This window comes from Mastacembelus armatus, chromosome 6 (genome assembly GCF_900324485.2).
Source record: "Mastacembelus armatus chromosome 6, fMasArm1.2, whole genome shotgun sequence".
Taxonomy (NCBI): domain Eukaryota; kingdom Metazoa; phylum Chordata; class Actinopteri; order Synbranchiformes; family Mastacembelidae; genus Mastacembelus; species Mastacembelus armatus.
The window spans coordinates 5,170,992-5,315,170 of NC_046638.1; the positions used below are offsets into that span (position 1 = coordinate 5,170,992).

Sequence of the window (144,179 nt, forward strand, 5' to 3'; positions counted from 1 at the left end):
CTGTCTGACACCTACATCATGGAGACACGGTCAGACTCACCACTGTCCAAGCACATCTCCGTGAAGACACGGTCAGACTCACCACTGTCAGGGGCCTTCACCATGGAGCCATGGTCAAACTCATTGCCGCCAGGGACCTTCGCCATGGAGCCATGGTCAGACTCACTGCTGTCAGAAGTCTTCACCATGGGGACATGTTCAGACTCAGAACTGTCAGAGGCCTTTTCCGTGGAGACACGTTCAGACTCAGAACTGTCAGAGGCCTTCACCGTGGAGACACGGTCAGACTCACCACTGTCCAAGCACATCGCCGTGAAGACACGGTCAGACTCACCACTGTCTGAGGCCTTTGCTGTGGAAGTAACACCAGCTGTGACAGCCAGTGCAGTTTCAGCCCATGACAACACTCCTGCTGAACCTTTGCAGGGTGCAGAAGAACTTGACAAAAGAAAGAATTTGCTCAGGGGGGTGATAAAAAGGCTTGTCATGGAGATATTAAACAAAGCGCAGGTCAACCCATGTATTATAGATTCAGACACCATCATCAACCGTCTGGTTGAAAAAGCATGGGCTAAAGTTGAGGAGAACGATTTAGACCTCACCCCAGAAATATGTAAAAACCTCCACACGTCCATTTACAAAGACCTTCGTAAGAAGTGGGTCTGCGCAGAGAGGTTCTTGGTTTCCATGAATCTGGAGTTACCACAAGCTGACAACTGCATCATCTCCTCTCTCACACATCACCTGAAGCAACCAAAAAAGAAGACCAGCCGCTTATTCTTATTTATAGGCAAAGTCATTACCAACATCTTCAAATGCAGAAACAGGTTTTCTATTTAGGTGAATGTGTGAATCTAATAGAGTTCCAGTCCTGCCCCACATCCACTTGGCCTCCAGGCCTCCTGGGGCAGGACTGGAACTCTTAAGGGTCACCACTGTGTGACGTGGGTTTTCTCCAGGTTCTCTAGATTCCTCCCACATTCTTCAAAAAAATATACATCAATTGACTTTAATTTTGGCTTTGGGGGGGCACTCTAACCTGTTCCTTCAACTAAAATTTAAAGAGGTCCAGTTAGAGAAAATTTCTTGAAGCAAAGGTCCGGAAGATCATAATGTCTAACTAGTTAGTGTGATATATATTTAAGTAGCCTAGTAGTTTTATCAACATCTGCATGTAATCAATACCTGACTGTCAAATCAAATGAATTCATTACAATTCAAAAACTTTCTGACAATATTTATTGTCATGTAACATACAACTGAACATATATGTATGGCTGTAGATATGTATAATGTTCTCTCATTAACTAAGTTCTCTCTCTTTCTCCGTTTCATTTTACAGTTTCTTTCCCTTTGTTTTCTACATGTATCGCTCTCTTTCTTTTTCTTTGTACTGTCTTTTCATGCAGTGTTGCCAACTCGTCAGTAAGGAAAGTAGCTATTGGCTGTCCTAAAAGTCGCTAGAAGTCGCTGAATGACGTCATCGCGTAATTTGCATAATGTTCATGGCACATGCTGTAATTGTGATGGACGCTTTTGCCAACTTCAGAAATGGAAAGTAAGAGACAATTGTGATTCTTTATAAAAAATAAGGGACAGACTATGTGCTGTGCCATATAATGTAGCATGACGGCCTGCAGTTAATAAGTTCTCAGAACTAAATACATTTGCCTTGCTGTAAATGACTGAGGCTGTTTGAGTCAAATGCAGTGATTTATTTTAGACAAAGAACATTTTACTTTTATTTTATTTTATTTTATTTTTTTATTACGCCATGCATAGTACAGATCACGCACATAAATGATCGCACGCGCGATTCATTTGCAGTCGGGACGCGGAGGCGTGAACACTTCCTGCTGTGACTGCAGCTGGGGGGGAGGGACTGCCGCGAGAGGACTGGGCCGCCTGTGAAGGCTTTGGGACGGGGGAGGGGCTCGCGGCTGCAGCCGATTTGCCGTCTTACTGCGGCAAATTGAGAAGTGTAAGAATGGTGCAGTACAGACACATCAGAGTCTCCAAAAGTCTCAAGTAACACCAGAAAAAGTCGCCAGATTTGTCGCTAGTCGCTTTAAAAAAAAAAAAGTGTCGCTAGAGGGGTCTGAATACTCGCTAAATATAGCGATAAAGTCGCTAAGTTGGCAACACTGTTTTCATGTGTAACTTGCCTCTAGCGCTGTTTACACTGTAGAGTCGTAATGTTTACCGCCTGGGATGCACAGACTTGATTGGCTGAGTGGTATCACGTGGGATGGCTCAACTCGCATGCAATTGGTCTGTGCGTTTCCACTACTGTAAAGTCTAAAAAAGCTGCGCCGGTGGAAATAGAAGCGCCCCGTTAGGTTTTAAATCACAATCTTCTGTTTTGGCTGTACGTCCGGGTCCGTATGGGGCGGCTTCTGGGTCCGCACCCGGACCGCGGTCCGCCTGTTAGTGACCTCTGCTCTAAAGTATAAAATAAATACAATTATACATTAAAAAAATGTATTTGATTTTGAGTGTGTGATTCTGGATGACCAGGTTTGACTAAAACAAAGCAGTATTGTGTGTTGCAGGCTGCTTTTGAGTAGATTTGTTATGGACTCCATGTATCCATCTCAGTACATTCATCCAACTACATGCTTATTTTAGTAAATTTTAACTATCTGCATTTCTGCGCCTCTAGTATTATACACACAAGACACCTGGGTGGATAACATGTAATCAGCCCACCAATCCGTTCCACGAAATACCTAATTGAGAACATCTATCAGTGCACTCTTAAAGTAATATTTATGATGAGAATAGAGACTCACTTTACAGTACTGTAAACAAAAACTATATACTATATAGTAGGTACTGATGAGCTATTATATAACAGCTTGCAAGGTACTGTACTAAGTAATCATTTGTTAAAGGGTAGTACTTTAATAACTCCAAATCAAGCTCTACTGGCAAGAAAAAGTATGTGAAGCCCTTAAACTAATGCTCATTCATGTCTCGGAAAGTGTATGTTTTTGTGTACAGTGTTGCAAAGTGTTACCACACATGGTAGGATTATGTATTAGCTATGGCAATGCAGAAAAAAAAAACTTTTACATACTTCTAATAAAACTTTGAATTTGTGATTTTACTTGTAACATTTCTATACTGTAGGTTTTCTACTTTTACCCAAGTACAACTGAAGAGTAGCCCAGTACCTCCAGCACTGCTGCTGGCCTGTGGTCCATTTGTACAATTGCTTCAACTTTCAACTGCAGTTTTTATGCAAAACTGTTAATGTTCTTTATTAATAGCCAATAAATCATTTACATATACTTGAAAGAGCAGTAATTATTAATAAGAGTGTTTTGATTGCTCAGTTGTGAAGAATCCCTTTGGCTGGTGTTTATCCTTCAGATTTCACTGTTCTATGAAGCATAAATAAATGATTTATTAACTGTTATACTAAAACCATTTGTTACAACTTAGAAACCTATGAAATGTGCCTTTATACAAAGGGCCATCAACGTTTTACTTAACTTTTCTAAACATGGCGTGTTGTGACCTTGCACTGCCACGTGAGGAATAGTTTCATTTGCTTCAAACCTGATTGTCTGGGAGCTTCTTTGATGAGAAGATCAATAAAGATGCAGCTATCACAGGTGATAACACTGCACCCTGCCCACCTTCTGTATACACTTATGTAATTTCACACTGAATCATCCCAACACAGCTAAAGCAAAGAGGAGGAGAGGAGGAGGTTTGTTCTTCAGACTAAATGTAATCATTTGTTATGGGGGGGGGGGGGGGGGGGGTTCTTCAGACTAAATGTATTCATTTATTATGGGGGGGGTGTTCTTCAGACTAAATGTATTCATTTGATATGGGGGGGGGGTTCTTCAGACTAAATGTATTCATTTGTTATGGGGGGGGGTTCTTCAGACTAAATGTATTCATTTGTTATGGGGGGGTGTTCTTCAGACTAAATGTATTCATTTGTTATGGGGGGGGTGTTCTTCAGACTAAATGTATTCATTTGTTATGGGGGGGTGTTCTTCAGACTAAATGTATTCATTTATTATGGGGGGGGTGTTCTTCAGACTAAATGTATTCATTTATTATGGGGGGGGTGTTCTTCAGACTAAATGTATTCATTTGTTATGGGGGGGGTGTTCTTCAGACTAAATGTATTCATTTATTATGGGGGGGGTGTTCTTCAGAATAAATGTATTCATTTATTATGGGGGGGGGTGTTCTTCAGAATAAATGTATTCATTTATTATGGGGGGGGGGTGTTCTTCAGACTAAATGTATTCATTTGTTATGGGGGGGGGGGGGAGATACAGAGAAAAGGAAGAAAAAGTTTGGGTGTCCCTGAAATACACGCACACATCCCGCTCGTCCCCCGTGCACTCGTTACGTAACACAGACTGTGCGTGTTTGTGTGCGTGCGTGTGCGTGTGTGTAGCAGGCAGATCCTTTCCAGCGCTGCTGTCTTGCTGCTGCGGCGCCCTGGGAGAGGAGGCAGTGGTTGTGTTTGTGAGAGGCCGGCGGTGGAAGTTGCGCTACAGGGGTGGGACTTTCCTTCTGCAGTCGGTCGGGGCTGCTGCTACTTACACCCTCACACAGAAATGCCTTTAGCAGCAGCTTTCCAGACTCCAGCGAGCAGCTGCAGATACACACGGACACCTCGAAGCTGAAGCGTCACACTCCTCCTCTTCTTCATCCCTCTGCTCCTCTTCCTCCTCCAGCTGGCTACAGACTCAAAGGTTCCGGATGCGCTGAAACGGGAAGAGCGTGAGCCCTTCCCTCCTCCATCCCCGGGATACACAGACCGGACCGGCATCGGCGTCATTGAATGGAGAGAGGTGCCTGAACCAGGGAGAGCGGTGGAGTTGGGCTATCCATCTCCTCCTCCTCCTCCTTCCTCCCCACTGCACCAAGAGAAAACTCCGGGTAAGAAATGCGTTCTGTCTCCGGCCATTTGGCTCCGTGTCCACCTGCCTCTGCGCTCCTGAGCCCCTCTGTGCACTAACACGCAATATGCATCATGACGAGACTCGGGACTTGCATGCGTTTTTCTCCCAGCTGTTTCATATTGACAGTGATGGGATTACATGGAAGCGTGTGAAGGATCCGCTGCGCCTGTTAATCTCACACGGGATGGCAGGCGGTTTTTTTCTGGCTCGGTGATTCCACGACTCAGCGCTTCCCTGTCGTCGAGCCAAATATTGTTTAGCTTTGCAAGTGGACTCGAACTAGCAGCCGGTTGAAGGAGGGGTAACAAATCACACCCCGAGCAGCGCGCAAAACTGTGCCTGAAAAGAACTTAGTGCAGTTTTCTGGATCCTGCAGCGTGAGATTAGACCAGCTCTAAGTCTGTTTCACAGTCTTCTGTTTTCAGCACGGAGTGCATGCAGTCTTTATGTCTTTAGTGTCTTTGACACCGTGTGTTCGAATCCAGTCTAAGCAGAGAGGCTGTAGGCTGTGTGTACAGTGTAAAACCTCTAGGGTTTCTAGGGTCTCTCTGTGATCGGTCAAAGTTCAGCAACCCTGGTCCTCAAGGGCCACTGCTCTGTTTGGTTTCCAGCCATACCTGCCCTGCCCACTGCTGATTACCTGGACCAGGTGTGTTCAGCCAATCAGAAGCTGGAAGGACCAGGGTTGACTCCTCCTGCTCTAGAGTCTCCACACCTGAGGAAACCCCAGGTCTTATTGTTTTATTCTGAAATAGCTTATTTTACCAGCTGAAGCTACTTACATGTAACGGGAGGAAAATACCTGTAACTCAGACATTGTCTTTGATGTGCCTGAAGTTTTTGCCAAGATGAAATGGACTTTAGTTCCTTGTAGAACTAGTTGTGGTCTTCTTTTAGTGCAATTCACGTAGGCTGATTGTCAGAGGTCTCCTGTTTCGATGTGTGTACTGATCACCTGAAAGGTGCAATAAGGTGCTTTTGCAATAATTAACAGTGAAATGGTTATGAGCAGACCTTCTGATTTTCAAAACAATGATTTTCAAATGCCTGAAATTGGAACATGCAGTTGAAAAACACCGTCTGTTCTGTAAAGGATTCACACTCTGATGGTTGAGAAAAACCATCAATCCTGTCGACATGATCTCACACTCTGATTCCTCTCCAGCTCTATGAGTGTGTTCCCCACAGCTTTCTAATGATGCTGGAGGTCTGTGTGAAGTGGCTTGGCAGAAGATGTGATGTAGCTGTGTGTGTGTGTGTGTGTGTGTGTGAGAGAGAGAGACTCACCTCTTCACTGAGCTGAAATACAACCTGCTCAGAATTCAATTCCTCCACCAGCATTTGCAATCATCTCAGCCATTCGTTTAACACCTACTCTCTCTCACCTTCTGCCATGGGCTTCCCTTGCTTTACACACACGCGCACACACACACACACACACACACACACACACACACACACACACACAGAGCTATAATACACTACATTCCCTTCCTGTGCCCCAGTTGGTGTTGAATAAAAGTGTTATTACGGTAAGAAAACTAAGATGAAGAGTGAAGACGTGACGCTGTAAAGGCCCTATGCCATTATGAAAATGCTCTTCCTAACATCCAGCGGTGGCTTACACCTTAATGTATCACAGTGAGTATTTGCAGAATAGATTGTGTAATGGATTGCCTCGTTTTATGGTGAATGCCTGTGGTCAGACCAGTTTGCTGCCAAACAGAGCTATGGCTCACATCTCTCAGCGACACTTTGAAATGGAGCAGGGTGCAGAGAGCACTGTAAAATAAAGTATCATAAGATTAATCATGTTTATGAGACTTACACTCAGAGAAGCTATCAGGCATTAAATAGTGTTGACAATATATAAAAACTGGTTGCTTTTTGCCTGTTCTTTAGGAGCCATAATTTGGCATTTTGGGAAATACATGCTCTCCCAGCTGGTCTTATCATAAAGACTGGAAGCACAGGACTACAGGTAGCAAATGATGGGAATGCAAACTTAAAGGACAGACACTAAATGTTGTGAAGACAAACTATGGATTGTTATCCAACACCTGGGCAAAGGAAAAGAAACCATCTTGCATCAGTGTTTATAGGCTACAGCTCCATGACATGCTTCCTTCAGTATAATGCACCATGGACCCAAACTATTAGCAGTGCAGTGATTCACGTTATAGCTGCAGTGACGATAAAGCTTATGTGCATTTACATGAAAGTTGAGGAGAATTCAACTTTAAAGCTGAAAGTCTGCAGGTCAACTACTACTGACTAAATTTTTACTGACAAAAAAGATGAAGCATGGAAGCATAAAAAGTGTGTAACTGTCCAAATACATTTGGACCTTACTGCACTTAGTCAATACCTAATCAATAAAGCTGTGGCTTGGATTCAAATCACTGCTCCTCTCCACTTTGGTAAATTTAGGTTTCCACCCACTTTCACTTTACTGAGAATGAATGACCCCTTCCCTTAAACATTAAGTCGGGTCTGACAGACAGTTTTGCAGGACTAAGTGCTTTCCCTGTCCTGTGTTAGCATAATTGACAGGTTGTTAATCTGGTAAGTAGTAGGTATAATGAGTTATTTGTGCGGTGGAGCAATGATGACGCATGATTTTGCTTCCAGGGCTCCAGACTGAGGCTTTGAGGTTACAGAAGTGATGAGAAAGTTAATCTCAATGTTGGAATAACTGGGAAAAAACAAGCAGCTTCTCTAATTAATTCTCTAATTGGGAAGCATCCACCTAAAACTAAAACTGGTGCAACTGATTCTGGAAGTTAACGTATATTCTGTCATCATTTATGACAATAAATAAAGAAGGAAACATTATTTTACAAAATGAGTCTGTAGTTATTTCAGCCTAACAAGCATTTTGTCTCCATTTGTCTGGTTTGATTGTGTTTGTATGGTTTATTCAACCTGAATATGAACCTTTGTCTCATAAGCTCCTTCTCCCTCTGCCAAACAAAGAGAGAACATTTTTAACCTGCAGATTCCAGTTGTGAGACTCATTTAAGTAGCTCTCGACTGAATAATCCAACTCGACAGAGGCCAAACAATTCCCTGCTTTCTGTTACACTCCACCTTTTCCATTGGTTTTCCTTTGGTCTGTGTGGAGTCTGGTCTTTATATCTAAAGACGTTCCCACCTGCCTCAGCTGCCTGTTGTTCTCAGTGCTAGTCATAACATGGTAAATATTATGATGCTGAACATCAGCCTGCTAACACTATGTGTGCACGTTAGCCTGCTGACACTAGCATTTAGCTCAAGTGCAGCTGTAGCTAAAGTCAACGTCCCCAGCAGACGGCAACAAGCTTTGTTCTTTTATCTCTGCAGGTTCTTCCTGCCATTTAAAAACTGGTGCCATGCTTCTTTTACTTAACCATGCAGCAAACGAGCTGTGTTAACCACAGCGTCAAAGTGGCTGGGATGAAAACAGGGATGTGTGAGGAGGTGAGAGAGAGAGAGAGAGAGAGTACAGTGTGTGCAGAGTCCTGTGCACTAGCAGTTCATTTGATTACGAGTCATTGGACGAGATTAAAAGCAAAGTTGATTGATCAGTTGTTGGGAGAGCGAGCGAGAAAGAGGAGCCAGGGCACCATCACTTCCTTCTATCATCTCTTTCTTGTCTTGTTCTCCCTCTATCTAACCTTCCCTCTGTTCTTTATTTTTGCCTCCTCTTTGTTTCTCTTTCTCTATGGCTGCCTGTGTGTGGGGACATAAATCAGTGTGCCTGTTGTTATTGATCAGATCTTTTTTAACATGCATCTCCAGTACGGGGACTTTCTTGTTTTATTTCTTCCTGTCTGTTAGTAGCAAACAGCAGTGGCTGTGGCATATTTACATCCAGTTACAACACAGTAACAGCTCAGTGTGTTGAGTTTGCTGTTTACGTCTGAGCTGATTTAGGTTCAGCTGGAGAGACAGAGAAAGCTGCTTGGTCTGCATGCAGCAGCCACAGTGTCTGTCTCCTCCCAGGTCAGACCCTTTCAGCAGGAGAAACCAGAGAGGACTTTCACACACAGATACTCATTTCTGACTCTTTATTTTCTGAGCTTGAGAGAAAAGTGGCGTGTAACTTAAAGTCCACCATGTGAATTCAACTTTATAAGAGTAACAGTGACATGACCTTCTTCTGTGTGACTGAAGGATGTTAGAATATGAGCTAAACCTTCTTCTTTGTTATATTTTTACTACTTTTGAAAAAGAACCCCTAAAAATGAAAAAAAAAAGCCACTTCAGCATAGGCAGACATGAGCTCCTGTTAATCTGTCCCAGAAAAGGAAGAGATCAGGTGTTGTGTTATAGTCGTGTTTGAGGAGCATCTTCCCTGAGCTCTAGAGGTCATAAGGAATGTTTTTTTGTTTGTGGCTACATGCATGAAGCAGAAATGTTTAAACAGGCTACAGTGAAGTGATATTGCCCTGTCTCTAAGCTGATTGGCTGCAGCAGAGAGACTAAGCCTGTAAACGCCAACAGAGGTAAAGAAGGCTGCTCCAAAGCACGCCTCCATCTGACAACTCAGTGCATGAGTTGTTTTATCTCATTTCTTCAGCCGCCTGAAGCAAATGAACAGCCTCATCTGCTGTGATCGAAAAGCTGATACTAGTGTTCAGTGGCGTTTAAATCCCTGCAATACTTTATCCATGAAATGTGGATATTGATGGAGAGTAGATGTGATATATCCATCTGACTCACAAAAACACACAGAGGTGAGCTGCTCGTCATGCCACAGACAGTGTGTGTGTTGGTTCAGCATTGACTGATGAGGACCACACACACATACACAGAAAACATCAGCTAATATCTCTGCAGGTGCTCTGGGGGATAGATCCAATCAGGGCCAAATAAGGACTGCCTCTTAAGTGCACAAAGGAAAATTAAGGTTTCTCCGCAACAAAATACAACTATAAGATAATAACCAGACTTTGAAACATGCAGAATAAAAATTTGCCTCGACTATCTCTACTTTAAAAGTAGAAATATGTTTCAGTACAGCAGTATGGTATGTTGATATGCCAATTAACACCCGTTGCAGCCAGTTTTGCAAGCTGACATAGTGACAGGATATTAATTTGAGGTATATCTTGGTAATTAAAATGTCCTTTAGACATTTAGCTCTGTACTGCACTGCAGGATGACACTCTTTTAGAGCGTATGAGGGATGCTATCGGACACAGAATCCCTGCAGCAATGGTGAGATGAATCTAGTGGGAAAGTAAAGATCATGTGGGTATGACACATCGATGGAAAAGGTTTTATGTAAATTTTCACCTTTCCCTTCTCAACCATGTGTTAATGAGCTGTGAGTGGGAGGAGTCTCAAATCGAAATGAGAAAATGGCAGTGATATAAATCATGACATATCTGATGATTTCATGGAAATAAGACATTGTAGTTTAGGTTGACACCAGTGCTTCTTGCTCTAGTTCCTCCTCTGTTTTTCTCTTTTTCAATTTTCACTTTTCATCTCCCTGTCTTCTTTATCACACATACTGAGACACTGTGCTGAGATTGTGTGTGGTGGATGGTAGCAGGGGAAATGGGAAAAGTGGGGAAAACAAACAAGGTCACAAGGCAGACAGGGACCCACTTTAAGGTTTTTTTACGCTACATCTCAAACCCACTTCACGACAGGAGGTCAGAGCAGCTTGTTTGACAGGGCTGGTGTTGGGATTTGAGAGTTGTGTGTGTTGGCTGTTCTCTGAGCATCTGCGATTTACGGTTACTGATAATTCTACTCGCTCTGTGTAAATCCTCAAGCCTTAAGCTGGCAGATGGTTTATTACAGGAACAAGTCAAGTTGTTTTTTTTTTGTTTGTTTGTTTGTTTTTTCCACATAACAAAGGAACTTGTTGACCAAATGCTGTTTGTCGTTGTGAGCACCTCTCCAGTTCATTTCAAGTTAGTTGTGATTCCCCTCTAAGGGTACTTAGAAATAAATAACAAAAACAGAATGTGATGTTGATCTGTATCATATCTGTTATCGAAATAAACTATCGTCAATTGTAGACTCGCTATGAAGGCCACCTGAATCATTTGTGGTACCTGAGGTTGAGACTGCATATAAACTATTTGAAAAGTAAAAAGCTGCAGCAAAAAATATGGCCCTCCTTTTAATATATTTCTATTTTAGGCAGGTTTGATTTCAGTGTTGGTATTCTGCCACGTTAAGCCTACTGAACACCAGCGTGCCCACGCTGCCTCGTTGTTATTTATTAAATCTGTCTGAAACATTGTTTTGCTCTCTCTTGCTCTCTTCCTCCTCTACACTGATGTTACCTTAAGCTGCGTCGAGATTCTCCGTGCTTTGCTAATGGCACATCAGCAGCTGTCAGTGGGCCCTGCACTGCGTCAGCCACTTTAATTGGCCTGCATGACTGTGGTCTGCAAAGGGCTCAGCAGAACTGAGTGAACCCCCACCTCTGTCAGCTTTTTTCTATATCATTAGTGTAATGCTCCCGTTTCCCCCAAGCTGCAGAGATATGGGGAGATTCCAAATGGCAGGGGAAGAATGAGTCACACACCAGCGACCAATCTTTTTTTTCAGTTTGCGGAGGAAGAGAGCAGTGTAGAAATATATTGTTCTCCTTTGTCTCTGAAAAAAAAAACCCATCTATTTTTAGGAAAGAAGCATGAAAATGAAATTGCTTCCTTATTGTAAACTAAACAAGTCTAATCTGCATCAACATACAGCTTATACACAATCAGTCTAGATGCTTTTATTGTAAGCAGAGCTGCAAATAATCTGTTTTATGTTCTTTTGCTGTAAATATGGTGCACGTAGCAGTCAGATCAGAGATATAATACAGTGAAAGTCATAGTACATGTCCATGGAGCTTCTCAACATTCACCCTCTCTGAAATTAACTGCCTGAATAAATACATTTATGACATTAATTTATGGCATTAAATACATTTTGAAGGAAATGTAATGCTGATGAGGGTGTTAGCATATATGTCCCATTCTGTTCATGTACCTTGAACGCAGCAGTGGATGTCAGGAGTTATTAGGGTCCCACGGTGCATTTTTACCCTATAGGCCAAACCAGGTTAAATAACAGCTACATTTTCTGTGAGTTACATTGAAATGAAAAGCTTTCGATTGGTAAGTTATAAGGAAAACTTCTAAACGTGAGGGTTGTTACTGGAATTAGGGATTAAAATGTTATTAACTACATCTCTGAATAAATTATTTACTCCGCAGGGTACTGAATGCATTTTAGAGGAAATAAATCTCCCATTTCAAATTCCCACTTTGAAATAAATCTGGGATATCTTTCCAGAGTCTTGCACCAAATTGTTTCTGTTATTGTGTGTAACATAAAAAGGCTCCTAAACACATTATTGCTGGATGTTTTTTCAGGGTGGCTGCAGCACCATGTCCTCGGCTCCAAGTGGGGATATATCGGGCTACCATCTGAGTGGTGAGTTCACAACCTCGGATGTCACAGCATATTCATTCATTGCTAATCTTTTCTACATATGTGTCCTGGTGTAAAAAGCTTGACATCTGCGATTTTATCCACACTGCTGTAATTGTGTTTCTCTGTCTGAGTATGTGTATCAGACTATGGGAGATGTAGATTTCCATTAAGTCCTATGCATTTATGTGTGTGTTCTCAGGTCTGTTTGATAGCTGTTGTCACCTTTACACTCAGGCTTTACAACACCTCTGGTCTCGTCCATTGCTGAAGGCCGTCTATGTTACACAACATTTCCACTTGCCCTATAATTGGCTTATCTCTTGTGTTGGAGGGTAGAGATAAACCTGTCAAATTTCTTCCACAGATGCAGTTCATCTTGAGAAAGACAGCTCAGCAGAGCCTCATAATCCACCTCTTCAATGCAACATAAGATGCACTGATGGTCAGAATGGCTTTTCAGTGTGACCATCACATTTTATCAGATTTTGTTTTAAACTACAACCTAATTTCCATCAAACTTTATTTGTCCTGTCTCCCAAAGTCACAACTCAATGCTAAATGGCAAAGCTTGAAACAGTATCTGACTGTGCTCAGTGACTGTGAGCTTGTTAAGACTCCTAGTGGTCTTAAAATAAAAAGCCTGACTAAACTCTCTGTCCCGGGTTTCTCCCAAACTGTGTACCTCTACCAGTGATTCAGCCCTTTAAATATGAAATACAGACAGTTATGAGGCCCAGCTTTATGTGCCTCTGATTAAATGGAAGTGTATATGGCTACCTTTAAACATGTTGTTTTATGTGTTTGTCTTAGTGGTGCGTAACCCACCTGGATGGGAGGTGGGGATCTACCTGGTGGGCTTCTTCATACTGCTGGCAGTAGCCGGGCTCAATATCTGGAAGCTGTGGAAATCTGGAACCTTCCCCACACCGTCCCCCTTCCCCAATTTTGACTATCGATATCTGCAAGAAAAATATGGAACCTCCTTCTCAGAAGTTCGACAAAAGGTGATGTTGAATTTCAGTGTTGTGTATACCTACAGTACATTTACCTGCAAAACAGGAAAGGGGAAGTTTTTTGAGTTTGAGTTGCTAGCGGCAGAACCAACCCACTTTTTTGAAGTACGGAGCAATCATGCGGCATAGAGGGTTTAGGCTGCAGGTGTTTCTTCCAGCTGGACTGCATCCGCTGATTTCAAAGTAAAGTTTCCTGTGGCTGAAGGATTATTATTGTTTAAAATTCAATTTATTTTCACCTTCAGAGGCTTGTGCCTGAATATATTATACCTGACAAGTTCTAACCAAAGGAATTTCGGAGACCTGGAAAGACAGAACCATCACTACAACCTAGGTCAGCAGGACAAGAAACACAGGCAGAGCAAAGATTGTCCAACCTTGTCTGATCCTAATTTGGTGGAGAGTTGTTTTGGTGCAGTGGGTCTAAAAACCGGCTGCATGAGAGACAAAGTTGGGGACTAGCCGGTGAACATAGTGGAGAGTTTAGCAGGAGTGGAAAGAAGGTGATTACAAACAAACTAGAAAATGTCACTTTAAGTCCGTAAGTAAGATTTTTTTTTGTCAATTTGTTTATCTCCTCTAAAGAGAGTGGCAGCCAACAACCACCGGCGGACCTCCACCACCTCTAGCCGCAAGCCCAGCCTGGCCCTCGGTGACACCCCAGATGGCTTCAGGGACCTGGGCCACCTGGAGCTGATGAGCAGGGAGTTGGACCCGACTGGCATGGCCCAGCTCAACCGATCTGTCTCCACAGACTCGCTCAGCTCCATCTCCTCCATCGCTAATAACTTCGGCCATGACTTCACAGTCGGCCAGCTGGAGGTGACGCTTGAGTTTGAACCATCAAGGCAACAGGGAGTGGGACTGCTCCATATCACTGTGCATCAGGGCAAAGACCTGCTGGAGAAGGAGGAGGGGGAATTCCCCAGCTGTTTCATCAGAGTCTCCCTGGGGTCAGAGGAGCTCAATGTGGGAGTCACAAAGGTAAGGATGCTGGAGGGTTCTTGACTTTATCTGTTATGTCTTCACAGTTTCAGGAAGGAAAAACTCACTGAAGGGATAAAAAGTGTTCTCATCAGCATGTGAAACTAGTTGGTCTTGAGCATGAAAACTTGGTCCTGGAAGCAGTTTTTCCATGTCATGGTTTGATTGTGACTGGAGTTAGGATTTCTTTTCCAGTGAAGATTAGATTGGAGTTGCACCTGGTGGACTGAACTGTGTCTCTGGATGAAAACCTCTAAAGATTTAGAAGTTAGTTGTGGTGAGTTTAGGCAGTGAATGACTGAGGGTGATCTGTTTTGTGCATATGCATGTATGAACAATGTGATATATAAACTGCATGTATGTGTGAACATGGCTGAGCTTATGTGAATGTACAGGGAATCAGACCAAAGTCATATACATTTTTTAGTGGTAAAGATGAGGCTGTTCCTCACTACCTGGAACAATCTTGAAAAAAGAAAAGACTTGTGAGGCTTCCAGCTTCCCCCAGACTACTAATGGAGCAGAGATTCAAGGCTGGGGAGGAAAAATAAAGAGAGAATCAAGGTAATTAGCAATTAGGCTATGAAGACTGAACTTGGGCAAAGAACCAAAGATAAAACTTGCTTCTGATATTGTGGGAGAGCAGCTGGGCATCTGAGGCTTTCTTACTCAGATGCTACTTTGGTCCACTTGAACTATGTTTAAGATTTTAACCTTGGCTAAATTTTAGACAGAGACAGTGATCAGTCCCATAGGGTGACAGGCTTGTTCCCACAGTTTGATATGCCAGTCTTTTATGTTCATCAGCAGAGGAGATGTAACGTGTGTTTACCCTTAAGGCTATAATAATGATGATATGTGGTTTTATGAAGTATTTATGAGATTTTTAATCCTTATGATGAGACGTGATTCATTTTCAGCTCACTCAGTTTAAGCCAATGCTACAAGTCACAAAGGTGAGTTTAGATTAGATGATCAGGTTGGATGACATGACAATATGCATCAATATCCATCTGAGTCTTTGCCATAATGTCTTTATGTATAATTGGCCTTCAGGGACAGTCCTTAAATTCAATAAACAAGATAATGTGATGAAGTACATCGATTTTCCAAGAATTTAATTTCAGGATTAATCACAGATAGTTCTGTCTCGTTACTTTTTCCATAAACTGCCTAGTCATTCAAATCCCAGAAAATGTGCTATAACATGATTCATATACATAAGGAAGTCAATTTTGAAAAATTATGAATACGATAACAGTAAAAGTACTAAAGGCTTTCTATTTCTTTCTGTTTAACTGACATTATTTTAGAACAGCATTTACTCATATATTCACTTTATTAATTGGTTTTATTGCATTTTGTCTTTAAAAGCTGTAAAATTGCTCCTTTGATTGGATTATTTCAATTTTATTGTACTGTAAATCCATTAGTTTCATGTGTTTTGTCAAGTACTTTGTTTTTAAAAAAATATTTAAGTCAAAATTTAGGTCAAAATTATAAGAGAAAGTTTCTGTCTCATGAGTATTTTTTTTATCATTTACATTATATTTAAACCCTTTTATATTTCCTGTGGATAATGATGTAGTTAACTGTTACTTTTTAACTCTCCATTAAATCAATTTCATAAAAGAAATCTGAATCTAAGGTGAAGTAACTGTTGTAACAGGACAACATGCCTCAATCTGCTACACCTGCCACTTCCTTCTGTTCTTGGCTACACGTCGCCTGAAAACCCAGCAGCTCCTGCCGGGCTGAGTCATCGGCATTGCGCCTTGTGGGACTGCTGGTTTTGTACAGTTTGTGCAGGTTGACGGCACGACACAGACTCATCAGGGCACCCTTTTATTTGAACATGTTCTTGTGTTGTATTAATGCATTCATAACAATGGAAGCAGCCTCTGATGCCTTTAGTAGCTCTCTCTTTAATGTCGAGTGGTGGCGAAGGCCAAAGAAAATGCTGACATCAGCTCTGCTTGCCCTGATGGTCAAGTCAGCTTCTCCCCCCACCTCTCTGTCTTTTGTTTGCTTTCTCTCATGCATTTTCTTCTCTTTGTCCTTCCTCCCTTGTTGCTCCCTTCTGTTGTTTAAATTCCCCTCATCTCTTTTTCTTCCCCTTTGTCTGCTGTCACTGCTTCTTGCTCTTCCTTTGCCTGTAATAATAATTTACCAGTCTGCTTTCTGCTTTTCTCTGTTGTCTATAGCTCACGCACACATATCCACACACATGAGCCTCTCTCTCTCTCTCTTTACTGCCTTCTTTTCACCACACTCATCACTATTGTTATGCCCTAAGCAATAAGCCGACAAATAACAGTGCAGGCTCACAGTGTCATAATGTGGATGGAGGCCAGGTGTGTGTGCTGTATTAGCAGAGAGATACCACCTGCTTTATGTCTTTATGTACATATTTACACAGCAGCAGCAGCAGCAGCAGCAGCAGCAGCAGCAGCAGCAGGGCTTTGTCTGGATTCTGTTGGTGTCCAGTGTATGATTATAATGCTTCAATTGTTTTATACGAGGCACAACGCGAGGTCGACCTCACAGGCTGATTTGTAGACCCTGTGCTCTGAATTAACAGTTCGTTTCTGCTTCAGGGAGTTGTTCATTTACTTTTTCTCAATAACAACTCCTCATAATCTTACACAGTATCTGCTTCTCCTGCTTTATTCTGTCTGGATATATTTGTATAAAAGCCACACTGTTTATTTCACATTTAAAAAAAAGTGATGAGGAGTAAAGACTGGTGTGAAAAAAGGCTAATTAAAGCCACTTTCTTCTTCATATTTACTAGTTGCCTGGTAACTTCCATCCACTTTGTGAACCCTCAGTACGTGCTGCAGTATCTGATTCTCTCTCTGAAATCAGCATTAGCCACAGAGCGAGTATAGGCCTCTGACTGAAGCAGCCAAGTCTCTCACTTTGATCTAAAGCAGTCATGGTGCGCTGTGCTGGCCTGGCCAAACTGCCTTCAGGTTCAATTTTTCATTGTAAAAGCTTTTAGGAAATATGACAGGGTGGGGAAAATGTACTCTGTGACCTTGTGCTCCTGTATTACTTTATGTTTTTAGCTCAGTGCTGTTTCCTGGCATCACCGTCTTTCGCCACTTCATTTTTAAAATGAAATCTTTAAGGGCTGAATTAGCTAAAATACACGATGTTCCATTAAAACATTAAAAATAAGATCAAAGTAGATTCAACTTTCTTTTTTTTTTGCAGACTAAGTACATACATACATAAGTAGGAATGAGAAAAATGAACAAAAAGCTTATATGATATTTTATAGATGGTCTGGCTTCACTCTGCAATGAAGTTGAATAGAATTTAATTTGTGGTGCTGATAAGTTTATTGTTACTATGGATAGTCCACAGCTTTTTTTGAGCACTGTTTATTTAGAGTAGTTCAAAACAGCCATAAAAAACTTCAGCTCCACTGCACCTGATTATCCTGCTTAACAGCCAGGAATTATTTCTTTGTGATAAAAATTGTAAGGAAATGTAAAGGAAGAGTCACTGAACAAGGCGCCATTCTGCTTCTTTGAACTACAGGTTACAGGTTGAGTGAGGTATCACTAAAATTTAGAAAATGTTTTGTCCTTTTCTCCCTCAGTGCCTGATTCTGAAATCAAGCGAGCCAGGGAGAGGATGAAGCTGCATATGTTCCACAGTTTATAATCTGACTTTTCAACTCTCTTCTGGTTCTCACAGGTCCAGACGAATGCATTCACTGTGATTTTTGATGAGCACTTCTCCATCCCCATGGATTTGTCCACTCTGGAGGAGTACAGCCTGCGCTTTGCCGCTTTCGGTATCGATGCTGACGAGAGAAACATCAGTGCTGGGGTAGCAGAGCTCAAGCTGTCGGATCTGGACCTGACCATCAGACCATTCAATGCCTGGCTCTACCTTCAAGATGTCAACAAGGTGAAGTCCAGTAAAACTATATACTACAGATTATGATTTGATATAAAGGCAATACAGAAAGATTATATTATCAGAATTTATTTCAGGTTTGAATTTCAGGCTCATTTCCAATATGTACTGCCTCCTGCAGTGAACTGAAGTATCTACAGTATATACTGTATGCAGTGATATGTAAGAAAACATGGTGGCGCCTGAGGCCCTCTGCTGGATATTCAGGATAATTACATGTTAGATTCAATTAAAAAAAAAAAAAAATATATATATATATATATATATATATATACACACACACACACACACACACACACACACACACACACACACACACACACACACACATGTATGTGAGACATGGAGACATGCTCTGCTTTGACTCCAGGCTGTGGATGCAGTTGGGGAGATCCTGTTGTCTCTCAGCTATTTGCCAACAGCAGAGCGCCTCACTGTGGTCGTGGCCAAGTGCAAGAACCTGGTGTGGACCAACGGCAAGAACACTGCAGGTCAGGGATATTTACTGTTTGCTGTACTATGTTTGTTTAATTTGTGAATGTGAGTAAATAGGATCTACTTCTGCATGTGACTCAGTAATAAAACACTGTTAATGGAGATACTCAGAAAGGCAGATGGGACTTTAATGGCATGTTCATCACATTAAATTTCCACATTAGAGCCATACTAACATTATGGTGATAAAGCTCACCTTCTGCAGTGATGTTATTATCATCCACAGAGTTAATTGCCTGCACAGGACTGTGTTTACTTGCTTACTAGTTTGCTATGCAATTTGTATATGGTCGGAATCTCATTCATTTTCACAGATCCATTTGTCAAAGTTTATCTCCTGCAAGATGGCAGGAAGATCAGCAAAAAGAAGACTTCCACCAAAAGGGATGACACAAACCCCATCTTCAATGAAGCAATGATATTCTCTGTGCCGTCGATCGTCCTGCAGGTAATAATTCATTCTACCTCAGGTCTACATTGTCCCTAAATGAGCAAATGATGAGATGAAAACTCATTAATCCAAAAAAGGAAAATGAAAAAGATGAGATAAAATATGCTAACATATGTAAATTATTAAAGCCAAAAGGCCATGGACATTTGTGTGGTTACATGTAAACAGGTACACACACAACTTATACAGATAAACTGGAAGATGTTAAATGGACTGTATGGATTTTACAATATTTTTAATGATTACATGCAATATGTTTACCATGAACATTTAAGACTATTTCCTTAATGACACTCAGGTCTTATTATGCGGAATGTAAATATTGTAAATTAGCTGTTAATATATTATGTGCCAGTGTGTACCCCTCATTAGTAAAAGATAGATACAGAGCTACAGTAGCAACAAGCCTACTGAGGCTGTACTTAGAAACAGCAGAGCTCTGAGATAAATGCTAATGTCAGCTTGCTATCATGTGCACAGTCGCATATTAACATGCTGATGTTTAGTAGGTCTTTAGTTTTCCCTTTCTTAATTTAGCATGAAGCTCATCAAAATGTTGATTTTACAAGTATTTTGACATAAAAACGTTAGACACATTACTTTTTTGACCTGATTAAGATGTTAGATGAAAATATAATAGAATGCTAATATCAAATATCCTTTGGAGGTGTGTGTGTATGTGTGTGTGTGTGTGTTTGTGTGTGTGTGTGTGTGTGTCCTAAATGTCATGGCAGTTCTTTCAGCAGCAGCTGACAGACTGACACTGTCATCCTTAGACCTAAACTAAACACATGAATAAGTCTATAATAATTTAAAGTCCTAAAAGCATAATTGTTCTTTTCCTCCTGGTTATATGGGAAATTAAATATAAGTCAAAAATAATGAGGGTAAAATACCAAAGTCAGTAAGAGCAGCCAGATGTTGTTATTACACTTTAACCTAATTTCACAAAGATAAACTAGGCTGTAAACACAATGCTGATTCATGCTTACATAGCAGGTTGTATAATCATGTTTGCAGGAGCTCTCCCTGAGGGTGACAGTAGCAGAGGCCACAGACGATGGCCGTGGTGAAAATTTGGGCCACGTGATCATCGGGCCTGAGGCCAGCGGAATGGGGATCACCCACTGGAACCAGATGCTGGCCACCCTAAGGAAGCCTGTGTCCATGTGGCACCCTCTGCGCAGGATCTAGTCCTCCCTGCCCACATACATTCTCAACCTGTTTCAAATAAAACTCACTTCTTTATGTTTTTTTCAACCATGACCTTGGTTGATGCCATTCGTAAATCTGCTACCCTGCTGTGATAAGGTAAGAGTTTACATTGGGGCGGCACAGTTTCTTGTAAGTGACAAATTGGAGTGACCACCTTATATTCATGTAAGGGGAGAGGAATTAGAAAAGCAATTGTTTGACCCTGAAACTGAGTGCATCACTGATCCCTGGCCAACCTCAGCAGGTTTAACCCCTGTCTACATGGTGCCTACTCTGGTTGAAGCCTATTAAAGTTGTCTAGAGAATGACCGATTGGATGGAGGGGTAAAATCACTTGTCTTTCAGGAAAACACTCATTTGTCTTTTCACACCAGTCATTGATTACAAACACAATTGGTTTTGTAGCAGTTTTAGACTTGAGTTTTGTTAAGTCCGTTGGATTTGGTTGTGTAATTTGTTAACAGTGAGACTGACAGATATTAGAGGTTTTGGTATGTTCAGTATTTATTGTGCTTTTGAAAAAAATCCAGGTACTCTTATCCAGGTGAAATAATTGTAAATTGTAGCAGTTGTTACAGGGTGGTCAAATCAAATGTAATCAGCATATAAATACCATGTTGCAGTGTTCTGTTTTTACCATCATTATTGCAATAGAAGTTGCATAAGCATATATAACTGTGTAAATAGTCTATAACATTCTTCTCATTGCCATTGTTTCTGTAAATCCTGGGTGCAAATCATGTTTTTCATATTACACTTTTACATTTTCATTTACAGAGCATTGTATTTAACAGTAATATTGTTGCCGATCAATTAATTCTTATTTAAACATCTCTGGGAATGAAACTTGTGAAATAAATTATACTGTAACCTTTAAATGGGTTTACAGATTCTTTTGTGTTAGAGGACATACCTTGATATTCTAATCTCAGAATCTAGTTTTCTTTTTTCACCAGGCACTTGTCACACCCATTTTAGATTTTGCTGTTAAGCTGCCTGCAGAGTTCTCGTTAGCACTGAAGGCATTCCTGGTTGAAACCACCTGGAGCTAAAAGGCTTTCAGTTAAAATAAAAATAATGTGACAAGAGTCTTCTAAAAGTACGAATGTCAAGGTGGCTTTGTGAAGTAGAGATTGTAGAGATATTCTCTACAACATAGTGCAACAGTGCTGTTTTGTTGTAACTTTTGAATGTGAGCTACCATGTGAAATATCTTCTAACTCTAAAAGCATCATCAGCCTTATGCATTTTTGTGATTTGCCTTTGTTTTTCCGAACAGAACTTACACTATATATTTGGTCAATGTCTGATCTCAGTCCACTTTGAAAATCCGCTCTAAAATAACACTCCTGCGGTTATATAATAAACAATATTTCCTACTGTGCCAAATAATGAAGCAATATCTTCATTTACAATCAGCATTTGCATTCTAATCAACAGAGCTGTAGCCTACATCCAACCATGCATGATGTTATTTAGCATTTGACGTGAATGTGCCTCAAGAATACAGTGTATTGTGTGAATGCTGTTTGAAATTAAAGCAATTCAGCAGTTACAGCCTGATCACTTGTTCATCCTGTTGGCATGACCTGGAATTGTTGATCTCTGTGAGGAGGAAAAAGGAAAAAAATATCTCACTCTCTTCTTTGTTTTGTTTTGGGTAAAATTAACCTCTTGAAGAATGACAGAGGAGAAATAGACTGGATTCTGTCCGTAAGAGTGAGGTCTGTTACAGAGATATAGAGTATGACATACTGTTTGTTTATCACAACCTAACAGCCTAGTAGCTGCTGCAAGAGAACCTGGGAATGGCTTAGGAAGTTACATAAGTAGAAATAAGATGGGAAAAGGTGCATTTTACCAAACATTTAGTTCAGTAGTTCAGTGCTTACAGAGTTACTTTTGTTGTATACATGTATTTAACAAAGCTGGTACCAGTAATTTCTTTATTTCTTGCCTAAATTGCAGAAAATATGTAAAATAAACATGGCCCTTTCCTTAATGGACTTCATAAATACATATTTATATCTATATATATTGAAGGTATGAGCATTATTACTTTTGCACATTAAAACTGAGCCACACTAATGAAAAAACATGCGTTATGCAAGGTTAATAGCTGACCATTGGATCGACGCTTTCTCTTCCATAAATCCATGTTCTCTCTTCAAAAGTAGGTCAGTTCCCCCCTGTCAGCCAATCAGAAGAGAGGGGCGCTCAAGGGGCGGAGTTACACTGAACAAAGTCCAGGAAGAATTTTTGAGGCGTCGGGATAAATTGTTAACGTTTCCGTCCGCTGCATCTTCTGCGCCCCGGGATCTAAACGTGTCGAGATGGCTGACGACAGAGATAAAACTACGGACCAAATGAAGATATGGAAAGAGGAAAGACGCCATCAGGTCGGTAGAAGCTCTCATTTGATTTCTGCGCAGCGTCGATTGCCTGGTGGGATAAATGGGTGAGAGGTCGTTTGTTAGGCTAACTAGCGTTAGCATTCAAAACAGAAGCAAGACTGTGCACGTTACTAAATACTTTCCAAGTAGTTTAGTGCTTTGTGACCATTTATAGTCGCTATTGTCGTAAAAGACTCGCCTGCAAACGTCTGCAGGGGTTATAGGCTAAATGACATCGCAAAGAAGTCAAGACAAGCGGCCACGGAGCGTTTTCAGTCGCAAACTGCTCAGGCTAACAGCTGAAATGCTGCTAAGACAGCAAGTCACTGTTGGAAATGAAGCAGGTCGTTGAACGGAGGCTGAACTTTAACCCTGACAGTTGTATAATCAGAGCACAACACAACAAACCAGCAGTGTCGTTAGAAATATGAGGGTTAATCCCAACTGAAGCCCACATTATTTGTCTTACCTGTTTTTTCCTTACGAATATGTATGTTTTTATTAATGAATTAGTTCATGCTTTGTTTTGACACTGATGCTTTTCACAACAGAGGCCAGATACACTGACCACAGGAGCTGGCCATCCCATTGGAGACAAGCTGAACCTGCAGACTGCGGGACCAAAGGGCCCTCTGCTCGTCCAAGATGTGGTCTTCACAGATGAGATGGCCCACTTTGACCGAGAACGGATCCCAGAGAGAGTGGTGCATGCCAAAGGTGCAGGTGAGTGTTGGGCACTATGCACTTTCTGTGTAGCAGCAATGTGCTACAGAAGAATTTTGTTTTCTGTCTGAACTGAAATCCCATATCCTGATGAATGAATTTTTGGCTTGTTTTTAGCCATTTTCTCTTGTATAGTCAAGTTCTTGGGTTTTAAATAACAAAGTTGGCAAAAAGCAGACAAGGGTTCTTGTTTGTGCATTACTTCGTCAAATTCCTCTGTTTCTTATCTTTTTATGTCTATGGACAAATATTAAATAGTGCATGTGCTAGTCTGAGCAGTCAAATAGAAATATGTGACCCAGACATGTCTAAACTGATACAAATGGAAAAGACATTTGGTTTTAATTCCTGTCCTTCATGCTGCAGGAGCATTCGGGTACTTCGAGGTAACTCATGACATCAGTCGCTACTGCAAAGCAAAGGTGTTTGAGCATGTTGGCAAGACTACACCTATCGCTGTCCGCTTCTCCACTGTGGGTAAGAATAACCATGCAATGTGAGTCATACCTTATCTTTACCTTATAGTTATTATAGATTGCATTTTTGAATGATGAAGAAATATCTGGAATTCCTTTTAATGGTGAGATGATATATTTTCACTTTGGAGTTAATTCACTTTTGGACTGCTCTCTGTGCACCACAGTCACTTTATCAATAAGTTCTCTTAAATGCGCTACCATCCAGTACATCTGGGCCCGTATTCACAAAGCTTCTTAGAATCCTCTCAGAGCTCCTATCTTAGCCTAAAATAGCTAGCTGGGAATCCTAGACTAAAGGTGATTTAGGAAACTTCTCAGAGCAACTCTGAGTAAGGAAAGTACAAAAACCTTTATCTTAGTATCTGTAAAGGTCTTAAAATGTGCTTTTTGTGAAAATAGAATTATAATAGAATGGACAGTGAAATCATAAAATGTTTGTATTAGGAAATGGTATAATCATGAATACAGGCTACTTTATGCAAAGTTTCTGTTATGCTAAATATCTTATATAAATATCCAAGTTAATTAAAACAGCCAAATGTTGAAAATGTGTCTACCAATTTACACACAGTAGTTACTATATTTAAGGGCTTACATTTATTTACCATACAGATTTTATTACTTGTAATCCATTTGAGATTGATGGGAGCAAAATGGCTTACCTTTTACCAATTGACACGAATGCAGGACAGACTGTTTAAGTTGCACTTTTGGATGGCGTGTAGCCAACAATCGAAGAGAGATGGAAGGACATAAAAGAACAAGAAAACCAAACTGGACAGAAGAGACTGGGAAACCAGAAGATTTCGCTAATATATTTGACCACAAACATCCCATCGTGATTCAATCTGTAGCATTTAATTAACTCACGATCATTCAGTGTTTGGAGAATAATCTTTTTGCCATTTTGTCCTCTGATAAAGAAACTCTTAGGCCTCCTAAAAGTCCTCCTCTCTACTCTTAACAATTTTTACCTTAGGAGCTGTTTTTGGAGCTAAGATGTTTCGTGACTCATTTTTATCTTTACTAAGGTTTAGTCCTAAATTTAAGGGGAGATTCTAAGAAAATGTCTTAATTCTAAGAATTTTCTTAACATTTTGTCACTAGGAGCATATTTTAGGCTTAGGAAGCTTTGTGAATACGGGCCTTCAACTGTTCATATATTGCATCTGATACCAACCAATTTATAGTATTATTGTATGAAAAATTACTTATATATTTTCTAGATATAGATATCCATAAAGATGTGCATTGTTGAAGCAATTTAATTTGCAGAAAGACCAGTGAATCTAGCCGTATCTGTATAATTCTCATATATTGCTTCTCTGTGTGAGTGAAATGTCACCTCTAATTTTCATTTTATTCCAGCTGGGGAGTCTGGATCAGCAGACACAGTGCGAGATCCCCGGGGCTTTGCTGTAAAGTTTTACACTGAGGAGGGCAACTGGGACCTGACAGGCAACAACACTCCCATTTTCTTCATCAGGGATGCCTTGCTGGTGAGGTGGCATTGGGAACGTATGAGAAAGAACAGGCTTTACATTTGTTTACTAGTGGAGAACCATGTACTGAAATAAATGTTGGTTTGTAAAGCCTCTCTCTGTACATTTCACAAACTTTATCACATATTAATTGTAACTTATCACACTAACCACCTAGTCTTTTCACTTGTGCAGTTCCCATCCTTCATCCACTCCCAAAAGCGTAATCCCCAGACCCACATGAAAGACCCTGACATGGTGTGGGACTTCTGGAGCCTCAGGCCAGAGAGTCTGCATCAGGTGAGTGCTGCTGAGACTGAGACTGTTCTTGAAGACAGTCAAGTGTACAAGACAAACAGCACATTTGATGAGATTGTAGTACTTAAAAGTATTTGCCTCATTATATAAATATGCATACAGTAATGGTTCAACAATAGTTGGCACAGAAAACAATGCAGGATTTAGGACGTCTCTTCTGTCCTGTATACCCTGTGCAGGTGTCTTTTCTGTTCAGTGATCGAGGTTTGCCTGATGGCTTCCGTCACATGAACGGTTACGGCTCTCACACTTTCAAACTGGTCAATGCTGATGGTGAGCGTGTCTACTGCAAGTTCCACTACAAGGTCTGAGCCCAGGTTTTCATTCATTTAATCTCATCTTAATCTTGGAATTTTGCCATTGCTCAATTATGTCCTACTGTATGTGGTATCTTTTAGACCGATCAGGGCATAAAGAATCTGCCAGTGGAGGAAGCAGCACGCCTGGCTTCCACCAACCCAGATTATGCACTTGGAGACTTGTTCAATGCCATAGCTAATGGCAACTATCCATCCTGGACCTTCTACATCCAAGTCATGACCTTTGAGCAGGCAGAGACGTTCCGGTTCAACCCATTTGATCTTACCAAGGTACTTTATTTTCTCCACAGCAGAACAGGAAAAGCTGATTCTTCTGCCCATAAAAATGGCATCAGATGTAATCACAGAATATTGAAAATGTGTTTTGCAGGATCCTACTAACATTATTACAGGTATATTTTGTAGGGTGACAGTACTTATAAGCCAAAATGAGGGACACTTAGCAAAACATTTTTCTATTGATTTGTTTTGTGAAGAATGTCACAGAGTAATTGTAACAAGGTTTATTGAAACTATGAAGACAAAAACATTTTTGTGAAAATTAATGTGAAGGCCGGAGAGAAGTAATTGCATTATACATCAAAAAGCTCAGAGGACAAAATTTAAAATATGACCACTTACAGACATTTACTGTTTGGTTTAATTCCATATCAGACATCTAGCTTTTAATATTCATACAAATACTGTATAAAATGAGGGAATGTTCAGAAAGGTCTTGCATGATAAATTCCTGTGGGTGTCGGACTCATCACCTTTCAGCTAATTGAGTTTTCTTATTTAGGTTTGGCCTCATAAAGAATACCCTTTGATCCCTGTGGGCAAACTGGTCCTCAACAGGAACCCAGTAAACTACTTTGCAGAAGTGGAGCAGATGGCCTTTGACCCCAGCAACATGCCACCAGGCATTGAGCCGAGTCCTGACAAGATGCTGCAGGTAACATGACAGATTTTCTCTTGAAGTTCCTTTGAGACTTTAATGAAAATAAATTTAGTATATTAAAAAAAAAAAAAAACTTTAAACATTATTTCAAGATAATCTACCATGATTAATCAAATACCAAGATGTGCATTCATACCATAAATTGCATCAAAACACCACTTACTGCTAGCACTTTTTTATTTATTTGGAAATGTTGCTATTAAAATTGTGCACCATGTTTTGTTTTCTGAACTGAATGCATTCCTTTTTTGACAGTACATAAACAGTGGAACAATGCTTTGTCTTTTTCTAGGGTCGTCTCTTCTCCTATCCAGACACACATCGACACCGGCTGGGAGCCAACTACCTGCAGATTCCTGTGAACTGCCCCTTCAGGGCCCGTGTGGCTAACTACCAGCGTGATGGTCCAATGTGCATGTCTGACAACCAAGGTAGGTCATGTGGATGTGTTTTTGTGTATACAATAAGCATTTGTCTGTTTGTCTTGCTTTTAACTTGACATGCAGGTGTGACTAGTGTGGCCCAATTAGAAAAAGAGGTGCTGTTTCCACAGCAAATGTGACATATTTAATGTGATTATTCAAATCATCGTTTTGTCTGACTTACCACTAGGTGGAGCTCCAAACTACTATCCCAACAGCTTCAGTGCAGCAGAGTGCCAGCCTCAGTTTGTGGAGTCTAAGTTCAAGGTGTCTCCAGATGTGGCCCGTTACAACAGTGCAGATGAAGACAATGTCACACAGGTAACGATACAGTTGCACTGTAATGGACTTTCTATGTCCAAATCGTTTGCTCACACAAGAGTGTGACTGGGTTTTAGATTGTATATTACATTAATTTAGTTTAAATTTCCGACCTTTACATTATGGCAAAATATTTAGGTGACCAGGACAAAAGGGCCACAAAGCTTTGCCATTGATATTACTCTTTTTTGGCTTTCTTGCTTACTCTTACTTATGCATTGTTTAATTCAAATTCAAAGTTAGTTACTTACTATATATATATATATATAAACATTTAAAAACATATTTTCAACATAATGCAGTGGGAATTTCATTACTTGAGAATTGTTTGTTCTGAGCTCATTACCCCACTGAACCAAAAACGTAATAATCACCTTTGATGATTCCTTGTGCTGCTGCAATGATGCTGCTTATAGTGCCTCAGCCTCTTGGCCAAATGAAAATTTGGTTCACTCTAACTGCTCTCTCAAGTTTTCGTTTTGGCTGCAACAGGTAGCTCTTTTCAGTAAATCTTTAATCCCAAAACACTAAAAGAACAGTGAATGTTAGACTTAAATTTACTGTGAAGACAGAAACCTGAGACTAAATGTAAATCTAAAATATAATCTAAAACAACTCTTTACATAGCACTTTTCTATAAAGTGCTTTTCACATCTGGGTAAAGGGGTCTTCAACTCAAAGAACAGCCTTCAAAGAAAATACAAGAAAATATGACAAAGCATATGTTGCCCTCAACATTACCAGTACAACGGTTATTGTCCAGAACTGTAACAGTAACAAGAGGAGACCACAGTTTTGGAACTCTTGATTTAAACTAGTTTTTGTATGAAGCCTTTCATTTTGATGATATCCACCTTAGATCAGTCCATCTTTGATTGCAGGTTCGTACCTTCTTCACCCAAGTGCTCAACGAAGAGGAGCGCCAAAGACTTTGCCAGAACTTGGCAGGGGCCCTGAAAGAAGCCCAGCTCTTCATCCAGAAACGCATGGTGAGTTCACATAAACTTACAGAATTTACTCCATGCAGGCGCCACTTTCTCTCACCCTGATGTTCCCATGCTGTCAAGAAAAGTAGCATTTTTCAGTGAATACGTTTTTTTTTTTTTTTTTTTTTTTTTTGAACTGACAACTCATTGAAGACATACAGCTAGGTTGTGACCCAGTTACATTTAATTAGAAGTGATTCATGATTAAACCACAGGATGTAGCTTTTGTAAACACTGACTGTTCTCAGGAAATCTGTGGTTACATTGTTTTTTTTTCCACAGTATAGGTCACACACAAGCAAGTTTGCAGTGGGGCATAAGCCATTTAGTGATTTCTGAACAAGTAGTAATTTTCTTTATTAGGTTAGTATTTATTGTGTTAGTCCAAGATTAATTTTAGACCAAATTTTCTATTCAGATGGTTTCATTTTGTTCTATGCACCTGCCACAACCAACAATTCACAGCTGCAAAAAACCCTATAGTTTTGCAGTTTTGTGCAGAAATGGGCCAGGCTTTCAGTTTTGTTTTCTGCTTTTAATTTTGCAATGTGGTAAAGTTAATGTTTCACTTTCCACCAAGTTTCACTTTGGAGGAACTAAGTTCTGAAATGGTATTCATTCTTAAAATGACTAGCTGGCCACCTGTTATGGCTTCTGGGGTTACATTGCATTTAACAAATCGGTCTGAACAAAAAGAAAGTTTGGAGAAGAGTCTTGATTATTTTTGACTTACCTGCTTTGAAGTTCTTTGTGTTGGCCACATACGTCCTGTGAAGAGACGAGAAATGTAAAAAGGATGTTGACATGTTAAAATCAAATGTATCACATATCAATTGTCCATCTAACCTGCTACTGTGCCTCTAAAAACACATGTAGCTATTTTTTAAAAAATTATTGTGACCCTCTTTCAGATGCAATGAGTCTTTGGTGCCTGTAATAATTCTGATCTGTGCTCATCAGTAATACAAGATTTATTCAGACATACTTAAGTTGTCTGTTCAATGCTTGACCTGCTTGTTTTGTAAAACACTGGGTATTGTTGGCTTGTATGCTTTTGATTCTACCCTCTTGTAAAACAACTTATACTGTCATACTCACCGCCTCTGCCAGCTGTTCCTCAAAACTATCCATTGCTATGACAACTGGCAGCAGAAAAAGTGGGAATAACAACATCATGACAGTAGTAATGAAGTAGTAATTTTCTTTATTAGGTTAGTATTTATTGTGTTAGTCCAAGATTAATTTTAGACCAAATTTTCTATTCAGATGGTTTCATTTTGTTCTATGCACCTGCCACAACCAACAATTCACAGCTGCAAAAAACCCTATAGTTTTGCAGTTTTGTGCAGAAATGGGCCAGGCTTTCAGTTTTGTTTTCTGCTTTTAATTTTGCAATGTGGTAAAGTTAATGTTTCACTTTCCACCAAAGGGTTTACCAGGTATCAGACTGTATCAAACTGTGGGAGACTGCAGGAGCATTGTCTGCTCAGAAACTTTTTCAAACCCCTGAAAACTTGGCTTCAGTGTTTAAGTATTTTGTTTAACAATAACTTAAACCAAAAAAACCCCAACCAGTTACTTAGATAACACCCAATTATATTTTTATAGTTTAACATTCCAGTAACTCAGCTAATCTGCTTTGTCTGAACTGTGTTAGTGTGTTTGAATTGGAGCGGAGACCATATTTAGATTCAAATGTAATTACAGCCTGATTGGTGCACAGAAGTATGACACATTTTTTCCATGTTTACTTCAAATCAACAAGCATGCAAAATAGTAAATGGCTGTAACTTTGGAAAATAATAGTTTACAAATAGAAGTTGGTTTTTTTTGTTTTTTTTTTAGGGCATTCAGGTCTCATTGTCTGGTTCTTCCTGCAGGTTGAGAACTTGAATGCTGTCCATCCAGACTATGGGAACAGGGTCCACACCCTTCTCAACAAGTACAATGCAGAGGCCAAGAAGGTAAGCATATGCTACAGTGGTCTGTCCATCTGTAGTGTCTGTCCACTTTGTTCAGACTAAAATATATTCAACCAATACAAGAAGCTATGACATACAATGAATACATGTGGTAGGCACTGTTAAGGTTCACTACGCTGTGCACGTATATTAAAATATCTAATCCTGTCTCTGTCTGTTTCTCCCTATTTTGTCTCTTTCAGAATACAGCTGTGCACGTTTACAACCGCCCAGGAGCCTCTACCATTGCTGCATCCTCCAAGATGTGATGTCTTAAATATCCATCAAGGGCGAACCCCTCATTTCTTTCAGAACAAATGAACTAACAATACTAGACTTAACTTGCCAATAATCATCAATAACAAGATTGAAATACTGATCTCGCAGTGTCAGGGTTAGTTCATTTTTTTCCCAGTCAGCTGATAATATTCAGGGGATTTAAATAAAAACCTATGAGGTAAATTTGTACTCACTAAACAGCAGTTTTGAAAATAAATTACCAGAATTGTTGCTTGTTTTCATACAACTCAACTAAACTCTTGAAAATAATTTTAATGTATTTCATTTACATTCTGATTTGAATACATTAAATTAATTAACCTCAGCTGCTGCAAGTACTGTAGTGAAAAGAGCAACTCTTCTTTAGCTGAAGTGTGAAGAACACATTCAAACAACATTCAACTAACAGCTGTAAAGAGTGTCATGTTCATGGTTTAAGCTGGTAAAATTCCTGGATTAATAAAATTATTTCGCTGTGGGCATCTGCTAGTCTTGTCAGATATGATTACCAAAAATCAAGTTGTAAGAATTTTTTTCCTAAAATACGCTTAATACAAATACACTGTCTTTTTTGTACCAAAACTGATGACTTTAACCTTGTAATTTAAAATTGTCTATAAATTGTGCTTTTTCACTTTGGAGGAACTAAGTTCTGAAATGGTATTCATTCTTAAAATGACTAGCTGGCCACCTGTTATGGCTTCTGGGGTTACATTGCATTTAACAAATCGGTCTGAACAAAAAGAAAGTTTGGAGAAGAGTCTTGATTATTTTTGACTTACCTGCTTTGAAGTTCTTTGTGTTGGCCACATACGTCCTGTGAAGAGACGAGAAATGTAAAAAGGATGTTGACATGTTAAAATCAAATGTATCACATATCAATTGTCCATCTAACCTGCTACTGTGCCTCTAAAAACACATGATGTTCTTGATCTGAATGTAGCTATTTTTTAAAAAATTATTGTGACCCTCTTTCAGATGCAATGAGTCTTTGGTGCCTGTAATAATTCTGATCTGTGCTCATCAGTAATACAAGATTTATTCAGACATACTTAAGTTGTCTGTTCAATGCTTGACCTGCTTGTTTTGTAAAACACTGGGTATTGTTGGCTTGTATGCTTTTGATTCTACCCTCTTGTAAAACAACTTATACTGTCATACTCACCGCCTCTGCCAGCTGTTCCTCAAAACTATCCATTGCTATGACAACTGGCAGCAGAAAAAGTGGGAATAACAACATCATGACATCAGCCCTAGCAGAGAAAAGTAATTTCTCTGTTCTCGCAAAGATTGTATAAGCCTTTTCAATACATATATGCACTTTACTGGCACTCTCTAGAAGTTGGGAGAAGTTTCTGAGCAGGTTCAAAGACAGTTCCCGCTCTTGCCAATTGAGGCCGCTCCGTTCCTGATCGAAGTCGGCCCATTTAGATCCCAACCAACGCAGCTTTGCTCCTGTCCTCTTGGGAACGTCGAAACTTTCGAGGTTGAGAGCAGAGCAGGGGTCTGTGGAATGTGGGTGTTATTTTACTGAGAATCAGAAATGTAGAAGAGAGACAGCATGAATTTAAAGCCACATCAATGACAGTAAAATACTAATGTCCCAATGCTATCATACAAATGATCACCTACCAATGACGGTGCTATACAAGTTGCCATTTTTGTAGGTATATGGTCATAAACCAAAGTATTACACTAATAATATAATATAGAAATAGGATTCATCCTCTGGGGAACAGGAATTTCTAAACAAAACATGGCAATCCATCCAACAAAGGATAATATTGCTATTTGGATCGAAGCAGTGGAAATAGGTTGGACTACCAATGAGGCAAAGCAGACACCTGCCTATGGACCCCAGAACTACTTGTACTACTACAGGTATAAAAACACCTGACAATTGTTTTCTCCAATAATCTATTATATATATATATATATATATATATATATCTACCTCAGACTAGCTGCTCTGATCTTTTCAGTCAAGGTGAGTTTATATGCAACATCTCTGAATTGTTTGTAAATTAATTAACTATATTATTCTTTAGCTGGGATGCATCTCACAGTCAGCTCTTCAACTCATCTTCCTTTTCACACAAGTGCATTGCAGTTAGACTGGTGTTGAGCACGCCTACCAAACAGTTTGTCCTGGTGTCCGAAATGACCCTGCCTTCTCTGACTGCATCTATGAAAAACTGCAAGGCAGTAACAAGAATAAAAACATTATGGATTCCTAAAATTTCAGGTTATTGAAAGCTCAATGGATCATCAAGCTTCTATGGTGGAAAAGGCCTGTTTCTTTAATTCTTTTCAGGATAGCAATCATAATAATGATTACAAACACACACAAATTCAAATTTGTAAAAAGAAAAAAATATGGATGAGAAATTATGTGGCACAAAGATTTCTGGATGTTCTTAATGATGGAAACTAAACTCAAAGTGAGAATGATAAAATGAATGGAAAAGGGAGAAACAAAATATGCCCCATGAAAATACATCAAACAAGAATGTTTTGATTATGTGATCTCCTTTTGTCTCTTCAGTCCAGAGACTAGGTGTGTCAAAATTATGAATCAACTGCTCACGTTCAATATTTTATCAATCACCCTGGTTTCAATCATTTTTCTTATTTTCATTATTACATATATTGTTATATTTCTACTCATTAACAGATACTGCTGAGGATAACCTGCAAATAGTGTAACAGATGCCTGTTGCTGGGACTTCCAGTTCTCAGCTTCTTTCTCAGAATTTTAAAACATATTTTTTTATTTTTGTAAGAAAAGCCTTCTATGGAAGTCTGAACTTTGCTAATAAATTTAAATTACCTGTCACCAAGGCCTGTGTCTGGTTTATATTTAAAACAGATCAGAAATTTGATCAGATTTGCCTTCTCTCTTTTTTACTATAAATTTACTTTTATGAATAAGACAAGTGGATCATATGGTTGCTTAATAGTCACCACATACCATTAAAGGTTAGAATCCCAGGAAGGGGACATGTATTGAATCTCATAACCTCCCTCTCTTTCTCCACATTTTGTGCTCTTTTACACTGTCAGGTCTCAAATAAAGGCAAACCGCCCAAAAATATTTAAAATTACAGTAAAAACATGAAAATTCAAATTCAGTTAAAACATATAACATGTTTAACTCCTTAATACAATGGAACTATGTTCTTTGCCAACTGTCAACATATTTAGATAAGTGGGGCAGGACAGAAAAAAAAGAGGCGTTTGGTAACCTATAAAGTCGAAAGGAAATCAGTACTAACCAGTGACACTTTCTGCACATCTATAAGTTCTCACATACCTTCCTGCAGCCACCACTTCAAACTGCATCTGAGCTGAGAGCAATGAATCCTGAAGGGCACCTGGGTGACAATTTCCCACTGCAGGCGGGGAGGCATGACGGGTTCCCTGGACAGGCTGGAGGACATACAAGGGTTCAGTACACTGCTGTAAACATCAGCACTGAGCCTCCCCAAGACTACATAATCTGGTCCCTCTGCAACTTTGTCTATACAAACCCCTTCTGCCTCGGACTGGCTGCTCTCATCTACTCTATCAAGGTGCGTTTCTGAGTGACGCCTCTTAATTTTTATTGCCTAAGGAGAAAAAAAAAATAGAATTATCTTACAACAACAACAATAATAATAATAATTTTAAGACAGTTAAAACCATGACAACAATAATAGGACTTGACATTGTAGTTCTTTTTTTTTTTTATACTAATGAGATATACAAAAGGCCTTAGCTAGAGATTTAAAAACATGGAGGGAAAAGAAAGAAAGCAACTGCATTTGCTACAAACAAGAACAAGTTTTAGCAAGATTCTGAGATTGTGCTTATGTTCAGATTTAACAATTTTAAATCCCTTGAGGACGACAATAAATTCATTTTTAAATATCAATATGCTTTGGTTTTTCCAGGCCAGAGACCGGAAAATGGTTGGAGATCTGCAAGGAGCCCAACACTACGGCAAAACTGCCCGGTGCCTCAACATCTGGGCCACAGTCTTGATTGCCACCGCTGTGTTGATTTCCATCATCACAGTGATTATCATAGCTGTACAGGTTCAGCAGGCATACCATTACAGATACAATTACAGATGGTAAATTTTAATTTGCCTGCTTGTGTGGCTTGATGTTACTTCTTGGTTTTATGCTCATGGCACAATTTGTATTTTTTTTTATGTTTTATTTTTCATATTGTTTTAGTTAGCTCTTCAAACAAAACAAAAAAAATCTAAATCTAACTGGTGTTACTAAAGTCTTACAGGAAACTCTTTTTCTCTTGCTAAAAACGTTTAGCCAGTTTTGATACAATGCCAGACTTATTAAATTCAGATGACCTGTCAACAAGAACTATATCTCAGCAGTTGTTTTAAAAAGAAAGCAGTTTGATCTGTCAATAAAAGTGTATGTTTCATAACATTATGAAATGTGCTTATGGTATTTTAAAAGGGAAAAAACAGATTGTAGGTGCATATGCAGTGGCATGATTTTCCACATTTATATATTTACACTTACTCTGTAACTGACTGACGTACGCTCCTGTCCACATAAAGCGGAAATAGGGCCAATGGTAATATGATTGAAAAACGGAAACTGACTTTAAGAAACTGCTCTCAGCAGATGCAAACATCCTGCAGATCACTTCACCTTTATAAAGTGAGCTCCCTTCTGTTAATTTGATGCCAGATTTATTAATTTGATACCAGATTTAGTGTCATGAAGGCCTTTACAACAATTTGATAGCAGCCGACTTGGTGTTGCAATAAACAGAGATTACAATTAACATTTTTAAAAAATTTTGCTGTGGCAAATTTTTATGTACTGCAATGAACATTTCATTATCTAAAATGCTACAAGATGGGAAATGCTGGAGAAATTTTTAATAAGATAATAAAAAATAGCAACTAAAAAAATTTGGATTTTCTACATTCTGAAGAAGCCTTCGCCTTCTCCTCTTCTGTGTTTACCATGAAGACACAGCATAACTAATTTCAAGGTCCTTCTGGGTGTAAAGGAGAAAGATCAAGAAGAATCATAGGGAAATAATGATGGGCATTTTGTATTTGGGTCTGTCTGTTCCTCTTTAGATTAAAAATAGATCTCTGAATATGTTCACGCATGCACAGCATAAGCCCTTTTGACTCACTTCTTAACACTTACTACCACCTTCAGGCACAACCAGTTTTTGTCCTACTGAAGATCTGAGAAAAGCAAAATACACCTGATAACAGCTCAGACATTCACATATAACTTGTCCCATTACTGGTATTCACATTGAGTTTGTGTTCGTCTTCAGTTTTTAAGTTAGTGCTGCAAATACAGAAAATGTATGTGAACCTTCAGCGCATTCTGCTTTTATCAAGAGGTCGGCAAACTCTGGCCAGCATGAATACAGATTTATCCGAGCTAATGTTTGCCAAACACAGCACACACTGTCCATGGGTACATTAACTATGCTTTCTTTAAATGGCACCAATTTATAATTTCAGGGATCACAGGTATAAAAATCTTTCACGTCATATAGTTAAGTTAAAAAGTATGTAACCGCACTAAAATTAAGATATATGTAATTACAACATGCTACAGGATCAGACCATCTTCAGTCAAACACAATCAAATGCCTTATGAGACTTTACATCTGTTGTTTGCTCAGGATGAACGCACTTATACATGGGTTTGACCTAATATTTCAGTTATTCTTCTTCTTTAACAATACATCTATTCAGTAGTTTATCTAGTTTTGTTGATTTGTATTAACATATAGTGCTTTACATAAAGTTATCTGGTTACATTGTGCCAATTTTGGACTGTCTAAACGGTCTGCCTGGACAGTCTTACAGAAAGTTGAATTTTAGCTCCTTTGTGACAAAATTTGGACCTGTATTGGTCCACAAGTTTAACATTCAATCCATTCAGTCACTAGAATGACCAGAACAAACTACATTTAGGGTTTTCTAGTACAAAACACACAAAAACAATTAGGCAAGGATTACTCTAATTTTTACCAAGTTGACCTAGCCATATTCTGACTTTTTCACAATAAACTACAAAGTGTTTCCTTTCCAGTGATACCAAGGTCATCAATATAACATACAATAATATGTAAGACAACAGCTAGTTTAATTTTGGTATGCATTTTTTGGGCTTGGGCACAAAAAAGGAGGGGGTAGCTAAATTAATTTCTGATTAGCACTCCATTTTTATATTTTAAACTCTATACAACAACGTCTTTTTAGTGCCGTGAATTGCAAACTTAATGAGGTTTTACTTGTAATTCTGGAAATTACACATGGCTTACAGCATTTGTATTTAGCTTGTCATTTTATTTTGGAACCACTGAATAAGCAGCACATGCAGAGGTTCTGTTTATCTATACGGTACTTTTTTATGTAAATGTGTAAACTGCAATTCCTACTTCCTATGCTCTCTGTTGTGAATGAACCTATTTGACTTTATTTTTTAACCTTTGAATTAATGGGTGGATATAATAAATATTCCTGATGTATCACAAATGTGTCATGGTAACTTAAAATCAAAAAGGGTGGACAAATCAGCCAATGTTTTATGTTAGGCTATATAAAAAGTACATTTTAATGTGTGGCAATGTCTTTTATAAGATATCACTACACTCTGTAGTAGATCAGTGTTGATTAAACAGAGGGAGGGGTTTGGACCCAGGCTGTTTACTTTTCTGTGCTCCATCCCCTATGAGATTTTGCATCTGTTGTTTACTCAGGATGAACTCCCTTATACATGGGTTTGACCTAATATCTCAGTCATTTTTCTCTGAGAATAGTGAAGAAGCAGCCCATCAAGCATACCATTCCAAGTTTATACAGTAAGTTCATTTCCTTATTATCACTCCTTTTTGTTTTTGTGTTATTAGGATCCTTTAAACAACTCTACCACAGAAGAATGTCTATTTTTTAAAGCATTTCACGGCACTAAAGCCTAAGGTGCAATTCTGGGAATTAAAATCAGCTAACAATCTTTGTATATAGGCATGTTGACTTCAATTCCTACATCCTATCCATCTTTTGTGAATGTGTTCAACACATGTAGAGGTGACTTTATTTTATAAGGGTGGCTATGATGTTAAACATTTCTGATGTGTCCTGTACACAAAAATGCCTGTATTTCATTTTTAGTTCTGCACTGAGAAGAGACAATGAGGCTGTTCCTCTTATTGTGCATCCTCTCCCTGATGGCTCTTATTGGCTACAGTCAAGTTCAAGGTCCTCCTGGTCCCAAAGGTGACCGAGGACCGCCTGGTCCCGTGGGACTACAGGGGTTCCCAGGGCCACCAGGTTTAGATGGATTACCAGGTCTACCAGGTCAAAAAGGTGGATATTACCAACATAAACAGATTACCAGATGTTCCATCCAATGAGACTTTACATCTGTTTTTTTTTTTTTTTTTTTTACTTCTCTGGCTTGTCCTGCAACTTATATAGCAAAGTGACTTATATGTGTAGATTTACAGTCATTTTATTAAGTAGTCACTAGCCTTAGATGGCACTCTTGACTCAAAGATAATATTATACCGCTGAAGAAGTAAAAACGTTCACCCTAAACTATAACTAGTGAAATGAATGAAAATGTTGCCCAAAATTAAGAATTATACTGCAGACTTTAAAGTGCAGGTAATGAAGTCTGTAGCTGAAACAAAGGCACCTCCCTGTGGAAATAGTTTGTAACTACATTCATACAATTTGTCTTTTTACACTTTCTTCACTTTGCTTTCAGTGTCTGCTAAGCATGCATGACACTTGCTATAGTCTTATTTAATGTATGTTTCCTGGGCTTCAGGGGAACAGGGACCACATGGACCTCCAGGAGAACCAGGACCTCATGTATTATGCAAACAAGGTAGTATACTTTACATATTTTTCTGAGGATAAGGAAGTTTCATCAAGTCTCCATTTCTTGATAATCCTGCACAAGGACATGCTATGTCATGCTATGGTTGTTGGACAAACAACAGACACAAACAGCAGTTGATATAGCTTTGCAAATCTCACTTTTTTTTTTTTTTTTTTTTTTGATGCAACTGTTGTAAAGCTTGAATCCAAAGTGTTTCACTAAAATGCACTTTAAAATAACAGTTGCAACAAACATTTCATGCATAATCAATTTATCTTTAATTTTTTATGAATTATTTAACTACTTTGGACAGTGGAATATTGTTTGGGATTTTTTTTTGGTTCAAAGTGACATCTTCAAATAGTTACACCTTGCCTACAGTGCAAATCACTAGTTTTTAATTTATATTGATCTTCACAAAAGAATAGAAATCTATTCTCACAAGTCACAGCACATTTGCTTAATAAATTGCTTAATTTAATAAATTGATTAATTTACTGTGGCTCTACCAAGTGACTGTCTAATCATTTCAGGTTTCCATTGCCCAGACCTCAACACCTTAAAGCAGAGCATTGCTAAGTTAGAGCTGGGTAAGTATCATAATAAAGGCCTGAATGGTGATTGATTCTACAGTGGCTGTCTTTTTAAAAAAAAAACAAAAAAAAACATTTGTATTACATTTATACACAACGCCAGAACTACAGCAAGTTATTACACAATCACAGTGTTTCTGGTAGGACACAAGGGACAGCTTTTAGTGTCCCCTAGAAATTTCTGTTATGTTGACCTGTAGCACATTTCTATAAGCCGTCTATGTCTTGACAAATTGGCAGACCTTTTTCTTGATTTGTGTTCTACTCATTTGGAGTGTTTTTTTTTAATATATATAAATGTGACAAATCACTAGTCAAAATATGGATTTTTCTTTTTCATTTGCTTGTTTTTTCTCATAAGTTTCAAAGTATGGGGCTCTCGTCGTCCTCATTTTCTAATTTGTTCCTCATTTGTCTCATGCTGTTCTTTTCTTCAGCCATAAACTATGACTTTGTGCGGAAAGTTGGTCAGAAATACTTTGTGTCCTACAAGGAGAGGCACACCTTCTCCAGAGCCATCGAGTTCTGCTCCCAGCAAGGCTTAGAACTGGCTTTGCCACAGAATGAGGAAGAGAACAACATCCTGACTCAGATGTTTGGGGATGTTTATAAATCAGCCTGGATCAATGTCAACAATAAAAAATCTGATGGGAATTTTGAGGTTGATATGAAAAACCAACCTCTGACCTTTACCAAATGGGCAAAAGGGCAGCCAGACAAATCCATCCAGGATACAGGCTGCACCATGCTGACAGAACATGGTGTCTGGCAAGTGACACGTGAATGCTTCCTGAATGCTTACATTATTTGTCAGCTATAGAAAGCTGTATCCTTTGCCTTTTTATGTATTGTGTGTATTGCAAGTCTTGCTTTAAGTGAAAGTTTTCATGTGCTCAAATACACATCCAATGGTGATCTTAACTTTTGTATTGCATTAACTTTTTTAACTCTAAGTGGGGATTGGTGTCAGTAGCTTATAGGAATTCTGTTTTAACACTAATCATAATGCTAATGTTTGGTGAAAAGCGGGGTAATATTCAAAGTATGAGCCAAAATAAAGTGATACTGATGCAGCAGTAAATAGGACTAATTCAGTTATTCATCTGTTTAAAACGAAAATAACATTTTGGTTTGACATTATAAAGTGAATATTTTTACATTTACAAACACAATGCTCAAAGGTGGAGGTAAAACACAGTAAAACTATTCAGACCTATATCACAATAGACCTTGATAACACATCGTCATTGCATCAGAGATTCTACCTCACATTTTGAGGGCAGCGGTATGATCACCATGTCCAGCAGGACAAGGACTGGTGCCTGATTTACCAATTGAAAATAATAAATTAAGCATTATGTGTTAAAATAACGCATTAAATGACTGAGAAATGAGGAATATAAAGGGGGCCATCAAAACGATAAACCTACAGAGAATGTTCTCCTGACTCTGCAGATCTGGGCTTATTGTTTAACTATTCCACAAAGTGGAAAACAAGCTAAAGTCACAACAACCTGCTTACCACAAAACAACAGCTTGGGATAAACTAGAAAACACACTGGACCATTTAACAGCTAAAGAGCCAAAAATTTCTCTCCATGAGTTGATTGAGTCTAAAAACTGCTACCAGCCTTACACACTTAGCACAACAGAAATGATAAGACTGGTCCAAAATCAACTGTTGCTAACAAGTCTGGCCTGTCAACTTTCAACTTTTACCTAAGGTTTTCATCCCATTATTTATGTCTTCTGAATATCAAATTTCAGATAATTCACAACATCCTCAAAGTGAACTGTGAAAAATCAGAGATCTTCCTCACTGGCCTGGCATATACTTTTTATACACGACTATAAATTTTGACACACGTCAGTGAGTAATGTTTAGGGATGAGTAAAGTCCAGGGACCCGTTCAGAAAAACATTGTCCCCACCCTTTCAACTGGGATTCTCAGTGATCAAGAAAAATATAGTGAAGTGCTGAAAAATAAAACAGGCTTGGACTCTGTCCAGGATAAATAAAGATTATAAATGAAGACAGGTTGGAAATGTTTTACCAACTATGACAATTGTTAGCTATGGATACATTAACTGATATTTTCAACGGAGATCAACTGTATGACAAATGGAAAATCGGCCCACTTTTTTGTTAGGGCCTATAAAGAATCAATTTTAATATATTGTAATGATTTTCATAAGAAATTTGAAATCACTACACTCCAAAATAGACTAACTTTGATAAAACAGAGGAAGGGTTTTGGACACAGGCTGTTTACATTTTTGTGTTCCATCCCGTATGAGGCTTTACATCTGTTGTTTACTAAGAATGAACTCCCTTACAGATGGGTTTGACCTAATATCTCAGTCATTTTTCTTTGGGAGTAGTGAAGCAGCAGCCTGTCGAGTCCAGCCATTTTCACTCCAAGTTAATACAGTAAGTCCATTTCTACTTATCACTTATTATTGCTTATTAGGACACTTTAACCAACTCTACATCAGAATAATGTCTGATTAGTGCAGTGAAATGCTGGCTTAATGAAATATAACTTGTAGTTTTTGGAACTTACACTTGGCCTTTTGATTTAGTTTGCTGTCAATTTATTTTGGAAGCAGTGAAGCAGCAGCGCACCCAAAAAGCTAACTCTGGCTTGAAATTAAGTTCCCTTTTGCTTGTCAATATTTTGTACTCAATTATGTTTTTAAGGCATTTTAAATAACTCCAAAACACACAAGAAAATAGTGAACCATCACTTTTAGCTGCACATCCTTATACTACTACATTAGAATATTACTAAATTCGGTGGCTGTAAACACTTGAAAAGAATACACTAACTGCTGGTGACATGCAACAAGGGAATGTTACTTGTTGCAGCACAAATTGCAAAGTAACACCTCAGATTTCATTTTACACTTAACTGCTCTAAATGGTGTTAAAAATATTTCTGATGCAGCCCATAAATAGTTAATTTACTATATTTCACACAGATTTCAGTTTTGCACTGAGAAGATGATGCTGCTTCTATTACTCTGTGTATTATGCCTCATGGTTCCAATTGGCTACAGTCAGATTCAGGGTCCTCCTGGACCCAAAGGTGAGAAAGGAAGTCGTGGGATAACTGGTTTCCCTGGAGCACCTGGGATACCTGGGCCTGCTGGTCCACCAGGTTGTAAGGGTCCAAAAGGTGAAACAGGTGGGTGCTAACAATACAAATCTGCTCCTTAAGTATTGTTTCTGATCAGACTCTAATCATCTTTTGTTTGAATCCTGGCAACTTGCAAAAATCCTGCAGTCTGTCTCCAACCCCTCTGCGTTCACTTGCATCATTTTCCGTATAAATGTACTTCACTTGACATTTGCTACAAGTATTCTATATAGAATAAACACAGTGTCATGAAATAAATTATATTAACGGACACACACAAAATATGTAATATCAACATGAACACCAAAATATTCCTATACACAGCAATTTGAAAGCTTTGCTCGATACTAGAAAACGTTATCTGTAGGGCTAATGAACACTTTCAAACTTATATTTTTCAGATTTGATTTATACAGAACTTATTTTCTTGATCAATTTAATATTAAAAGTTTTGAAAAACTGGTAGTCGCAATAAATTCAGAGGCCATGATGTCTCCACTTTGACTGTTTTGTTTAACAGTTTAAAACAGTAACAGTTTATAGTCATTAATTTACTGTCCTATGACAAAACAAAACCAAACGAAGTAAGATATGTTTAACAATATGAATCTTGAATGTGTCACAGCCACATTAAATAAGGCCTGCCCTTATTACCTCCAACCTATATTTACCCCCCTTTTTCTCACTCTGTAATTACATACTTATATTGTTGTTGCTGTGACTGTTGTCTCTGGCTGTTTAACGCAAACCTTAGTAAATAAAACACAAAAATATACAACCTTTACTCCAGTGTGAAATTATCACAATTTGGTGAGACTGTGGGGCTGTGTATACTGTAGGCATTTAGTCTTTTTCCTTGTCCTACAGGGAACCCTGGTAGAACAGGAATTCCTGGGAGACCTGGAGATTGCGCAGTATGTGCAGAAGGTTAGAGACCCGATTTATTTTTATAGAACCTAAATTACTCTTATTTATTATAAAAGACTATGCTACAAAAATAAAAATACAAGTTTCAGTGTTTTATTGTCTTGCAATAAAATTACATTTCAACACAGATCTGGAACTTCAAGCCCTAACAGAGAGCATTTCAAAATTCAACCTGGGTAAGCATCCTTCCTAGACACAATTTTCTGCCCTTTGGGTTAGTGTCTGTGGTGTGCACAAACAGATAGATCAGTTGCTCACTACACATTTTGTTCTTTATACAAGTTTGAGTCTGCTTTTTTATGGTTGGTATTGATCCAGGCTGTTTTGTAAACGTCCCCAAACAGTTGAGGATGTTCTCCTTATTCTGCGGCAAAGCCAGTTCTAAGCCTGGTTAGAAGCAGAATTTGCCAGCTGTGGAGAAATTTTCTTAAAATGAATCAACAATTACATGTGCAAAACACAAAAAAAAGGTTACTAAAAAATGTACACAATCACTAAATGTTTACACAATATTAAATTATACAAATAATTAGATAAATATACAAACAAAGCTCTTCTGAGATTTGAAAGCAGCTGCTGACTGTTGCCAACAGTGCTTATCAGCCTACATCATATCAGTGGGAAAAAGTGGCAAGTCACCTACAACCAATGCATGTTACATGGTAAACTCCAGTATGCATGGTACAGGAGGACAGGAGGCAATGCATTAATACATTGTCATTGCACAACTATAGGCATTTACTATTTGCATAAAAGAATGTAATTGTGTTAATGTCAAGAACAAAGCCAGATAAGAAAACTTTCAAAAATATAAATCATGTCATTTATTGATTTATTCATAATTTTCTGCACACTTTTTCCTCTTTTTCAGCTATAAACTATGACTTTGTGCGGAAAGTTGGTCAGAAATACTTTGTGTCCTACAAGGAGAGAGACACCTTCTCCAGAGCCATCGGGTTCTGCTCCCAGCAAGGCTTAGAACTGGCTTTGCCCCAGAATGAGGAAGAGAACAACATCCTGACTCAGATGTTTGGGGATGTTTACAAATCAGCCTGGATCAACGTCAACAATAAAAAATCTGATGGGAATTTTGAGGTTGATATGAAAAACCAACCTCTGACCTTTACCAAATGGGCAAAAGGGCAGCCAGACAAATCCATCCAGGATACAGGCTGCACCATGCTGACAGAACATGGTGTCTGGCAAGTGACACGTGAATGCTTCCTGAATGCTTACATTATTTGTCAGCTATAGAAAGCTGCATCCTTTGCCTTTTTATGTATTGTGCGTATTGCAAGTCTTGCTTTAAGTGAAAGTTTTCATGTGCTCAAATACACATCCAATGGTGATCTTAACTTTTGTATTGCATAACTTTTTTAACTAAGTGGGGATTGGTGTCAGTAGCTTATAGGAATTCTGTTTTAACACTAATCATAATGCTAATGTTTGGTGAAAAGCAGGGTAATATTCAAAGTATGAGCCAAAATAAAGTGATACTGATGCAGATCTTAGACATTATTTTATATTCTGTTTATGTGATGTTTTGCAAAACAGAAGTGAATGTAGAGTAGGGCAATGGGACAAAACGGATGAAATTGTGTTTTGTTTTGTAAAGGCTCATTATATTATTTTCACACTGTTACTCTATATCTGGAATAAAACTGTATAAATTACTTCTAATACTACAAATAAACTATCGCTATTCATTTAATTCATTTTACTACAAGAAGCTACTGTATATAAAAGTTGTTACACAAATTAAGTTGGGAAATAACGTAACTTACCAATACTATTTCAAAACAACCTTTCTTATATACCTTTTTCTTTTATTAATCAAAATATCTTTTTAAAATTAGATTTCAGTTTTGATGGCTGGTTAAAACGTTCCCTGGATGGTCGAGTCAGTGTTTCCAAAACGTGGATATGTAAGTGCACCGTAGCTAGCTAACCTTAGCTCTAACACATGGTGGCTAACTAGTGCCATAATCACACGTAGCTAGCTAACCTTAGCGCTAACACATGTTGGCTAACTAGTGCCATAATCACACGTAGCTAGCTAAACTTAGCTCTAACACATGTTGGCTAACTAGTGCCATAATCACACGTAGCTAGCTAACCTTAGCTCTAACACATTTTGGCTAACTAGTGCCATAATCACACGTACATAGATAAATTCCTAAAACTTGTGCGCACTAATAAAAACACTCCATAAAAAAGTTAAGCCGTTAGCAGCAAGCTAAAGCAACCATCCCTCATGAAGCTAACGTTAGTTATTTCACGAAACACAGCCACATAACAAACGTCAGAAAACGACACAATCCGCTTGTACCGACTCACTTTTGATACAATTTCACGTACAGAAATTTTAACAATGTAAAATTAGCGTTACCTCACCGTTTGGCTTGTCCCTTCCTTCGGTCGGGTCGACTAGTTAAATCCAATCCCCAAGAGTTTCACCATCTATCTAATGACTGTAAATCTACACATATAAGTCACTTTGCTGTATAAGTCGCAGGACAAGCCAGAGAACCTAAATAAAAAAAATAAAAAATAAAAAAAACAGCTGTAAAGTCTCATATTGGATGGAACATCCGGTAATCTGTTTATGTTGGTAATATCCACCTTTTTGACCTGGTAGACCTGGTAATTCATCTAAACCTGGTGGCCCTGCTTGCCCACGTGGTCCCACGGGACCAGGCGGTCCTCGGTCACCTTTGGGACCAGGAGGACCTTGAACTTGACTGTAGCCAATAAGAGCCATCAGGGAGAGGATGCACAATAAGAGGAACAGCCTCATTGTCTCTTCTCAGTGCAGAACTAAAAATGAAATACAGGCATTTCTGTGTACAGGACACATCAGAAATGTTTAACATCATAGCCACCCTTATAAAATAAAGTCACCTCTACATGTGTTGAACACATTCACAAAAGATGGATAGGATGTAGGAATTGAAGTCAACATGCGTATATACAAAGATTGTTAGCTGATTTTAATTCCCAGAATTGCACCTTAGGCTTTAGTGCCGTGAAATGCTTTAAAAAATAGACATTCTTCTGTGGTAGAGTTGTTTAAAGGATCCTAATAACACAAAAACAAAAAGGAGTGATAATAAGGAAATGAACTTACTGTATAAACTTGGAATGGTATGCTTGATGGGCTGCTTCTTCACTATTCTCAGAGAAAAATGACTGAGATATTAGGTCAAACCCATGTATAAGGGAGTTCATCCTGAGTAAACAACAGATGCAAAATGTCATAGGGGATGGAGCACAGAAAAGTAAACAGCCTGGGTCCAAACCCCTCCATCTGTTTAATCAACACTGATCTACTACAGAGTGTAGTGATATCTTATAAAAGACATTGCCACACATTAAAATGTACTTTTTATATAGCCTAACATAAAACATTGACTGATTTGTCCACCCTTTTTGATTTTAAGTTACCATGACACATTTGTGATACATCAGGAATATTTGTTATATCCACCCATTAATTCAAAGGTTAAAAAATAAAGTCAAATAGGTTCATTCACAACAGAGAGCATAGGAAGTAGGAATTGCAGTTTACACATTTACATAAAAAAAGTACCGTATAGATAAACAGAACCTCTGCATGTGCTGCTGATTCAGTGGTTCCAAAATAAAATGACAAGCTAAATACAAATGCTGTAAGCCATGTGTAATTTCCAGAATTACAAGTAAAACCTCATTAAGTTTGCAGTTCACTGCACTAAAAAGACATTGTTCTGTTGTATAGAGTTGTTTAAAGTTTCCTTAAATAACAAAATCAAAATGGAGTGATAATCAGGAAATAACTCGCTGCATAAACCTGGAATGATGGTTGATGGGCTGCTTGTTTACTACTCCCAAAGAAAAATGACTGATATTAGGGCAAACCCATGTATAAGGGCGTTCATCCTGAGATCCCTGAAATTATATATTAAAAAGCAATGTTAATGTACCCATAGACACAGTGTGTGTTGTGGTTTGGCAAACATTAGCTTGGATAAATCAATATTTATGCTGGCCAGACTTCGTCGACCTCTTGATAAAAGTAGAATGTACTGAAGGTTCACATACATTTTCTGTATTTGCAGCACTAACTTAAAAAAAAACAAGAGAACACAAACTCAAAGCTCATTTGCTTAATTCTGAACAGTCTGATGTGAATACCAGCATGTTATATGTGAATGTTTGAGGTGTTATCAGGTGTTTTTTTTAACTTTGCAGTGAATCACCACTATTATAAGGATATGGCAAATGAAAATATCACATCAAAGAAACTGACCCCAAAACATTACTGAAATCATTTTCTGCAGTGCAAGCTAAAGAAATAAGTGAAACAGTTTGCAGCATAATTGCAACCAATTTACAGCGAATTTTAGTTTGTAGTCTATGGCAACAGCTTTTGAAAATTTCAGCAGCTCAAATACAAAGTTCTAATAACAAGAAGGCTCTTTTCAGAAACATCTAGGGCTGCACCTATCGATCACTTTTGGAGTCCAGTATTCTACTGAATATTTCAGTGTTTACTTGTGTAATCGGATAAACTTGACTTTTGCATTTTGAAACAATAATACTATTGTGTAATGCATGACAGAAACGACAGGTTACCTTAAAATGACATTACCTTGTGTGGGCTCCACTGTGAGCCGGTGTTACTCTGGTTCACAACCGGATGTTTTCTGTTCAGATGTTGAATCATTGACGAAGTGTTGTTGTGGTACACCAGTTCTACTTTAAAATACACGCATTGCACCGTGTTGTCATCTTTTTTAAGTTTTCTGCCTTTTACGGACTGCTTCGCTCTCTGCCTCAGCGCCAACTTTGAAATGCATTGTGCAACAGTGATTACGGTCCGTGTGGAACAACGATCCCTAGGCGGAGAAGGTCCGATAACGCAAGTGATAGTAATTAAATGAATCCTTGATGCAAGGAATTTGCCTCAATGATTTTTTTGTAATTGAATTCATCGATTTCCTCAAGTAGAATTTGAATATTAAGTACAACTTGATCTTATCTGTTTCAAGTTGAATGTTGATCTTTTCTGTCCTTCCCTTGTATCCATTTACACATCTACTGTAACAAAAAAGAGCCATCTTTGCTTTGCTCAGATCTTTAGTGGAACAAAAACTGGTTGTGCCTGAAGGTGGCAGTAAGTGTTAAAAAGTGAGTCAAAAGGGCTTATGCTGTGCATGTGTGAACATATTCAGAGATCTATTTCTAATCTAAAGAGGAACAGACTGAACCAAATACAAAACGCCCATCATTACATCCCTTTCATTCTTCTTGAGCTTTCTGTTTTGCACCCAGGAGGACCTTGAAATTATGAAAAAAATTTTTGAGTTATTTTTTATTGTCTTACTAAAACTTTCTCCAATATTTCTTATCTTGTAGCATTTCAGATAGCTGACATTTTCATTGCAGTACATACATTTATAGGAACAAGTCTGTCAAATTATTGTAAAGGCCTTAATGACACTAAATCTGGTATCAAATTAACAGAAGGGAACTCATTTTAACTCCGGTTTCCTCCCACAGTCCAAAAAACATGTATGTCAGGTTGATTGGTGACTCTAAAAATTGCCCGTAGGAGTGAGTGTGAGTGTGTGAGGTTGTCTGTCTTTGTGTGTCTATATGTGGCCCTGCGACAGACTGGTGACCTGTCCAGGGTGTACCCCTGCCTTCCACCCGAGAGAGAGCTGGGATAGGCTCCAGCAGATCCCCGTGACCCTGAACCAGGAAAAGCGGGTATAGAAGATGGATGGATGGATGGAACTCATTTTATAAAGGTGAAGTGATCCGCCGGATGTCTGTATCTGCAGAGTGACTGAGAGCAGTCTTTCATGTCAGTTGCCTTTTTTCAGTTGCATTAAGGAAGGAGCATTTTGTCTTCCCATTGCCTATAGCACTGCATGAAGCCAGGATAATAAGTGCTTTTTATAGCCACAATAAGGAAGCAGGAATACCCTTGGCCCCATTTCACTTTGAGTGTACAGGAGCTCATATGTCACTCTTACTGAGTTGACCCATCTATCCATCTTCTTCCTCTTATCACGGGAGCAGTAGCCTAAGCAGGGATGCCCAGACTTCCCTTTCCCTGGACACTTCCTCCAGCTCCAGGGACACTGAGGTGTTCTTAGGCCAGCCCAGAGACATAGTCCCTCCAGCGTGTCCTGGTTCTTCCCTGGGGCCTCCGATGGGACATGACTGGAACACGTCCCCAGTGAGGCCCCCAGGGAGGCCCCCAGGAGGCATCCGGAACAGATGCCTGAGCCACCTCAACTGGCTTGATGTGGAGGAGCAGCGGCTCTACTCCAAGCACCTCCTAGGTGATTGAGCTCCTCACCCTATCTCTAAGGGAGCACCCTGGGAAGGAAGCTTATTTCAGTCGCTTGTATCCAAGATCTTGTTCTTTCGGTCATGACCCAAAGCTCATGGACCTTAGATGAGAGTAGGAACGTAGATTGACCAGTAAATCGAGAGCTTCGCCTTTCGGCTCAACTCCTTCTTCACCACGGTGGACCGGTACATCGACCGCATTGCTGCTGCGGATGCACCAACCCATCTGTCAATCTCACGCTCTGTCCTTCCCTCACTCGTGAACAAGACCCCGAGATACTTCCACCTGAGGCAGGATCTCTCCCCTGACCTGGAGATGGTAAGCCACCTTTTGCTTCGTTGAGAACCATGGCCTCAGACTTGGAGGTGCTGATTCTCATCCGAGCTGCTTAGCACACAATTACAGAGTTAGTCAGTGTAAGTGCAAAACATACTATGTGGAAAATCATAACATTGCATATGTACTTACAAACGTGTTTTTACCCATAAAATCCCCAAAACGCATTGCAGAGAGTTTCGAAACATGCTTTTAATGAAAGATGAAACTGGTTTCTTTTTTTAAAAATTATTGTGACCTACCAGCAATGCTTCATACTGAATTTGATACATCAATCTACAGAAGCAGGCAACTCTAGCACTATTTGAAATTTGCTTTCAGTATTTGTTGTGAAGTTTGACAATCATCATATAGATCAAAATCAACACAGCGATGGCAATCAAGACTGTGGCCCAGGTGTTGAGGCACCGAGCAGTGTTCCCGTAGTGTTGGGCTACTTGCAGATCTCCAACCATTTTCCGGTCTCTGGCCTGGAAAAACCAAAGCATATTGATATTTAAAAATGAATTTATGGTCATCCTCAAGGGATTTAAAACCGTTAAATCTGAACATAAGCACAATCTCAGAATGCTATTCTTGTTTCTTGCAAATGCAGTTGCTTTCTTTCTTTTCCCTTGATGTTTTTAAATCTCTGGCTTAATGTCTTTTTGTATGTTTCATTAGTTCAAAAGATGTAACTATAATGTCATAAACATAAAAATAAATGCTTTTTAAAAACTCTTAAAGTCTTTACATTTTTACACTGTCTCATTATTGTAAGATAATGCTAAAACACGTTTTTTTCCTTTCTGTTCAGGCAATAAAAATTAAGAGGCATCACTCAGAAACGCACCTTGATAGAGTAGATGAGAGCAGCCAGTCCGAGGCAGAAGGGGTTTGTATAGACAAAGTTGCAGAGGGACCAGATTATGTAGTCTTGGGGAGGCTCAGTGCTGATGTTTACAGCAGTGTACTGAACCCTTGTATGTCCTCCAGCCTGTCCAGGGAACCCGTCATGCCTCCCCGCCTGCAGTGGGAAATTGTCACCCAGGTGCCCTTCAGGATTCATCGCTCTCAGCTCAGATGCAGTTTGAAGTGGTGGCTGCAGGAAGGTATGTGAGAACTTATAGATGTGCAGAAAGTGTCACTGGTTAGTACTGATTTCCTTTCGACTTTATAGGTTACCAAACGCCTCTTTTTTTTCTGTCCTGCCCCACTTATCTAAATATGTTGACAGTTGGCAAAAAACATAGTTCCATTGTATTAAGGAGTTAAACATGTTATATGTTTTAACTGAATTTGAATTTTCATGTTTTTACTGTAATTTTAAATATTTTTGGGCGGTTTGCCTTTATTTGAGACCTGACAGTGTAAAAGAGCACAAAATGTGGAGAAAGAGAGGGAGGTTATGAGATTCAATACATGTCCCCTTCCTGGGATTCTAACCTTTAATGGTATGTGGTGACTATTAAGCAACCATATGATCCACTTGTCTTATTCATAAAAGTAAATTTATAGTAAAAAAGAGAGAAGGCAAATCATTTCTGATCTGCTTTAAATATAAACTAAACACAGGCCTTGGTGAAAGGTAATTTAAATTTATTAGCAAAGTTCAGACTTCTATAGAAGGCTTTTCTTACAAAAATAAAAAATATGTTTTAAAATTCTGAGAAAGAAGCTGAGAACTGGAAGTCCCAGCAACAGGCATCTGTTACACTATTTGCAGGTTATCCTCAGCAGTATCTGTTAATGAGTAGAAATATAACAATATATGTAATAATGAAAATAAGAAAAATGATTGAAACCAGGGTGATTGATAAAATATTGAACGTGAGCAGTTGATTCATAATTTGAGGCACCCTACAGGTCTCCAGCCACCTTGTCTTCAGTCTCTGGACTGAAGAGACAAAAGATCACATTCATAATCAAACATTCATGTTTGATGTATTTTCGTGGGCCAACATCAATTTGGACACCAGGACAAACTGTTTGGTAGGTATAATCATCCCCAGTCTACTAACTCTGCAATGAATTTGTGTGAAAAGGAAGAACAGTTGGAGAGCAGATTGTGAGATACAATTAAAAAAATATATATAGTTATATAATTTACAATTAAGAAATCTTGCACATAAACTCACCTTGGTGGAAGAGATAAGAGCAGATAGTCTGAGGCAGATATATAATGTTGGAGAAAATAATTATTGGATGTTTTAATAATATTAATATGTAGGTTAGAGCTGTTGATTGAATGATAGTAATTAATACAAGTATCTTTGGAAAATATGCGTAAGCAGTTATTTTAAGAGGTTTGTCCTTATTTCGGTAATCATGTTTTTCATAATTATTGTCGTGGTGAATTAAAATTGTCAGTGGTTCTTTTAAGCATAAAGAAAACTATTCAAACCTGACAAGTGCCCAGACTGAGAAATAAAAAGATTACAAACAGCAAGGCCATAAATCAGCTTAAGTTTTAGTCAACAAAGTGGACAAAGTGGACAGACACTACAGATGGACAGACCACTGTAGCATCTGTTTACCTTCTTGGCCTCTGCATTGTACTTGTTGAGAAGGGTGTGGACCCTGTGGACAGCATTCAAGTTCTCAACCTGCAGCAAGAACAAGACAATGAGACCCAAAGCCCTTAAAAAAAACCTCTTACTATTTGTAAGTGTTATTTGCCATAGTTACAGCCATTTACTATTTTTGCATTCTTGCTGATTTGAGGTAAACATGGAAAAAATGTGTCATACTTCTGGCACCAATCAGGCTTTAGCCACATTTGAATCTAAATATGTTTGTGGATTGTGTGGTCTCAGATCTAATTCAAACACACTAAAACAGTTCAGACAAAGCAGATTGGTGTAAGTTACTGGAATGTTAAACTATAAAAATATAATTGGGTGTTATCTAGTAACTTTGGTTGTTTTTTTTGTTAGTTATTATTGTTAAACAAAATACTTAAACAGTGGTGCCAAGTTTTCAGGGGTTTGAAAAAGTTTCTGAGCAGACAATGCTCCTGCAGTCTCATACAGTTTGATACAGTCTGATACCTGGTAAACCCTTTGGTGGAAAGTGAAACACTAATGTTACCACAATGCAAAAAATAAATAAATAAATAAATAATAATAACTTGTGCCCATTTCTGCACAAAACCATAGGAGCTTTTGCAGCCTGAATTGACTGAGTGAGTTGGCAGATGCATTGAAGAAAATGAAAATGTCTGCATAGAAAATCTGAAAATCTTGGACTAACACATAAAGAAAATTACTACTTGCGCAGAAATCACTAAATGGCTTATTCCCCACTGCAAATCTGCTTGTGTGTGACCTATAATGTGGGAAAAAAAACACTGGTTTTGCTGTACCCACAGATTTCCTGAGAACAGTGTCATGGGTACAGTTGTTTCCAAAAGCTGTGGTTTAATCACTAATCACTTCTGATCAAATGTAACTGGGTCACAGACCTAGCTGTATGTCTTTAATGAAGTATTGATACATTTAGGATGAATTAAAATAGTGAATTGTCAATTTTAAAAAATGCTTGTTATTTCTCATTCACTGAAAAATGCTACTTTTCTTGACAGCATGGGAACATCAGGGTGAGAGAAAGTGGCGCCTGCATGGAGTAAATTCTGTAAGTTTATGTGAACTCACCATGCGTTTCTGGATGAAGAGCTGGGCTTCTTTCAGGGCCCCTGCCAAGTTCTGGCAAAGTCTTTGGCGCTCCTCTTCGTTGAGCACTTGGGTGAAGAAGGTACAAACCTGCAATCAAACACAGACGGACTGATCTAAGGTGGATATCGTCAAAATGAAAGGCTTCATACAAAAACTACAGTTTAAATTAAGAGTTCCAAAACTGTGGTCTCCTCTTGTTACTGTTACAGTTCTGGACAATAACCATTGTACTGGTAATGTTGAGGGCAACATATGCTTTGTCATATTTTCTTGTATTTTCTTTGAAGGCTGTTCTTTGAGTTGAAGACCCCTTTACCCAGATGTGAAAAGCACTTTGTAGAAAAGTGTAAAGAGTTGTTTTAGATTATATTTTAGATTTACATTTAGTCTCAGGTTTCTGTCTTCACAGTAAATTTAAGTCTAACATTCACTGTTCTTTTAGTGTTTTGGGATTAAAGATTTACTGAAAAGAGCTACCTGTTGCAGCCAAAACGAAAACTTGAGAGAGCAGTTAGAGTGAACCAAATTTTCATTTGGCCAAGAGGCTGAGGCACTATAAGCAGCATCATTGCAGCAGCACAAGGAATCATCAAAGGTGATTATTACGTTTTTGGTTCAGTGGGGTAATGATTTTCAATTTCAGAAGGCACTCAGTATATTTTGGACTTGAATGACAGTTCCCCTTAGTACCTTGGTCTAACCTCATCCTAAGCCTAACCACCAAGGGGAGCGTTACGGGCAACACATTTTTAACAGAAAGATGTTTACGACGGGGATTTGACACAGCACTCTCTTCCTACAACATAAAAGGTTATAGAGGTTACACTTGCCCTTCAAGCAAAAGATAAGATACGGTTAGTCAGGGTTCCACAGTAAGAATTAAAATTGTTGCTTGGTTGCTCGTCTCTCGAGAAGTGTTCGTTATCTGTAAGCGCTTAGCGTTAGTACTTTAACTACATTAGCTACAGCATGAAGCTATTCTTTGGAGAAAATGAGTCGGCAGTGTATTTCGCTATATGTAAGCTAACGTATTTACTCTCACCAGCTATATCAATTATCAATTACTGTTTTATGCTAAGTTACTAACCTTGAAAATGTCTTACATCAAACCGGTTCTTAATGAAAGTCAGACAGCAGTGTTAAATATAGTTGTAGTGACGATACATGCCGTAAAGCAGAGTGGCGCAGCGGAAGCGTGCTGGGCCCATAACCCAGAGGTCGATGGATCGAAACCATCCTCTGCTAGTTTTGTGCATTTATAATGTGTAGATTACTTTATCCTTTAAGGTACTGCGCCCCCTACCACATAAATTGAATATAATTCGATGCCATGGTACATAATCCAGTACACTATTATGCTTTGTGTAACCTACTAAATAAAATGTTTTATGCTAATGTTTTATGTTAAATGCTCTGACCATAATCATTTTCCTCTACAGTGCATTACAGTTCAACAATACCACAACCTACAGGCAATAATTTGAATCAAGGCCTCACTAAAACAGTTTAAGCAAAAGTTGAACATAACTTCCATTAAGGTAGAATTCATTGCAGGGTGGACTGCTAGATGTTACATGTACCTAATAAATTGGCCACTGAGCATATAATGTGTTCATATAACAAGATTAAAATGCAAATCAACCCTTATCTTGAGATAGGGGCAAAACTGTCAGTTAGTCAGAGTAATAAAATAGCCAGCAGAGGGCAGTGCTGTTACACACTCTCTGAACATCCCAAATACAGTAACAATGCTCACTCACAAACTTTAGACAGTCATTGAATTATTTGTTTATCGTGTTTTAAATGTTATGTTTCTTTTTTTCTTCTCACACCCAGAGATTTAATCCATTATGTCTCCTGAATATGAAATCCTAAGTGGAGCATTAAACATCCCTAAACTGTGCTATGAAAACTCAGCAAGCTGCAGTCTTAAATACCTTATATTCAAGACCTTTATGTTAATCTTACTGTTGATATAAAGACCAACAGTATCAAATAATGCAAGAGAGGCAGATTTATATTCACATCATGCCCAAGTCAATTCCAACATCAGTGACTGGGGAAGTTTGTATGAATGAGTTGTCCCTATTGTCCCCTCTCATAAGGCACTAAACACACACTTTTTCTCCAGTTGCCTGATTAAACTCGGAAACTCCAACGTGAGTAACAGTTTGAATCTAAAGTGCTTAAAAATACAATAATGAGTCAATCCTGAGGTGTAAAAAGAATGACTTCAGCTGTCATTATACACTTGACACTGTCATTCAAACATTGCAACAATGCAACAATCTAAAACCCAGATACTGCAGTTGTTTTTGTTTGCCTACTAGTGTGAAGGCTGGGTTATTTCTTACCAGAACTTCCATTTTGGGTGTTGTAACTGTGGGCATGTAAACCAAATGGAGTTGTCATATATTTCATGGAATTGTAAATTGTGACCTTTGCGAACCCACTCAGTTCCATACAAGACCACATGACAGGCCATTCCCTCAAGGCTTCTGGAAGACAGCACTTCAGATGGACTCTTCCTCAACATGTTCAAGGCTGAGCCTCCCCCACCAACATCTGCTGCTCTGGCCACCTGAACAACACCACTTGGAGCTCCAAGAAAGCTGAGGTGATGGGTATTTAAATGGAAGAAACCTTTTGCTGCTCCCATACATCTATTCTTCTTTCTGTCTGTCTTTCTGCCTCTCTATTTTAGTCTCTCTCAGGCCTGACCACATAATGACAGACCTAGGGTATATTAAAGGACCATGCCCACGAGTCCTCTCCCTGTCACCTCCCTCATCATGGGCCTTTATAAGCCTCTCACTTGATGGTAGAGGGGCACTACTTTTCAAAGAGGGACTGTGCACAAGGGTCCAAAAGGTTAGCTAGTTTGCAAAGCCAACTGTTCACAAGCAGAACTGGGCACACTAAACATAATGGACAACCATTCATACAACTTCCCATCCGACTGCACCCCACTCACCAACTGCAAGTCTGGACGTAAGCCAGCAGGATCAACCGTGGTGAACATGGGCAACACTGGCAGGAATGCTCCCCGGGACTATCTAATCTGGTCACTGTGCAACACCTTGTATGTTAACTTCTGCTGCCTGGGTTTCATGGCTCTCATCTACTCTATTAAGGTGAGGCTTTGTATTTTTGTTTTATATTTGACATAAGTGATGGCAAGATGATCTCTATTGATGTGTTTTATAAAATGGTCCAAACAACACAAGGGCTAAGCCAATGTTAACTGTAATGTTAAAGGGTTGCATTGATTTTTTTTATGTTTTCATTATTGATTGTAACACCAATATCAGCTTTATTTTCTGCTGCAACATCTTGATGAGGATTTAAAGTCTTTGGTAATACAAGCTTGGCAGTAAAATACAAAAGGTGTGCGCTGCTGTTGGAGAGTGTTAAAACAATGGAAATGTTTGCCAGCATGGCATTATAATTAAAGAACAAAGACTACCCTACCAGAGTCAAAGAAAATTTGGCACAGCTGGATTTAGAGTGCCAGTAAATATTCTGTTAGGAAAATCTTTGTTGTAAAACAGAAAAAAGCAACTTGAGATATTGTAAACATTTTGTTGGTGATCAGGGTCACACACTATGAAAGGCTACCAGAGGAATGGAACCGTCCATGAATGGTAGTGCCAGCCTAAGCAAAAGCTTTTCTCTCTCAACGATAGCAAAAAGGACTTTGAAAACGCCACTTGTAAAGGTGGACTGGACAAACTGTTCAACTACATGAATAAAAAAGATTTCTGAAAAACTCTTTAACCCTTTATTTAACTTTGTTTTTTCTCTGTCTGTATAGGAAGCCGCTCTGAAAAACATGCTCTGTATTGGCTCAGTGTTCAAATTAAAGACAAGGATTGGCTGCTTGTCTAGCGAGTTAAAAACGGTGTAATTGGCATCTCCCTAATGGGCAAGTACTCATGGGAAATTAGAGAGTGCTATGAAAAGACTCAGTCTGGTCCGTTCCAAAATATATAGATACACTTTAAAACATCTCAAGGATTCTGGCTTTGTACAGCTTTAAATCTGTTCTCTAGAGGGAAAAAAGACACAGCAGTAATGAGTGAACATCATTTAGCTTTCTTTGCCCTCGTCCTCTCACTATTTACAGCATCCATTAGTGTAAAGACAATGCATTTCTTTGTGTATTTTGCTTTTGGAAATGTTTTATTGAGCCATGTTGACTAGACTGAAGATTTTTTTCAACTTGTCTGTATCAGTTAAAACAAACTCAGTGGACACAAATTAAAATGTGCTTGTGCATATGTGTATATGTGTGTGTGTAGGCCAGGGACCAGAAGACTCAGGGCAACCTACAGCTGGCTCAGGAGTGTTCAGACAAGGCCAAGTGGTACAACATCCTGGCAGCTGGCTGGAACCTGCTGATTCCACTTCTGGCCATTGTCCTGCTTGTCTTCCTGCTGGTCCACCTGGGCACATCCCAGGGTTCCTTCGACTTCTTCGGAGAGGATGGCTTCCAAAATTTCATGAAACTCTTTAGCTGGTAGATAGACAATAAGGGAGAGAGAGAGAGAGAGAGAGAGAGAGAGAAATCAGTCTAAAAGTCAACCCATTCACATTAACTACCAGGAGAGATTTTAATCAGCAGATGAGGGCTGACATATCAGATCCTAAGAAATTTAGCCAGTATGAGCCAAGCTTCTTTTCATCATGGTGTACTGGGCTTCCTAAAATCTGCTCAAAATTAAAATAATCTTAATTGATGAGAAGAAAAAATAAGACTTGACTTTTGTATTACAAAATCTTAGGGATGTATTACAAATGCTCAGATAATAATCACTGCAAATAATAATCACTGTTTATGCTCTTCAGTAAAGGCAATATGGCAGTTAAGGATGATATTCTTTTGATATTTTTTGGAACTGGTTTTGTGAGAAAACCAAACAATCAATATCAGTACAACCCTAATTGTATTTTCAGTATTAGAGGCTGTTTAGTTTACACCTATAAGTCTCTTAGAAATGGTCAGTTACAATGTGAAGTTGATCACTGAAGAAGTCTACAATAAAAAACAAGGGAATGACAAGAGATGAGAAAGAATAACCGGTTGAGAGATTGAGTAAATAGCTACTTCGGGTCATTTTTGGTTTTATTTATTGTATTTATGTTGAAGGAAAATTTGGATGACAGGTTAAATTATCTCTGGTCAGTGCAGGAAGAGAATAAAGAGCCGAAAAAACAGAGGACTGTGAAGCCAAAATCTGAAAGTCGTGATTAGAAGCCACTTTACAAAGGACAATCAACATTCACCTCCCATTGAAAATCATTTATTTTTGTTCATCACTTTGTAAAATGTTATTACTGTTACAACCGACATGTATTTTTCTCATTATTCATGTATTTTAAGATTTAGATTTTACATCTTATTGCCAACTTCTTGTGGGTGAGCTAAATAAACCAAATACTGTTCATTCAGTATACTATTGAAAATTGAATCAAAGCCTTAATTTTTCCTTCACATAAAGCTTTTAGTTAGTGTTTCAAAAATCTACTAAGACGTTTCAGGGCTTTTCGAGATCCCCTGTCATCTAGAGTCCGAATGGCTCTTTTGTGGTTTCACTGCTACACCTACACCCAATTTTACAGTGATAATTTTGGGCTTCATAGGTTTGATTCTGGGGTGGGTCTGCAAGGCATGGCTGTTTTCATCCCAACTGAGAATCCACTCCACTACTAACTATATACAGAACATCTTGTTATAGGAAACTGTATGAATGTGCCCTCCAGTTGGAAGGCAGGACCGCCCAGGCAGACCACTACAGAGGAGTCAGCAGCAATGTGGAGGCCTGCAGTGGGACGAGATGGCTCATTTCCACCCAGTCTGCTCTCAGTCTGAGGAATTATCATAAATGGAATAGTACAGGGTTTTGGGAACGCTAGCCTTTGGATGGCTTGTTAGTGCTCCAGACAACTCATGAGCTAGTATGTTTTTTCTAGATATGCTAAAAATCTGCTGCAATACTTGGTCCCGCCTTAAGTGTCATCATCACAGATAAATGTTGTGCTGCAAAACCGCAGAATAATATATTAGAATACAATGAAAACCCCAAAGTTCAAGGTTCCAAAGACAGTGAAAATGGCATGTCTAACACCACTGAAATATAATACATGAGAATGAATCAAGTTTGTACATGAAATATAATACATGAGAATGAATCAAGTTTGTACGTGAAATATAATACATGAGAATGAATCAAGTTTGTACGTGAAATATAATACATGAGAATGAACCAAGTTTGTACATGAAATATAATACATGAGAATGAACCAAGTTTGTACATGAAATATAATACATGAGAATGAACCAAGTTTGTACATGCATACAGTGGCCTGTGGGAAATACACCCACTGACATATCCTTGATTCAAATGACTTGGGTGTCCTACTCCTACTGCCATCCCACCCTCTGAACATATTAGCAGCCTCTCCTTTGCTCTTGCAACTTTATTTATATACACCCAAATCACAACCTTTAGCTTCCAACTTTCTATTTTTCTCCTGTGGTCAGAAAGAAATGCTTAGAGAATTACAGGCTAGGAGCTGGCGGGGCAGAGGGAGGGGGCACTAACTTCAACTGTTCTTTCTGAGAGCTGTTCGCTACATCCCAGGCCTGGGGAAGCAAGAGCGATACATCCAAGAAAAGCGCTGTGCTTAAGTAACAAATCTCTAACTTTACACGCCTCGCTCTTAATCTTAGCTGAAAAGTTTCAGTTTCTCTCATACTCAGATTGTGACATGGTGGACAACATCTCATACAGTACATCTTTGTTCTGATTTACATTGTGTGATAGACACACAGTACAGATATGTACAGCCGAAATCTAAAGGTAGAAAAGCTGATTTCTTCTGGAGGCTACAGAGTGTAATACACCTCACATTACAAAAGTGTTGGTCAATACATTGTTACAGACTTCCTACCTTACTTACCAGTAGTGCTAGCCCCTTTAAGAAACTGCATCTTGTGTGTCAAGGTGATATGTTGCCCTGAAAGCAAATAAAGAAAATAAGAAAGAAGGAATCTCAAATTACTGTCTAACATCAAAAGGCTTCATCTTTGAATTATTATTCATGTGCTTATTGAGTTTTGCTGCCGTCTTTTTATTAGAATTTATTTTAGTGTTTCAAAGTGATGACCTACATCTAATGCTATAGGCAACTTCAACAAACATACATAAACACAGACACAGACAAAGACAAACTAATTGGTGCAAACTTTAAATTTATCCTATAAATATACTTGTTTTTTAACACCATGATTCAACATCTTGGTTACATGAAACTGCAAACGCAATTCCAAGCATCAAGCTGCATTTTCAAGTCTGAACTAATCTCTTGAAGGCTCGTTGGGACTGTTAGTTCCCAGAATAAATTGCCTCTGGGATGTACTGTTACTACTGACAATGCAAGACTTGTTTCCAGCTCAATAACTGGAAACAGGATGAATCACTTATATAGAAGAACTGTACTGCTTTGTTATTTAATTACATAAACTTTAAACAAGATTTCTTGAATAACACAGTTCTACAGCTGTCTATTTTGAATGAATAATTAATTAATTAATTAATACTTGATTAATTAATTAATTAAATCTATACTGCTTTCCTAGCAGGCACCCAAGCTGACACTGTGTGAAAGAGGTACAGAGCTCTGGACAGACTGTGACACCAGTCATTGCTCATTACAGGGCTGACACATAGAAACAGACAAACACTCACATTCTAATTAACATCCTAACCTGCATGTTTTAGGACTGTGGGAGGAAGCCTGACACAGACACAGAGAGAACATACACACTCCACACAGAAAGGACCAATGGGGATCCAGCCTGGAACTTTTTTGCAGGCTTTCAGACCAGCAAATAAAAACCTGGACAGATGTGTCTTCACCATCAGACTTTATACAGTTCTCATGTGATGTAGCCTACTATGATACAGACAAACATTTTAAAATGGCCCCTAATTGAATCTGAATAGACATACAGCGACATCTAGTGACCGCGCATCATCAAAGCAGTTTTATAAATAATACTAACATAACCTACCAGCTTGGGTTAGGGCATTAGTGACACCCAGAATCCTCGAGATTTTCAAGAATAAGTAAATACTGTAAGTTTTTGATACCTAACTAAATGTCAATATCACACACAGACATCACCCAGAGGCAAAAAGCAACAAGTAAGGATCAGGTTACCTCTGTTCCCAATATAATAACTAATAACTTGATAAAAAGTCGTCTGTCAGAATAATAAAGGATAATAAAGGTTAACATCTTTTATTAACACTAATTCCAGCAGGAATACATTTACGTGGCGTTTTATTTATATACTTGAATGTTTTAAATTGAATATAACAAAACGTTTTCATTTGGACACCGGAAAAAACGAAATTCTCGATAGTCTGAACGATATAATTATATGAACGGATGATACAGGGACTGTTTCTAACCAATAAAAAACTAAAGGGTGTCCATATATTATTATTATTATTATTATTATTATTATTATTATTATTATTATTATTATTATTATCATTGGGCTACTGTGATGATGTTATCAGAGGGCGCTCTCTGATAACACAACAACGAATGGTACATCATGTACTCTCTGAAGGTTGACAACCTCTCATGCCAAACAGAAACTTCACATGATGGTCACATATGTTGCATGTGCTTCAGCTGCGCTAGAGTAAATGCAGCACAAGTCCAAGTTCGTTTACCATAACCGCCAAAAAAGCTTTGTGTGACGGCTGCTCCACACAGCTTCTCTTCCTGTTCGCAGAGATACAGACAGACGGCACACCTGGTAGACTTGGTAACACTGGGCGTTTCCAGGCGCTGCTGGACTAAAAGGATAAGTCGGAGCAGATCATCAGCACCACAGCAAGGAGCGGCAATCCATCGACCTGCAGGACTACACAGTTCTATGAACATGAGCAGGTAACGTGTGAGCGAGCTGCATTGACTAATACTGAAACATTCACCTTGTTTTTATAGTAAAAATAAGACTCAGAATTGCACTTCAAATAACTTTTAGCATTTTTAGGTAATTTACCATCTTCTTGGTACTTTACATTCAAATCGTCTTCATAGATATCATTTGTAGCATTTTTCGTTTTTTTTTGGCACTAAAGCCTGCGATGATCTAATGACTGTAATTATAAAACCTGTTTTTGGACTTAATAGCACAATAACTTTACCTTCTCATTGTTTACTGTTTGCCAGTTGTCAGTAATTAGCAAAGAAAATTAGTTCAGGTGACTTTAAAAGTTTCAACTGAGAATTGTGTGCATCTTTGGATACACTTTTGTATTGTCAACGTTTGTATTTTTACATAACTGGTTTGATTTGAAGAGTGCTTTTCAATTGAGTCCTGCACTGCAGCAGAGTGATCTTCTGAGTAACAGAGTCATATTGTATCCAATCCAACCACAGTTTAATTTGATTGACTAATGAATAATGATGATGAAATTTAATAATAATGATCCATTATCATAATGATAACAACAACAACAGCTATGTTTCTAAAAGCTAAAAGTGAAAGTAATTCAGTGCCTCCGTCCTGTCTGGAGTCCTGGGTGCTTGTACAGTAAATATGAAGCCAGCAACCGGTTATCTTAGTTTAACGTAAAGACTAGGGTGGAACTGCTAACCTGTTTCTGTCCAAGGTTATTATTAAATCTTCATTTTTTCACATTTTGACATGTTGTTGACAGTTTATCTATTCCACACAATAACTGAAGCATGAAATTTTAGATTTTACAGGAATGTGTAGCTTCATTTGTGGAATACAGACATTTATTGTGAGTCAAAACAAAAAAGCAAGGTTACATTTCAGTGCTTTAAGTTATTTTTGAGCGACAAATGTGTTAAACTTGATCTTGTAGGGTGCAAAAAAAAGAAAACATGATTTAAATGTTGCAGGGCACTTTAAAGCCTGAAGGCAAGTTTAAACCGGTTCCAGATTTTTGTAATGATGGGAGTTGGCAGTACACAATGTTCTGCTGCTTGTGACGCGGCCGGATTCATGCTGTTTGATGAATAACAAAAACACATTTCACAAATGTTACAATTTAAATGTTGGCGCAATATAATAATTGCGCCAACATTTAATACCTCAGTTTAAGTATTTAATGAATTAATCTTCTAATAAATACCAAGTGTTGCTTTGGTTAGGAACCGAGACTGATCCAGTCACAAAGCACAACCAGTTTCCCCACAGGCCCATGATGGTGCATTTCTAAATTTACGATCTTTGTCTTCCACCCTCTAACTACTACCACATGGTAAAAAAAACACAACAATAGGAGGAGTAGAAGAGAATGGTAAAGGAATGGTGGGAATAAGTCTTCAGTATTTCAGATTAGAAACTTCTCCAACTCATGACAGATGTGTTCTGTTAATACAATCATGTGATATAATACTTTCTCGCTTTGTAGGAGAACATCAAAGAACATCAAAACATGTGGAAATTTATCCTGTGTATTAAAAATGATTGTTTGTAAGTTTGTCATTTGGCAGAGTAACTTTAGATTAAAATATTTGCAAATTCACATTCATGTTTTAATTTTCCGTAGAGCTTTGGTTCTACACAACTATCTTTACTCTACAATGGTGATGTAACTATTTGTATCTGGGGCTGACTGTATGATAGCTGAATTCCTACAGTCAGTTTGATAAATCACTTCATGCTGTGACACAGAAACTCAGAAAGTCACCTTTTATCACGTGACACTATTTACAGAGAAGTTTTTTAAAACATCGACCTGTGAGTTCATGTAATCACTCAGCTCCACACTGCTTTGTAAAGTTCGGCAGAAAGGTTTCATGATTTGTTTACACTAGTTATCACAATTTTCTGTTGAACTCTGGTTTTCAACAACAATTTAATGTAATACCAAGTCTGTGACCTGTATTATCTATTTGGTTACAGGTTGTGCAATCACTGTTGCAAAGATGGACGTCAGACTTTGAATTTGGATGGAAATGTCCTGTAAAAGCGTGCATGGTTCACCCATGCAAAACTTTGGGGTGGAACTTGCTCAGCTTTGCAGTTGACATTATTTACTCATTGCAATTTAGGCCAAATATCGATTGCATTTACTTTCTGATTTTCTTCTATCACTGAGTTGCCAAAGTCAAATCTGTTTGCAGACGCTTGGGTTAAAAGAGAACAGGAAAAGATAATCTAATTTATTATACTCATTAACAAACTAAAACTAAGTTTTTTCATTTTTGAATGTGTTACTGAACCTCAGCAGCAGAGAGTATGCATCTATATGTATTTCCAAACCACACAATCCATATTTCATTAAAATGACAATATAATTGTCTGTACTTACCTAAATTCCAACATTTCTTCTATGTAGGTGTCTGATCAGCCATGTGGATGTGCAAAGTTTCATTGAAAGGTGCATGACAGCTGTGGGTACCAAGCCACACCATGCCCGCAGCCTGGCCGAGGTGCTAGTGGAAGGAGACCACAGGGGCCACTACAGCCATGGACTCAACAGGATGGGTGAGTGGGGCGCTGGACATATATTATTTTTATCTGAAAGTTTAATTTAAAGGTGACCAAAAGCATAGTGGTTGTGGTAAAGAAAAACATAAAGCAAGCATGGTGATTAGTTATAGCCCCAGATGATTTTAATGCAACCAATTACCATGTAAAGACCCAATCTTATATCCTTCATATCTCAATCTTCATTTGTCTGAAAAAGATGGAATATGTCAGATTAATGATACTTTGCAGTATTTTAGGTTTTACTGACTGGGATGCTTTGTGTGACTGCTATTTAAAAATGGATGTTGTTTATGCGTTTTTATGTTTTTCAACAGACATGTATGTAAAGGACATCCAGACAGGAATCTGTGAAAAGGATGGGGAGCCAGTGATTGAGAAGGAGAGTGCAGCCACTGCACTGGTGGATGGGAAGAACCTCCTGGGTCCTGTGGTGGGAAACTTCTGCATGAATCTGGCTCTAAAGAAGGCGAAAGAAGTTGGCATTGGCTGGGTGGTGGCACATGGTGAGTACTTTATTTATGGATATGTTGATGAGAGTCATCGCTTCTGCACTGGTGTGATTTTGTTGAAATTTACATTGTACACATGATGCATTTCGATTGAGCCAAGGTTGAGATAAACACGTTTCTGTTGTTCACTGCTTGTGAATTGTTGTCTCACATTAACATTCTTGGGTTTCAGATACACACATTCTTAGTTGGGTGTTTGGTTCTCATAACAGGTAATTAAGTGTAGAAGAACAGAACACAAATCCACTGTAGTTCAGACTGGTTACTGCAAAAACACTCAGTGAGTTTGACTTGAACTAAACTTTACAGAGGACAAAATTATATTTTCAAAATCTCTCAAGACCAAATTTGACTTTAATGGAGGAGCAGCAAACAACTTTTGATTAATAAAGTAATTACAATAAATTAGCACTGTGTTTAATGCATTGCATTTTAATAGAATTTCCTTTTCTTAGGTTCCAATCATTTTGGTATTGCCGGATACTACTCAAAACAGGCACTGAAGGAAAACATGATTGTGAGTGAACCATTGGCTTGATGACTCTCTTACAGTTCACTCTCTTATAATTATTAGTTCAGCTTTAGAAGATTAATTTTAACAAAATGTCTTTAATAAAGGTGAATTTGCTGCTTACCCAAATGATTTCAATTCTATATATAATAATCTGTCCACCACAGGGTATGTCCTTTACCAATTCATCACCACTGGTGGTTCCCACACGTGGAAAAGAGGTAAAATATTTATTTTATAACATAATTTAATGCAATTACATGTTGCATAGGACTGTGTATATTGTACATACAGTAGCATGTCTGTCTAAACAAGAATCTTACTAGTAAATGTGTTTTCCACTCTAATGCTCTTTGTAGTGCACTTTGGGCACAAACCCCATCAGTGTGGCAGCTCCAGCTAAAGATGGAGACAGTTTTGTCCTAGATATGGCCACATCAGCAGTAGCACTTGGAAAGGTAAGATCAGGTTTATGCTGATGCACCATCATGGATGCCCTACATACAAAACATAACTCCCTCAAGGCCAGCAGACAGTACTTTACCTGCACAGTGGTGTTTGACTGAGGCTGTTTCATTTTTAACACCATATATTTGTCTCATATCTAAACCTATTAGGAATTATTTTTCACAAAGTGTAATTAATTTATGCACAGCCTGCATTAGGCTTGGGACAACTCAAAATCATATATACGTCTGAAGAGATTCAAGGAATGGCATTGGCAATGACACATTTTCTATTGCTATCAGAGGAAAGTAAATGAGGTAAATCCTGTTATTGGCTCCATTGACATAAAATCAGATAAAATCAGTACAGATAGAGGGCAACTGGAAACTAGACATATAGCTACACTAAGCTATTGAAATACTTTTAAAAAGTACTTTTATGAAAACATAAATTGTTTACATTCTGTTTAATAATTGTCTAGTATTTTGTATACCTGTCAAGTACATTGCAGCCATATGAAAAGGTTTATAAATGTAAAGTCTTCTTACTTGTTTAATGCAGGTGGAGCTCCATGAGCGGCGCGGAGACCCCATCCCTGAGGGCTGGGGCTGTGATGCTCAGGGAAAGCTGACAACAGACCCCAAAAGAGTCCTAAGCGGAGGAGGACTGCTGCCCATTGGTGGCAGTGAAGCCACAGGTCTGAAATCAGCACATTTCAAAAAAGGCATAACTTTTCTGACATAAAATTGAAATCTGTGGCTCCCTACTGCCAAAAAACAACTTCACTACAAACCAGTGTAAGAAATGACTGTTTTGTCAGACAAATTTCTGCTACAGCAGTCCTTAACAGGCAGAAAGGATGCCCAATTTGGGAAGGGGTTAATAGTATATTATGTTATACTTTTCACTACATTAAACATCTGAAATTTATGTAATTTTATGTTTCATTCAGGGGGCTACAAAGGCTATGGTCTGGGAATGATGGTGGAGGTGTTCTGTGGTATCTTGGCTGGAGCCCAGTACAGCAAACACATCCGCACTTGGAAAGTAACAGACCGTGTAGCCAACCTGGTAGGTTTTTTTTTTTTTTTTGGATTGTGTTCGTAAAATCCCACTGGCAGATTGATATACAATACCTCATTTTGCAGTTTTATTGTGGACAGTCTACCATGGTGGCTGTATGAAAAACAGATACCCCAAACAAATAGCTACAGTCAACTAAGCCATGGGTTCATTTTATAAACTAAGTCCTATACAGATAATAATGTACTATTCTTCACAAATGATAAAATTGAACACAGAGGTGATTTCAACTTTAACATGCTGAAACACAGCCCTTGACAGCTACTGGTTAAACATCTAAAAGATAAGCACAATCAGTGACTCCAGCCTAAGCCATTGTACATCATAGCTCTGTTTACTGTTTGTACTGGGTCACCAGTGTGTTGTCATCACCCGTTTGTGTTTTCAGGGTCAGTGTTTTGTGGCAATCAACCCAGAAAACTTTGCTCCCGGGTTTAGTGACAGGATGTCAGACCTGCTGTCTATCCAAAGAGGGATGGCCCCTGTGAGTAGATGTCACTGATGCAATACATTATAAACTAATTAGGGTAAAATATCTAGATGATATCTGGTGACTGTAATTTATCAGCTAAGTCTTGTGATTTGAAAGTAAATTAAGACAAAGAAGCATGTAAGTTAATAAATTTGAGCTTCATTTTCTTGTTTCATGTTTTATGTTTTCATTTTCTTGTTCTAACCTGTTTGTTGTAGTGTGACCCTGACAAACCGGTTTTGGCTGCTGGAGATCCAGAGAGGATAAACATAAAGAAATGTGAGGAGATGGGCGGGATACCCTATCACATCAACGTTGTCAAATACATGGTAAGACCTGCAAAACAAAAAAAACAAAACAGTAAGGCCTAAACCATTTAGACAAATACAGTTATTCTGTGAACACAGACAGTAACAAATTAAGTGGGAAATGATTCTCTTCTGTACCATCAGTGGTTTTTAATTTTTTGTAAAGAGTTCTAAATCATCTAACTCAGCAAGACACAAACATACATGTTCCCTAATTTTTGCATTTTATTTCTGCAGAATGAATGTGCTAAGAGAATTGGAGTCAGTTTGTTGCTGCCATGTGACAACCTCATTCCCAATTAATCAAGCCCATGAAGAATCTCAGTACTGAAAATCTGACATTTCTGCAAGTTCAACCTGAGCAACTTTTTTACTGCATTTTATACACATTGATAATCTCATATTTTATTAACCACATTTTAGCCATTTCAATGTATTTTAAATTGAAGAACATTTGCAATCAATATAAATAAATATTATAATATTATATTATAATATTTCATATTATAATGAAAATATAATATGAAAAAATTATAAACATTGTTCTTTCATATACCATTCATATACCATGTATTCAGTATGTTCATATGAATTTAAGCATGTCTTAGAAATGCTGTTACTCTTACAGTAAAACATGCACATTCTTTATCTAAACTTGCTGTATGTTGTGCCTGCCAGATGTGAGATAGGTTAAACAGTGCTGTTGAAACATGAGCAAAAGTCATTGTGGCTTGTTGACATTAACCTGGCACTACAATACAACACCCAAAAATGTTTCTTTAATAATAAAAAAGATTTGAAATCATATTTTTCTTCCATAACACCATAATTAAATCTATATTTTTATCTATATCCCTGAAAAAGAAATATTTTATAATCTTAGGTGCCTTATTCAATAAAAGCCATATATACCAAAACTTGTTTTTCTATTTTTTGTGCATTGCTGTTCTTTCATATTTTTCCTGTACTGCATCTACAAACAGAAACCCTTAGGCATCTTAACCAGCAGATGGCGACATAAGCTTCACCTGTTTTTCTGCACCAATACTTATTTGTGACAACTCATGGTCTAATGTACAGTATGTGTCAGTATAACTGTTAAACTGTGTAAATAAATTACCCATAAAAACAGTCAGCTACTTTTATAATTTATATCTTATCATATAATTTTTGAAATTTGTTTACTGATTTAGCCTCATCTGTATGAGATCTCCAATTGTTCACCCAAAGTGATGCAAGAGAACCTTAGCAAATTAATGTTTTTAATGGCTGAACTTTAAAAATAAACGAAAATATGGACGATTTGCCAGTATGTGAGATATATTCACATTACCTTGAGGTATATATGTGGGTGTGTAAAAGCTGGGACAGGGTGGTATAATCGCTGGATTTGATTTAGTAAATCAAAATATGCTGACATTAACAGAATAAAAATTGTGTTATTGTCATTGATTGCACAAAGGCAATGAACTTTATAAAGTTGCAGTTGGGTGTTATTAAAATAATCTCTACAGTCCCTGAGGTTAGGTAAATTTGAAATTACCACACCTTGCATGCAAGTATTTTCCCCACTAGATGGAGCTATAGAAAGAGTAACATGTAATGTTGGTATTGCTCATTTGGAAGCTACAGTATATTTAGGCAGTTCGCATGTATACATATTTTCATTTTAATGTTTATCCTATAGTATTTAAAATATTACTGTATTCAAGTTGAAAAAGATATTGGATGTGAAGACTAGAACTACTGCACAGACGTGCTCACTCTAATTGTGTATATTTGTCTGTATGTAAAGATATGAATAGCTGTGCATAAGAAAATATAATGTCTTCCAGTATGTTGTGTGTATTTAGTCTACCCATCATTGATGGAGCACCAAAAGCTAGTCAGGTAAATAGAACTTCAATTATTGCCAAACTTTTTATTAAAATGTTGTTCCATGTTGTTGTACGGGAACTAACAGTTTTCTTTTGTTAATATTTCTTAACTTAGATCAATTTTCAGATTGAAGAGCTTCATTTATAATGAAAATATTGCCACAAGGGAGAAGGGGGACTGGGCAATGACAGATGCCTAGATCGGCATCCTAAACTCTTCTGCTAAAAGTCCTGGCATTGGGCTCTGAACCCTCGATGTCTTGTTAACACTTGGTTGGTTTCAGACAAAAGAAGCGAAATCAACAAATCAATGGACTTTCAGCTCCACCAGCGGAGGGAAAGGAGGTGACGGAGTGGTGGGACTCTGCTGAGTCCAGGGATTAAGGGGCCGATCCAAACACTTGTTATAGAGGGCAGAGTCAGAGCTGGGTGTGCATGGATGGATGGTGGGGGTCAAATCTGCACTGGCCTTGGCCTGTTGCCCTTGTGCGGATTAAACCAGGCCCTAAAGAGTCCTGAGAGCAGAGGCACTGTGACTAGGATTAAACAAATTCTAACAGGTGTTTTCTTTTGTGTTGCTGAGGGGGGCTCTGTCCATCACTCACTGAACAAGGAAATCATGAAGTGATAGTCAGTGATGGCAACAGGACAGGGCAGATGTATGTTTCTTGTTAGTAACAACTTTAGAGTTACTGGCACCTTAGAGATTAGTGTATAATTGTGTATTCTTTATTCAGCAGGGTCATATCTGAGGGAAGTAAGATGGTTGGAAAACGAAAAACAAAGTATGTGCACTGGTACAAAGCTGGGACATTAATGACACTGACACTTACCTGAGAAGGTGACATCCGGATGCAGCTGATCAGACATTATGGTTGTGAAGCTCTTCGGGGTTTTATTGAGGAACAGATTATTGTGGCTGCAGCTGTAGGGCCAGACTTTCACACTGTTGGAGGATCAGATCAGAAGAGCTTAGATGACACAGAGCTTGTCACTGACACTTCAGCTAAAAGCCACGAATACACACCACAACATGCAAGGGTGACTTTGTCTGTAGAGCCTGAAGTATGTCAAACTAAAAATGTAATAAAAGTGTCTGCAATGATTTTATGTTGCTAAAAACACTGGTGAGAGAAGGTGTGTGTATATGTGTGTGTAATGACAGTCAAGAGGGAGGGGTGGAGTGATGAAGAGAGTGGGAGGAGAACTCGAAATGCTCTGCTGCTCTCCTGCTGGGTCTTTAATGAAGTAGAGCGACTTCCTGGTTTGTTCCTCCCAGCTGTTGCCCCTACAAAGCCAAGATATTTGGCCTTGGCTCTTTGTCCCACTTGTGCTACCATACCTCCAAATGACCAAGTGAACACATAAAAATAAAAGCAAAGCATCTGGTGTCTTGTTCTCTCCAACTGCTCGGGAATGCAAACATCTCTCCATCTGTTGCCTCCCTTACTGGGGTTTTGGATTGGTGATCACTATTAGTGCTGCTTAAAATTCAAGGTGCACTTTGAATGCAAAACTAAAATATTGGAAATTTGGATATTGCATTAACGCCTGCCTAAGACTTTAGCCTGTCTCTCTAAACCTACATTCTCAAAAGCTGAATAAAACAGCCAGAAACAAAAGACAATACTCAAGAGGAAAGAGTACTACAGCAGGTTGCAAGTTATCCTTTATATCTTGGTTATTGTATTGTCTAAGGATATGTACACACAATTTTTTGTAGTCAAAACAGTAGCAATTGTTCACAATTATTGTCCTAATATGCTTGATATCTTTCTTAAAAAATCCACAATATTTGACTTAAAATAGTTTACATTTATTCCTGAAAATACTTGTACAAGACAGATATATGGTAACGTTATAGGGAAAACTTACAGAGAATGCTGGATTTTCAACAAGTGACATCTTCTGTGGTCAACCATGAGCTCAGCATTTGGCTTGTGAGCTTGTTCTCACATGCGTGAAACTATCATACAGTTAACAGTGTGAATGGGGGAAACTGCTTTCACTGCTGCAAAAGTGGCAGGCTTATGTGCTCAATGTGTGAAAAACTCTTCTCTCTGCCTCATGTAAACCAGTTGGTTCATGCACTGTTCAAACTAAAATGAGGGAAGAACAAATAAAAATCAAACAGAGGAATGACACCTTACACCCTCTCATTATTTAAGGTCACTTCTTGGTAACTTCTCTTATGTGGCATCTGGATATCTGTCTCTTACACTCACATGTCAAGGTTGCTGAGGTGTTGGATGGCCTTTGTCTGTATGTGAGGTCCTAATGACACTTTAACAGTCTTTAAGTTGTTCGTTGAATTCTATCACTTTCACTTGATTTCCTCTCATCTTTATTCATTTACATGCTTCTTTCTCTCTCTTCTCATAGCATCAACCATGACAGTGCAGTTTGAGAGCGATCACATTCATCAGACCTGCCCAGACTGCATAGAAAGCTTGTATTATGTGCATTCAACTGGCAAATACTGTATCTATTATTAGGTGATTTGAAAAGACAGTGCTGCTGTGCTAAACAAAAATCAAAGGTCATGTACGCAACATCGCACCATTTTAAATTCCTTTACAGATCTCACTGATATCCTAACAAGTAAAAGTGATATACTGGCAGTTCAAACCTTTAAATGGCTGACACTTCCTGTGAGCAGTCAGCTCCTGTGAGCGGTGAAGATTTTGTCACTCATGGGCGCTAAAGCTAATGTCAGCCCCATCCCACAGCCACGGGACACGACATACGAAACAAAAGACATCACGCTATAGACTTTAAAGTCCTTAAAGACATTTGACGGGTTCCTGGCATGTCCTGTTATGAGGTGACATGTATGACACAGGACAACAAACGATCATAATCTGACTTCTTTAACTGCAATTATTATTCAGCAAATCTTTTAGCAGCAGACTTGTCACACCACAGAAGAGAAGAGAAGAGAAGAGAAGAGAAGAGAAGAGAAGAGAAGAGAAGAGAGGAGAAGAGAAGAGAAGAGAAGAGAGGAGAAGAGAAGAGAAGAGAAGAGAAGAGAAGAGGAGAAGAGAAGAGAAGAGAAGAGAAGAGAAGAGAAGAGAAGAGGAGAAGAGAAGTGAAGAGAAGAGAAGAGAAGAGAAGAGAATTGAAGAGAAGAGAAGAGAAGAGAAGAGAAGAGTAGAAGTAGATTGGATTGAAAACCACAGAAACAATGCACCAGACTTTACTGGGATTGGCAGATTAATTTACAAAGAAAAAACAGTGTCACAAGAATCTTTGGAAAAAGGCCCTTTAACTTTAGATCAGCTTCTCACAATAGATCAATGGGGCAAAATTAGTTCACATTTCTCCACCTTACAGGGGTTAATTTCATACATAACCTTTGAAAACAATTATATAATGTTTTCTGAGGTAATCTCAGCTCACCACATTTTCTTTGTCCCTTTGATATTGTTTAGGTTGGTACACTCTGTTCTTCTGATTCAATAGGATGACCCAAGCATGAAAAGCATTTGATCACTGATCCTGGACCAGACAAAGAGCCATATTGCCAGCCTGGTCCTGCTAATTGACAGCTATTTTTGTGTTTTGCTTTGAGGTCTGAAAACATCGTCCCCTTGGACAAAGGTGTAGAATATGACATTGTGATCTGGTTTATTTTGTCACTGGGGACAAAAGACATCCCCTGGCCACAGGATGCTCTGTTACATGCAGAGGCCACCCAGGAGCAGCCAGGAGGTAAAGTGTGACAACAACAACAAGTTACATGTGATAGAGGGAGGGATGGGAACAGCAACTCACCTTTCTCAGCAGCCATTCAGTGTTGGTTTAGGGGCTCCCAGGCTGGTGCCCAGGGCCTCTGTGATGGATGGGCACAGCTGAGGTTTTCCTGGTCTGGAGAAAATGATCTAATGAAGGTCGAGTGGGGGCATAACGTGACCCTGAGGACACCTCGATCCTCAACTGCCTTTTCTGAATTCTCTGTTTTTGGCACTCACTATATAACATGATTAGTACAGTGTTTCCTTTTGTGGGACTGTGTATACTGTTATATTAGAAGCTCCTCTCAGCAACACAGTTCAAGGTGATATCCAGTTACAATCTTTCATTTCCAGGCACCAGACAGATTTATAGGCAGTGATGTTGAAGAGAATATTAAATTACACTGTAATTTTAATCCATAATACCATTGCAATAAATTCAATTAGAATTTCATTTAATTCATTACATGAACTTACATTTAGTGTCAGCTGGATGGACAGCCGTGTCAACAGCTACCCCACCAGTGGCATGTTTCTGTGTCGCTGCCAGCTCACTTCCCATCCATTATCCATCTGGGGCCCCCATCTCCGTTCTCCCCACACAGACTGATCGGCCCAGCCCACCCCTCCCCCCACAGAAACGAAAAGACAGACACAAAAATTATTGTATTATATCATCTAAACATTGGCTGCAGTTTTGACTCACTTTTACTACAACCTCTGTACAGTTGCATTATTACTATGACTCCCTGTGCTATATAGAAATTTATAGGTTGAAAGTGTATGTGTTTGTGTGTTAATTAAAACAATACAGCAAATAGCACATGATTATACAGCTTTTTATATAAACTTAATACAAAAATGCTATTTGCTAGTGTTCTGTAGCATGTGAATGCATGAATGATAAATCATTTGTAGTTTCCTTTGATAGTTTATGATATAATGTACTGCATCTTTATTACAAAAATATCTGTTATGAAATGATATCACTTTGTAGCCTGTTTTTAAGTGAAAACTACCTCTAAATAAAAACATTAATTGAAAAATGAATGGTAATGGTAAAAATCGTATTTGTTTTTAGGCTTTTAGGCTGTTTTTGTTTTTTTGTTATTAGTCTTCATACTTAATGTCTGTTTATCATTGGAGTCATTACGTGTAACTCAGTTGGATATAACCAAAGCCAAGGTGTCTGAGGAAGACATAACCCCATTCACAGATATAATCTTTCTCTGGGCAGTGTCAAATGTTTTAACTTATTTAAAAAGCAAATCCAGTACAGCAGGATAATAAAGTGGGACATCACTTGTTTTTTGTCCTGAATGTTGATAATGTGCTCATTTGTGTGAATAAATTTTTGCATTATTAAAGATATATTGGTACTGTGGTTTTTTCATTTAAGGTGTTTGGCAAAAATACGACCTCTAGTGTCTAGGCAGCACTTTGAGTTAGTAATCCATGCCTTTGTTACATCATGCCTTGACTATTGTAATGCTTTGTATGTCGGGGTTAGTCAGGCATCCCTTTCACGTCTCCAGCTGGTCCAAAATGCGACGGCTGGTCTTTTAACTGGAAACTGGAGCACATCACACCAATCCTGGCTGCACTCCATTGGCTGCCAGTGTTTTTTAGGGTTCATTTTAAGGTTTTATTATTTGTTTTTAAATCTTTAAATGGCCTTTTTATTTCACTGAACTCCTCCACCCTTATACTCCTAGCCACTCTCTTAGATCAGCTGACCTCCTGCTTCTTGATGTGCCAGAAACGAGGAGGAAGCTCCGTGGAGATAGAGCTTTCTCTATGGTTGCCCCGAGGCTGTGGAACAATTTGCCTTTGCACATGAGACAAGCCACTACATTACCCATGTTCAAAGTACAGCTTAAAACTTATCTATATACTCAGCGCCTTATAAATAAAAGTATTATTTTTATTATTATTATGTTTAGGGGTTGATTTCCTGCTCAGAATATGGCTAAGGATGAGGCTGAGGTGCTTCACGTGGAGCTAATGTGTGGCTAACTTTAGGCCTAAATGATAACTGAAGGCATAAGTAAATATGATTATCTTAAACTGGTTTATCTTCATTTGAAACTCAGATTGGACAGTGTTGTGCATGAAAGAAACTATACTGTTTTGTTTTATAGTGGGTGAAAATGCTAAGATAACAAACTCCATCCAACTTTAACCAACAACACTTTTAAAAAATGACAGTAAGAAATATCTTTACAGGAACATGCCTGAAATTAATAGAAAAGAGGTTAATTAGGAAGAATACGCAACTTCTTTGTCATTTGTCCATGAACCTGAGAATCTGTGGGCACAGAAACCCTTTATTTATGAGTGTGTGGACTGCACATGTTGACAAATGTGTGAACATGGCCATGTTTATTGTGTTGAGACGACAAAAACATGCAAATAACACAAAGTTCTTGGAGAGAGATCAGAGGGGCAGTGTGATGCAGCCAAAAGGAGTCAAAGGCAGCAGGCTTTGCTCTCTGCTTTCTATTGTGGCCATTCAGAGGAGGGAGAAACACTGGGGACACACTGTGCATTTCCAGGCACGTTTTGTCTAGCATAGTTTTGGTCTGGAATACTGGGGTTGTGGTGTGGGTCACAGCATGTCAGCTGGTCCATACAGTGAGACTACACTACGCCACCTCCACTCCTTAGCCAAACAACACAGTGAGGAAGTCCTTGGTCTGTTTGGTACGATCATCAGGACAGCTGGTGCCTGGGCAGCTGCACGGCTGCGGGGTGGCTGGGAAAGAGCCTGTCCCATGCAAACCCAGGAGGGGCTTCTGCATCTGCTCAGCTGTCGACCCACCCACCCCCACGTCTCTCCCTTCGTGTCCCCCGTACCTAATACATCGTCAGCTGAGAACAGCAGGAGAGACAGCTGGCCGGTGCTGCCAGGGAGGGTGGAGGATGCGTTTATGTGTGTGTATAGCACAGAGTGGGGGTAGACCGAGCAGCAGTGACATCACTGCAAAAGTGATGCTTTTAAATACATGCACCCGTAAACACACTGTTTTGATCCTGTTCATTGGCTGCTGTTTTTGCATTAAATACCTTTATTTTGGCTTTCAGGTTAGGGATGGGGATTTTCTATATTATGTAATTGTCATTAAAACCTATGAAAAAAATGATGGTAAATGTCTGGGTGAGTGGACTAAAGATGTCATGTGTTTTGGAAGTAAGAAACAAACATTCATACATGTTGATTTTGGCATTTTTCATAATTTGTTATTAAAAAAGATTATTAAAAATATCAACCTTATCTTTTAATTGTGTTTCAGCAGTCACTTTTTGCTTGAACCCTATGAACCCATGCCTTGAACAGCACTGAGATTCATGAGCATATTACAGTTAGTAAGAAAAAACTGTCACCATGTCAACCCATTTTAGTTGTTTAGACAGACTGCTGAAAAACAAATGCTATATTAAAATTGTTGCTAGAAATATTCAAAATAAGCATAGTACAAATATCCATACATCTACAGATACAAAACATGATCTTTAGTCTTTTGTCTAATAAATGTAAATAGGTGCTATTTTGTGATGTCACACACATCAAAGACTAAAAAATCTAATCAAATCACCACTAGCCAGCTATAATCAGCAGGCGTTATAGGATGGACTAGTGTAGGGCTGGAGGTTGTGTTGTTGTGTGTTCTTGGGGGATGGGGGAGCCTGGGGAGTTTAAATGAGCAGAAGTTGAAGTTGTGGTGGGAGGAGGGAGGTGGCTGTACTAGAAAGTGGAGGTCCTTTGTCCTTGAAATGTCCAGCCAAAGAAAACGTCAGTGCAAGACAGAGTCAAAAAAGGAAAGAGGCTGATGTCACTCTAGGAGCAGTTGCTTAGTAATTACTGAAAATAAACTAAATAAAAACAAATTGAACTATACAATAAAGACTGCATTTTAGTGGATGGACTATTTTTACTTTTGGTAAGAGTGTTGGATTACAGTGACAGCTACAGGGAAATTGTTCCGATACTGTATTTTTATTTCAGTTTATAGTTTTTCCATTTTAAGAATCAAGAAAAAATGTTGCCACCTGATGAGGCTTTGGTCTTAAAAAAATCAACTTTTAGTTTTTCATAATTATTCAGTATACAAAACAAAAAACTGTTTTTTTTTAAACAACACATGATTTTAAGTTCTCATTTGTGATGAATTACAAAATCAAATGACCTCAGCTCTGTGAGGAGAGTTGAGAATAAGAAAAGAGTAGGGAGGAGGGGTGGAGGACATATATCCATCTGTCTGGGAAATAAAACATGATCAGTTCATCTCCACTGTCATTCAGCTATGGTTTCATCTAAGTAGCCATCTGCTTTGAGCATGAAAGGTTGTTGGTGACCACTGATCCTTTATTGAGCCCATGAATTGTTTAATGACCACCAAAGTCAATTAATTAACCATTTGCTGTGTGTTTTAATTGCCCTGAGCTAATTTAAGTCTGCTGATTAATTCTTGGTCCCTGATGGTGGAAATGGACCTCGCTGTCAATGGTGGGATTAAGAGCACAACAATGGATGACAGATGACTGACAAAAAACTGAGTGGCTATGGAAAGCTCTGCTGATGTTTGTATTGTAATGAGCATATTGTGTTCATGGACTCTGAGGATGAACCGACCATATTGTCATCATTTATTCTGGACTACCACTGGGACATGTTATACAATTTCTTGTTATTTTTGTGAGGTCAACCTTGTCAAAAAACAAAGACTGAGTTTATTATTCCTTTCACAAAAATGTGAGAGTCAAACAGTCCATTCAGTTAAAAACTCTGTAAGTAAATGAGAACATTTAAATGTCTGAGTGCGTAGGCAAAACATTTTAGTTTGCTTTTTAGGGCTTTGGCTATAATTGCTGTTGATTATGAGAACATTGTTCCAGCCAAACTAAATAGAGAGATGATGATGTTCTGAGGCAAATTACCACGTGATCAGACCAAGAGGATTCAGGCTAAACTCTCACGAAATCAGGTGCATCACTTCCCCTTAGCAGCTTTTTTTTTTTTTTTTACACTTTAGGAACATTTATTTGATAAGAATTAAGAGCTTTTATGTACAACTTTGAAAAGTATTAAGAGGATATTTGGACAGAAAACAGCCCTACATAGAGCGTAAATAACTAAGAAATCATTTGTATTAAACTGAAATGATCATCTAAGGAGACTTTAAACTGACTTTTTTTGCTTAAGCTACATTTATGTCTTCTTTAGTGTCCTGAAAAGGACACAGTCCCAGTGTGGATGTTCTTTGTGTGCAAATGCAAACGCACTCAGAAGCTCATCCTGATTCCCACCTTCACGCTGCCTTCCACTCCTTCCCACCTCCCACATCCAACTGCTCTCTGTCAGGTGTTGGTTTTTTCTTGTCGACCTGCTGCTTAATCTCAGTGTTTGGTGACATCAGTGTCACTTTGTGTTTGTCATCAAATACAGCATGAACTATCAGCTCTCCTGGCCTTCGAGAAACTCCCACAGTCTGAGTGAGTGTGTGTATGCAATTGCTTGAGGTTGTGGTGTTTTCTCAGGGCTGTGCCGAGATTAAATCAGTAAGCTGTAAGTGGTGAACATAATCACTTTCTTTCCTGAAGCAGAGCTAATGCCTTATCAGTGTTTCCTGTGCTTGATTAAAAACAGATTCTGTCAGGACTGTTTTGATGTCGAGAAACTGCAAACAGTATGCTGTATCTTTGGAAACGTTACCTCATACCTCATTACAATCTAATGAAAACAAGTATTATATCCCATTAAGGCATTTTTCTCATTACAGATATAATTTGGGGAATGCTTATTTTTTAAATCAGCAAATATCTTATTTCAGAATGAAATATTGCTTCAGCTGAAAGAAAAGCATGTAATGTTATGGAGATCTAAACTTTGGTTTGGCCCCTTCTCTGGCTAATGGCTAATTGTTGAGAAAAAAGGGAATAAACAGGTGCAAAAGGATTTTATTCAGCTATAATCTCCTACTCCAGATCTCCTACATACAGATCACCGTTTTTACTACAGTATCATTAACATAATCCTTGCCATGATCCAAGTATGTAAACTGATTACTTTTTGAGTTACGTTGGCCTCTTAATCTGTTAAATATGTACTAAAATTGAACGGAAAACCATATGAAGTTGTGATTAGTGGTAAAAGGTTGTTTTAGTTGTGTATTTTTATTTTTCTACTAGTACACACATTATAGTATAAAATATCCAGACATAGAGGAGTGATAAAATTGTAATTGTAAATTATTTTTAATATGTTCACATTTATTTGCATAATAAAGATGCTAAAGTATGTTTTAGTTATTTTTTATGTTATTCTCTTTTGGCCTTTTGATGTCAGTCTTTATGAAACTATTGATCTGGGTTTCCCTTTGGGATCAATAAAGAAAATCACTTAACACTGTAGACTGAGCTTGACAAGGTCACTTCTTACTCTCTCCAGCAGGAGGCGATGTTGTCCTGCTGGAGGCTTTGCTGGGATTAAAATGCCCTGTTTACCCCAGTACAACACAACATACACTTCCCAAAGTGTAAGTTGAAAATTCACCCAAAGCTAATCAACATTCATTATATGGTAGTATATATTGTAATTGTTTAGCCATTTGGCAGTAGAAGCATAAATACAAATATCTCAGCGTTAACAATGAGTGTTATTATACATTTGTCTATATTCAACTCATAATAAATGATTATGCAGAGAGCTGGAAGTGATAAAATCATGCTCCTAATGTGGCTGCTGTGTAGAAGTATCTAAACATGTCATGTGGATTTTTTTAGATTATTATCTGACATTTCTGAAAAGTCTTATCCAGTCTTTCATGACACAAATTGTGTGTGTGTGTGTGTGTGTGTGTGTGTGTGTGTGTGTGTGTGCGTGCGCGTGTGTACGCATGTGTGTTTGCTCAGTTAAATCTTTTTACCACTTACCTAGTCTGTCTTAATATAACTCACACAGGCCAGGCTCAGTCTAGTAGCCCACCTCAGGTCAGCCACACCCTGTTTGGAGAGAACTACTTCTTTGTATGGGTGTATGTTTGTGTGAGTATGTGTGCATGTGCATGTGCATGCATGGATTGTGTGTGGATGATATCAGTGAAAGGCCAGTCTGTGAAAAGTGCGGACTGTGCTGTTTTGGTAGCACTTTTCATACTTGATGTGAAGGTAATGGGGATCATTTCCTGAAGCGTGGTGCCCGTGTGTGAGACATGTATGTGTGAAGCGTGTGTGCGTGTGTGTGCGGCTGGATTGTTATATTTGTAAAGACCAATATGAATTTTCATCTTGAGAGTATGGACACTTCTGGAAGCGTTTTTTTAAGGTGAGTTAGGAGTAGGGTTATGCATGTGGTTGATGTCACAGTTATGGTTACGCTGAATTTACCATATGTTATTTTCTGCTCTCATTTAGTGGAATGCCTTTGGATAATTACAGCTGGGGCTACAACAGGCTAAAGAAACCATGAGGTCAAAATCAACAGAGTAAAAGAAAACCATGATAACAAGTCAGTGTGGGTCTGTAAATTCCTAATTCTTCCAATGAATTAATATGTTTTTCAGAATGTCAATAATATTGCCATTAATCACAGGAAAATCCTTGAAAAAGGGCTGCTATGTACGGTCAGTCACCAGAAGGGGGCAGTAGAGGCTCATTTCCTTACATCTTGGCAAGTGAATCTTGAGACAGATCTCTGTCTGTCTCACAGACACAAGAGAGAGAGTCCAGAAACCATTGTAATCACAACATTCACATAAGGCTGCGTATGTGCCTGAGTCACTACAACCTAGGAGCTCACAGGTGGAGGAGGAGTTGCTACTAATTTGAGTGAGTTGGGATACACTTCAGTTTGCTTTGGCCATGGTCACTCATTTTTTTTTACCCTTCCACCTATTGTTCCCACCTGAAGTAAAACAAGCAAAGAAACAAGCAATTCTGAATCGCACAATGTCTCCAAAATGTGGCCTGTTGCCAAGGATATGTCCAACAGGAGTGATATAGTTAATGTCTATGTGTGTGTGCACCAGATGCAAATTCCTGGAGGGGCTGCCGCTTCACAGATCTCTGCACTTTCCCGTTAATGAGCTGAAGGTCAAATGCTTCCTCATATTGTGTCACAGCTGCACTCATGGCACTGCAATGTGTGTGTGTGTGTGTGTGTGTGTGTGTGTGTGTGTGTGTGTTATAGCAGAAGAGAGTGAGGAAAGAAAGAGTGAGTTTGGAATGAGGAAAATAGAGGAAATGAAGGAGCAAAGACAAAGAGTGGGGAAAAGTTGAGAGTAAGAGTTGCCCTGAAGCAACCATCAGTTAAGAAAATGTTTCAGGATTGAAGGGGGTGCGGCCAGGTGCTGACTAATGCGACGTGTAGCCTACAATGATAACCTAAAGAAAGACTAGAAGGAAATTTTACCTGTGGAAAAGCATTTGAAACATGTTACTTTACTAGAAAGTAAAGTAAATGACAGACACACACGTACACAGCTGTCCTGACCTCTTTGACCTTGAACTCACAAACCACACCTTTGCGTGTTAAGGATTCCAGCGCAGGCAGGATCGAAACACAACTGATTTACTGAAAAAAGATTTTTGTTGACATTTGACTTGACCTGTTTCCTACTGAAGATGGCAAAGTGACACTTCACAATAAAAGCTTGTACCTGACTATCTGAAAAACAGGAATGGATGCAAAAACTTTTTTTTTTGAAGTGGCCATCAGTGCTGAGCAGTGGCTTTTAGATGTATGCCTTCTCACTGCTGCCCACTACTTTCACTTCCTCTGGAAACTGTGAAAGTGGTTTCTAATTAAAGTTCTCAACATTAGTAACAAAGTTAGTGTGAAATTTCACATCAAAAATATAAGGTGACTGCGGGCTTATGAGAACATTTCAGTTGTGTTGTTACAAATATATTGTTGAGTTCATCCTGTAGTCACTGACCTCAAAGAGCATGTGCTGCTTGTAAGTGTCCTCTTGAAAGACAAAGTTGCTGTCCAAACCAGTACCAATCACCACAATGGTTGAGGTTTTGTTAAGCGACTAAAACAGTTATGGTTATGCTGTCTTTCAAACAGCGGCCTGACAAAGGCTGACATTCAGTGGCTATGCGTTTGCAGAAATCACTAATGCTAGAATTTTTCTTAGAAGGTCAGTCACCTCAGCAATGATCGGACCGATGGAAATAAAGGCCTTCATGATTACTGATTCTGGAAAATAGGTAGAACCCATAGAACAAAATATTTAACCTTTATGTGTCAGAGTTTCCTCCTGGTAGTTTCTGTTGTATGTTAAGTAAGCCACAATACCACAATGGGTGACCATTTGTCTTATGTACAAAAATAGTAGATGATGCGGAGGCAAAAAATGTGTCAAGAATAAGACATTTTTTCTGTTGAGGAAAGTTGGTGTCCAGCCTTGACAGTCACAGTGTCACTAGGATGTCACTGGGCAAGTGGAGCTGTAGCAGAAAGAGGCAGCACAAAACTGTAGATAGATAGACAGATAGACAGATAGACAGATAGACAGATAGATAGATAGATAGATAGATAGATAGATAGATAGATAGATAGATAGATAGATAGATAGATAGATAGATAGATAGATAGATAGATAGATAGATAGATAGATAGATAGATAGATAGATACTTCTTGGCATTCTGTGTCATATGTAAGTGCTGGAAAAATCCTCCCTGCCATTTCTTAACATGATGAAGTGTCTGTCTATGATTTACCAGATCATCTTTGTCAACCACAGCACATCTGGGGAACAGTGGGAGACTGATGTCTTTAAATTGGTACAGTGGTTGGCTGTTTACCATATATCTCTGACCTAATTTCACTTTAATTACAGATCAGCTATTGTAGAATTTCCACCGTTACAACACACAAGTGACATATTGAACTTAAATTTAGTTGCATATGTTTTTGATATGTTTGTTCCTGCCAACCAAGGGATAATTACATATAAAATGAAAGTCCTAATTTCATTATAATGCAATGTGTGATTAATATTTAAACATGTCAACTTTAGTTTCTGTACTTTCTGTATATACTCTCACTCAGTTTTTAAAATAAATGTTTTGATTTACTATTTTTACTTTTTCCATGTTGTCATGAAGGAATAATATAGGTTACTACTAACCATCAACTAACACAGTTTAGAAATATACCTTTTGATGCAATTAGTTTGTGGTGTTTAGGCAGTAAATTGGAAACCAGCTTTATATGATCGGCTCCTGGCTTGCTTAGATATGATTGGCCAAAATGTTTCTTCACTGAAGAAGTTACCAGCCAGTGTGGCAGATTAATCTCAGTTATTTTTCTTTAGTGCCACAAGGAAAATTAACCATCTATTCTGCTCATCTATTCTAATTGTGTTTGTGGTGCCAGCAAACTGTCTAAGTCAACCTATATGTGCTTCCTGTTCCAACTGTTTCTGGGAGATGCTGAGAGAGATGCCAGAGGAGGCATCCAAAGAAGCTGTGGTCCTACCTCAAACTACTACTAACTCTTCTCTCCAGAGACAGAGAGTTAAGAAAGTTGTGAATGTGATGGTCTGATTATTTAATAGTGTAACACTATATTTATTGACTGCTATTTTATACAAACATTTGTAGATTTTTCTTTATAATCAGGATGATATTTTGCTTCTTGGGGGCTGTTGTTCAAGTCTTATCTCCTTTCACAAGTCCCATGTCTCACCTTCCCTTGACACTAATGACCGGCACAGACGTGCAAACAAACATGCAAACTCACATTTACTTAGAAGCACTTCTTATATTTCGCCTCACTGCAATGCACACAGATGCTAATAATGCATGTACAAGTGTGAAATATGCATCTTTCCACTTCCCTTCAGGCACTTGCCAAGTTGCTGTCACTGTGCATGTGTGTGCACCTGCGTTGGCATCAGACTACACTCTTAATCCATGGTCGTCATGCTGCCTGGCAGCACTTGTAGAGACCCTTCTGACATCATGCCCTACTGCCGCATTCACAAGGGCCTGGTGCCACCCTGGCTTCACCCGATGCCCCGCTCTATGAGGGCTTTCATGACTACTGGGACATGTTAGAGTTTAGTTATGAGTTCATTTCCCAGGCCAGGGTCCAGAGGATGTTTAATTTGGCCGTGGGCTTCAATCATTTCACTGAAGTGGAGGTGATGGCGATGTGTTTATACATTGCTCATTTTGAGGAAGTGTGAATATTTGCACGGGAGCTCATATACATGCTATTAGAAGAGTTTGACAGTTTTTACATACATGTAGTGAAGGATATTAGTTCTGTGTGTGTACAAGAGAGGCAAAGGGGAGAGGTGCATGTCTTTCTGAAAACTAGTACAGTAAGTACTGGCTGTGTGTGTAATTAAACACTTAAAGAATGATGTAATGTGCATGTGTTGCAAACCTGTGAATGGCAAGGGACAAAGGTTGTGTTTTGTAACCTGTAAACAGACACTCAAACACACATAGTGACACACAAATTTCCCTCTAATTCCTCCCTTTCTTCCCGCCTGGTGTTCTTTTGTTGTCCAAAAGTTTCAGAGAGGATTAGTCAGTGATAAGTGACATCAGACTCGAAATGTGGACCTTGACCTCATGACGAAACTCACACACACATACACACAGTTACACACATGTATATGCACACAAAATGTTGAGTCATGCTTGTGTAGCAAAAGAGAGAGGGGGGTAACTGCAGTTTAGTGTTAGTGTGTAGGATCCCAGGGTGTGTGTGTGTGTGTGGGTGTGTGTGTGGGTGTGCATGACTTTATAGCTGAGCTCTGTACTTGTGTATGAGCATGTGAGTGTGATTCAGAGGCAGGTTGGCAGAAGCAGAAGCAGACTGACTCACCGTCTGTCTGTAAGAGGTGGATGACGTTCCAGGTCTGTCTCTTCTTTCCCGCCAAAACCTCACCCACTGTTTGTTCCTCCCCCACCCTACACTGGTGTCTTGCCCTCCTCTTACTACTCCCCCACACCCTTCGACCCTCATATTCTCTCCTTGGGCTTCATTCTATCAGTCCTGACCTTTGAACCTTCTGGCCCTGTTGACTCAAGAGGTGAGGATTAGTGAGTGAGAGTTCCTTTTGGCTTTGACCAGAAATAAAGATTGCTGAAACTGTGTGTGTGTGTGCAGAAGTGATGTACCGAAAAGACAATGAGTTTGTAGGACTGCAGTTATTAAAATGAAGGCTGGAAAGTTGGGAACATTTTAGTAAAAAGCACTTACAACGTTGTTTAAAGTTATCAAAATAAATATTTATCCTACAAGATGTTTGAATCGCATAATCAGTTATTGCATAATACTGTATATTTAATAACATCCTGAAGTGATTCTACCTCCGTGGTTGCTGAACGGACTTGCTTAAATAGACCTGAATTGCAGGTGTGGTGAGATTTCTGAGAAAACAGAGACTTCTGAGGAGGAAACGACAAGGATGGCAAACTGGTGTATTTCACCACTGGGGAGCCATCTTAAATGTTCGGTGTGTTTTTTTATTTGCATTGTTTGACTGCAGTCTCACACTCAACAAGAAAAACAGAGTGCTATGTTTTCAGGTTGTATATTCAGTATATATATATGTATATATTTCATTTGAATGCCACACAGTCATAGTCTTGGGGATTATAGTATATAAAAAAAAAGTTATACGAAGCTGCACAAAATCTAATAAACTGCCTCACTTATTTGTGTATTGTCTCTAAAGCAGAAGACAACAAAGATGAAAATTATAAATAAATTTAAAAAAGTGTTTTCCAGACCTCGTTAGCTCTGCTTTAGATTAATAGCCCAAGGCAGCAGTTGTGTTGACATGTTTTTCTGTTTATGCCATTAATAACACAAGTTTAAAAATAAACTTATGTCTGTAAGTGCAGTCTCATGGCTGAGTGATATGATGTTCCTTTGTCATGTCGCAGGTCATGAATAACATATTTGTCCCTGTAACAAGTTACAGGTTAACCAGGGGTGACAGCAATGTTATTGAAATCACCTCTATAACTAACTCAATGTCATTTTCATGAGCCAAAAAAGAAGTAGCTGATTTTCAAGAATTGATTTTCAACACAACCACAAAAAAACTGTCACAAAGCCAGAGCTGAAACATTACCAAATGTATGCATATATTACAACATGCAGTTCTGTCACACACTCACTGACTCATACAGTGTCAATGATTCTGACAATGCATACACACAGACAGCAGTGCCTCTCAAAGCAAACACACATAAGTGTCTGAGCCTCCTTCTCTCTCCTTGACATTTATATTCTCTGCTTGTTTGAAAATCCACTGAATAATCTTGACCTCGCTGGTTCAGGAAAGACGCATGAGACCCAGTCATATGATGTCATCAGGGTCAAAGGGCAGGACTGTAATGCCTACACAGTGAGACTGCCTGTGGCCCTCGAACAAACCCCAACTTTTTTCGTCCTGACCTACAGGTCCAGATACTGAACTTTGGAGAAACAAAGAAGTTAAAGCCAGAAACACAAAATAGATCATTTCCTGACTCTTAAGTAAAGTTTTAAAATGTTGCTGGGTTTAATTAACAAATAAATAATCTGCAGCCACTTGTATACACTGCAATGAAATCTAACCAACTTTGTCTTGGATTTGTGTCTCCACTTTCTTTATGATTTAGTCTTAAGTGAAAGTAAAAGTGTGTGTGCAAAATGAAAGAAATAAATTATATTGTTTCACTTTTATTCATTTCTGTCAAAGCATGTGGATAGAAATATTCCCACATGTGGGTGTGTGAAAATGTGTTGGAAAGTGGGAAAGAGAAAATGTAAATAAGCTCTAGAGACAAACGTTAAGAAAGCCAGTACTACACAAACAAAACAAAAACAGCTTTAAACCCCTGTGTTGTGATGTGCAGCAATAGTTTAGAAAGCCACTGTAAATAATTAGTACAAATGTTCACAGCCAGTAGTGTTAGCTGTGAACTACTTCAGCTGGTGAGCTGAAGTAGTGAGCAAATTGTCCTTGCAAATCACACACTGTTGTATCACCTACTTCACAAGCATAAAAGGATGAAATTCACTATGCCACTTTTTGTGTTAGCAGCAGTTCATTTTTTTAACTTTTATATTATGATGTCCATTTTTTCATTTAATGTTGTTCTGAACACAGATAATTTGCCCGTGAATGAAATAAAATTAAAACTAAATCTAAGATATCAGAAAAAATTATAGTAAAAGCACAAAAAGGATAAAATTTCAGAAGAAGAAGACAGAGCTGTATAGAAATCTGACAATAAAGAGGTAAAGATATACTGTAGGTGGAGGAGGGTGTGTCCATCACACAAAGTGCCATTGTCCTCTGAGCCCTGCACACGCCGACAATGGATTTGAGTGACAGACGGCTACCAAAAAACCTCAGGGCCTGCAATGGCGCCTTTGTTTCCTTAGCTCCCATTGTGATGGACAAAGAGTGTACTGCAACTGGCAGTGTTGGGGGAGGCTATTTTAAAGGTGTAGTCTTACTTCACGCTGGAAAAAGTTGGTCAAAGAGAAAAACAAGCACAAAATTTTATATTGATTGGGTTGTTAAATTCTGATTACACACTGAGATTTGGGGAAACTGGATGAATTTGGACATCTACACCTAAATGGTTGGTAAATAAGGCACAGTGTACCCATATGAAATGCTATTTGAAAATATTTAATATTTCAATCTTAGACACTATTTTCACAGAAAGGTCTGCTAATTTTAATATTGCATTTTTCTTCTGCATCACATTTATATTGCTAAACAACTGCACAGCAGTCAAAGTAAATGAATGGTGATCTAAAATCTTTGAGTTCTCACGGTAGAAAAGCTAAATTTAGGGTTTCCTTGTTGTGTTGTGTCACTGACTGATCGGGCAACATGAAAGCTGAACTAATGTTTCTCGCTTGATGTAACTGAATGCCACTGACACTGACAGGTGCATCTTGACAAACCTGACATTACTCAACTACATTTCTCAGTACACAGTGTTTAGTGTTTCACCAAAATAAGCAAACAATATTTTACTGCTGTACTACTATTGATGCACGACTGACTGAGGCTTTAAAGAGGTGACTAATAAATCATGAAGTTACTCCTCAGTATAAGAGCTTAGGTGCTGAATATTTGATGATCTTGTTGCTTCACTTCTATGTCCAGTCCAGTACTCACTATGTGACATTTCGTTGCAGCTAACGTGATATCCTGTGATGTAATTCTGATGACAAATGGCTTGTGAAAAGTCACGTTCTCGGGATTTAGAATAATGCAAGTCAGGAATGCAACTGAGTGTAGTCATCTTGAGGGAGGTGGATACCAGCCCTGTGAGTGGGAACATTTGTAGCAACCATCTGTCAAAGAGTGGATTTTTGTTCACATGTCTTTGCAGCAAACCACATGCCTAACACTCAGGTGCACACACACACATGCACACGTTGTAAACCTGTGTACATCAGTGACATCTCCCAAAGGTGCGTGTGTTTCGGTGTGGGGGTAAACTTGGTTACTTGAGAGCTTGTCTTTTGATAACAGTCACTAAACCATGACACAGCTGGCCTACAAAATCCACTCCCCCTTCTCACCACTATCCTGATCCCCACCCCCCTTCGTCTCACTCAACTCACTGATCCTGTGGACTCTGCCTGGACAAAGTCCCCCCATCAGATGCGGCCCAGCCGAGTGTGACGGAGTTTGCCTGGTTTAACGCAGCGGGGACCAGCGGAGGCTATTGTGCATGATCTTGCAGCGCAGCAGGTAGCCGGCAGAAGCCACATGACGGGAGCCTTTGAAGAGAAGCCAACAGGGGCCAAGTTTGTGGGGATATTTGGGATGTACGGAGGAGAAAAGGAGGAGGCAGGGGGCGTGAGGGGGCAGGCACCAAAGCTGCAGTTTAATAAAGATATTTAATACCTCAGAGAGGCCCCGTGTTGACTCTTTGAAGGAACATGGGGATGAAAAAAGAAGCTAGACAGCTGATTGCACACCTCAAACCAAATGAGAGATGGGGGGGGAGCAAAACGGAGAGGACAGAAGACAAATGAGCAGAGTGACTGTAATATGCACAGTGGAGTACGGAGGGGGTACAAAATAAACCACAGGACACTGAGTTCAAACATTTACATGCCCCCCAGAAACTGCAGTATTGATGGAAATTAGGTTACACACAGTCCTACATGATGCACTACATTAATAAGAATTGTCCCCAACTCCTGACCTATTTTGGATCCACAACCTTTTCTTACAGTCATATTTGTCATAATTTTACAAACTGTCAAATGTTCAGCTGTGTAAACCAGCATATTTAGACTGAGAGGCTACTTTGTTTTAGTTTCAGTTAGACTCTGGATGCAATTACAATGAGTACAAATATGTATTGGTACATGCCTTCTCTTTTTACTCTGTTCCTCAGCTTTCTAAGAAATGCTGTCTGAAAGTTTGCCTGCATGTGTACATGTAAATAGTTGGTTAAAAACCTGGTTATATGTATAATTCAGCTTTCGCAGAAGAAATCTACCTGGTGAGGGCAGGGTTTATCTAATCCCTTGCCCAAATAATGGAAATCAGATTTTTTTTGTTAAAAGAATTAGCGACTGTAACCTGCCAGCTGTTTCAAAGTTATCACAGAATTGTTTGGCCATTATCATGTCCATGCCCATTCTTAGGAAAGGTGCAGCCTTGTCTACCAGTAAATGTTGTAATCAGATTATGAGATGTAGTAATTAGAACAGGACCAAAAGTCACCATAACAGCTTAGGGAGGAGGTCTGTGTGACTGGGTGAGACAAAAACACAGGACTTTCAGATAGGAAACTGCAGTTCATTAGTCAATGTCTCATATTTATTTCATCTCAAACCATGATCCAAAAGCTAAGTAATTTTTAGTCCTAAACTAGCTGCACTCTCCCTTTAATATTGTAACCATGACTCTGCACATGGCCATGTGCTACTGAGTCAGTCGCGACTTAGTTGCCCACTGAATCAACTGAGAGGTGGAATGTGGCTCTGCTAACCCATATCTATTATCCTGATGACAACCTGATGAGACAGACATCACACTTTGATTTGTGTGTTTATTAACTGTCTTAAATATGTGACAGATCAGCTGAGTTTCAGTGGATAAATGAAAACAAAGCCAAAACATAACTATAGTAATCCTGTCACTATTGATCTTAACTAATTTTGTGTGTGGCTATCTACCTGTTAACATTAAGTCAATTTATTGCAATGAGAAGGCAATTCTGATCATAATAATGACACTTAACCAACTGCATTCTCAGAGGAGGTGTACACAGTAGTACACAAAATTATACTGCCAAGGCATAACGCTCCTCCCCCAGCTGAAAGAGCCTTGTTGTCTCATGTAGTGGCTGTGGGCAGAATTTTCAATCCATGACCAAGCTCGATGTGCAGTCTTGGACAGGAGCAGGGCATTGTGCCCCTAGCGCCTGTCCTCCTCCATATTCATACACCCAGGGCGGAATCTAATAAACGTAGGCTTAGGGAAATCATTTGTCTCACATGGGAAAAGCAGTTATTTGTCTGGCCCCACGGGCAAACAATGCTTCAGCTATGAGAGCATGGAAATGGGCTGTCATGAATCTGTGTGTGATGTTTTCAGTGTTGAGAACGTAAAGAACGCCGATGAGGGTGGACATATCCGTGTGAACATGCGCGTAGGCTGAGCAGTGCCTGAAATCTTCAAACATTACTGCTCTCCTGTTTCTCTCGGCCACAGTTTTGCTTTTCTTTTAAATCACACACACTGTTTCATTTTGTCCACTGTGCCTATTAGTCTTCATACTGATATGATATAATATGTTATGATCCCATTACTCTGCCTCTGTTGAGCCACTTGGTAAACTGTCTCCCCCAGGCAGGTTTTCTCCCTGGTTTTCTCCCTGCCTGTATTGGGTGATTAACATCTTCATATTTAACATAGCTATTTGTTTCCTATTTTCATATTTATTATGTCCTTGGATTATGTCCTCTCTTTTTTTGCCTTATTTAATGTAGGTTTTTTAAACTGTTTTCCACATCACCTAAACAAATTCCTTGTATGTGAACTTGTGTATTTGGCAATAAACCTGATTTGGATTCTGATGTGCAGTGTTTACGGTTTTAAAAGTCACAAGGTGGCCTGAAGCAAATCAGAAATCTTATGAAAGGATCCATAAACAGCATCACAAAGAAAAAATAAATATTTGTTAATCTTAATTTGCCATTGGGAAAAACATATTCACAAACAGATATTTATTGGAAGTCATCGAATTACTGATAAGTCATTGCAATCAGACACTGGTTTGCCTTAAAGGAGTCATGACTAAGAAAATTGTGAAAAACTATGAGATTTCATTGTCAAGGTTTCATAAAGCTCTAACACACAACACACAGATCTGACTGACAGATCTACTCTTGCAGAAAGCCTTGGCTGCAACGTGCACATTTTCTAACAAAGCGCCACACAACAAACAGGTAGAACATTAAATGCCCCGATTGTCACAAAAATAGTTCTCTTAGCAGCAGCAGAGATTTGCACCCTGAATGGCCGTTGTGATTTTGGCTGTTGAATTCTGTCATTGTGGTACTAATGGAGGAAGAGATAAGATTTTTTGGTGCTGTTTAACAGTGCAGTCCCCCTGGCTCCAGCACTTGTGGCTGGCCAGTGGCTTGTCTGGCTGTAGGCAGGGAGGTGTAGGGTTACGAGAAGACCAGAACAATGGGGCCAAGTGCCTGAGTCAGCACTATCTCCGTGCTACTCGCTCTTTTTTCCCTCCAACAAATCTGGCCAACCAATGGCAGCTTTGTGCCGTGAAGGGAGAATACACACACACACACACACACCCTCACACACACACACACATACACACTTGCTAAGCAAGAAGGAAGTCAGTGGGGGTTGGGAGGAGGATTCTGAGACAGAAAAAAAGCTTTGCAGACACTACTGTTTGTGCAGATGTGAAATGGCCAAACTGTACTCTTGAACCTTGACTGAAATGTGTTCTAATCCCTAACGAGATGCAGCTTAATACTTTTATGCTTTATTTTCCATCCTTCTCAACAAGAATGAGTTATGTCTTTCAGATGAGGGATATTAAGATTTCTGTTTTGTAACTAGATGACAAAACATTAATCATTTGGTTGTAAAACCTGGACATACAACATAGTATATGATTTCCAATATCTCATTTTCCCTACATTTCAGTTTTAGTAGGAAATAAGATCTTTGGCACAAAAAACTTTTGTTCAATTCTCAATAGGAATTTTGACATTTTACATTGTTATATTTCTGTTTTTATCAACAGTTCTGTCATTCAAAGACAACATGGAGGGTTTTGAGGGATGGAAATTACTGCATTAATTGAACAAGAACGCCTGATCATCTTAATGAGATAGGTGGTGATATTTCAAGTTTTATATTTCTGAAATGACATTCATGTCTTCTTGTGGGTTCATTTTCTAAGGTTACCTGTTTAAAGGCATCTCCCCAACCCTGTGCATACCATCTGCTTCTCAATGTAAACCAAACCCTGATACATATCCAGTTTCTCCTAAAGGTAAGCTGAGCCAACAAAGGTTAACAAAACAAATCAGAATTGTCTCTCAAGACAAGATAAAATTTAACATATTTATGCGTCTATACGTAGGAGTAAAAATGTATATCATATATGCTGTGTTTTTGATTAATGGGATATATGTTACTATGCTATAAAAAGTTATGGTTTATACATAAATGAATCACCATTGACACCCACCAGCTGAAAGAACCACATGCGGAAATTAGACACTACAATTCTGGTGCTTGAAAAAGTCAAGAACCTAATTTAAAAAAGTATAAGAGCAGAAACACAAACACACTCAAATCAGTTGTGTTCGTGAATGTTGCTCGGTTCTAATACATATATTTATTAAGACTGCAATAAAAATCTACAGCACCAGACTGCTGAGTCCTGAGTGTTTTTGGGAAGTTTCATTTTTTGAGAATCTATTTTAAGTGAGAGGATGAAGCATATTGAGCTGAGGCCTTTACTCCATCTGGCCCAATTTAAAGATCCCATACTTACATATATTTGTATTTTTTATATCTCATGCCAGCTGCTGTTTTATTCTTTCTATTGTTTTATGTTTGCTTGAATTCTCCATGAACCATGTAATAAGGACAGCTTCTGCAAATGTTCTTGGGCTATTCATGCTAACGTATGCAAATGAATTGTAAATTAAGCTGTTGTACACTATTGATGGACACTATTTACTAATAGAGGCATCTCATGTATATAATGACACACACACACACACACACACACACACACACACACACACACACACACACACACACACACACACACACACACACAAAGTCTCCTGACATCAAAATCATCCTCTTTCCTGCTATGAAGCTCCAGCTGGTTTCCTGTAGTTTGACGCCTCCCAACCTCATTTGTCATCCTCAAACATGTCCCCTGATGGAAGTGTAACACATCTGCATGAACTCTTCCTTCCTATCGGCATTGTGTGGGGGATTAAACATTCAGCACTAATGATTAAACACCTCTTCCTTATGAACAGATTATATTGGCTGTATTGATGGTTTGTCCGTCTGTCTCAGGGACTCATTACTAGTAGCTAGTTTGCCAACTGTGGAGCCAGCTGGATTCCAACACTATTCTACTCTTATTGCCTCTAGCCCTAAATCAGCTTTCGCACACACAAATGCACACACTTACACACAAACACGCACACAATCATCACACACATTACTCTGGTAGGTTAGTGCCTGCTGTCCTAAATGAGCGCCATAAAACACAGAGGGGGCTGGCGGTGGGGCCTCCCTGAGGGCCAGTGTTGTCGTCTTCTGATACAGATTGTTGCCTCACCCCAGCTAAGAATGCCTTGTTTAAACGCTGGTTTATGGCAGGTAATAGTAAGGGAAAAGGTTAGAGGCCAGGTCAGAACCAGAACTCGTCTTAGTCAGTAGGAAGTAAAGGACCATTGGGTGAGTAAATATACTGAGATGGACGTGGAGGATTGTATGCGCTTAAATAAACCTTGTATCTGTGTTTGAGTTTGGGTCATTCATCTGTAGATATTTGACTCTCATTGTGGAAATTAAAGATACATGTGCATAGAATTTTAAAAGTGATTTACTGTATTGTTATCTTACACAGAAAATGGAGATTTTTCTTTCTTTCTTCACTCCAGTAAAAAAAAAGGTAAAATTCTCAAAAAGAAAATGAAATTTTTGAACATTTACAATTAATTCTGAAGTTCATTCCTGACCATGGAGATAGTAGTTTGAGAAAAAGAAGGTAATTCTTAATAAATGTGGTCATTTTTCTCTAAGTATAACTATTGTTAAAATTACAAATAATATAGAAATTCTAATGTCTTTATTCAAGACATCAAAGTAGCCTGTTCCACAGCACAATGCTTTTAAGTATGCTTGGACAGAGATTTGTTTATTGTAGTGTATTTAATGAGTTTAGCTCTGCATCACATGTCTGGTCTCTTGAACACTGGTGAGACAAATAAGGCAAGGAGGGGAAAAGAGGTAATATGTTAAAGAAGATCAGCTGAGATGAGAAAAGATGGGAAATATAAATAAAAGACCTTTTCAGTTTTGATTAAGGTTATTAAAAAAATAAGATCAACCAGGAAGGCTGGTTAGAATAAAACTGAAGCTAAATGAGGCTAAATAATGTTTAAGATGTAAAAACAGAAAGTGTTTTTTGTGGGGCCTGTTTTATCAGTCTAGCATTTCTTTTTGTTTTTTTTAAGGGCGATTAGGATGACCAAGATATAGTGGGAGATCCAGTATAGCCTGACCTTGGAGTTACTCATGGTATGTGCCTTGGAATTCACCACTAGATGATAATGTATAGTCATACATTCTGAACATGTCAAGGACTATCTCAATGTCTGTGCAGAGTCTCCCTGCAGACAGAGCACAAGTACATTTGTTTAAAGCTTAAAGTCACAGTCAGATTTGTTGCAAATGCAGAAATTAATTCAGTTCGTTGTGTCACTTGTGTTGACAATGTACTGCATGTTACAACACTACAGTTCACACTTAATGACTTGTACACAGTTTATACACTACACTGACTACACACTTGTACCTGAGGGGGGCTGGGGACTTGTTTGTGTTCTGATAGATTGAAAAACATTAATGTAGGTTTAAGATGATTGAATGACTGTTTCAGTTTATTCATTTAGTTTGGAAACTCTACAAAGTGACACATATTAAAAATCGAAACCAATAAATTTGGAGCTGTTTCTCAGAGCGACTAGTGAAATGTGTGCTGACTTTATTCAACTGCAGGAAAAAATGCTGAAACATTTCAAATATATTTTAAAATAAAAATGTAATAAAAAACAACGCAAACCTTAAATCTACTTGTGTGTGTTTGAATGTTGCTTGTGTGGGGTGTGTCATGACACCTGTGTGGTGTGGACTTATGTTGGGTGGATGTTGAGTGAGATATCGACAACACAAGGGTTTTACTTTAGTTTTTCAGGGCTGCGTCGTTCTGCAGAGGTTTGCTTAGAGCTGTGTAAACAGTGGAAGTGGTGTGTATGTGTGTGTGAGTGTGATCAAGTGTGTGTCAGATCACCCAGCTCTTTCCTCTAATGGCCAGCTGTGTGGATCCAACAGGTCTTTGTGCCGTTTAATTGTGTGTTTTTATTGTTTTGGCTCTGTGGCCCTGGCTTCTGGAATTAAACACTGACCATGTGGATTAAAATATTATATTTCAGCTTTGAGAATAGTTTGTGGACTTTTACATCCATTGCAACTGAACAGTGTAGGACTCTTGAAAGTTCAAAAGGAGAAGCTATGATACAAATACAGACACGAGAACCCTTTGGGTTCTCAATTTAACTGAATTTAACATCCAGGAATTCTGATTTAGCTGCTAACTGGAAAGCTACTGTGACTCTATGTTACCAGCTGACTCTTGTGTTAGGACTTAGTTCAGCATTTCAACAACTAGCAATGAGAGCAGCCCCTTCATCACAAAACATCCAGCAACACATGTTTTGTGAAGACACATTGACAAATTCAGCCACTTGCAGTTGTGACCGTTTGGGACTAGACAGACATCGGGGAAAGGACGTTTGTATGTTCAGTTGATATGAAGTAAAACTTAACTCTGTTTCTGTTTCACTCTGCATGCATGTATATCAGCATGTAACATTTATGTGCATATGTTTGAGTGTATGCGTGTTGTCTGCTTGCCAGTCTCACTGAAGCATTACACTTAGGTACACATAGAGCAAATGCCCAGCAGCCAACGCCCCGGAGAACAGACTGGGCAGTGTATGAGTCCACAGGAAATGTTTGTATGTGTGTGACTTGGAGAGGAGGAAATCAGACAGTTTGCACAGGTGTGTGAGGGCTGTGTGTCTTGCAGCCAGGGTTGCCCTTTGAAACTCCCATGTAATGCTTTTCTCTTTCCATCTTCGAACATATTTCATGTAGAAGACCAGCGTGTTGCAAGGTTACAAAGAAAGGATTCTTTGTGTGTTGCAGCAGCTGTAGCTGGCTCATAGTGCTCTGGTTACTGCTCCACTTTTGTGTCATAGCAAAAATCAAGGTAAGAATCGGGAAACTAAATAACCTCCTTTGGAGTAATGAAACTATCCACATATTTCAGACAACAACCAGTGCCGCAGAAGTAAAGCTACTGAACTTGTGATAATAAAGTTTTCTGCACTTTGGCTCTGCATCCACTATTGTGGTGTATTGTGACACTGACAATGGGAGAAAAAGAATAAAAGGGAGTGTCTTGAAAAAGCAGAAATTTTAGCAAATATTTTTGATACTTTTCTACCTCTTGGTACCTCTCAGGTTACAAATATCATCTTTCATTGCAACTACATATGTGATTAGCACACAGATGAAACAAACCAACTGTGAACAATGGCGTATGTAATCTTTTAAGAGTTTTCAAGTATTTCAGTCAAACAGCTTGACAACCAGAGGAACATTTGAATCAATTTAAGGGGTCTTTAGGCTAACCAGATGCCATGAAGGCCTTTCAAGTTTCCCGTGGTAGCTCATTAGGTAAAAATTATATATGAAAGTGTCACAGAGTCATAGATAGGCACAGTTGTTATTTACAACTGTAATATCAGTTACATTTAATCTTGTTTTATCATAATTAAATATATTTTGTGTTTTTCATTTGGAGTGCTGTGCATTGCTATGGTAATATAATATACTCATATCTTCCTCTCCCAGTGGAGACTGTTGTCTTAGCAGCTTAAATGGACAGACTGCAGTGGATAGATAACACACAGCACAATGCCAGCCTTCAGGCCACACACACACATATACACACACACACACACACAAAGAGTTAAACATCTGGGTGGTCTTTCCAACACTACAAGGGTTACCAACAGTCCTGTTTTGAGGGATTGACTCCTAAGCCACAGACACACATATCCATGTACACACACACATTCACTCACATGCAAACCATGACTAACAACAACAGCGATGTGCAGTCATGTGGTTGGCCAGTCAGCCTGTAGCCACTCTGATTTGTTTTTGTCCTTGCTCTCAGTACATGTGTATGATTGGTTCGTTGCCTGTGGGGTTACATTGGGGATCAGTCAGTGGATTTAAAAACATATCCACACTCACTATTCCATGTAAAATTCCATTCCAACAGCTGGGTTTTTAAGGAAGAAGGAGGATAACTTTAAGTTTTGGTTTGTCATTGTACTAAGCACATAAAGACGAAAAAGAATCTAATTGAAAGAGTATTAACATCTTCATAGCTGTTACTACATCACACATTTTGCATGAAATTATTTAACAGAAGACAATGACACTGATAATGTGGAGGGGATAGAGAGGAAATCTGATACTCTGATACTTTGGATGCAAAATGCTGGTGGTGTTCTTGGCCCAAAATGCATGTTTACCAAAACAGTCTCCACACGGAATACATTTTAAAATGACAGTATGGAGTTTCAGTGTTTATGGGGAAAACATATAGCACCTTTTGCAAATTATGATGTGAGGCAGCAAAAGTAGGATGACATACTTCTGTCCCTTCTAACTTTCTCTGTGGTTACATATTTTAGTATACCCAATCATACAACACTGCATTTTATCATTGTTCCACTGTCTGACATCTGTAACTAAATTGTGAGTTCAGCTGTTTCAAAACACAGTGTAGGTGGTCAGAGAGAGCAGGAGGGGACAGATCAGAGGTTGAAACCACTCAGGAGAGTAAGCCAAGCTATATCTGTCTGTGCCTTATCACAGCAAATACCAGATATTTGCTGGGATGGAGAATTTTGAGGCTTGACAACTGAAATAAAAAAGAAGAAGAAGAGATTTATCTGCTGGTTATGCATTTTAGTGGGGACAAACACCTTTAATAAAATAAACTGGAAATGTGTGTGGACACAAGAACTTTACCAACATTGAGAATGTTTTCACCTAGCTGACAGCATTATAACAAAACAACAAGTCTGATCTTTGTGCTAAATTGGACATGAAAGCCACAGTGTGACAATATTGATATGATCTACATGTTGTGATCTACAGACAGCAGCTGCATACAAAAGAAGCAGCAAGTCTTTTATTATGTTTTCAAACCTGAGTAACAGTACGCAGCTACCCTACCATCATATTCTCCAAAACTCATTCCTTCTGAATTAATCAAGCATACATTGTGACTTTCTACTGAATGATGTTTTCAAACACTATTATACAACAGGACGTTTTAGCCAAATAATCTGATTGATCACAGATGTGGTAGCAGCTGTAAACCTCAGTGAGCGCTTATTCACTGGTTGCTGTGCCCAGATGGTCATTACAGTCAGTGATCGTGTGTGGGTGTCATTACTTTTATATTTTATTCTTCACATTTCTCTGCAATAAAACTCAGCCAGTCAATCAATCAAACAATTTTCTAAAATTTGTTTACTTATTTGAAATTGTAAAAAATGGATATGGTAGAGGTCTAAGATGACACCAGATGAATGGGTGTGTGTGTGTGTGTGTGTGTGTGTAAGCCTGTAAAAACAGCTGCTGGTTTTGTTTTGGGAACCACCATCATCGCCATCCACACACACCCAGGCACCAACACTCTGAATGAGCCAAGTAACCCAAAAGGAGAGAAAACACGCTTGTCACGCACTTGTCATGCACCTTCCCCACCCACTCCTGCAAAAAACAAAATCACAATCACTTCTGGTTTGTATTCACACTGAGGTACACACACAAAGTACTTATGACCCTCTTGTCTTGCCACTCAAACACTAAGACATATTCTTTGTTTTTCATGCATACAAATGCCCACTCACGCACACATACAAATTCAAGCACCCACCCCTCACAAACACACACACAACATCCACAAATAAACACTCACTCTTGTTCCATTCACTGACTCATTTCAAATAAGAATCAGAAACTCTGTAGGAACCTTTAAATATGCAAATCCACTTTCTTGAAAACAGCTTACAAGTTCAAAAGAACATAATCACATATTTTTGTTGAAATGCATTGTTTGTTTCCTAATTTGTTTGTCTGCAACACATCGCACATGGCTTTCCTCGCCTTTCTTTGCTTTTTAGTAAGTTACAATTATGTGTGTGTGTGTGTGTGTGTGTGTGTGTGTGGATGTGTATGGGTGCCAAGGATTGGACCAAGGCTTGGTGCCAGTATGGATAAAGAGCAGATGGCGACCCTGACAGGGTAGAAAACCTCCAGTTCCCACATTCTCCTGTTCTATTCAGCCTTCACTCTTATACTTCCAAGGGCAGCATGGCATGTGTGACAGGGATAACTTAGATTTATACTTGAATGCAAAGACGTTTAGAAGAGAAAAAAAGGGAACAAAAACGTCTCCTCCCTTGTGCATACTATTTTTCATGGGGCAATCATACAAGCAGTGGGAACTGGAAAACTGCGATAACACAGTGAATAGTCTCATATATTGTGCTGCATGAACAAAAATGGCCACATATCACTTTAAGTTATGCAGAACTTATGACTTATTTTTCAACCTCACTGATAAAAAAGTGTTTTATTAAGCTCTTGTTATTTCCCAATACTTCACAATAGTCCACAGTGAATACTTTTCAGGAAAAGATATGTATGCTCAAAAATTCATCACAGGGTACTGTTGTCCAGACAATAAACGCCTTTTACAGAGACTTTTGAATAACTTTTCTTAGAAATGATGATTTGTAATTGAAGAAATATTTTACTGAGAAATATTGAGTCAACAATCTCACCAAAATGTATGGAAAGGTATGTGTCATGTTTGAAAATAAGTGGAAAGACTGTCCCCCACAAACATTTCTTCACATCCTGTTTCTTGAAAAAGAGGAGGGACATGAGAGAGGAAATGAGGGATGTGTCAGAGGTCAAAGACAAAGAGGAGTATAGCTGAAGAAGAAGTGGATCATGACCAAACCTTTTGCCATTTTCCCTGGTGGATTCTCAGGCCAAAGGGCAACTTCTGCTTATACTCCTCTCAGGCAGACAGAGTGATATTAACTGGACTACCTGACTTATCTAAGTATTTCTGTTTGACTGGTATTTCTGCTATGTGCATGTCATGGCAGTCACAAATGTTGGTGATGTAATGATGAAGCATTAACCTGTGACAACTTAAAGAAACACCCCACCTAGAGGAGTCAGATGAAATGTAGCTATCGACATTAAAAGCATCACAGAATGGCGAGTATTAGGCAAACAATATAATCAGTCATGTCAAATAAAATCCTAATCCTTTAAAAACTGCCAAGATTTCATTTCATTTTTGATATTCATGTCCATGTGTCCATTTTTTAATCTCTAAAATCATATTTTAGAGGTCTAAAAGCTTTAGTAAAGTGTGCCCTCTGCACAATACTGTCCAATGTAATCACACATCTTTACTGATGGAAAAAATAATGCTCAAACATTTTAATCATGGCCAACAATAGAAAACATACTGTATAAAATTCTCAAAATGACACCTACAACCTCAAACGCTGCATTGCACCAGAGATACTTTCATACAAATGTATGTTCAATCTCATAACTACGTAGTTACGTGTAAGGACTGAAAGAAACAAAGGCCTAAAAACATAAAGAGCTAAAAAGGGAGAAAGGCAGATGGTCATGTACTCCATTACCTATATAAAAACTGATAAACAATAAAACCATAGGCTCTTGGCACCAGGAACACCTAACAATTTGACTTGATGTCCCTGCCTATTTTGGCACTGGGTTCAGGCCTCCACCCTTTGCTCCCCATCTGGCCTCCATTGTCTGCTACTCTGAGAAACAGGTGGTATTGTTCCCACGGAGACAGTTGCCGTGGAGGCACACTCCTGAAGGTGTAGACTGTCTACACACACACACACACACACACACACACACACACTAACCAGCCACATTACTAACCTGTTTCCTGAGTGTGTATTCCTGCCAGGTGGGAGGTGCAGAGCCGGAAAGAACACCGTCTGATCATCGGGTCACACTGTTTCTCTTCAGGATGACAGGTGTCTCACTCAAGAAAGTTCCCATATAACCAAAACATAGCTGGATGAGAATTGGCTGGTTTCTTCCAATTACCATCCACCGGGTAACAAATTTGTCTATAAATTTGACTATAGAAGGTGCCAATCATCAACTTTTAAGAGATCTGAAACACAAAAGGAAAAATATTCTTCAGATTCAGCAGCAGCAGAACAATTTGCAGAACAATATTCAATTCCATTTTGAAAAAGCCTAATGATTTCCTAAAACAGCTGGGTACTGTGGTTTTAATCAAACCTTCCTCAAAGAGGCCAAATTCTTAATTGAGTGGGTATTATTTTTAGCTGTGGATTAACACACATTTGGTCTGATGACAGTGGAGTTTAGATACACAGGTAATGTTTTTAGTAGGATCAAATCATTGTTGAGTTTGGTCTGTTCATAGGAATTGTTGGCAAAAAGTAGTATATCCTCAGCCATAACCTCTAATTTACAGCTGAGGAGGGAACCGTATTTTATGGCTGCTCACATGCTTCAACTCACATGCTAAACAATAACAAAACATGAATCATGTGGAGGATAATCAAGTTACAAATGACATAGATTATAGGATATGTATATGTGTGTGTGTAGAATAAGAGTAGATAGACACTGAATGTGTGTGCGCGTCGGGTGTGAAGAGGGTTGAGGGGTGGGGGGGTTGAAATGTGATCCCATTAAGCAGCAACCCCCCACTCTCTCTCCTGGACCATTATAACTCTCCTACCCCTGGACTCCCCCTTCCTCCTGCAGCCACCCCTCCCTCACACTTTGGGCACCTGCCAGGTCCCACAGACTTTATCCTAATGAGCACTGACAGCCTAAAGTCAGTCTGGCTACAACACTAGTAAATACACACCACGGTTTCGTCTGGAATAAACAGACAAAGACAGTGACAACCATTTATGCTCGGGCTGACACAGATCAGCATAAATTGTGAAAGTAAAAAAGACAAACATACCATAAAATTGGAGGCTGCTTTCCTCCTCATATCATCAGAGCCTCAGCACCAACACATGGTTTATGTTACAGCTCTTCTCTGAGGTAGCATACATGTTCTTTTGAAATATCGTGCAGCTGTATACTGTTTTTCATTCTTGACTCTGGCTTAATTCACACTGCAGCCAAAAGTTTAACAAGTCTGAGAGTTTTTTTTTTAACATATATTAATCATTTGTTTTCTTATGTAAATCATTTTGAACCTGAAAATTTATTTTACCGACTTCTCTCCAGTGATAAACACAATCAGCACAACACAGGCTGTACCTCAAACCTGCAAGGCTATCACCCACCATTTGCGTAACATTACACAAAACTACTCCTTGTTGCTTCTAAGTATTAAGTACCTTTAGTTCATGAATCAAACAACAAACTTTTTCTTTAGCTAAGCTGTTGCTGTCATTTCCTACAGCTTTTAGATGACTGTGATGAGAGAAAAGAAAACTAGATAGATAGATAGATAGATAGATAGATAGATAGATAGATAGATAGATAGATAGATAGATAGATAGATAGATAGATAGATAGATAGATAGATAGATAGATAGATAGATAGATAGATAGATAGATAGATAGATAGATGAAGATTGTTGTTGCCAATTCAAGAGTAAAACTTGTGACCTTGTTTCATAATGAGTTCTCTTCACTGCATGCTTTACAGCATTCATGATATGGGTGGATCAAGGGTGTTCGTCACATACTCAAACACTGCAAAGGTCTGCAGACAGAGGGATTATCTGTTCAAAATGGAAAGGTCAGAGAGAGAGAGCAGCCCAGATCAAGGAAAGGAATTCACCAATAGGTTCAAGAGAACATATTACTTTTGAAATGATTAGAATGACAAAAAATACTAAATAAAGGTTCAAATAAAAAGAAAAACATTTATAATGTTTCATTTGGGTTCAGCTAACTGTATCCATATTGTATAATAAATCAGAATTAAAAATCAGACCATGTTTGCACACATCTGTGTGATATTCTGGTAACATGAACAATGTGGAGGTTGCAAATAGGGCTAAATGGAAGGGTAGGATATTTTAAATCTATCTTTGTGATTACCTATGGTGATTAATCAATTTAAAAAAATCACCTCAAATTTTGTTTGGCTATAAGTAAATATCAATGCATTTCTCTACCTCAGTGAAATGCACTGTGCTGAATTTTATTCCAAAGCTGTAAATTACTTACACTTTAATTTAAACACACATAGGTCCAAATCCTTTCCCATTTTGTTTAGAAAAGGTTGTCATGTTTTTCTCAACCTGAGAAAGCCGAGAACATCCTCATGGGACTCTGGTAAAAGGTGAAACTCTACACGATCTGTAGTTAGTGTAGTGTAGGTTGAAGTGTTCTCTTTTCAGAGGCAGGAGGAGAAAGAGGGAAGGAGACAAATAGGTTCCCACCAGCAGAGAGAGGTCATCTCTCCTGGGAAACCTCTCCACTGTTCTCTCAGAGTGAGGTGTGCTAGAAAAGAGTTTTTTACTTGAGTCTATAGTGATGAGAAGGCTCCCACCCATAACCTCACAATCTACCTTGGACAGTCACACAACAGCATGCACCATCCCTCTCACACACACAAATATGCAGCGCATTAACCTGCTAATGGATTGACCCCTGTGCCCTCTGCTCTTTGTTTCGAGACAGAGATCACTTTTCTCCAGCCCGGTTGGAGAACAGCAGGCAGGCTGCGTTCCCTCACACACCCATCAAAATCTTCAAGAATAGGTGAGCTTTCATATACATTGTGCCGTATAGAGGCGAAGCCTGTTGTCTGGAATAGCACTTGGCATTTTCCTGCTGATCCATTTGAAACAGCATTATGGCAACAAAACACACAGTTATTTTCTGTCAGTCTCATGTCTGAACAAACCTAAAACCTTCCTCAAAAAGCAGACTGTACTTGAAATGTGTGTAATTGTGATTTATACCCATGCATACAATCTCAGCCTGAAAAGTGTACAATGGAATAACTGCATATAATTTTCCACCTGCATCTGGATCCAGGTCTGTATCAAACTAGACCCAGTAAAGTACATGTGGAAGATTTCATAACATTTCAAAACATTAAAAACAGGCCCAACCAAAAAATTGCCAGAAAAGATTATTTTTAATTCATGAACAACTTCAGCTGATTTATAGATACAACTCCAGGTTATTGAAAATGATTGTTGATGTCAATGCTACATAACTACACCAGACATAGGCAGAATAAAACACAAGCCCAGCAGTGTAACCAGCTAAAGTTCAAGAGGTCTGCAAATGCTATTTCTGTCGCCACCTTACTCTTAACCTATTCTTAAAGCTTTCAGGAAATTTGTCTCATCTCTAACATTGCTATGCCATAATCTCTTAATGACAACGTATAAATTCTAATTGAAACCTGCAAAACCTGCTAACTTGCTGAAATCTGCTCAGTTATCTGCTGCATGCAATATTTTGCTTCTCCCTTCTATGGTGTAGATAACTGTGTGATATAATGCACACACTCTATTCTGTAACACAATATGAGAATATGTATGAGACAAAAAATCTCCTGAATAATAGAGGTGCTACAAGTTTCAACACTGGGCCTTATTCTGCCAACATTTTTCTTACGTGCTCATGCAGCACTTACTTACACAGACACACACACACCTGCAGGTCTCCTTGTTTAAATAAAAACAGCCAAACAAGGAGAAAAGAAGGGGAAACTAAAGAAAAGGACGATTGTCCCCTGAGAAGTCTTCTAGTCATGTCCCTGCTACAGACAGGAAGTCACACATAATGTTGGCCAAACGAAAAGATACAAGGGGTTCCCTGAAGGAAACCTGAAACTGCACGACACAGAATCACCGAGGGGGCCCTGGCCTCCCTCTCTGTATCTGCACGTACAATAGAACTGCTGCACTAAGTACTATTCACCACAGGTAAGGGATATAGGGCCACCATCTATGGTGAATAAAGCCGGCAGGTAAGTATCTGCTGCTCTTTATTCAAAGAGAATTATGTAATGGTGGAGCAGGAAGAAAAGGGGGAGATTACAAAAACAGCAGTGTCACTTTCGCCTGCAGGTGACATCATTGGACAGTGGACACACTTAACTATGCCAAAGACTGTTGACAATCTCATATACTGCATTGAAATAAAAGGGGTGTAGGATCTTTACATAACTTGCTGCCTTGTGAAATCAGTGTTTATGCTCTCATACCAAAGTTGTGCAGTTTCAGGCGCGCAATAAACCTGGATCAGAGATGAGCTGGTCAGACAACCTCTTGGCACGTTTCAGCAAATACTGAGGCCAAGTGAAAATCTAAATTATTATCTGTGCACTGTTTACTTTTGTAGCATTTATGTTTACTGTTTAATTCTTGTAGCATTTGTATTTATGTCTGTTTACACTGGAGTACCCCCCTCTGCACCAAAAAAAAAATTCCTTGTGTGTATGTGCACCCACTCACACACACTTGGCAATAAAGCTCTCTCTGATTCTGAAAAGCCTTGCAGTACAATACATATACACTACCAGTCAAAAGTCTGGACACATTTACTTATTTAACTCAATAGGAAAGTGTGTCCAAACTTTTGACTGGTAGTGTTTATTCTTGATTCAGGTGTAATTACCAGTTTCTTATGTCTGTACCTCTCATTTAACATCTAACATTTAACATGTCCTCCCTTGAAAGGTCTACTTATATGTTTTATATTTAATTCAGATCAGACCATGAAATGGTTATTTTTCTGTTTAAGTTTTGAAAAAGGCTAATTAAATCATTGTCCTGTTCTGTAACACAATAAAACATGAACGCTCCAAAGGGTGGTTAAAGGCACAGCCCATTAAAGGTTTGCCATTATTCCTATTCAGTGAAATTAGAAATTGGAATTTGATTAGAACAAATAATGGGATGTAACTGAAAGCACAAGTAAATCTGGACAAACAATACTAGCTTTATTGGGTCCTACGTCCATTTGGGTATGCTCCCTTAATCAAAAGTACCAGCAGAAAAATCTCAGCAGCACTCACAGTAGTAGGTATGTACATATTTACAGAATCAAAAACAAGTGTCAGGCATGTTTGATGCAAATCAGCATTTGCTCAAGTTGTGGGAATACGTCTGACAGCAGGGTGGTGGTGAGGCTATCCTGCCAGATGTGTATTCTGAGCATTTTAACACCTACTTAAACCTAAGTCCATCCCTATTGTGTGGCCGCTTGCTCACTTCCAGTAGACCATTTATTTTCTAGTTTCCTTTAAAGCACACCAACTAAACATGTGAAGCTGCTGATTGGTGTGTGCATGTATGTGTGTGTTGTGTTTTCTCAGAGTTTACGTCAAAAGACTATTTAATCCCAGTCCTCAATACTGAATAGACTCTTTTCACAAGGCAGTTGCTGCCTGGTTTTGCAATTTAACTTAGGTATGTTAAGTTCACGTTGCAGTATATAAAAAATAAATAAAAAAACATAACATGGAATAATCTACATCTTTGGAATATATACATTTTTATTCTATAATAAACCTCCATTAATCTGTAGAGTGCAGTATTAGGAAGTAACCAAGCTGAGCAACATGGTGATGTAGTGTTAAAGATCTCGTATTCTTCTTGGTGGCATCTTAGCTCATGTCCTGCTAAACTTTGGTTATTGTTATCAAGGATTAGCATTTGAAAGCTGCGATCTCAGTGATAATGACTGGGTTTTAATCCAGCAGCTGTCTCCATTTGAGATGTCTCCTCTCGCTTTTGTATTAAACAAACGAGTCAATCAACTTCACCTTTGTCTTTGGAGTGAAAGTCATCACATCTGTCACATGTAAACATTCCTGCATAGATCAAGAAATCAGATACTAGAGAGAGATGAGGTCTATGTCTATGCTTAAAAATAATTTTGATAAAAAAAAGTCAGTAAATCAAATAAACAGTAAATGGCACCCATGTCCATTTTAAGGCTATACTGTATTCTGTACATACAGACAAAGTACTGCAACAGTGCAACAAGGTTTCAGTTTAATTTTAGGGGAAATTAAAAACAAAAGAAGTCAAATCACACATTATTTTCAGATTATATAGTTTTTTACACATATTAACACTAAACCAACAAGAAATGAAAGTATATTTCATTGTCTTGTTAAACAGTTCGAGCGACTGAGCATAATTCTTTTCTCACTTGACAGAAAGCTGTTTATACTATTTGTATTAAAGCATTTATGTGAAACGTCAGCATGTTGTATCAAGCCTGAAGAGTGAGTGCTTCTTTCTAAACAGCATTTTGCTGTTAGCACATTACACAGAAAAGAGGAAGGGACACACATTTCTCTACTGAAAATAGCATTCAATAATGTGAAGCGTATATGATGCTTTTTATTGAGGGGAGAAACTTCCTTCTATCTTCACTGGAAATACCCACTGTTTCATTGTGACTGTACAGTTTTTATTGTAAGTGGCACTTCTCTGTCCAGCCCCACTTACTAAAGACATGACCAGGCAACTTCTCCAGTTCAAATTCCTTGAGAAAGATTTTCAAAAGAACAAACCCCTGAATTTAAAAGCAAAAATGAATTTTGTGGTCTGTTGCAAGATTTAGGTTGATACTGACTGGAAGGATTAGTGGGAAATGTGCTATTAACACAGGCTGAGTTGAAGGGGATGGGAAATTAATTACAACACAATGTCAAACAAAAAAGGAGCTTTACCTACATGTCCTGCTCTGGTACAGTTATGTCTGATTTCTATTTACTAACTGATCACACCCATCACACAAGAATTGAAACTGAATATTGGGAAGGGATTTTCCTATTGCTTCAATTAAAAGATTTTGATCCACATGTTTAGCTCAGATTGTTTCTTTATGACTCACCTCAAATGTCAGGAAAAACATTTTAGTGTTGTGCAATTCACTACATATACACACTGATATTGGCAATGTTAGGACCTCTCTGCACTCAAAGTTAATCTCATTGCTCTTTCTCTGTCAATAATCTGTCTTTGCTCAAAACTGATGAGTGATGAACCAGTTTGTCAACACTTTGTCACTTGTTTATTACTAATGTCTCCACACTTACTCAACATACAACCTCACTACTAGCTGAAAAGTTTGTAAACACATTATCTAAACAAGCAGTATCACACATATAATAAGTGTGTAGTGATCTGTCACCTTTGGGGTTGTATGTTATGTGCGATTAATTTTAGACAGCTAAAACTTTTATTTTATACTTTTCCTCAAAGTTATGAAATATATGTGTATTCTTGAAAGCGAAGTTATAGAGTTGCTAATGCTACATGCTAATAGATAACGTGTTGATTTTCAGTAGTGTTGGCAGAGACACATTTACATTTACAATTAGGTACTAAATTTGATACTAATGCGAAAGAAGTCTGATTTGCAGGTCATATGCAGGTTAGAGGAAGAAAAAAAGGGAGAACTGCATGAACTGTCAAGAAGATAAGTCTTTCTAACACATCGAAAAACACTGCGTACTCACACACACACTGCACGCACACACGCGCGCACACAAACCCGCGCACGCACACGCACACACACACACACACACACACACACACACACACACACACAAAGACAAATGCGGAAAATCCCCCATATAGTCCCCACATCTAGTCGTAACTTTAATTGAAGCCTCATGCCAGCAATTTCTGCTTTTATAGCCCAAATTCAGCAAATGATTTTAATGAGAGGGGGATGGAGGCTGAAGTGATGCTAAGCAGTTTGAAACTACTGTTTTAATGGCTGCTTGATTCAAAACAAATGTTTTCACTCTGCATGTCCCTTCGCAGACAAATCAGGGTTTCTTCCAATATGTACCCACTTTAATTTTAACAACTATTTCATACAAACTTGCAATCTTTAGATTATGTTTGATATCCCAGTTGTAGGTTAACAAAATGAACAGTCCATTTGAGAAGTGCCACATGTCCATTAAATTCAAACTTTCATCTTAAAAAAAAAAAAAAAAATCAGACCAACCAAAATTTCTTTTGATTGGTCAACAACTTTTAAGTTAGTCCGCCAAAGCAGCGTCAAAGAAAAACACTGCTGCTGTGGGCAGGCTGGTGGAACATGAAGCAAATTTGCCCCGGGGCACTTCTGTCTGGGGAGGGTTCCACTCTGGCTCCAGTGGTCTATAGTTAGATGGGGAGTATTCAGACAGATGTGGTGAGCTGCATATGATCAGTGTCACTTTAATTTCAGGTTAGTCATGTGGTGGTGAACAAGGCTGGCTGATGCCAGTCTGGCAAGAGGAACACACTTTCTGCATAGACGATAATGTGCTGTTTGATTTCTAACATGCACTCAGTTTGATCATTTATCTCCAAAGGATAATGCAATATAAAACTCTTGGAGGTGCATTTGACAATACATTGTAAAGGTTTATTGCTATACCCGACTGTCTTTGTTATTTGACTCATAAATCATCAGGCTGTTATAGGTTCCCAAGCTCCTCTTAAACTGCCTCAGACTTAGCCTTTGAAATGGTGGGATCCCCTGTATGACTCTGAATGCTGGTGTAAAAAATTTATGTCTGGAATCATCTCTTTCATGCTTGAGCTTGTTGCCATGTTCAAAGTGTTCAAAACTTTTTTTACATAGCTATATTTTTTCTTTTTCTGTACCTGAAATGTCTCGAAGTCACATTATATCTTAAAATAAAGTAGAAGACCACCAAACAGTAAACTATCCAAGGATTTTTGAGGATAGATGTTTTCTTAAAAAAAATCTTACAGATTTGGGGAATTCTGCTCATTCACTATGATGTGGAGAGCTTAGTAATTAGCACATCACCATAATCTTTAAATGTCTAACTTATTCTTTATATTTCCCCTTACCCACTCTTCTTCCGCTCTCAGGAATCTACTAGTTTGAGTGTCAGCGTGTGGGTGCCTTAGATGCAGAGTGATAACTCACAAAACGACTGAGCCCTGCACAGTGAGCAAGAGAGCAACAGTTGCCCATGAGACAGCGCTGTCGAGGTCAGTCTATAATTAGCAGCTTTTCACACTTTAGAGTGAAATGACGTGGGGGTTGTTGACCTATACTTCCAAGTGAATGTAGTGGCTGGCAACCTGTGAACTTAAATGACAGAAGAGCAATTCTTCATTTATTTATCTAAACAATTAATGTAATATTTGATAAGGTTTTGGATTGGTGTATTATATCCTCCCATTAAGTGAGAAAACATAGGTTCAAGTTCTACCTGATAATACGTGAGTGAAATTTCTCTTTTTGTCACTATAGCCTTAATCATAGTTCTTTTACTTCAACAGACTTTCACATCTAATTTGTGCTATTGTCACATAATTGTGGTGGATTATAATCATCACATTTGTTTCCAAAACATGTAATCTGCAGGTCTGAGCCTGCTTTATTGTATTTAGGAGAGGGTTTTGGAGTCGTACCTCTGGCTTAGGTCTCACTCGTCTGTATCTCTTACAAATAATCCTCTCTTACACTCTATCTACCCCCACCCCCCCCCCCCCCCCCCCCCCGCCCTCCTCCCTGTCCAGTGTAGTGATAGATGTTATCTGGGCTTTTGCAACAGAAGTGGTGCAGAAGTAACAACAGGTCTGGTTGACTCATTGCCCTAAAACCAGAACCGAGTTGTGAGTGTGATTACAACACTGTGTGTGCGTGTGTGTGCGTGTGTGTGTGTGTGTGTGTGTATAAGATAGTGTAGAAACAATATGTGCGTGAGCGAGTGAGTGTAACGAGAGAGTGTGTGTAATGGAAGCAGAATGGAGGAACTGTCTTCTTAATGTTTGCTTAGAGCGATTGGACGTCAGCCAGGTGCCTTAAAGTTTAGGATTTCTGGAGAGTACCCTGACACTTAGGGGGGTGAGTGAGTGTGTGTCCAACATGAGACATTTGAAAGAGCCACTGGTGGTCATACCTTGAGTTATAATTATGTCCAAAAGTAATTTCTAAGTTCTGCAAAAGGGGCCCTGCATGGATTTGGATGTTACACTTCACACATAATAAAATCTAAAAAAAAGCCTAGAAATAACCTAAACGTAGTACACACAAGCTTTAGACCTAAGGGATAAACCCTGAGTATGTTTGCATTAGGGATTTACTGTTAGTCATAGCCAACAATTTTGAATCAGAGCTTCTGTTACTTTTGTTTTGAATTTACATTTCTAAATCAAAACTCAGCCTTTCCCACAGTTTGCTTTTTTACTGTTGCTTGTTTCAGGATGTTGTGTTGTGGCTGCATAAGTGGGTTAAAAGGCTTCAAATAATTAAATCCGATTTGAAACTTAAACAATCTGGGTTAATTTGGGGTGAATTCAATATATTTGTTTCAGTAATTGCAGTAACAAAGTGCATTGACTTTCCAGCTCTGATGGACTTCTCCATAACATTGCTGGCCAAAGTGCATGGGTATTGTAGTATTAAGAGGCATTAGACATTATATTATAATTTACATTTATATTTATTTGGGAGCCTCCTGTGTATCTGTGTTGCATATCTCTCAAGATGTCAAAATAAAAACAATTAAATGGGAATTTATCTTATTTATCTTCTCATTGACTTAATCTGTTTAATTTAAACTGATTTCGGGACATGGTTTCAGAATGACAAAGCTTTTCAAACAGTGACTGTCAAAACAAAATAACAGTAGAAAAATTCGAAAACGCTTATTTACAAAGTCGCATACACACATCTCATTCAAGTCCCGACACATGGTTTCTCACATCGTACCAACTCTGGCTGACACAGAAGCCAGCTTTTAAATACTCCCACTCGCACACCTGCAGAATGACTCCCACAGAGACACACAAACACACACACCCTGTTTCCCACCCTCGCTCTGCCTACCCACCCTTTCATCAGCAGGCTGACCTTCACCCCTGGAGCCTGTGGGGATGCAGACCAACAGGGGCATGTCTGGATGTCTGGATGCTGCATGATTCACTAACAAAGCTCCAGCACAAACACTGAGCCGATTGTCCTCTGACTTTGCCCAGAGCTTTAAATTTAGAACCTTTGTTTAGGCTGAGAAATTTTATATAGCTGCTGATGAACAGGGGGGGAAAACTTAGTCAGAGTGCAGATTTTCAGTTTACTTGAAAAATTAGATGCCTATTTGGGCTCATTAACCACATATTTAAATTGAGCTGAAATAAGCATAAGATAGGCATGACTACTGAACAAAAGGCAGAATGCTCAAAAACTTTAGAAATATTTACATATTTTGGCTTGTGGCCTCTTAAAATGAAGCAAATTCTACTTGTTATGGTTATGGTTAGTGTGGACATTCCAATGATTTATCATTACACTGACTCACAATGGACAACATAAAAATGTTATCACAGTGAATGCATAAAAATTAGATATGTTGGTTATGCTAACATTTCTTTTTCTTCTTCTTAAAATCTACAATACCAACAATGTCACTTCACCATAAACATTTGAGTCAAAGATTTGGGCATGTTAAGTTAGACTAATGGAGCCTCGAGCCGTGAGTCTCAAGCAAATGAAAGGAGAGGGCTACAGAGGTCTACTAATCTGCCTAATCCCCTTAACCAATTGCTAACCTCTCCCTAAAACCTATCTTCAGACCCAACCCTGCAGATTAGGAACCCAGTATAATAAGTATGGTAGTTAAACTGTACATATTTTTTTTCTTGCCATAAGCTTAATAAAATTTGTGGGACTGAAAGCTATGGCATTACCGTGTGTGGATGGATTCAAAATATAGACACAGGCCTTCCTGCCTTATTTCAAATTATACAGTCAGTCTCAGAAATACAAAGATGAGCTGCCTAGTTGTCCATTTTTGTCATCTGTATTAAGTTGTGATAGAGATTTTATATGACTGGTAAAGGTTAAAAAATCTGAGATGTCAAAACTGAGTAGACCACAAAAGCAAGTGTATTCTGACCAAAAAATATAAAAAATGTCTTGCAAATGTCCTGGCATGTATCTTCATACACATATATAAATATAAAGAAAGAGCTGACCATGAGAAGATGTTTCCCTCAGATTATTTTTATAGACTGTTATAGACATAGACATCACAGGGTAAAGACACTACGCCCACATTTTCACATCATTACTTTCATTTGCAGTTAATGACATTAAGTCATTTAACACTGCAGGTTGCTTAATTTTACACCTTAATTTGCTGTTAACCACATAATGTTAAATGGAGTGCACACATTAACATCATGAAGTTATATCAGCAACGAATTAGTTAGTTTCCTTCACTGTATTAAAATTTCTTTGTCTTTGAGTTACCTGGTTGTGATGTCCTTGTTTCTGGGCAAAAGGTGGAGCTGAAGGTGGAGCTTGTTTAAATGCTAAAGCCAGCTCTGCAGACAGTACCATGTGCTGCTATGGCACGGGGGGGATTTGGGCTTGGCTTGGTTTAATTTGTATTCAATTGTAGTCTATGTTCAATTGTCAATCCCCTGGTGTTTCATTTGGTTTGATCAAACTGTATATAGGTCTCCTTTCTTGCTTTACTGTGTTAGGTCAGTTTGTTCAGTTCACTGCTTCTGTTGTTGAGAAGTTCTGTTCTGTATTTTGCTGACTGTTTATTAAGTTTTCTATTTGATTATTTTTACATTTTTGGGTAAATAAAACCCACTTTTGATTAAAACTGCTGTCTATGCTGCCTCACTGCTTTGTCCCTAACATTGACCTTCAACATGAGTCAAACCTTATTGGAGCCCTCTAAACATTATTGGAGCTACAGATTCACCCTCAAAGATCAGCCAGTCCTGATGGTCAGAATGGGAGAACTGGCCAATTGGATTGACATTTTATAAATAAATACTACAGATAAATATTTAGCAGATATGACCAATAGTAGACAAAGGCCCTCTTCTAGTGGCATATCTAAACATATGTTGTGTCAAAGGCTGCATTCATTCTCCAGGGCTGCTTTGCAACATGTTCAGACAGGCTGGATTCATGGAACTGAAGTGAGACAACACTGACATTGCAGCTGTGGGAGACGATTCCACAAATGTCTATTCCAAGAAAGAAAAACACTAAATTGCTCCTGGAAGCAGAATTCATTCTTGAAACTGTTATACAAATAAATCGTGGAGATTAATCTGATCACTTCAAGAGGGCATGGGCAAACAACATGTTTTGGTGTTTTAGGGCTTATTTATATAATGCACATCTAGAACAACAGTTATTGATTTTGTCGAACTTAGTCTGTAAACTGTTGTATTATCTTTTAAACATTGTCATTGCGTTGGTAATTATTTTGTTAAGTCTGGTCACAAGCAGTTATTTTTGGACCATGACAAAGATTTCATTTTACTTTTGTGACCTCTGACTTTTTCTGAGAGTAGTGTGTCCATGTTGTTTTATTGATGGGTAGAGAAGAGTAATGACTTTATAGAGGTCTATGGATTTTCAGATTGAGCTACCTCATATGCAAGGTTAAAAATTTGCCCCGATATCATTTGAGTGATAGTATCTTTGGGGAGGTGGTTGGTCCTAGATGACAGGAAGCAGTGGTGTGATACACCCACAAGCCTACAGGAGCTGTTGTTTTACTAAAAGCTACCCATTAGCTCCGGCCTAATCACTTGGCTGGGTTTGTTCTCAGCTGGGGGGCTGTATATGTGTATATATGAATTTGCAGACTAGAGAACAGTGGCTGCCCCGTGGGTAGATGTCTGCCCACCCGTGGTTGTCTAAGTGCTGCTATTTAGGGGTCTCCTGTCTGCTTTGGGAGGTTATTATAGTGGAAGTGCGGTAGGACCGAACCTGGGGGCGTGATGCCAGATAATTGAGGTCCTTGTTGGGGTAGTTTTAAATTACAAACCATGGCTGTTTTTTTAAAAAAATATGGTACAAAATGTCACTGTGATTGTAATTATTTGATAGTGCACTCATTTAGCTGAGTTATAGTCCTCATTGGAGTTGTATACCTCTGATTCACAGCTGCTCTGGAGCACAGTGTCTCATTTGTTTTCACTGTCGTCTGGGGTCATGACATTATTAATGATGCTTGCAAGCCTTTAAGTGACATGAGATGTATTATGAATTTTCTCTGTTGAAAAGAAAAAAGGTTCTTCTGTGTATAGCACCAGCAGTAATAAAAATCATCACTCTCTGCTCAATCAAATACAGAACAAGCATTGATTCATTTTTGTACCTACATGTATAACTGCCTGAAATAAATCAGTGCATAATTTTACACAATTAAAAGCTAAATGGTGCAAAAATGTTGGAAATGTGTCCTTATCTTTAAAAAACATAACAAACACTGACAAAACAATTCTAATTAATATGCCTGCTGAAGAACAGACCCCCCACTTTGGAAACCTTGATGGATGGTTGCTATCTCTATGTTTAGCTGACAAAGTGGTCCAGGCGGCACAGAGGCTGCATGTGTTAGGATATGGTTAGCTTCTATGAAGGGAAGAGAAATCTGATTCCTGGTACCTCCAAAAATATTTGTATTTATTTACATGTTATTTGTTTTTAGCAGGATATCTGATATTAGCCACCTGGAAATCTATAGTAATCAATTATTTTTATTTTATTTTTTCTTTTCAGGTAAGGAGGGGTGTGTGAACCCCACAGCGCCAATGTGAGGACGGGACTTTGTGCTAAGACTAAACAAGCTTTGGAGGGTCAATAAATCCCTGCTGGCTAAACCATAATATCCTGTTTTCTATTCCCCCACATGCTAAATACTGAATATGTAACATGCATGGAGTTTAATTTTTCATCAGTAATGTGGAATAATGAGTAATAAGTAATTGATTAAACTTAAAATAACTTGTCCAGCACTGATTGTCAGTCTCATTCTGTACCTAGTTTGCTCACACCAGGTTGCTCAGCCTATCAATAAAAAGCACTGAAGCTGAAGGAGATTCTGGTTATTGCTCAGGTATTTTAAGGTCCTAAAAGCAGCATTGAGCTGAGGTTAAAAAAAAGGGCTGTTGAAATGGTTATTCTCAGCCACCAGGTGATTATCAAATGTAAATATGCGTTTGTGTGCGCCGTGTCATTCTGTGTGTGCCCGATGTCTGCTTTTGGGTTTGTGTATTTACACTGTGTGCATATATTGCATACTTGCCTGTGTGTATTCAGACTGCATCGTGGGCAGCTTGTGTAGTTATTTTACTGGGCTTCTCAAAATAGCTCCGGCCCCAGTGTGATTGTGTGTTTATGTGTGCCGGACACTTCTAAAAGTTGGGGGGAAAGCTAGTCTGGCAACTCAAGCTGTCTTGGAGCCAAACCTCCAGCTCAATGTGTGGTTAGACGGCACAACTATACTTAGCATAGCTTGCCCTGTGTGCAGCTATGTGTGTGAGTGTGGTGTTGGTTCTGCCAGATATAGACAAGGAGATGCCTGTGTCCAGCCCTACCTATGAATTCTCTTGGGGTGGGGGCTGTGGCTAACAGTTAAATCTAATCACAGCTAAAATGAGCTATTTGTAAATTGAGGCATAGAACGTGTTAGTGAAAGATATGTGTGAATAACTGTCAGCTTAGATCAAAACTGCACTGAAGCCATTCTGTCTCAATTTGTGTGTGTGTGTGTGTGTGAGAGAGAGAGAGGTTGAAATGCTCCATGAGTTTGAATTTCTGTCCATATTTCAAACGCAAAGTGAATAGAGGACTGAGACAGTGAAAGAAACCCCAGAGGAAACAAACACCAGTACATGTTAAATGAGGGAATAAAGCAATAAAAGCTACTCATGTTGTCATAAGATGCACAGTATGTGTGTTGCTACAGCATGAAAAGCATTTACTGACTTTCTTTAACTTTACATAGAGGACACCAGGCCCTTGGTCACCATACATGTCATATGATGAAAGCAGGTATTTCAGATAAAATTCATAATGTTTAATTTATATGTATTAAATATTATCAAATATTGGAGACACAACAGGATAAACTTCAAGTTGCAATTCAAATTTAAGTGAATCACAACGTGAAGACAATTAATTATGCATCATGAGACTGAAGCACATGCTTATTTTCCAATCAGCAATGCAAAAGACCTTAAAAAAAATAGATAATCACTAGCTTACCAGTACTGGGGCAGCTGTGGCTCAGGTGGTGGAGCAGGTTGGCCATGAACCAAAGGGTTGGTGGTTCAATCCCTAGCTTCACTAGTTCGTGTGTCAAAGTGACGTTGCGCCTGGTGGCTGTTCCATCAGTGTATGAGTATGTGAGTGATTGTGTGTGCGAATGGGTGAATGGGCAAAATACTGTTAAAAGTGCACTTTCAGAAAAGTGCTATACAAGTATAAGAGCATTTACTGTACAATATTAACTTCCACAATGATAACTCTGGGATACTATCAATCATTAAATGGTCCTTGATATTGGAACTAATTCCCAGAATCAAACTTGTTATTGCAACACTGACTCCCCACTCACCCACTAGCAGGTTGTTATCGTGGTAGCAGCAACAGACTCAGGAGTGCTCCAGCTTTACATATGTCATTTGGTTTAACCACAAAACCTACATGGTTAGGTTTAGGAAATATTGTATCTTGGGTTTAAACAGTCAAGGAAACAAAACCTTGTTTTATTCTGCAACCAAACACCTTGCCTGAGAGAAAGTTTTCTGACACACCCATCCACCCAACATGCCCTTTTCCCCACAATACCAAATTCCCTCGATGGCTGTGGTCATAATTACTATGGCCAGTAGAAGTCACATATGGACCATGGGTCCACTTCTTTCAATGATAACAACCTCCTGCTCTTCTGGTGCATACAGGAGACCCCTGTTGAACCCTGTGACTTAATAACACATCAACCCATTATTCAGGAAATAGAGCTGCCTGTTAAATGTTATTGATTTAGCCACATGATTACTGTAACTTACTTGCTGGCATAAGACTTACATACAAACTGCAGTTTCTGTTAAGTGACCTGGTAATATTCTTTGCTATCTGTTAAGGCTCCATTTAGCAACCCTCGACAGATCAGCCAATCTATCACAGGACTGACACATAGAAATACTCACACCTATGGGACGTTTAGAGTCATCAGTTACCTTAATGCCAAACTTCCTGTCTTTGGACTGTGAGAGGATGTTTGTGCAAATCCATGCAGACAGAGGGAGAACATCCAAACCCCACACAGAAAGACCCCAGGTACGAAAGGGATTCAAAGCTAGAACCTTCTTGCTGTGACCTGACAGTGCTAACAACCACACCATCATGCTGCCCTGATTGCTGTTTCAGCCTGGCAAGGTATGAGGGGAGAACAGCATAGTGCTATATACTTTGGTGTGCCAAAAATGATTAGAGAATATTTTCATTCCTTTGGCAAAGTTAATTTGGGGTTATTTCTTGGATGCTCAACACTTTATGGCCAGAGCTGGGGTTACGTTAAAGTCTAGTTTGGCACTGGAACAGAGTCTGGGTTTAGGGTTAAGGTTTGGGTTCATGTAAGGGTCTATGGTTAAGGAAATTAAACTCTAAAATAAATATTTCGCTCTCACAAAGAGAAGCAAATATATGTGTTTGTGTATGGGTGCTTGGGGGTGTGTGCATGTGTTTTCGTGTGGGTTTGTGCGTGTTCATGTGAGAAAGAGTGAATGAGGACAATAGCTGTAGCTTGCATGCCTTCACTATGGTACAAAATGTTCTGGGTCAGGAGAGCTGGCACTAGACCAAGTCTCTAGACTGGAGTAACCTCAGTCTGTAATTCTGCTTTCAGGCTGGCTTGCATTAACTCACTGCACAAGCTTAACCCCCTGGAGCTATAATGCTGATTCAACCTTGTTTTTTCCTTCATGTTCTTGTATATGAAATACGCCCATAGATTATTATACAGTTGAAGTTTAAGGCACTCTACCTAATACTTGTTCACCTCTAGAGGGCCCAATATGAACTTAGGATGCCTGGTCATGACAAAGTGTGGAGAAGTCAGCCTCCTGAAGGTAAAAAGTGACAGCCGACTAACGAGAAAATTCAAATCTTGACAGGACAATTTATTATTCATTCATTCATTTTCTTTGTTGTTACAATTTTGTTCTTGTATATTTTAACTATGAGCCTGATTTGTTTGCTCTTGGGAATTCTCTCAGGACATTATGGCTCTGACCTTTGACCTCAGTGGATTCTAATGCTGTTGATGTAGGAAATGAAGCTCATTGTATTGCTCATTGCCTTTCTTTCATTTTTCAGCACAAACACTGGAGTTAAGATCTTTTCCTTGATCCAGCTTAACATTAATATCAACAGTGTTTCTGACTTTTCAATAGATGTGCTGTTTGTCAAAGAATTATCAGACACCATTGAGCATATACTGTATATTGGTTAAATGGGTTCACTTGGTCTACCTGAAGGTAACAAACTTTGCCAGACCTTTAACTAATGAATGTATTCCTCTAATTGAATGTCATTACCCTAAATAGAGGCTAAAATAGCCACCACCAGAAACTGCAGTGGTTTCTTAAAATTTTGTTTAGTCATGTACATGCTACATGTTTCCATCTATGTTGAAATGACAACTTCAGGTGTTTCTAACAGAGAATTCTTTATAATGTCTGTCTTATAAAATTTTCAATCACTGTGAATTTATTATGACATTTATTAAGGCTTTTTGCCCTTTGCCATCTCAGGAGATTCAGGATTTGTGACTCCCCATCCAGTGGCATCACCATGGAAGGTCAACAGAAACAGGGGAGGTCTTATGCTTAATAATCACCCATTTTACTCTGGTGTAATTTCAGGTGATCATTTTATGACTTTATGAACTGCGGTCTGAGCTGTGAAATTTGGTCAATACTGCTCTTGTTTAAGGCAAAAGAGAGAGGGTAGGGTTTGACTTCCCTGATGGATGTTGAGGTCTGGAGGCTGGAGGATCCTGTGGTCCAAGTAAAACCCCCTACCCCTTCCTCCTTTACCTTTTAACTTAAATAGCACAAATGGGTTTGGCACATTCTTTGGGCTGAACAACTTTTGCTTACAGGAAGTCAAAGGGCCTCTGGACTGCATGCAGTTTCTACTTATTGTCTCAACCAGCAGGAAAGCCCTGATTTTCACCACTACCATGTTTTCACTTCATCGGCAGCTTTCCTCTTGTACCCACTGTGTGAGCAGTGGTGTGTGAATGGCAGTTTGATGATTGTCTGAGCCTAACTGCTTTTGTGCAGGTGTGTGTATTTGTGTGAGTGTGTTAGTCACCGCACACTGTTGTGTTGTTGGCTGGTTGAAGTGTAAATCTAGGAGATTTCATGGCTGATAAACCCATAGGAAGTTGTCAGAAAGTTAAAGTTTTGTTAAACTGTCACAATTTGAGTTTTAATGGTAATAGTTTTAATACTAAGACTTCAAAATTGTAAGACAATGGCGTGATTGTGTTTATATCCTGCCCTGAGCTTGTAATGGTGAGATCTAGCCACTTTGTTTTACTTCATCTGTTGTTCTCGTGACTGAAGGATCAGGGGTAAAAGACACACAGCACAGCAACATCTACATTTAGATTCATTACCAAAACAATTAGTGATGTTTAGCTCTTTTAACAGAGACATGATCAGGACCATCCTCCTGTTATGTCAGATATTTTCATCATAAACAATAATTTAGCAGAAATTTATGTTGTTGTTTTCCCACAGTTGTTTACTAACAGCATCCATAGGCAGAAAAGAGACTTTGCAATAACTGTAACTGTCCATTATAATGACTCTGCCTGTACTCAGCCACCACTGCAGCCAGGTGTGATGCAAGCCTCCATACACTGTCCCAAGCAGCCTGGGCCTGCTGTGCAGCACAAGGCTGCAGCAGAATTTTCATTATTTTCAAAGAGGCGGCTCCTTCATGGGTGGTCCTCACCATCTGTTGGCCCCTAAAATCTGTAAATATGTGTGTGTGTGTGTGTGTGTGTGTGTGTGTGTGTGTGTGTGTGCGAGTTTGTTAGTGAGTATGTGCCTTGTTGCTTGCAGATTTTATGAATAAATTTTGTCCATGTGGCTTTGCGAGCATACGTTTCACCCAAAGCTGCACAAGTCACGGATTCCCTTCCCATGTAATTAGCCATGGCTTCATTTTACGAGGGTGATAATCTAAACTGGGCAGCAGCCAAGTGGTTTTGACTCAGCTAAATACAACAGTTGTCCACCTCTACATGAGAAGATGTCTCTGCAAAATTGACCTGTGCCTGCCTGTTATATTTACTAAATGTGTTTATTCCACACTAAAATCAGATTCAACTATTATATGAAACTACAAACAGTTGCAGTTGCAGTGCAAACTGTACTGGACCCTCTTTCCACATTGACTTTCAATTTCAGTTTCAATATGTATAAACTTTTATTCTTTGTATTTTGCTTATACACTGTACACTTATAAAGCAATATAGATATAAAATATTCTCTCTCAAATTAGTATTAAAGTCTGTGATTATTCCCCTGGAGCAGCATTGGACATTGTACTCAGCATTTTTTCCAGAAGCATCTTTTCTTTTGCTAATAGAACCTAAAGAAAATATTTTGCTGAAACCCAAAACAGTGGCACATTATAATTTAACCGCAACCCTCGTTTTAGTTTTTTGCTCCAGCCTTAAACAAAACCTATGAAGGAGCCCTGTTTGTGGAAAATGCTTTTGAACCACAATTCAGAGCACCACCAAATACCTAAATATTTGTGGTTGTTTGAGACAGGGAGAGAAAGAAATTTGACTCCTCCAACACGAATTTTCCATTGTTTTGGCCAACTCCACAGAAGTGGGAAACAGAGCCAAGCCCTGAGCCAAAAGAGCCAACTGTTTCAGTGTCGATGAAGTGAAACTGCACATGTTTTGTAGGGTACACACCAGCTGTATATGCCGTAATACCATTAGCTCATTACCGATGTAGCACACTAATGACGGCGAAAAACCAACCAATTTTCTTGTCTTGTCGTGCTGCCAGTTTACCAAAAGCACTGCACATTTCACCTTGGGAATAACTTAAGTACCATGCTTTTTGTGAAAAGATGAGTGAGGAACAGAAAACTGACTAAAATCTATCTATCTATCTATCTATCTATCTATCTATCTATCTATCTATCTATCTATCTATCTATCTATCTGTCTATCTATCTATCTATCTATCTATCTATCTATCTATCTATCTATCTATCTATCTATCTATCTGTGTGTCTGTCTGTCTATCTATCTATCTATCTATCTATCTATCTATCTATCTATCTATCTATCTATCTATCTATCTATCTATCTATCTATCTATCTATCTATCTATCTATCTATCTATCTATCTGTCTGTCTGTCTGTCTATCTATCTATCTATCTATCTATCTATCTATCTATCTATCTATCTATCTATCTATCTATCTATCTATCTATCTATCTATCTATCTATCTATCTATCTATCTATCTATCTATCTATCTATGTTGTTTGTCAGCAGAGAAGGAAGGCCCAGCACGTCTCTGCTTAGTTAGTTGGATCCAATGGCTTGTATTGCCACAGGCCTCAGTCCAAAAGGAGAGATCATTTGGAAGTGTGACATTAATGATTGAGGTCAGCAGCAGACTTTCTCAGTCAAGGTGAAGTATTCTCATTAAGATTATGCCCCTGAAGACACATGAGCTAGATGTTGGCGGAGTAAAGCCAACAAGCAAAAGAATAAGTTAAGCAACTAGATGTGATCGGGATGTGGTTTTGCTCCCAACATAAACATGACTTCAGTGACTTCTTATTAGATATTTTGTAAATGTTCTATCAGTTTCTAAACAGACTCATCTGTTTTTGGCAGGAACAATAGCCTGCAGTAATCACAGGGTCTAGACGCTCAGATTGTTCCCAAATGTTCATCTTTATATATTTACAAATGTTACAGATTTAGTCTTTGACACTGGCAATGTAGGTCAAGCTTTAGGTCATGCTTTTTCTTAATGCACAAGATTTACCCCCGAGTCACTGACCTAAAAAGAGCTTTTGCTCCTCTTGCAACTGCCTGCAGCCAGTGGAATGTAATGCAATATATTAAAGAATGGGGTATACAGAGAGTAAAAGTACTGCTGGAGTATGGAGGAGGAGTAGAAAAGGCAATGATATATTAAAAAAGTAGAGCATGTGAGGAAGAGCAGACTATAACAGACTGAAAGTGCCTGAAGCCTGCTGAAACACGCAGAGAAAGACACATACTATCACATTTGTGGACACACTCAGTGAAAGTGTTGCTTTACTGTATTTGGTAGAATAAAGAAGGCTCTTGAAAATGTTTTTTTTTTTTTTATTTCTGAAAGGTTCCAAGTACAAAAGTTAGCATGTGTGTGTCAGCCGGAGTGGTTTGTCCTTGTTTGTGTGAACATGCTTTTTCTCTTCCCTACTGGCAGGAACAATAGCCTGCGGTTAAATCCTGAGGAGCAGCCAAAGCTGGGAACAATGCAAGGGGTGTCGCGTGCCTCAGCAGGAGGTGGTTCATGTGCAGGACCTCACTAGGGGGAATGTCAAGAACCACGACTAGAACCAGGTGAAATGCCTGGCATGCCACTGTCCAAGCTTGCTCCGTGCCAGAGAAAACCTCCCAAAGAATCCCAGAAAGTGAAGGGTTATGTCCACTATCTGTGGGGGTGGAATGTGGGGCTGGGAAAAATGAAGATGAACCAGCTTCTTCACATGCATTTGGTGACCATAGAATTAAGTTTGTCATGGTGGGTAAATGGGTAGGGGCCATAAAGCTGAGAATAAACCAATATTTATGAATCCATTTAGAAACAGTTGACACTGATTAAACGTAATTAAAGTGTTCAGCTTCGGCTAATGCTATGCTTCATTTATGCACATTTTTATTTGTGGAAAACTGAGCGGAGTGCCAATATTTTTTTAAAGTTGAAACATTGCTGCAAAAAAGATGATATGGTTGGCTGGGGCAAGCTCATTAATACAGAGGAGATGTGAAAAGGTTGACTGAAAAATGACACTTTGATTCCTCTTTCTTGTTCTTTTACTTTAGACACAGCACTTGCATCTTTTTTGCTACTCCCTAATACACGCCTTCCTTTCCCCAGAAAGCCATGACATTAAAACTAAAAAAAAAGCAGATGTGCCTAGTGGGCTGGGACTCATGTCTTGTTATGTAACTGCAATGTAGTGGCTAGAGTCCAGCTGGACAGCTTATCACCTTCTCTAATCCAGTAAAGATGCTTTTATGTTATTCATTCATTAAATATAGTTGATGAAAACCCATTAATTCATTTTTGAAATTATACTGAAATGTGTTATTAAGACATCAAGTTACTGATATTCCAGGGCAAGTCTGGTCTTGTCTACAAGTCTCAGCCTTCGACAATCTGTCAAGTCATGTCAGTGTTGTAATAGCCCAAAATCACAGGTTTGTCTCAGAAGACTTCACAGTTTCATGAGGAAACACTTTGCACAAATACACGCACCATTCTCATATACAGAATAGGCAGGAGGAGCAGTAAGAAAATTATATTGTGGGGACAGACTCTTTCATTTACTCTTTGCATTATGAATTGCCAACTGATTGCAGCTTCACCACTGATGCTTTCTTTGTCCTCATCATGATCTGTCTCTCATCCTCACTGTTCATTACACTGCTTCATCATCACAGGGGAAGCTGTCTCATTTCGCTGCTCACTTGCTTCCCTGTAAACCTTTAACTACATTGTCAAAGAGCCATGTGTTGTTAACACAATCTCAGAGCACACATGCAGCCATAAAACCTTGCCCAACCCCCCACCACTGATTTGCTGATTTGACATAAGTCAAAGAGTCTGAAAGCAAGCTAGGACACATTGCATTGCTTACTTTTCTTTTTTGACTCCACTTTGTGTCCCATATCTTTCAATCATGCACACTAATGAGGGATGGATTTAACAAGAAATCAGTATAATCACATTACCATTTTTTGAATTGTAGTTCACAATTTTCATTAGCGATAAAGTGTAAATCCTCCACATATGAAAGCAAAAACAATTGAGTCTCACTTTGTTTTCTCTGTCTCTCTCCCTCTCTTTTTCTCTGTCACACTCCATTCCATAAACCATTCCTCCCTAAGGTGTGAATTTGATTAAAACCAAATGTGCTGCATCAACACAGCGATATGGCCAGTAATTTATTTGATATAATTTATAATTCATACTCCCTGCAGAGAAGGAAAGAACAGGGTGCCAAAAGCACCTGGAATCACTCTAAGAGCTGCAAGATCGACACAGGTTGTGCTTCAAATGCCACAGGGTGTATTTATGTGTTCCAGGCAATACTCACATTGTGGGGACCGCATTACTTTATTTCAGCATCTCAGTTCTGAGAACTACTGTGGACATCAGTCTGAAAATATCAACATCAATTACATCTTTGATTAAACATATGTTGTGTTAGATTTTTGCCAAGGGAGAAAAATATGGAATAAGGATGATTTCACCACATTTTGCAGTTTATAACCCAAAATATGTGATGGAGTGTAATATATATGTAAATATGAAAAAGCTTTAAATATCCAAATTTACCTCAACAGTCTGCAACATACAATGTCAAACCTTGCTGGCACAAATCACACACTCAAATCAAAATATTCTCAGTTTTTTGTAAATATTTTATTTATTTATTTTATACTTTAGAGGAACAGGTTAGAGTGCCCCCCCCAAAGCCAAAATTAAAGCCAATTGATGTATAATTTTTTGAAGAATGTGGGAGGAAACCAGAGAACCTGGAGAAAACCCACGTCACACACTGGTGACCCTTAAGAGTTCCAGTCCTGCCCCAGGAGGCCTGGAGGCCAAGTGGATGTGGGGCAGGACTGGAACTCTATTAGATTCACACATTCACCTAAATAGAAAACCTGTTTCTGCATTTGAAGATGTTGGTAATGACTTTGCCTATAAATAAGAATAAGCGGCAGGTCTTCTTTTTTGGTTGCTTCAGGTGATGTGTGAGAGAGGAGATGATGCAGTTGTCAGCTTGTGGTAACTCCAGATTCATGGAAACCACGAACCTCTCTGTGCAGACCCACTTCTTACGAAGGTCTTTGTAAATGGACTTGTGGAGGTTTTTACATATTTCTGGGGTGAGGTCTAAATCGTTCTCCTCAACTTTAGCCCATGCTTTTTCAACCAGACGGTTGATGATGGTGTCTGAATCTATAATACATGGGTTTAATATCTTCATGACAAGCTTTTTTATCACCCCCCTGAGCAAATTCTTTCTTTTGTCTTTTCTTTCTTCCACAGCGAAGGCCTCAGACAGTGTATAGTATGACCGTGTCTTCACGGCGATGTGCTTGGACAGTGGTGAGTCTGATCGTGTCTTCACGGCGATGTGCTTGGACGGAATTGAGTCTGTCTGTTCCTCCCCGGTGAAGGCCTCAGATAAAGATGAGCCTGCCTGTGCCTGTAGGCTTACAGCCCGTGCTGCCCTGTCACTGTGTGTGCATGCCTGTAAGTTTAGCCACCAGCTAGTTAGTGCCATGCAATGCTGCACATTGTTTCGTATGTCAGCATATATGACGGCATCTGACTGAGAAACAGATACTGGGGCTCTCTCAGCTGTCCTACCAGACGTGATGTGTCTGTAGATAAGATCAATGAGGTCTTTTGTGAATGTCAGTACTTTGCCGCTGAAAATGTTCTTGTATTTCCAAAACACAGAAAAGTTGTGGTTGCTGTTTTCATGTGTCTTATCCCGGAGGAGACTGTTAACATTGTCCATGAGTGTCCTCACTGACTCCGCACTGGAGTCATGGTGAAATTTTGCCTTAATTTTTGCCACAATATGATGTAAAGAAACTCTGGTGAACTGCTCTGTAAAAAAGACCTTCAGCTTCTGCTTGAGTTCTTGCAAAAAGGTCTTACAGCTGCTTTTTCGAGCATCTCTATTACCTCTCTTTAGCAACTTCTCATCCCTGTCATTCATTAACTGAATAATTTCCTCAGCAATCTTTTCAATTTCCAAAAAACTCTGCCATTCCAGTAACTCATAGTCAGAATGTGGCAAATGCTCTATAAGCGGTTGAGTGATTTCTTTCACTTCGTTGCCAATTATTTCCTCGAAAGCTGGTGATAATGACATTTTTGAGGCCTGTTCCTCCACTGAAGTAACAGATGACTGATGTTCCTGTGCGAGCTCGTCCTGGCCCAGTAGGCTCTCTGTGGAAGAGGTCTGGCTTGTTTTCTTCCAGCTTTGTGTGCAACAAGACTTCACTTCAAATCTGAATGCCTTCAACAATTTAAAGATGTGGCCAAGCATATCCTGTAGTCTGCAAGGGGGAGTCACATGGATTATGACAGGCCCCGCAGAGCACTCATCAGTCAAGATGGACTTCACACTTTCTTTGACCTCCAAAACAATTAAATTTGCCAGCTGCTCTGAGCTGGCACACTGGTTCTCAGGGTTAACAAGGTCAGAGAAACTCTGGTGGAGTGTAGCAGCCAGATTAGAGGACAGAACTTCCTCTGTCATGACATTTTCTGGGGCGTTAAGAGCCATGGCCATGTGTTTTGAAAGGCTCACTATCATCTCCACAAGTAGGTTTGCAAGAATTAATTTTGTGGCATCATCTGGCTCGCCTGATCTTAACAGCAGGCACTGTTCCTTAGTCAGGCGTGTCTCAATGACTTTGAGCAGAACAGAAGTAGAATCCAAAATATTTGGTGTCTCCTCTGTCTGTGACGTTTCTGTTCTGCCTATGGTTTTTCCTGTGTGATCCTCCATCATCTTCTTCTATAACTGGAACTGGAGCTTCTTGACTGAGTTTCACGCACAATGTGTGATAGTGAACTGTAGACTGGTACTCTACATCTATTTATGTCAAGTTCCATCAAGATGATGATGTCACAGATCAAGGCCTTGACAGCTCTGCCTTAGCAACCGTTGCTATGCATCATCAACATTCTTCATTGATATTGATTTTATTGTTGTTTTTTAAACCAACTGATGACCTGCATGTAATAAAATACATGCAAAACAGACCACTGCATAGAAAATGGAAGTAGCCACCATACAACAGTTATATAATCATTATATGATATGTGAAAATATATCATAAATAGAGTTTTATATGTTTTATATGTTTTATGTTGTTATATGTGTTTTTTTATATGCATAAGGATGACATGCAAATTCATGAAGCATTCCTCCTTTTCTTTCCTTAATTACCCTTTGGGGATGAATAAAGTTTATCTTATTATCTTATCTTAGTTTTAACTATTTTACTGGCTTAAACCCAGCTTCATTTCCAACATGATGATCCTCATATTTCTTCATGTTTAAGCTTCATTTCTCTTTTTGATGGATTTGTTCACTCATCATCGGCATAATAGTAGTTACAGACACTATTTGAAAATTAAAACTAACTTTTTTGCAGACACATACTGGAGCCATTTTTTGCTGTCACAGCTCTTCTTTCTCTTTGTTTTTGCTATAGATTTCCACAGATGTAACAAAGCTCTTTTGGGCAAGGCAACACAGTTCCCTGGCAGTCAAACCAGAGAATCTGCTGGTGCCCCATCAGGGGTTAATTGACAGCACTCCTCCATAACAGCATCCCAGATAGATTCACACATGGATGGAATAGAGGATAATGAGCTCCTGGGCACAGAAATCCAAAAGGCATTTTGTAGTAGTTTTTCAGTCCTTTTATTGACTTTCCAATGGAAAGGTTAAAAGCTCCTTCTGTGGGCTAGGGGCCCTCTCTGACCCAATGGGCCCTGGGCCTGTGCTGTGTAGACCTTTTCAGTAATGCATCCATGAGTACATATACTGAAAACTTACATTAGTCCTTTCTGTTCTTTATTTTTATTAACAAAATTACCAGCTCTTATTGTGAGAATTTCCAGTTTTGAACTATCTATGTCTTACTTATCTATGTCTGACCAGTTTTCCTAACAACACTGTGCACATCTTGTTAATAGCTCAGATTGGATATTGAGGTGACGCCTCTGAAAAGATGTCAGACAGGTTACCCCACCTTCTTCAAAATGAATACATCCATCACAATTTACAGCTGGACTTCAGACTTTCTTATTCAACTATGTTTTCTGTAGCTGTGTAAACATTTCAGGTAGTCATTTTTCAGTAAAGGGATTTAGACAGTCAAAGTTCATAGTGCCACTGCCACCGTGTTTTCTAAATCTTTGTAATTTCTTACAAAGATCATCATGACAAAAAAAATAAACTTAAACTAAAAAACTACTAGTTGAAATGAAGTAGTAAAATTCTTTAAGATACATACAAGTATGTTATTGTTGCTCTTTATTAGCACAGTACAAGCTCTGATACAGAACTTTTCACTCAGCTCTCAAACCTCAGTTGTTCTAGTTGCTCTAGTTGCACTATGCACATTGGCTGGGGTTGTTCTGTGCAGGTGTGAACAAGAACAACACTGTATGTGAAATGCAGTGTTGGTTAAAACAGATGGAAGTTTGATTTGGGTACTTTGAGGTGAGTAATTTAAGGTAAACCCCCACACAGCATAGACAGGCAGGTTTTATTACCATCAAAAGCTTCCTTTTTAGCAGCCAGCAATAGATTTGAATTTCAAAAGGAAGACGCCAAAGCTTATTGACTTCCAGATAATAAATTGAACATTTTAATTTGCATTACAAATTTTTTCAATCAGTCTGCATGGTATTGGCATCTTTCATTTGAATAAGAGCCAATGATTTTATCAGTCAGCCTTATTTTCACATCAGAGGTTGACAAAGCTCTGCACAGATTGTAACAGGTGCTCTGGGACATGCTTAACCCTTCTGTTCCAGTGTTGTAGCATCCTGTCCTTTGTGTCAGAGCTCGTTTAATCATTGTTATTGATCGTTCTTAATCACTGCTATTGGATTTTTGCAGCACTAACGATATGCCTAAGGGCATCTGTTCATAGCATGAGGCAGAGCTGGTTATCAGCCATGTGATTTCTTTTTTTCTGCAGACATGCTGAGACGACCTGCTCATCCACTATGGAGGTTCTTCGGCCTACCAGCTCATTACTGTGTTTCCTACATGGTACTTGTTAGTATGCATGCACTGTGTGTGAATGAGTAGGTGTAAAAAAGACTGCAAGAATGCACTATTAATTTTAACCCTTAAAACCTTGTGTGAATGTATGCCTTTTCCTTTATTTGTGCAAAAATCAACATTTTAGAAGTGTGTTTTAAGTTTGCAATAATCCAAAATTTTACAGCATAACAACTACTGCTTTTTACTATGGAAGTTTTTTGGCTTCTTTATTCAATTTACTGTTCATTTTTGCAATTGGCAAGTCAATGTGTAATTTAATTTTGTTAAATTGAATAAAGAGGCCTAAAAAGTTCCATAGTAAAAAGCAGTAGTTGTTATGCTGTAAACGTTTATATTTCACAGCTTGTGCTGGAAACTACATCTGTATTGTATGTCTTCTGTACCAGCTTTCTATCGATTTTTTTCGGTTTCATTTTGCTGTCTTCAAATTATTGATCCCTTGTGTTTTTAGAGCAAAGCATCAATGTGAAGTATTAAAACACAATGACGTGACATAAAAGGGAGAATGTCCAAACTCATGGGTATCCCTTACACAACAATTCCCAATAGAGACAAAATAAGCAAACATAAAACAAAGTGCAGTGACAAGCAACTGACTTGTCATTGAGGGTCAGTGTTCAGACGGAGGGACACTGGGTTGATAATGGCTGCTCTGTACAGGACCTGATGGCTCACAGTTTTACAGGCAGAAGAGAAGGCTTTTTACTGTCTGGTAACTCAGTGCCAACAGATGTGTTTACACAGTTTTTATTATGTGTCATTAATGGGCTGTCAGCATGTGTGTGTGCACACAACTGAAGGATTACCTCAGGGGCAGATGTGCAGGGATTATGATAGAGAGGTGATTTGAAGCCACTGATTTGATCTGAAAATGTGGGGAAGTACCAAAGATGCCTTCAAGCAAATACTTCAGTTTCAGAATGTCGGGGAGCAGTGTTGGCCGTTTCTCAGTAATATGACTTATTGTTTCAGTAATAAATAGTTTTAGGGTTGATTTTTTTTTTAACCACATTTCTGTATCATTCAGATAGCTTCAACATCTGGTGAGATAGCCATGTCTGTTCTCTAACCTTGTGCCGAAGTAGCTATAGAAGATTTATATTAATTCCATGTTTCCACAGGCAGAAGAGACCACGACATGCTTGGTCTAGCATTAGCTTGGCACAAATACTGGGAGCAGTCAGGAGAGTGTTTAAAGTCAGGAAATTGCATGAAGTGTGTTGGGGTTTGCAAAATCGCATAACAACTAATCTAAGTAATCGCAGCTCCTCTTAAGCATGAGTGATGTGTAAATGTGTCTACTTTATTCTAACATGGTTGTAAGGGGATATTTCTCCCTGTATGACTTGTTGTATAACAACAAACTCATACTGTGAAATTTCAGGCAAACTGAATTGAGCAACCACAATGTAAGACAGCTTTTCAAAACATCTTCACACACTGTACTTTGTGAAACATTTATTTGACCTGTGTATGGTTTTGTAATATCCATGTACATTTGCTATAATAACCTTGCAAAACATTGTTTTGTTCCTTTTCCTACAAAATGAGCATGTTGTAATGGAAAAGAAGATACCTGTCATAATTGGTATTTCTTTAGGTGCAATAACTTCCTGAAAGCTTGTGCTCACCAGATGTTACTGTATACACCTAGAACACAGTAATCCCCATTAAAATACTTTCAAAACAATTTCATTACTAAGCCTTCAAGTATCTCTGTGAGTTTATGAAGAAGAAGCTTAATGACACTACTACTATACTGCTCTGAGAGTTCATCATCATCATCATCATCATCAGTATCCACTCTGTTCAGTGTGTATGATCTGAAAAACAATATTGCAGGAGAAAGTGACTGGAGAGGCCATGTAAAAGACTAAAGTGTCTGTTTATTTTCTGACATTTCTGGCTGGCTGCAGTCTGAGCTTTGGAAAGGTCCACAGCTGCAGGCTGTAGTGCACAGCCCGCTGCAATTATAGTAGAAGATGTGAGCCAAGCAAACAGCTACAGTGGGCACTCCAGGGAGTGTGTGTATATGCGTGTGTACTGTTGCATTGTGTGTTTAGTTATGGACAGCTGCCAGTGGAAGAAGAGAGAGCAATAAGGGGGGCTGGTTGGATATCAGTGTTTGCTCTGGCTCAGCGCCAAAAGACTCCTCTGTTTTTCTCAGCTGGAGATAATAAATGGAGACGAGAGAGAAAATGAGAAAAAAAATAGTAAGAGTAGGTAAGACTGACCATAAAAGAGATAGAAAGGAAGAGGAATGAAAGAAAGAGTTGGTAAGAGTTTTTTCTAAAAAAAGAGGAAGAAAAAAAGGAGTTTCACATAACATGTAGATGGATGGAAAGAGAAAAGAAAATGCTCAATAATCGGTCATTGGTCCTTGTGTGTGTGTGTATGAGAGCTGGAGCAGCAGGAGGATGAGGAGTGAGGAAAGGGAAAAGAGGGAGAATGAAGAATAAGAAACAGGAAAAGGAAAAGAAAGGACAGAGGGAACAATAAGGGGAAGGAGTGGGAGAAGAAGAAGGAGGAGGAGGAAAGGGGAGTAATATGGCCAACAGTGTACTTTAAGTCAGTGTCCTAAAACTGCAGTTAAAGATAACACTGTGAGGACGAAACAGAAACAGAAAAGACTTGCAATGTCATCAAAACAAATAGCAGTTCTGCTATAAAATAGTACAAGCCACAGGCCACAGTTCACATGATTGAAAATGTAGTCCTGGCCAGACTCAGGGCTGCCAGTGACTTTGTAGAAGGGTTATTAAAAAGACTGTGTCTGTTTTGTTTGCAGTGCACTAGCAGCTGATCAGATATGTACCAAAAGACACAGATATGAGGAACCTCAACCAGGAATCACTGCTGTTATTGTTTTGCTACCAGTTACAATATTACCAAGATAAGTAGCCATTGTAAACCTGTTCTAGTTCATTTTGTTCATCTTAGCACAATGATCCACACTCCCTAAGCTAATAATTCTGTTCAGATCTGTTCTGTTCAGTTGAACAGTGGCTAAAAGCCCCTCCGGTCGCACTCAGAAAAAGGGGTTTTCCAAAGTAGACAATCTGAGATTCTCATTAGTCAGGCGTTTTAGCTTCGCTGAGAACTCTTGTTTTCATTCTTTAGACTTCGAGAAGAAGCTATCAAAACATGTGCACTATTATCCCAATATGATTATTCATTCATCTCAGGTTTTTCACCCCATTTATGTCTGATACTTGAAATGTGTTCAGTTTGAGACTGTAGGCCTACAACAGGTTTCAACCACAGCAGCCCTAAAGTTTGCAGGTTCATAAACTAAACTAATGTTAGCAGCTGAGCTCCACGGGTACATCAGCTGACCCTTCCTCAAAATCCTCTTTCCAATCCTGGCTCAAGGTCTGTCAAAACTGCCACAGTTTGCACAGACACAAGTACCCATATTGTACTATCATCCCAATTTGTGATTTTGGTTGGAATGGTGTTTATATTAGTGTGTAGTTGTCACCTCTGTGTGACTTCAGAGTGGAGGTGTTGGGTGTAGCATATAGTTCCATCTTCATAAAAAACACCCAAGTTCAATTAGCACTGTTTTTACACTCTGGCCCCGCTACCCAGCAGTCCCTGGCCTTTTCATGTAGGCTCCTCTGGCTGTCTCTGCTCAAAAGGCAAAAGAAGGAGGGGTGGGAGTCAGTGAACCAACCACGTTAGGTAATTAGGAGCCACATCTGACACAGGCCTTTGCACTGATGTCAGCTTAGATGTGATGTGGTGGGCAGATGAAAGAGTTTTATACACATGACTATTTTTTCCATCCATGGAAACAAGAGTGAGTGGAGGTTTCATTCCAGAAGGAAGATTTGGTAGAACAACAGATAACAGATTTGGGGACATTTTTTAAACCCAAACCCACACAGGATTTTCTGTCACGAAACAGAATCACAATCCCAGCAAAGGAGACCGATAAAAGAGACCAACTCCTGGGGTTCAGCTGGCTTTTCAAAATGTTTGTTGTTGTTCGTTTTGAAGTCTTCTGTTGATAAGAGCGTCCTCTGATCATAAGGCCTTATTATTGAACAACTCAGAGGGCAGCTCATTATCACCATCTGATAAAAAAAAAGAGATAAACAGGGAGATTTGCGTTTTCATAACAAAAGATAAACACACAATATCTCAGTCCCAGTGGCTTTGTTTGCTTACTTTTCTTGCAAGTGTCTCTTGAGGCTGACAGTGTCTTATTTAGGGCTTTAAAATCTTAGCACTCTCCTTCTTTGTTGAGGTACTTTCATCAAAGGGGTGAAAATCCTCTTGGATGCTGTAGAAGGGGTTGGATGAGATGGTAAACAAGCTACTTGGCTACTAAGGAGTCAAATCCTCCATAGGAAAACACATTATCCACGTCTACTTCTCTGAGGGTAATATACTGTATGTGGTGTCATTTTTATCATAGTTACCGTAAAAGGACTAATGCTGCCCAGCTCCACTGTTTGGCTCCTTGCCAGGCTCCTTTTCATTCTTCAATCTACCGATGCAATCAGAAAAACTGGTCAGGCTCTGCACTTAACGGATTTTCAGATGGGGGTTCATTGCATGGTACCTCATTAGGTAGAGCACATTGTTCACTGATCACACAGCAATCCCTGCTTCTCTTGCCAACGTGTTACTGTAAATGATCCCGTAAGAAGACATTGAACACCAATTGCTCCTCGAGGTTGCTTGTGAATGACTCAATGATGTGCACATTGTACTGTTTTAGATAAAAAGGCTACATAAATGCAGCCCTCTGCCATTTTAAATGGTCTGATTAGTGAATCATATGGCGTTGCCCCTGCCCAGGATGCACCCCTGCCTTCCACCCGAAAGAGAGCTGGGATAGGCTCCAGTAGTTCCACGTGACCCTGTTTAAGGAATAAGCAGGTATAGAAAATGGATGGATGGATGGATGAATGGTGTTGCCTTCACAACCCAGCTCAACACGTGGGAGATTTGTGTTAAACAGTGCTTTCCTCTGCCATCACCAAAACACCACACAGGGGAATGCATTTTGGAAATCTACTCATCGTTCTAGTAAGGTTTGAAAGATTTGGTAAATCTACACCAAGGAGCAATAAAGCTGTTCTAGTTACTTGTGGTTGATAAGACACTATGTTAATTTATGTGACTCAATTGTATTTGATCAGGCAAAAACAAACAATAAAAGTTGGCATCAACACACTGGCATCCAAAAGAAATTAAAACTACCTAGATGGTCCGAAAGATGTCTGTCATCATCCCGTCTCAACCTTCTACTTCTCACCGCGGTCACATGGGGGCATACTTGAACCGACAGACTGCTCTTTCTCACCCACTCCGGCCTGTTGCAACACACACACAAGTGCACACAAGACACATGCACGTGCACACACAGACACACACACGCCTTCACTCACAGAGGACTTCAACATTCACTCTCACACAGTGAGACACCCCTTCTCTATTGAAAATACACAATCACCATTCACTCTGCAAAATCCACACACACCACGTCCTGTCTGCTTGGGTACACTTTATCAACACACACATGGTCCTGCACACGCATGCTCAGACACACATACACTTCACAGAGGGCCCCTCGCCTTATTGCCTCTCCATTTGGCTGGTGCCATTTGTTACACACGTTTTGTCGGTGGCTGAAGAAAAGCTGCTCAGAGCTGGTGGTGCTGTGAGCCCACATGATGAAAGTGCTTGTCCTAACCTGCTGAAGACTTATGTCAGAACCTGACACTTTAGTAAGCATGTATTTATCAGAAGTAATCATTTTCCAACAAAGGGAAGTTTGATGAGTCTGCTGTTATAACTGCAAGGCTTTGACGATGCAAGAATTTTGAAGTCTTCCCACTGTTGAGCATTAGAACATGCCCTTTTCTGTTTGAAACAGAGTCTGAAATTAAAGGGGGAAACCCTAATAAAGACATATATTAAAACACTGTTTGAAAGTGGATTTTGACATTGGATCTGAAGGAGGAAACGATGAATCACTTTTTTTCTGATTCTAATCATTTTGAGCTCAGTTCAAAGATTTATAATCACTGGCTATGACGTTTGTTCAGTTTTTTTTTATCAAAGTAAGCAGTGGCGTCATTATGCAAAAGGTACCTCAATACAAACAGAACAGCATTTACAACAGTAAATAAAAAGCTGTTCATGTATTTGGTGCCAGTGATTCCGTGGCCAGGTTCATCAAGGCTCTTGTACATGTAACACTAGTGAGTTCACCTCTGCACTTCTTTGAACTATTACTGTCACAAACAATCCACTCAACCTCACATCTCTAAGCTTTGCAGTAAGTTTTACCCGTCAATAGCAGCAGCAAGTATATGGGGTCATATCATGCAATGTAGCTGTATCCTGACTTCATCATTTGTCTGTTTGGACTTTACAAACACACTCACAGTCCTGTAATGAAGATGTACTTGATTATATTTGTGGTTTTCTAGTACTAATGTAAGTGCACCAGTATGATGACTCTGTCTCATTCTCTTTCACACCATATGCATCGATCATTCTTTCCCTCTCACTGCTTGTGAAAAGCAACATTTATTGTTTTCTCTGTGTGCATGCAGGCATGTACAAAACCAAGAGAACCATCATGTGATTATGCTTACATGAAACAGACCACACACCAACAGGCACACAGGCACATGTGGTGAACACATACACACACACACCTGAGCAACATTTGACTCAGTGGGTGGTGGAGAACTCGCCAGATTTCACATCTTTAATCGGTGCAGCAATATTGAATAAGCTGCAGAAGGGTGTGCTGTTTAATCAGGGGCTTAAAGAGTAAAAGTAAAGAGTTGGCATCTTGATAAAGGCAAAATATGATGGTGCTTTCACCGCCCTCTTTAAAGCGTTTTCACTTCTTACATCTCTCTTCCTCACATGTCTTTCCAGCAGCAAAACTTGTATAAAACAGTAAAAATAGTTCACATACCCCCAGGTACTGATTTAATATTTAAAGCTGACAATGTTACAGAAGCATTTATTTATTTCATGTGCAAAAACACAATGCACATTCACTTTAAACATATACTTCCTGTACGTTTATGTGAAAAATGTGGTGTGGAAAGTCCCATTCTGCAAATCATCCAAAGCAATGAGAAAATGTCTCTCCAAAAGGTTGTATAGACTGAACCCAGTGACCCTTGGCATGTACTGTCACTGCGTGAAGTAGGCAAAACCTCTTTTTCCCAGGGTCATGTGTTTCAGCACTGTCTTGTTCCTAAAGTAAAAAATTCAGGGAAATGTGTTGTGGGATGTGACTCAGATTTTTTCATACAGGACCACATACACTGTATTTCATATAGGAAGGCTCCAAACAGGCTGATTTTTACGACTACAATCTTACAGTAAGTCTCTCCAGAATACATCCATCCATCAGATATACTGCTTATCCTGTAGAGGGTCTTGGAGAGCTGGGGCCAATCCCAGCTGAGCCCTCCCTGGACAGGTCAGCAGTCTATCATGGGGCTGACACGTAGAGACAGACAATCATTCACACTCACCCTCACACGTTGCACCAATTTAGAGTCACCAGTTAACTTGACCTGCATGTCCTTGGACTGTAGGAGTATCCAGAAAAGACCCACGCAGACATGAGGAGAACATGAAAACTTACAGTGAAAGGCCCAGGTAGGCTGGCAAGTTCAAACCCAGAACCTTCCTGCTGTGAGATGACAGTGCTAACTACCCCCCCCCCAGCCACCCTCACCAAAATGATTAATCTCATTCTGTCTGCCTTCTGTGGTACTGAAAATGAAACTTTCTCTGCTAAATTTAAAATTCCCAGATGGAGGGGAAAATACAGTAAATCCTTTACAGCCTGTCCTAGCATTAATGATGTCACCATAGTAATTACTAAGAAGCAAATCAGCAACCAAAATCAGCAATTTAATTCCCCTTTTTTTTGGTTTTGCTTGGTAGTTGTAGAGCAAAGAATGTGCTCTGCCTTTTTGACTGTGATCTACACCAGTGTTTCTGAAGTAAGTAAAATATACTGCTGTTTCATAATTTTACGCATCAGTTCTGTTAGTCAAAGAGCTAAATAACTGTTAAACAGGCAACTAAAACACTGTTAATGTCCTCAAATGACAAGACATCATTATACTGGTGAATTTATGTAATACACAAATCAAAAGATGTGTATTCTTCCAAGTGCTGCGCTCGCATTCCCAGTGGCTCTCTAGGAACAGCTCAGGGATCACAAGGCCCGTTTTGGGTGGGTTAAAGGTAAAAATGAGGGATGAATTTGGGGGGCGGACAGGAAAGTGGGGTGCCCACAGTGTCTGGGAGCAGATGGTGTGCCTCTCCCCCTCTCTCCCTTTTTGGTGACGTCCACTGGGAATTGGAGAGGCCTTTAAGCATTCCTTTAGAGGCTAGAGACAGATAAGTGAGTTATGCAGTTCACCACCATCTGGGCTCAGATAGCGCCTGGCCTGCAGCTGACAAGTGTGTGCGTGTATGTGTATACTATAGTAATAGTAGTGGGGAGGGGCCTGGGCGTGTTTCCATAGTGATAGGTCCTATTCCTGGAGTGAGGTTTATGCATACACTCGCACGCTGCCCTGCTCCCTGGTGCTGTGTCATCATTGTTAACTCAGATGCTGACTTTAAGAACGTTTTTTTTCTTTTTTTTTGTCCCTTTTTTTTTGTCCACTGTCATTGTCAACAAATTTCGGCCCATTCTTTTGCAGCTGACAGTGTCTTCATGGAACATAGCATCTGTTGTGAAACAGAGGGAGGGAGCAAGGGATGATGGCAGGGGACCATGTTACGTTTGCCAGTTTCCCTATTCCCATCGTTGAAGGCTTTGTGTGCATTGTAAGATGCTGTGCTGCACTGCCAAATGTGAACTGCGCTTGACCTGCTGCATTTCTGCCTGTTGTTATTCTATGTTTAGGTCTTTTGTTTTACTCAGGGACAACACTGTGCAAATGCATCTGTGTGTACAGTTCTGGAGAAATTTTAAACTCTTCATCCAGTAGCTGCCTTGTGACTTAAAACTTTACTCAGTGAATATTATTTTTGCAATGCCAGTGAAATAACAACACGACTCTAATCACTCCTCCTGCTATTGCTACCACTGCAAGTGCCATTACAGTTACTACTTTCAACCAAAAGGACGACCTATGATAATAATTAATAATTCTAAGCCAAATTGTACTATAGTTCATTTCACAAAAAGTTACACTAGCTGTAAATATGCTTAGGTCATTAATGTTTTGGTATATATTATAGGTTATATGCTTGTTTTGCCACATTTTTCCTAGTAAATCAAATAAACTAATCATAATGTACTTGGCAGATAATATACTAACCAGAGGAATCTGTCCTAATTTAAGCTCAAAGTCTGTCCATGCCTAAAGTTGTTGTATTTTCATAGTTTAGGTCAAACTCCAAAAATGCTGGACTCTACACTTCACTGCAATGCAAATTAATAGCAGCCTTTTATTAATACATCATCAGGGTTATTTTCTCAGACTTTAGAAACCTTTCTGCACATCCACAGCAGACATGCAACTGTTTTCAATGGCACTGACAACCATGTACTTTGTATGACAAAACTCTAAATCATTGTCTAAAATCAGTTGTGTTCCTCAATATTTTTTAACAACAAACACAGTATGACCCACTATACACTGGTTTATTTATAGATTCTCTATAGATGATTAGCAATAGTCTAAAGGAACTGAATATTCATTTATTTCATTACTCCACATGCTGTCACTTGCTAACACTGTTGAAGTCATAAAGTCTTATATGCTATAGACATACTTGGTTACATCCACTGAATGACACCACGTGATGGATTAAATTGCAAAGTTTTGGACAGTTTCGTATTTGCCATGAATGTGTTACAGTGCCATTTATGTAAAGAGAGGTTTCTGCACAGTCCTTCAGTACATTGATTTCCATGTATACAATATAGGCTGAATACCCACTGTGTAGGTACAAAACCCTCAAACACACACTGAGACAGTTTCCCTTCGTTTAATCTCCCTTTTTCTTTCCTAAGTCCTCTTCAAAGCAGCGTTTCGCTACGTCACCTGCTTCTCTTTCCCTGCTTTGGCAACTATTCATCTTTCCATCTATAAACATTTCTGTGCACACACATGCATGTTTGTGTGCTTAAGCAGGCCTTTCCTGCTGTGTAATTGCAGGCAGCGTAACAGCCCATTGGTGTTACCCTGCATGGAGACTAAAAGATGTTACTAATCCGTCAACAGAATACAGCAGGTCAAGCAGCCAGCGGCGGCTGAATTCAATCTCAGGACTGCAGCCACAAATTAGGACAGGCTGACAAGGCCCAGCAGCATTCTGGTTATTGTTGTGTGCTGCCAACAGGCTTCTAAAGCTCCTGGCCCTGTGTGAAGGCACAGCCAAGAGAATGTGAAGATTAATAGTTGCTTGGTGACCTGGGAGCAGAGTTATAAATCTATATTGCCATCAGGGGCTCAGCCATAGTCCTTAGCATCTTTCTGCATGTTGCACACACAGACAAGCCCTATGTAAAGGTTGCAGGGCTACTAAATCAGAACAGTCAGGATTGGTCAAACTTTCTAAAAACAAAATCAGAAGATTTTTCCCAATTCCATATCTCTTCATTAACTTTTTTCAACTTGCAAGTAACTGTTTTTGAAAATAAGTCCACCATGATCATTCAAGAAACAAGATCACAGATCCCACTGGAAAGATGCAAACCAAAAAAACGCAAGCAGCTGAGGACAAGGAGGATGAACCTAAACTCTGCCATTCCTCTGTGTTCTGCTGCCTGATGAATGATGGTCCTTTGTTTTGCTTCCAATAAAGGCTGCCGTGGCCATCCCTTTTCATAGGACCTGGCGAGCAAATGTGAGGCGTGAATAGCATTAGTCCAAGTCAGTGCACCCATAGCAGTGTAGCCAGCCCTGAACACATAGCGTGCTCACCCTCCTTCCCAAGTTATATGAGCCAAGATGATTGAGGGAGAAGAAAACTGCTCTGCCAATAGAGAGGGACAGGGAGGACAGGAGAGAGGAGGAGAAGCGTCAGAGATGGATGGATGGACAGATAAAACAGACACAGCAGTCGCTCTACAGAGGATTCACATGCCATGCAAGAAGGAATGTGAAGGGCAACAGGTTTGGCTCAGAGAGACTGAAAAGGATCCAAACAAAAGGAGAGAGCAGAAGAATGGAGGTGGCGGACTCTGGCTGTCAGGACTGGCGCTGGGATGGAGTTAGATCTCATTTCTCAAGTGTAATCGCACTATCTGTGTCTCCTCCTCTCTCCTCTCTGTCCAATTACTGCCACAATGAAGCAGACCCCTTCCTGCAGAGCTGCATATGGCTCTCTGGTTGTAAAGCCATCACTCACAAGTGAAGCTATGCAGTTTTTGATAGGTACAGTATGTGTGAAACTGAAAGAGCCACAGCAGGTTGTTGTTTGACTAAGTGTAAGCTGCTGCTGTGACTGCTCATCTGAAAATGATTTCCTCTGAATCATGACATGCCACCAGTCTATCATGGGCAGCCAGCTATACTGTAGGATTAAATCATCTACTGTCAGCTCACAAGTTCTTTGGTTTTTCATAGATGGTGGTGATCATGATGACATAACAGACAGTATTTGGAACCTCCAGTAAGAAAGCGCATTAGCTGAATTGTATAAAGCTCTATATGAAAGTTATCTGTGCAGTTTATATTTAAAGGAAGAACAAGTACCAGAGGCTGCACAGCACATGTATATTTCGGTTAGATGGAAATTCCCTTGACATCTGTGTTGTGAAGGCATTTGATAGTCACATAGCATCACTGCCAGTAGTGTGGTGTGTCTTCTGTGGGAATGCAGCCCTCGCCATATGTTGATGGTAATCCACTGACGGTGCCACAGTGACCAGTGTTTTGTATGACTGCAGCTAAAGGTCAGCTACAGGATCAATCAAAAGAGGAATCAGTGTCTGTCTTGGGGGCAATTTGGCCTGAGTTCCCATTTGATGTTTACAAATGTGATGGACGTGGCACTTCAGCTGATGTTGTTTGTTTAGTGCTGAGCTAGGGAGAAAATGTATGCTGACTTTGTTAAGTTAAAAAAGTCCAGAGTGCTTGACATGTCGACACATCACCACATGTGACACTTATTTAGCAATCAATTTAATAAAGACTGAGTGTGTGTTTATGGACATGTTTTTCCTACATTGTTGGGACTGAAGCCTGTTTATACAGTGATGTGGGAACTCTTCTTCTTTGTGGGGACCAAAGCCAGGTCTTTACCATGTAAAGACTTGGTTTAGGGTCAGGGTGAGGTT

At 39.0% G+C, this 144,179-nt stretch overlaps 8 protein-coding genes, 1 long non-coding RNA gene and 1 other non-coding gene across 10 annotated transcripts; 8 read left to right on the forward strand and 2 right to left on the reverse strand.

Moving 5' to 3' along the window:
- The first annotated feature begins 4,515 nt into the window (after positions 1–4,515).
- On the forward strand, positions 4,516–21,898 carry syt12 (synaptotagmin XII). The gene is made up of 8 exons (XM_026312178.1): positions 4,516–4,914; positions 12,308–12,368; positions 13,179–13,372; positions 13,967–14,365; positions 18,074–18,289; positions 18,669–18,789; positions 19,108–19,241; positions 20,265–21,898. Exons 2-8 carry the CDS (start codon positions 12,323–12,325, stop codon positions 20,436–20,438), a joined length of 1,284 nt encoding a protein of 427 aa, XP_026167963.1. The 5' UTR covers positions 4,516–4,914; positions 12,308–12,322; the 3' UTR covers positions 20,439–21,898.
- A 786-nt stretch (positions 21,899–22,684) lies between these two features.
- Positions 22,685–32,133, forward strand: cat (catalase). The gene is made up of 13 exons (XM_026312175.1): positions 22,685–22,858; positions 23,404–23,575; positions 23,942–24,052; positions 25,423–25,553; positions 25,731–25,835; positions 26,033–26,158; positions 26,252–26,443; positions 26,955–27,107; positions 27,406–27,544; positions 27,726–27,856; positions 28,738–28,845; positions 30,723–30,806; positions 31,007–32,133. Exons 1-13 carry the CDS (start codon positions 22,793–22,795, stop codon positions 31,070–31,072), a joined length of 1,584 nt encoding a protein of 527 aa, XP_026167960.1. The 5' UTR covers positions 22,685–22,792; the 3' UTR covers positions 31,073–32,133.
- Positions 27,543–48,456, reverse strand: LOC113133399 (uncharacterized). Its single transcript, XR_003295987.2, has 6 exons — positions 48,253–48,456; positions 34,613–34,690; positions 34,396–34,511; positions 32,248–33,277; positions 29,576–29,610; positions 27,543–28,901 (listed from the first exon to the last, which is right to left on the reverse strand). It is a non-coding gene; the product is annotated as an uncharacterized LOC113133399 (long non-coding RNA).
- Positions 34,375–35,538, forward strand: LOC113133397 (dispanin subfamily A member 2b-like). Its single transcript, XM_026312194.2, has 2 exons — positions 34,375–34,654; positions 35,015–35,538. Exons 1-2 carry the CDS (start codon positions 34,439–34,441, stop codon positions 35,198–35,200), a joined length of 402 nt encoding a protein of 133 aa, XP_026167979.1. The 5' UTR covers positions 34,375–34,438; the 3' UTR covers positions 35,201–35,538.
- On the forward strand, positions 37,836–40,636 carry LOC113133392 (mannose-binding protein C-like). The gene is made up of 5 exons (XM_026312189.1): positions 37,836–37,937; positions 38,248–38,442; positions 38,909–38,968; positions 39,496–39,552; positions 39,993–40,636. The coding sequence occupies exons 2-5, from the start codon at positions 38,268–38,270 to the stop codon at positions 40,373–40,375; spliced, it is 675 nt and encodes a 224-aa protein (XP_026167974.1). The 5' UTR covers positions 37,836–37,937; positions 38,248–38,267; the 3' UTR covers positions 40,376–40,636.
- Positions 41,899–45,276, forward strand: LOC113133393 (mannose-binding protein C-like). The gene is made up of 5 exons (XM_026312190.2): positions 41,899–41,986; positions 42,538–42,743; positions 43,563–43,622; positions 43,751–43,798; positions 44,494–45,276. The coding sequence occupies exons 2-5, from the start codon at positions 42,560–42,562 to the stop codon at positions 44,874–44,876; spliced, it is 675 nt and encodes a 224-aa protein (XP_026167975.1). The 5' UTR covers positions 41,899–41,986; positions 42,538–42,559; the 3' UTR covers positions 44,877–45,276.
- A 2,147-nt stretch (positions 48,457–50,603) lies between the features above and the next one.
- Positions 50,604–55,114, reverse strand: LOC113133395 (interferon-induced transmembrane protein 3-like). The gene is made up of 5 exons (XM_026312192.1): positions 55,042–55,114; positions 53,934–54,041; positions 52,818–52,886; positions 51,134–51,382; positions 50,604–50,771 (listed from the first exon to the last, which is right to left on the reverse strand). Exons 2-5 carry the CDS (start codon positions 53,934–53,936, stop codon positions 50,619–50,621), a joined length of 474 nt encoding a protein of 157 aa, XP_026167977.1. The 5' UTR covers positions 53,937–54,041; positions 55,042–55,114; the 3' UTR covers positions 50,604–50,618.
- Positions 55,115–55,127: 13 nt separating this feature from the next.
- Positions 55,128–55,199, forward strand: trnam-cau (transfer RNA methionine (anticodon CAU)). Its single transcript has one exon. It is a non-coding gene; the product is annotated as a tRNA-Met (tRNA).
- Positions 55,200–56,802: 1,603 nt separating this feature from the next.
- LOC113133396 (interferon-induced transmembrane protein 5-like) lies at positions 56,803–59,425 on the forward strand. The gene is made up of 2 exons (XM_026312193.1): positions 56,803–57,088; positions 58,256–59,425. The coding sequence occupies exons 1-2, from the start codon at positions 56,882–56,884 to the stop codon at positions 58,475–58,477; spliced, it is 429 nt and encodes a 142-aa protein (XP_026167978.1). The 5' UTR covers positions 56,803–56,881; the 3' UTR covers positions 58,478–59,425.
- A 3,235-nt stretch (positions 59,426–62,660) lies between these two features.
- LOC113133388 (uncharacterized oxidoreductase YjmC-like) lies at positions 62,661–69,755 on the forward strand. The gene is made up of 11 exons (XM_026312180.2): positions 62,661–62,924; positions 65,354–65,502; positions 65,823–66,011; positions 66,473–66,534; positions 66,696–66,749; positions 66,888–66,986; positions 67,537–67,672; positions 67,928–68,046; positions 68,447–68,542; positions 68,749–68,859; positions 69,076–69,755. Exons 1-11 carry the CDS (start codon positions 62,911–62,913, stop codon positions 69,139–69,141), a joined length of 1,095 nt encoding a protein of 364 aa, XP_026167965.1. The 5' UTR covers positions 62,661–62,910; the 3' UTR covers positions 69,142–69,755.
- The last annotated feature ends 74,424 nt before the right edge of the window (positions 69,756–144,179 follow it).

Excerpts from the sequence above, each read along its gene's own strand:
- LOC113133397 (XM_026312194.2), top strand. The coding sequence starts at position 34,439 with ATGAATCCTGAAGGGCACCTGGGTGACAATTTCCCACTGCAGGCGGGG. Across the intron at positions 34,655-35,014 it reads CTCTCATCTACTCTATCAAG|GCCAGAGACCGGAAAATGGT; the intron begins GTGCGTTTCTGA and ends TGGTTTTTCCAG.
- LOC113133395 (XM_026312192.1), bottom strand. Across the intron at positions 51,383-52,817 it reads ACAATGCAGAGGCCAAGAAG|CCACCACTTCAAACTGCATC; the intron begins GTAAACAGATGC and ends ACCTTCCTGCAG. Across the intron at positions 50,772-51,133 it reads CTCTCATCTACTCTATCAAG|GCCAGAGACCGGAAAATGGT; the intron begins GTGCGTTTCTGA and ends TGGTTTTTCCAG.
- LOC113133396 (XM_026312193.1), top strand. The coding sequence starts at position 56,882 with ATGGACAACCATTCATACAACTTCCCATCCGACTGCACCCCACTCACC. Across the intron at positions 57,089-58,255 it reads CTCTCATCTACTCTATTAAG|GCCAGGGACCAGAAGACTCA; the intron begins GTGAGGCTTTGT and ends GTGTGTGTGTAG.
- cat (XM_026312175.1), top strand. The coding sequence starts at position 22,793 with ATGGCTGACGACAGAGATAAAACTACGGACCAAATGAAGATATGGAAA. Across the intron at positions 24,053-25,422 it reads TGTCCGCTTCTCCACTGTGG|CTGGGGAGTCTGGATCAGCA; the intron begins GTAAGAATAACC and ends ATTTTATTCCAG. Across the intron at positions 30,807-31,006 it reads ACAATGCAGAGGCCAAGAAG|AATACAGCTGTGCACGTTTA; the intron begins GTAAGCATATGC and ends TGTCTCTTTCAG.
- syt12 (XM_026312178.1), top strand. The coding sequence starts at position 12,323 with ATGTCCTCGGCTCCAAGTGGGGATATATCGGGCTACCATCTGAGTG. Across the intron at positions 12,369-13,178 it reads ATCGGGCTACCATCTGAGTG|TGGTGCGTAACCCACCTGGA; the intron begins GTGAGTTCACAA and ends TGTTTGTCTTAG. Across the intron at positions 13,373-13,966 it reads TCTCAGAAGTTCGACAAAAG|AGAGTGGCAGCCAACAACCA; the intron begins GTGATGTTGAAT and ends TCTCCTCTAAAG.
- LOC113133388 (XM_026312180.2), top strand. Across the intron at positions 67,673-67,927 it reads TGGTGGCAGTGAAGCCACAG|GGGGCTACAAAGGCTATGGT; the intron begins GTCTGAAATCAG and ends TGTTTCATTCAG. Across the intron at positions 68,047-68,446 it reads CAGACCGTGTAGCCAACCTG|GGTCAGTGTTTTGTGGCAAT; the intron begins GTAGGTTTTTTT and ends TTGTGTTTTCAG.
- LOC113133392 (XM_026312189.1), top strand. The coding sequence starts at position 38,268 with ATGAGGCTGTTCCTCTTATTGTGCATCCTCTCCCTGATGGCTCTTATT. Across the intron at positions 38,443-38,908 it reads AGGTCTACCAGGTCAAAAAG|GGGAACAGGGACCACATGGA; the intron begins GTGGATATTACC and ends CCTGGGCTTCAG. Across the intron at positions 38,969-39,495 it reads TCATGTATTATGCAAACAAG|GTTTCCATTGCCCAGACCTC; the intron begins GTAGTATACTTT and ends TAATCATTTCAG.
- LOC113133393 (XM_026312190.2), top strand. The coding sequence starts at position 42,560 with ATGATGCTGCTTCTATTACTCTGTGTATTATGCCTCATGGTTCCAATT. Across the intron at positions 42,744-43,562 it reads GGGTCCAAAAGGTGAAACAG|GGAACCCTGGTAGAACAGGA; the intron begins GTGGGTGCTAAC and ends CTTGTCCTACAG. Across the intron at positions 43,623-43,750 it reads TTGCGCAGTATGTGCAGAAG|ATCTGGAACTTCAAGCCCTA; the intron begins GTTAGAGACCCG and ends ATTTCAACACAG.